The following is a 140208-nucleotide window of genomic DNA, read 5'->3' as shown; positions in this document are numbered from 1 at the left end:
TTAACCGCTCCACTCCTGGTCCAATCCATATAATGTCGGGGGGACCTTGCTGTCACCTTCCCACACTGGAAGCCCTCGAACAATTGCCGTTGGGGCCCCTCTGAAGTGCCCAAAAGTCCGTTCCCAGCGGGAGCTGCTGAACGTGCGACCTACCTAGGCATAGCCGCAACCGGAAGTCCCAAACAGAGTAATTTTGATAGGTGGATAACGGCTTTGAAAATAGACCAAATGTATGAAGCTCTCAGAGAAATTATACTTTTGGAGGAGTTTAAAAATTCAATTCCTGATGTACTGAGAATTCATGTGGAAGAGCAGAGGATTAAAACAGTGAGATTAGCAGCAGAAATGGCAGATGATTATGAATTAGTTCATAAATCAAAGCTTGCTTTCAGACATCAATTTCAGCCTGTGAGGGATAGAAACTGGGGATATGAGAAATACTCAAGTGGTAAAGGTAAAGGTGATCTGATGGGAGATAATAAGGAGAGTGTACCTCAGATTAAAAAAGAAATCCAGGAGGGTGGAAAAGAAATGAAAAGTTTCAAATGTTTTCACTGTAATAAACTAGGCCATGTAAAGTCACAATGTTGGTGGTTGAAGAAAAGCACTGGGAAGGCTGATGTGGTAAAACAGGATAAGACAGTGGGGTTTGTTAAAGGGGTAAAGGAAAGCCCAAGGGAAGTGAAGAAGGTGCAAAAGATTGTACAGACTGATCAAGAGGTGATTGATAAGAAGGGGCCCGATCTCTTTAAAGAATTTACTTGTGTGGGTAAAGCTTACTCATGTGTATCAAGAGGAGCAGGTAAAGAAGTCACAATTTTAAGAGATACGGGAGCTAGTCAATCTTTAATGGTAAGAGATTATGTAGTTATGAAGAGGAGTTATGTAGTTTGGGAAGAATGTTGCCAGAAAAGGTGGTAATATGTGGAATTCAAGGTGAGGAGAGTAGCGTTCCATTAAATAAGGTAAGGTTGGAAAGTCCAATGAAGAGCGGTGAAGTGGTAGTAGGAGTAATAGAGAAACTATCTTGTCCAGGAATACAGTTTATCTTGGGTAATGATATAGCTGGATCGCAGGTGGGCGTAATGCCTACTGTGGTTGATAAGCCAGTGGAAAATCAGACAACTGAAGCGTTGAAGGATGAATATCCTGGGATTTTTCCGGATTGTGTAGTAACAAGGTCGCAAAGTCACAGGTTAAGACAAGAGGAGAAATCAAAGAGTGAAGATGACGTTGAAGTGCAATTATCAGAAACAATTTTTGATCAGATGGTTGAAAAAGAACAAGAACAGGTGGAGGATGAGGCGGGTATTTTTAGTTCAGGAAAATTGGCGGAGTTACAACAAAAAGATCTAGAAATAAAACGGATATATCAGAAAGCATACACGGAAGAGGAATCTGAGTGTATACCAGAGTGTTATTACCGTAAAAGTGAGGTCTTGATGAGAAAATGGAGACCTTTACATATGCAGGCGGATGAAAAGTGGGCAGAAGTTCATCAATTAATATTCCTGGTGGGGTATAGAAAGGAGCTGTTGCGAGTTGCACATGAGGTACCAGTGGGAGGTCATTTGGGGATAAGGAAAACTCAAACTAAAATCCAGAAACATTTTTATTGGCCTAGACTACATAAAGATGTAGTTAAATTTTGCCAATCATGTCACACATGTCAAGTGATAGGGAAACCTCAAGCAGTGATAAAACCAGTGCCCTTAATACCCATTCCAGCATTTGAGGAACCTTTTACAAGGGTCCTAATTGATTGCGTAGGACCGCTTCCTAAAACGAAAAGTGGGAATCAATGTCTTTTGACTATAATGGATGTGTCTATGAGGTTACCAGAGGCCATTCCAGTAAGTAATATTACAGCTAAAAGGATTGTGGAGGAGTTACTTAAATTCTTTACTAGATATGGACTACCCATAGAAATACCATCGGATCAAGGATTAAATTTTACCTCAAAGTTATTCAAAGAAGCTTAGGAATAAAACAATTTGAATCAACTGCGTACCATCCAGAATCGCAGGGAGCGTCAGAAAGGTGGCATCAGACATTAAAGGCAATGTTGAGGGCTTATTGTCAAGATTATTCAGAGGATTGGGATAAATGAATTCCATTCGTACTGTTTGCAATTTGGGATGCAGCTAATGAGTCAACCAAATTTAGTCCTTTTGAACTAATTTTTGGTCATGAGGTAAGAGGGCCACTTAAATTGATTAAGGAAAAATTGGTGAGTGAGAAAGCGGAAATTACATTATTGGATTACGTGTCAAATTTTAGGGATGGATTAAATAGAGCAGGTGAATTGGCTGGACAACATTTGAAAGTTGCACAAAATGTGATGAAACGGGTCGCGGACAAGAAATCCAAAGTTCGTAGTTTTGCCAGTGGAGATAAAGTTTTAGTGTTGTTACCAGTGGTAGGTGAACCTTTATAAGCAAGGTTTTGTGGACCTTATCAGATTGAAAGGAAATTAAGTGAGGTGAATTATGTGGTAAAAACACCAGATAGAAGGATGACTCACTGAGTGTCTCATGTGAATATGCTTAAAAGGTACTTCGAAAGGGAAGGAGAGAAAAAGGAGGAGGTTTTAATGATTCTAACTCAAAGTGGCGAATCAAATCCAGATGTCTGTGAATTTGACATACCTCAAATTAAATTGGAAAATGAGGATGTTCTTAAAAATTGGGATAAATTGTTGAGTTATCTTTCAGAGGAAAAACAAACTGACCTGAAAGAGTTATTGATATCACATGGGCAAGTTTGTGGAGATAAATTGGGAAGTACTAAAATAGCTATACATGATGTAGATGTGGGAAATGCTGTTCCAATCAAACAACATCCATATAGACTTAACCCTTTAAAACTGGCACAGGGTAACAAATAGATATAGAGAATGCTTAAAAATGGCATAATTGAAGTGTGTTGCAGCCAATGGAGCTCACCCATAGTGATGGTGCCTAAACCAGATGGTACCCAACGGTTGTGTGTGGACTATAGAAAAGTTAATGTAATTACAAGAACGGACTCTTATCCTATCCCACGTTTGGAGGATTGCATTGAGAAAGTCGGGCAGTCCGCTTTTATTTCCAAATTGGATTTACTTAAAGGTGACTGGCAGGTACCTTTATCCAAAAGGGCAATGGAGATTTCAGCTTTTGTGACTCCAGATGGTATATACCAATTCAAAGTCATGCCATTTGGCATGAACAACGCCCAAGCCACATTTCAATGATTACCTAACAAAGTTGTTTCAGGATTACCCAATTGTGCGGTATAAATCGACGATCTGGTAATTTTCAGCCAGACATGGACAGAACATTTAAACCATCTGATGGAGTTATTCGATCGACTTCAGGAGGCGGGTTTGGTGATAAATCAAGCCAAAGGTGAATTTGGAAAAGCCCAAATCACTTTCCTTGAAGAGTTTTCGATACCCTCAAGACGAAGGGAAATAATGCGATTTCTTGGGACGAGTGGATTTGATCGAACATTTGTGCAAAGATTTTGTAGCATGATTGCTCCACTGATGGACTTGCTGAAGAAACGTCAAAAATTACAATGGACAGCGGAGTTTAAACAGGCATTTGACTGCCTGAAAGCTGTGATAACCAATGCTCCTGTGTTGAAAATTACAAGGGACTCTGTGATCAGATTGAACTAAAGTATCTGACTTGAAATGCCAAGGCATAGAGAAATGGACAGATTGTGCAGAGACCTTTTTGTTCAAGGAGACTGTTAATCAAGAAGAATTTCAGTTGGAGGAAGATGAACGAAAAAAAATGGACTATATTATTATACCTGTTTGCATGTGTTGTTTTTTTGAAACGTAAAAGTATATTTACTGTGTGCATTTCTTAAAGGATAGTGCAAAGGTGAAAAATGAAACCATCTTGAAGTTGATGGTTTATTTATTTTTCTTGGGGGGAGGTGTCATGTGAGAGTACCTTTAAGAAATGAGTGTTTAAGAAATGTACCTTTAAGAAATGGAGCTGCTCATGTTACTGGAGTGAGGTCAGAGTGTGGGTGGAGCTGAGCTCTACTTCTGCTTTTTAGTTTCAGTTTGAGAAAGAGCTTGGGTGTGTCTGTGTTTTTCAGTGAGCTGCATCTGAAATCTGCCATCCAAAGACTATTATAATCATTTGGTGAATTCAGAATTATAAATGATTTCAGTATTGTATGTAAACCCTGATCTGCTTCTGTTTAGAGGTTTGTTAAGTCTTTTGGATGTTAAAAGAACAACATACAGATTACTTAGTGTTGTATTTTTTGGGGGTTGTATTTGAATTAATGGTTGCTAAGATATTCATGGTTTGTTTTATAAAGGTTAACTTGAGTTCATAGAATAAACATTGTTTTGCTTTAAAAAATACTCTTCCATTTCTGCTGTACCACACCTGTAGAGTGAGCCGTGTGCTCCCCATACCACAATCTATTAAAAGTTGTGGGTCAGGTGAACTCCATGATACACTTTGGCATTCTCTAAACCCTAACCCATAACAGGCGGTATGGTAGCACAGTGGTTAGCACTGTTGCTTCACAGCTCCAGGGTCCCAGGTTTGATTCTCGGCTTGGGTCACTCTCTGTGCAGAGTCTGCACGTTCCCCCCGTGTCTGCATGAGTTTGCTCCATCTGCTCCGCTTTCCTCCCACAATCCAAAGATGTGCAGGTTAGGTGGATTGGCTATGCTAAATTGCCCTTAGGTTAGGTGGAGTTGTTGGGGATAGGGTGGAGGTGTGGGCTTCGGTAGAGTGCTGTTTCAGGAGCCGGTGTAGACTCGATGGGCCGATGGCATCCTTCTGCACAGTAAATTCTATGATTCTATGAATGAGCTAATTTAGCACATACTGTCGATTAAATCCATGATCAACTGGACTGCATGAAATCTGTCCCCATTCTGAGCTAGAGCTTATTTACTGCTTAGCAAGTATGGCTCTTCTTGTGGGTAAAATGGAAGTTATTTTCATTAAAAGATAATTTAAAAATCAAATAGATTCTTAAAAAAAAATATTAGTTTTTGACTCCTGTGGAAGAATGAATAATAATTAGCCAGAAAGACTTGGGCAAGCATAAGGAAAATGAGAAAGTCAGAACAAAGCACCCGGGTTCAACACAATTCCATTTTCTGACAAGTAACATTGCATCAGAGTTTGACCTGCTGTGTTTGTTATCTGATCAAGTAAATGTTAACAACTGGCTAAATTCCATTTCAAAACTGAGTTCAGAAGAGGCAAAACATTGGAAAAATAAAAACTATATTCGCAGTTAAAAAAAAAAAAAAGGCTTTTTGCATTATTAGTGATACCAAGAGTTAGCACTCCTGCCTCACAGCTCCAGGTTCGATTCCTGGCTTGGGTCACTGTCTGCACATTCTCCCCATGTCTCTGTGGTTTTCCTCCGGGTGGCTCTGGTTTCCTCCCACAGTCCAAAGATGTGGTTAGGTGGATTGGTTAAAATAAATTGCCCAGTGTCCAAAAAGTTAGATGGGGTTGCTGGGTTATCGGAATAGGGTGGAGGTACGGGCTTAGGTGGGGTGCTCTTTCCAATGGCTGGTGCAGACTTGATGGGCCGAATGGCCTCCTTCTGCACTGTAAATTCGATGATATTCAGAATTTGCAGACCAGATATTAAAAGTCGAGTGGTAGCGTAGAACTGGAGTATTTCAGAAACGGGAGACAGGCTGTCAAAGCTTTAATTGGTTGACAAGTTGACTCTGATTGATCAAGATGGTGCAATGAAGCATGCACCAGGTGTATATCACACATAATCACAAATAGGTCTAAGACAACCATTTTCAGATCTGAGAAGTGCCTAGTCCACGTCCAATTGCCCTGGCAGGATAACTCGGAGTAAGAGGTGAAGCTTGCTGTTTCAGACTGTTACTCTGCAAGAACAACACAAGTAGTACTTTCCACTAACAGGATGCTGTCATCAAGCCAAAAGGACATTCTACCACCACACAAATGAGTAATTTGGTAAATGAATTTCAGCGCCATTGGAATGCCAGGTATGTAGGCCATACATCTTAATGACTTACAGATCGCATCAAACAGCACGTCCCTTTGCTTGTTCACAATATGTAGAATACCGACTGTACTCAACTAGTTCATGGTTGCAAAACTCTGAACATAATGTTTATAATTATAAGTAATTTCATGATCAGAGAGCACTTGCTACCCAGGACATGATGACAGAGGAGGAAACTCTGTCCCTAGAAGGGTTCAAAATTGATAAGGAGAGATGAAGTGTGGAATAGCTAAAAGTTGATAAGGCACTAGGACTGGATGAGATGCATCCAATGATATTGAAGGAAGTGACAATGGAAATTGCAAGGGCGTTGGCCATAATCTTCCAGTCTTCTGGATTCTAGATTCAGGGAAGATGACAGAGGACTGGAGAATTTCAAAAAAAGCTATATAGATAGCCCCAGTAATTACAGACCAGTCTGTCGTGTTGGGTGTTCCGATACACAAACACGGTTGTAGATGGTACAACTCTGTTTTATTATTCTGTACAATAATAACTATTAACTTCATTAGTTAAACATAATTTCCCCTTTAGAAATCTTTGCTGACTCTTACACATTTTTCCATGTGACTACTTATTCTACCCAAATAATTTTTTTTAGAAGTTTGCCAACTGACTAATGTCATTAACAGATCATGGTGCAATCACACACACACACACTGATGGCTGTGGTTCGTACTTCACCAGTTAACCTGTGGACCCAGCCCTAGCACTATCTTAGTGAGGCACTCAGCACATGGTCTATGTCTGAATGGCACGCTGTGAGCTCTGTGCTCTGAGCTATCTCCTGGTAGAATGAGCGGGAACTGTGGTGTTCCCTGTTTTATAGTGCGTGTGCTCTCATTGGTGATTGGCTGTGATGTTGCGTGTGTGTTGGTTGGTCCGTCCAACTACCTGTCCATCAGTGTGTGTGTGTGTGATTGCACCATGATATGTTAATGACATTAGTCAGTTGGCAAACTTCTAAAAAAAATTATTTGGGTAGAATAAGTAGTCACATGGAAAAATGTGTAAGAGTCAGCAAAGATTTCGAAAGGGGAAATTATGTTTAACTAATTTGCTGGAGGTTTTTATGAGCTAACAGAAAAGGTCAATGAGGGTCATGCCCTTATGTGTACATGGATGCTCAGAAGGCAACTGATACAGTCCCACACAACAGACTTGAGAAAGGTTATAGCTCATGGAATAAAAGGGACAGTAGCAATGTGGATACAAAGTTGGCTGAACAACTAGAAGCAGAGTGTAATAATCAATGGATATTCTTCAGGTTGGAGGAAGGTTTGTCGTGGTGTTCCCCAGGGGTCAGTATTGGGAGCCTTGCTTTTCCGAATATATATTGATCTAGATCTTGGTGTGCAGGGGACAATTTCAAATTTTGCAGTGACAAAATTTAGAAGTATTGTAAACTGTCAGTGTAGAACTTCAAAAGGACATAGACAAGTTGGAATGGACTGATAGGTGGCAGTTGAATTTTATTGTGGAGAAGTGTGACGTGATGTATTTTGGTAGGAAGAATATAGAGATACATTAAATACGGGACAGAATTCTTAAGGGGGTGCAGGAGCAGAGGGACCTGGGTCTATGTAGCATAGACCATTGAAGGTGGCAAGGCAGGTGGAGAGAGTAGTTAATAAAGTATATGATATTCTAAGCTTTATTAATAGGGGCAGACTACAAGAGCAAGGAGATTATGCTTATTTTATACAAAACACTAATCTCAGCTGGAATATTGTGGACAGTTCTGGACATCACACTTTGGGAATGATGTGAACACTTTGGAGAGAGAGCAACGCTTTGGAGAGAGCAGAAGAGGTTTGCAAGAATGGTTCCAGGGTTGAGAAACTTCAGTTATGAGGATATATTGGAGAGATCAGGACTGTTCTTCTTGGACAGAAGGCAGCTAAAAGGAGGTTTGATATATATGTGCAAAAGCATGAGGCGGCTGGACAGAGTAGATAGGGAGAAAGTGATCTTGCTCGTAAAACGGTCAAAAACGAGAGGCCACAGATTTAAACGGATTTGCAAAAGAAGCAATTTTGATATGAGAAAAAAAACTTTATCACGAGTGGTTTGGGTCTGGAATGCACTCGCAGTGAGGACCTGGTTTCAAATCCTGCCCCAGGTCACAACTCGGACCCAGCTGTCTGTGTGGAGTTTCCCCATTCTCCCGTGTCTATATGGGTCTCAAAAGGGTAGGTGGATTGGCCACGCTAAGTTGCCCTTTAATTGAAAAAAACAGAATAATCTATGAGCAGGGGCATATGGAAAAGACAGATGAATGACACAAAGTCATGATGCTTGTTTGACTAGTTGGTGGAATCACGACGGGTCAAATGGTCTCCTACACCATAATAAATCTGTGATCCAGAGTGTGCCAAGAATTACACTAACAACCAATTAAGATAATCAGCTGTGCTCATCACGTCACTTATGCTTACCAGCAGCTACATATATTCATACACAGGGACTTGTCTCCTGCAGGCAAAAATAACATGTCCAGGTATTGTGCCCATTTTGTATTAAAAAGCTTGGTGGACAATAATTTCCTGGTGCATTCTCCATCTCAATGACTTGAACGGAGTTGGCTTACTAAACGATTAGAACTCTTTTCTCCTGCATAATAAATTGTTGCTCCTATTTAAAAATTGCAGTCATGTATCTGTCCTGATAACTTGCAAGCGCTTTGACAGAATGTGGCTTTTTTTCAGCAATACCCCAGTCAGATATTGTGGCTAATGCATGCTGAAAATGTCAATTTTATGCTGATGGTGTAAAAGACTCCCCACTAATAGCCCAAATTGGTAAAATGTCAGGCTGTCATCTTAAGAATATCTACTTTCTATTTCCTTAGCTTATCAATCATTTGGGCAGTTACCAAATCTGTAAAATTCTAATAGCCATTAGAAGACAAGGATATGTCAAATTTTCTGCTGTACCACTTTGCTCATCCAATAGACAATAAGACATTTTCAATTTGAGTCAAGTTGCCGCATCAATTCTAATCTTGGAGAGCGAGGTTAATAAAGATCAACAATTTAGAAACTCAATTTTATGAAAGGTCTTCACCATAATACAAGAATATTTGTGGCTCATAATTTAATGCATCAACTTCTTTATGTAGGCACAGAGTAACAAGTTAGTGGTTAATTATTACATAAAGACACTTCTAGTAGTAAAAGCCATGGACACTTTAGTCAGAGGAACAGATCATTCAGATGTCAGAGGGGGTTTGTAATGCTGGTGGAGGTTATAAGAGGTAAAGCCATGAGAAATTTAAGCAGGAAAATCAGAATTTAAATTTGGGACCAGAGAACTGGAGTAGGCCAAAGAACAAAGAAAGAAATGTACAGCACAGGAACAGGCCCTTCAGCCCTCCAAGCCCGTGCCGACCATGCTGCCCGACTAAACTACAATCTTCTACACTTCCTGGGTCCTTATCCCTCTATTACCATCCTATTCATGTATTTGTCAAGATGCCCCTTAAATGTCACTATCGTTCCTGCTTCCACCACCTCCTCCGGCAGCGAGTTCCAGGCACCCACTACCCTCTATGTGTAAAAAAAAAAAAAAAAACTTGCCTTGTACATCTACTCTAAAATTTGCCCCTTGCACCTTAAACCTATGCCCCCTAGTAATTCACCCATCCACCCTGGGGAAAAGCCTCTGACTATCCACTCTGACTATGCCCCTCATAATTTTGTAGACCTCTATCAGGTCCTCAACCTCCTTTGTTCCAGTGAGAACAAACTGAGTTTATTCAACCGCTCCTCATAGCTAATGCCCTCCATACCAGGCAACATCCTGGTAAATCTCTTCTGCACCCTCTCTAAAACCTCCATATCCTTCTGGTAGTGTGGCCAGAATTGAACACTATACTCCAAGTGTGGCCTAACTAAGGTTCGATACAGTTGCAACATGACTTGCCAATTCTTATACTCAATGCCCCGGCCAATGAAGGCAAGCATGCCGTATGCCTTCTTGACTACCTTCTCCACCTGTGTTGCCCCTTTCAGTGCCTGTACACCTAGATCTCTCTGACTTTCAATACTCTTGAGGGTTCTACCATTCACTGTATATTCCCTACCTGCGTTAGACCTTCCAAAATGCATTACCTCACATTTGTCCGGATTAAACTCCATCTGCCATCTCTCCGCCCAAGTCTCCAAACAATCTAAATCCTGCTGTATCCTCTGACAGACCTCATCGCTATTCGCAATTCCACCAACCTTTGTGTCGTCTGCAAACTTACTAATCAGACCAGTTACATTTTCCTCCAAATCATTTATAGATACTACGAACAGCAAAGGTCCCAGCACTGATCCCTGCGAAACACCAGTAGTCACAGCCCAATTAGAAAAGCATCCTTCCATTGCTCCTCTCTGCCTTCTATGACCTTGCCAGCTCACCCCTAATCCCGTGTGACTTCACCTTTTGTACTAGTCTACCATGAGGGACCTTGTCAAAGGCCTTACTGAAGTCCATATAGACAACATCCACTGCCCCACCTGCATCAATCATCTTTGTGACCTCTTTGAAAAACTCTATCAAGTTAGTGAGACACGATCTCCCCTTCACAAAACCATGCTGTCTCCCACTAATACGTCCATTTGCTTCCAAATGGGAGTAGATCCTGTCTCGAAGAATTCTCTCCCTAATTTCCCTACCACTGAAGTAAGGCTCACCGGCCTGTAGTTCCCTGGATTATCCTTGCTACCCTTCTTAAACAAAGGAACAACATTGGCTATTCTTCAGTCCTCCAGGACATCATCTGAAGACCAGTGAGGATCCAAAGATTTCTATCAAGGCCTCAGCAATTTCCTCTCTATCTTCCTTTCAGTATTCTGGGGTAGATCCCATCAAGCCCTGGGACTTATCTACCTTAATATTTTTCAAGACGCCCAACACTTCGTCTTTTGGGATCTCCATGTGATCCAGGCTATCTACACACCCTTCTCCAGACTCAACATCCAACAATTCTCTTTGGTGAATACTGATGCAAAGTATTAATTTAGTACCTCGCCCATTTCATCTGGCTTCACACATAGATTCCCTTGCCTATCCTTCAGTGGGCCAACCCTTTCCCTGGCTACCCTCTAGCTTTTTATGTACGTGTAAAAAGCCTTGGGATTTTCCTTAACCCTATTTGCCAACGACTTTTCGTGACCCCTTCTAGCCCTCCTGACGCCTTGCTTAAGTTCCTTCCTACTTCCCTTATATTCCACACAGGCTTTGTCTATTTCCAGCCTTGGAGCCCTGACAAATGTCTCCTTTTTCTTTTTGACGAGGCCTACAATATCTCTCGTTATCCAAGGTTCCTGAAATTTGCCGTATTTATCCTTCTTCCTCCCAGGAACATGCTGGTCCTGAATTCCTTTCAACTGACACTTGAACGCATCCCCCATGTTAGATGTTGATTTACCCTCAAACATCCGCCCACAATCTAGGTTCTTCAGTTCCTGCCTAATATTGTTATAATTAGCCTTCCCCAATTTAGCACATTCACCCTATGCACTCTTATCTTTGTCCACCAGTACTTTAAAACTTATTGAATTGTGGTCACTATTCCCGAAATGCTCCCCTATTGAAACTTCTACAACCTGGCCGGGCTCATTCCCCAATACCAGGTCCAGTACAGCCCCTTCCCTAGTTGGATTGTCTACATATTGTTTTATGAAGCCCTCCTGGATGCTCCTTACAAACTCTGCCCCCTCTAAGCCCCCGGCACTAAGTGAGTCCCAGTCAATATTGGGGAAGTTGAAGTCTCCCATCACAACAACCCTGTTGTTTTTACTCTTTTCCAAAATCTATCTACCTATCTGCTCCTCTAACTCCTGTTGGCTGTTGGGAGGCCTGTAGTAAACCCCCAACATTGTGACTGCACCCTTCTTATTCCTGATCTCTACCCATATAGCCTCACTGCCCTCCCGTAGTACAGCTGTGATATTCTCCCTAACCAGTAGCGTAACTCCGCCACCCCTTTTACATCCCCCTCTATCCCACCTGAAACATCTAAATCCTGGAACGTTTAGCTGCCAATCCTGTCCTTCCCTCAACCAGGTCTCTGTAATGGCAACAACATCATAGTTCCAAGCTCTAAGTTCATCTGCCTTACCCGTAACACTTCTTGCATTAAAACATATGCACTTCAACTTCCGGGTGCGGCGATGACCAGCTAAGTCGCACGTTTCGGCAGCTCCCGGTGGAACGGACTTTTGGGCTCTTGGTAGGAGCCCCAACGGCAATTTTAATGGCTAAAAACACTGTGCGGTAAACCAGAAGGGAATTCCCCCTGGACACGGATGGAAAAAGGAGAGGAAAGTGGCCGGATTGCAGCGGATCCTTTGGAACAGCGGCAGGGAAGGCAAGCAAAAACCAAGATGGCGTCGGAAGGTGGCAGTTTCACATGGGGCCCTGAACAACAAGAGTTCTTGAAATGCTGCGTGGAAGAGATAAAAAAGGAAATGAAGAAAGAGCTGTTGGCCCCGATATTACAGGCGATCGAAGGGCTAAAGGAGGAACAAAAGACCCAGGAGCGGGAGCTTCGGGTCGTGAAGGCGAAGGCAGCCGAGAATGAGGACGATATACAGGGCCTGGTGGTGAAGACGGAGATACAGGAGGCACATCAGAAACGATGTGTGGAAAGGTTGGAGGCACTGGAAAACAACGCAAGGAGGAACAACCTGAGGATTCTTGGTCTTCCTGAAGGTGTGGAGGGAGCGGACGTCGGGGCATATGTGAGCACGATGCTGCACTCGTTAATGGGAGCGGAGGCCCCGGCGGGTCCGTTGGAGGTGGAGGGAGCATACCGAGTTATGGCGCGAGGACCGAGAGCAGGAGAAATTCCCAGAGCCATAGTGGTGAGATTCCTCCGTTTTAAGGATAGAGAAATGGTCCTTAGATGGGCGAAGAAAACTCGGAGCAGTAAATGGGAGAACGCGGTGATCCGCGTTTATCAAGACTGGAGTGCGGAGGTGGCGAGAAGGAGGGCGAGCTTTAATCGGGTCAAGGCGGTGCTTCATAAAAAGAAGATAAAATTCGGAATGCTGCAACCGGCAAGACTGTGGGTCACATATCGAGGGAGGCACCACTACTTTGAGACGGCGGATGAAGCGTGGACTTTTATTGTGGAAGAACAACTGGAATGAGTGGGTTATTAAAAAGAACGTTTGGACAAAGTGGTGGGGCAAATGTGGGGGGCGAAGAGGGGTTTTATGTTCTAATCCTGCGGTGTGGTAACTTTTCTCTCTCCCACAGGTGGTGATGGGGGGAGGTGGGGAGGGAGAGATGGGGCGTTGGCCATGGGGGGCGGGGCCAAGGAAGAAGCGCGGGCTTGGTTCCCGCGCTATGATAATTATGGCGGGAATAGAGAAGCAGGAAGGAGGGGGCGTCGCACGGTGCGAGCCGTGGTCACGGGGGGAAGCAGAGGTCAGCCAGAGCTTGCTGATTTCTGGGAGCAACATGGGGGGAGTAATTACGCTAGCGGGGGGTCTAGCGGGGGTGGGGGGGGTGGGAGGGGGGAATTACTGGGTTGCTGCTGCTGGGGAAAGGGGGGAGCGGGTACGGGAGAGGATGGGCGGGGGGGGCACCGCCTGGGGGAGATACAGCTGCGTGGGAACTGGGTGAGAAGCTGGAAAAAGGTGATGGCTAATCGACAAGGGGGGGGGGGGGGGGTGGGAAGCCCCCCAACTCGGCTGATCACGTGGAACGTGAGAGGGCTGAACGGGCCGATAAAGAGGGCATGGGTACTCGCACACCTTAAGAAACTTAAAGCAGATGTGGTTATGTTACAGGAAACGCACCTGAAACTGATAGACCAGGTTAGGCTGCGCAAAGGATGGGTGGGGCAGGTGTTCCATTCGGGGCTAGATGCGAAAAACAGGGGGGTGGCTATATTAGTGGGGAAGCGGGTAATGTTCGAGGCAAAGACTATAGTGGCGGATAACGGGGGCAGATACGTGATGGTGAGTGGCAAACTACAGGGAGAGACGGTGGTTTTGGTAAACGTATATGCCCCGAACTGGGATGATGCCAATTTTATGAGGCGGATGCTAGGACGCATTCCGGACCTAGAGACGGGAAAGCTGATAATGGGGGGAGACTTTAATACGGTGTTGGAACCAGGGCTGGATAGGTCGAAGTCCAGGACTGGAAGGAGGCCGGCAGCAGCCAAGGTGCTTAAAGATTTTATGGAGCAGATGGGAGGTGTAGACCCGTGGAGATTTAGTAGACCGAGGAGTAAGGAGTTCTCGTTTTTCTCCTATGTCCATAAAGTCTACTCACGCATAGACTTTTTTGTGCTGGGTAGGGCATTGATCCCGAAGGTGAGGGGAACGGAGTATACGGCTATAGCCATTTCGGATCACGCCCCACACTGGGTGGACTTGGAGATAGGGGAGGAAACAGGAGGGCGCCCACCCTGGAGAATGGACATGGGACTAATGGCGGATGAGGGGGTGTGTCTAAGGGTGAGGGGGTGCATTGAAAAGTACTTGGAACTCAATGATAATGGGGAGGTCCAGGTGGGAGTGGTCTGGGAGGCGTTGAAGGCGGTGGTTAGGGGGGAGCTGATATCAATAAGGGCACATAAAGGGAAGCAGGAGAGTAAGGAACGGGAGCGGTTGCTGCAAGAACTTTTGAGGGTGGACAGACAATATGCGGAAGCACCGGAGGAGGGATTGTACAGGGAAAGGCAAAGGCTGCATGTGGAATTTGATTTGCTGACTACAGGCACAATGGAGGCAGGCACAGGGTGTACAGTACGAATATGGGGAGAAGGCGAGCAGGTTGCTGGCACACCAATTGAGGAAAAGGGGAGCAGCGAGGGAAATAGGGGGAGTGAGGGACGAGGAAGGAGAGATGGAGCGGGGAGCGGAGAGAGTGAATGGAGTGTTCAAGACATTTTATAAAAAATTATATGAAGCTCAACCCCCGGATGGGAGGGAGAGAATGATGGACTTTTTGGATCGGCTGGAAATTCCCAAGGTGAAAGAGCAGGAAAGGGTGGGACTGGGAGCACAGATCGAGGTAGAAGAAGTGGTGAAAGGAATTAGGAGCATGCAGACGGGAAAGGCCCCGGGACCGGATGGATTCCCAGTCGAATTCTATAGGAAATTTTTGGACTTGCTCGCCCCGGTACTGACGAGGACCTTTAATGAGGCAAAGGAAAGGGGACAACTGCCCCCGACTATGTCTGAAGCAACGATATCGCTTCTCTTAAAGAAGGAAAAGGACCCGCTACAATGCGGGTCCTACAGACCAATTTCCCTCCTAAATGTAGATGCCAAGGTCCTGGCCAAGGTAATGGCAATGAGAATAGAGGAATGTGTCCCGGGGGTGGTCCACGAGGACCAAACTGGGTTTGTGAAGGGGAGACAGCTGAACACGAATATACGGAGGTTGTTAGGGGTAATGATGATGGCCCCACCAGAGGGAGAAACAGAGATAGTAGTGGCGATGGATGCCGAGAAAGCATTTGATAAGAGTGGAATGGGATTATCTGTGGGAGGTGTTGAGGAGATTTGGTTTTGGAGAGGGGTATGTTAGATGGGTGCAGCTATTGTATAGGGCCCCAGTGGCGAGCGTGGTCACGAATGGACGGGGATCGGCATATTTTCGGCTCCATAGAGGGACAAGGCAGGGATGCCCTCTGTCCCCATTATTGTTTGCACTGGCGATTGAGCCCCTGGCGATAGCGTTGAGGGGTTCCAAGAAGTGGAGGGGAGTACTTAGGGGAGGAGAAGAACACCGGGTATCTTTGTATGCGGACGATTTGCTACTATATGTGGCGGATCCGGCGGAGGGGATGCCAGAAATAATGCGGATACTTGGGGAGTTTGGGGATTTTTCAGGGTATAAATTGAACATGGGGAAAAGTGAGTTGTTTGTGGTGCATCCAGGGGAGCAGAGTAGAGAAATAGAGGACCTACCGTTGAGGAAGGTAACAAGAGACTTTCGTTACCTGGGGATCCAGATAGCTAAGAATTGGGGCACATTGCACAGGTTAAATTTAACGCGGTTGGTGGAACAGATGGAGGAAGATTTCAAGAGATGGGATATGGTAGCCCTGTCAATGGCAGGGAGGGTGCAGGCGGTTAAGATGGTGGTCCTCCCGAGATTCCTCTTTGTGTTTCAGTGCCTCCCGGTGGTGATCACGAAGGCTTTTTTAAAAAGAATTGAAAAGAGCATCATGGGTTTTGTCTGGGCCGGGAAGACCCCGAGAGTGAGGAAGGGATTCTTACAGCGTAGCAGGGATAGGGGGGGGGGGGGCTGGCACTACCGAGCCTAAGTGAGTATTATTGGGCCGCTAATATTTCAATGGTGAGTAAGTGGATGGGAGAGGAGGGAGCGGCGTGGAAGAGATTAGAGAGGGCGTCCTGTAGGGGGACTAGCCTACAGGCTATGGTGACAGCCCCATTGCCGTTCTCACCGAGGAACTACACCATAAGCCCGGTGGTGGTAGCTACACTGAAGATTTGGGGACAGTGGAGACGGCATAGGGGAAAGACTGGAGCCTTGGGGGGGTCCCCGATAAGAAACAACCATAGGTTTGCCCCGGGGGGAATGGATGGGGGATATGGAATGTGGCAAAGAGCAGGAATAACGCAACTGAAAGATCTATTTGTGGATGGGAAGTTCGCGAGTCTGGGAGCGCTGACCGAGAAATATGGGTTGCCCCAAGGGAATGCATTCAGGTATATGCAACTGAGGGCTTTTGCGAGGCAACAGGTGAGGGAATTTCCGCAGCTCCCGACACAAGAGGTGCAGGACAGAGTGATCTCAAAGACATGGGTGGGGGATGGTAAGGTGTCAGATATATATAGGGAAATGAGGGACGAAGGGGAGACTATGGTGGATGAACTAAAAGGGAAATGGGAAGAAGAGCTGGGGGAGGAGATCGAGGAGGGGCTGTGGGCAGATGCTCTAAGTAGGGTAAACTCGTCGTCCTCGTGTGCCAGGCTAAGCCTGATTCAGTTTAAGGTATTACACAGGGCGCATATGACTGGAGCACGGCTCAGTAAATTTTTTGGGGTGGAGGATAGGTGTGCGAGGTGCTCGAGAAGCCCAGCGAATCATACCCATATGTTTTGGTCATGCCCGGCACTACGGGGGTTTTGGATGGGGGTGACAAAGGTGCTTTCAAAAGTAGTGGGGGTCCGGGTCGAACCAAGCTGGGGGTTGGCTATATTTGGGGTTGCACAAGAGCCGGGAGTGCAGGAGGCGAGAGAGGCCGATGTTTTGGCCTTTGCGTCCCTAGTAGCCCGGCGCAGGATATTGCTAATGTGGAAAGAAGCCAAGCCCCCGGGGGTGGAGACCTGGATAAATGACATGGCGGGGTTTATAAAGCTAGAGCGGATTAAGTTCGTCCTAAGGGGGTCGGCTCAAGGGTTCACCAGGCGGTGGCAACCGTTCGTCGAATACCTTGCGGATAGATAGATGGAATAGGAAAAAGAAGGCAGCAGCAGCATCCCAGGATTGGGGGGGGGGGGGGGGGGGGGGTGTAACTTGTGACAAGGCAGTTGCCAATTAGGGCTAGTTTTCATTTTTGTTATTTAATATTTATTCATTTTTTTGTTTATATAAAATAGGTCATTGTTATTTGTGCTGTTATAATATTGTGTAAAGGATGCACAATGTACTGTGTTGGTTGACCAAAAATTTTCAATAAAATATTTAATAAAAAAAAAAACATATGCACTTCAGGCCACCAGACCCGCTGTGTTCAGCAACTTCTCCCTGTCTGCTCTGCCTCAGAGCCATACTGGCCCTATTCTCTAGTTCTCTCTCAATGCTTTCACCTTCTGACCTATTGCTCCGGTGCCCACCCCCCTGCCATACTAGTTTAAACCCTCCAGTAGAACTTGGTGCTGTCTAACATATATGCAATAAGCAGCAGAGTTGCAAACAACATTACATTTGTATAAGTTGATGGATAGGAGGTTCGCCTGTAAAGAATTGGAGTAATGGAATCTGAAGGATTTCAGGAGATAGATAATATTACAAATACAAAATGTGAGACAAAAATGACTGGGTTTGGGACATGGCCCCATGGCTGAAAATTATGATGCAGCCTGAGACAGTGTAGAAGGAGATATAGTTGGTAGTAAGGATGTAGGCATTTATGGGAGGGTGTGAAGTCAATAACCTCTCTCTTATCCATTTTATCTGGAGCAAGTTGTGGCTCATCGAAGAATGGATAGCAGTCAGTGGAAGGATTGTGTATATGTGGAAACAGATCTCATACCAGTAGATGATGCAGTCAAGGTGCAGCATGCGAGTTAGTAAGTTGAAGGAGCTTTTCCCAGAGAGAAATACATTACACTTGAACTTGAGATTTTGAGGAAATGCACTCAAAATTCATAAGTGGCGTATTATAACACCTTGAAATATATTACTCACATTACTACACCCCATGACTACTTTTAAAATGGGGATACCAAACCAAAATGTTCAGCTTGTTACAATATTTGCAAATTACAGGTAAACATTCAAAAATGAAAACAAAACAAAAATGCTGAACCATGAAAAGGTTATAATTTTTTAACCAAGAGTGCAATAAATTTATACTATGGATAAATTAATCAGTTTTATGTTTACACAATTAGCTGCAAAACCATTACAAAGAAAAAGCTACATAATAGCCAGTACAAAGCCATCCAGTTTAAGCTGTGATCGGCAAATTAGTCTTCTGGGAAAATAAGAGCACAATTTTGGATGAGAAATTAGCAGAAAACTCTATCTTTAAATTGCAAACAAAATTATCCCCATGAAAATGAACTAAAATAAGCACCAAAATGCTCACAGTCTATTGCCGGAGTTCATACAAACTGTAAACATGCTGATTCTTTATTTCTTGCAGCTTCCCATAGTAGTCATCTCACAAACTGGAAACACTATGTGCTTCTAAATTTGTCAATGAAGGCTGAATTTAAATTAACATAGTCAAAAGAAACTCCAATATTTCATCCTCAATACTCTGCTTTATATACAAGACAAAAGTCATTATAAACATACAGTAGGAATATTATCTGCACCATAAGGCAGACTGATTTCAATCCTGGCATGTTTTCATATTACATAGGACATTCACTAAAAGTCAACGAATAAATAGTTGGCTTACAGAGACCATGTTGTCATGAGGACGCATGTTGTCATGAGGACAGAGTGTGTTTTAACTGACTTCTTACAATACAGATTTCAAGATGAAGAAAATAGGTAAAACATTGAATATTATTGGAGTCATCATGCCAAAGAAGTTTTGAGTTCAATTCTAACATTCCACAAAATGTCTATATAACAAAAATATTGGTACATTAGAGTAACAATGTTCTTGTTTTATTAGAGAACCCAATAATCGGTGGTAAATCGCAGCTGTGAGAGAGATTACTTGTTGAATAGGAGCTGAAAAATGAATGTGGACTATGGTTGAATATCTACTTACAAGCCTGCATAAGCACCAAAAAATCTTTGAGATTAATCTTCATGTTTCTTAATTTGGATATGTACAAACAGTATGCCCCTTCCCTATTCCAGTTGAGAGAGATGATCAGAGGTTCATCAGATAATAACAGGCTGTTGGGTCTCAATTGATAGTATACAATGTCCGAGTAAAAGTATGCCATCACAGATGAAAATTGACTTAACCAGTAAATTAAGCAGAGGAAGGAGAAAATCATCAGGAGTCCCATCACCGTGTAATTTAAATCACACACTTCCCAATTCTTTGATGCTGCCGATGACGGGCAGCAAGTTGAGCACATGACCTTTTGCCCAACATTAGCGAATGGCTTATGGAAATCTGACAAAGGGAAGGTGCAATCAGATCGGCTTTGTATCCATAGATGAAACCAATAAAAAAAAATTACAGGACAATCTTCATATCCCAACTTGTGCAACATGTATGGATACATTTCAAGAAAACATAAAGGAATAACGTATGTGGTATATATTTTAAAAGTAATTAATTTGATCCCTTGACTGAAAAACTCAATGTATGCTGGTATCATTTTTATGCAACCCCCAAAAAGTGTCATATAATATTTTAAATATATATATTCTACAGGCTTTGAGGTACCAGAAACCCATTTCATCTTTAACAATAGTGTGCAAACCCTTTAATTCTTTCAGTGAGCATCACTTTAATTTCTCCACATTTTCCAACATGGTTTACTTTTGGTATTGATTATTCCATTTAGGTTACTGTTTTCCCATAAAAGTTAAATTAATTCAAATATACAGTTGATCAGAATAAACACATGACATGAATTTCCAAGAAGCTCTATATATGATATATATAATCACGCTTTCATATACATATATATATAATGCTCAGGCTTAATTTTGAAATTGAAGTCTGCTAGTTCTGAGTACAGGTATATATAAAGTCAATAAGTCCTTGTAAGTTCAAATTTTGAATATCTACAAACAATATTTACATTCCAGTCACCTTTTAAACATGTTAAAATATTTAGTTCCAGAAATCACAACTCTAGTTGAATAGCTCTTGCAAATGTAAATTAATGCTTCCAAAACATCATTTTATATAAGACAACTCCAAACATCATTAGACCTATAAACCTCTTTACACTAGCACAGAAGATAAGTGGGCTTATCATGCTTAGTTGCCATCACTGAATACTAACATTGCTTTCACATTATTGGAATAAAATTAATCTTGAACTTAAATTTAAAGATAATAAACTTTCTGCACAAGTCATTTTATAATTTCTCCTTCCAGTTGCAAGTTCTTCCCATGTTGTAAAAGTTAGACGATAATAGTGAATGCATAGTGAATAAGGGCATTTTCAAGTAAAATAAGAAACACTGTAGATGAATGACTTTAAATAAGTTGGTCATAAGGCAGGTTTCCTCTCCATAAGGCCAACAATGGTCCTGTCTTCTTGAAAAGGCTGGAATGTCAACTTAAATATTTAATCCCATTGATCTTTATCCAAGTCCAGACCATCCATGAAAATACGAAACCCAACCTGATGATCGTGAAGCGCTTTCATCTTCTCCTAAAAATAAAACAAAACTAAATTAATGAACACAATTATTACGACCTTAAAATTAGGAGGTGGAAACTATACAAGTTGGTAGGGAAACGGTGCACCAGGAAAAACTACTCAGCATGTACATCTCCCTTCATAATGCAAAATCCTTGGTCTGGCAAGTGGGCAATGCACTTGCAAACAACCAATACGGCTTTGATACTGGCTGACTGGAAATGCACAGTTACAGGATTCTCTGGCTGTCTCTCCCCCACTCCCCACCATTTAGGGGGCAGGATGTGATTTCTGCTTGGTGCGTCACTATCCTTGGCACCACAACTAACTTCAGGAAGTCATAGTAAATGATAATATTTTTACTGATGTACAAGTTATTAAACAAAATACTAAAATTTTATCAGCTTTTCCCCTGACTGCAAAATCTCCTCTGCCATTGACAAAAATCTCATTCAAATTACTTCTTCTGCTCTCCGGCCAGTGGATGAGAGAGATGGAGGTTGATTTGCCTTCTCATCATCTTCATTTGGAGAGATGCGCCTCTCCAACAAAAGACTGAGAATTCACTGTATGGGGAACAAATGTGATCCTTTTTTAACAGTCCACGCACAACATATTGCATACTTTGCTCAAAGCTACCTTCTTTCAAGTCTTCAGAATTCAAATTTTAGAGTGCAATGCAATCCTTGGTGATGAAATTTAGAATGTTTAGTATGTTCCTTTTGTACTAAACATATTAATAAAATAGATTTTCTGCAAGAATAGCACTTTGGGTAGCTGACATTGTTTGACGGGAGACAGCAGTCCCTGGGATGAGTCAATGGTCTTGATTTTGCAGTAAAAACATCAGGCCCGTTGCGGTACCTATTCATTAAAAATTCAATTCAAATTTTTTTACTATGATAAGTTTTGATTATTACCAAACCGCCTCTCTGGCACTGAAAATACACTTTTGTAAGTATGGAGTTTCATTCCTCAGGTTTTAAAAATAGCACAAAAAAATACATTAAAAAAAATATTTTATTTCTTATTTCTCTTTCAAATATATTTTTCTTTGCTGTTTTAGTTTTTGTATATATTTAGCCATTGAATTGACCATCCTAACTTTCACTTTCTAATTCAGACATTACAGTGCTCAGTTACACTTCTCAAATCTGACTAGTTAAGGAGATACACAGTTGCTTGCTATGTTCACAGATCCAGGATCCTCATTAGAGGGCCGTGCACCCAAACAACTTTCTCATTACTGCAGGTTTGAGTGGAAAAACCTATTAAAATTCTGTGGGTTAAAATTCTGTGGGCAAGTGTAAATGCAACATATGGCTGGTGCTGCTGTTTCAATGCTGAGAGCTAACTGCAAAGTCCAGCCTAATAAGACTCTGGAGAGAACAAATAAGAACAAACTGTTTCATCGATACATGGGTCAATTACCAGAGTTCATATTTTAAAATAAAAGAGGGAAGTGAGAAATTCTTTCACACAGAGGATTAAGGGTGGTGAAAGCAGATTCTACAGGAATTTTCAAATGGCAATTGGACATGAACTTGAAGTGTTCTCATTTTCAGGATTATGGGCCTGGCTAAGGAAATATTGTTGCTTGCCCTATTCATACAACAACCAGGTCCAAGCCTCAAATAACTGCAGCTTCGAGTGCAAAAGCCCATAGAAAAACTGTGAGCATTTGTGTAGTGAATAGCTAATGCAGTTTATCACTGAAAATCCAAGTTAATATTTGCAAGGGCACTATAGATAGAAAAGTTTGAAATCCACTGATTTAATATTCAAATGATGGTTCAAAGCAGCATGGAGTTCGTACTTATGGAAACATGCAATATTAAGTTTCAAACTTTACCTTGAGCTATCGCAGCCAGCTTACTTTTCTCCTCTGGGCTCATCTGTAGCATTGTGTCAATTACTGGGAGAAGGCTTTGTTTCTCACGACCTGCATTTAGGAATATGAATTTTAACATAACATTCTTCAAATACTCCAGATTTGCGATAGACTTCTCCCGTTCCTGGTTCCTTTCTAGCCTTCTCACTTCATTTTTCAGCAGCTATATAGGAAAAGAACATTCTTTTAAACTGTACAAAGAGCTTCCAAAGAACTTTATTCCTTGTTATAACATTTTTGGTCGCTTCACAAAGCACCATCACAGATTTCACAACCGTCTTTTTTCACACTGGCAGAAGTCCAATTATAACAAATGGGTTTATTGCTAGTGAATCTGGCAGTCATCTTAAAGGGCCAATTCAATTTTTATTCAGGACAAAGTTGAAATTAATACAAAATTATTTTATGCCAATTAATTGACGGAGCTCATTTCAGTCAAGGGAGTAATTGGGACTTTATAATTGGCCTCAATACCCCATGATAGGAATCAGCCAGAATTTCCCACTAGCCTGTGACTCCTAGTGAAAAGTACTTGTGTGGATAGGAGGTGATTAAACATCCAATTTATTGATTCTGCCTGTGACCAAGAGAAAGCTTACCAAAATGTGTCAAGCAATTGCCAAAATAAAGCAGGTCACATCAATTAATTGCAGTGCTCTTCCTAAACATCAGAAAACACCAGTGTAAATCCATTTCTAATCTGTAGGTTAGCCTCAGCCAAAGCAATCTCTAAAATTGCCAAAAGCTCATCCATTCCTCAATCCAGGGTGTGCACCAATGTTTGGAGCACGATCAGGCATGGGCTGAATTATATGGGGTGCTGCGGTCTCATGCCCAACTAAAACGTCAGGGGAGAGGTAGGACAGCAGGATAGTCCGCCAAGGGGAAGAACAGCTTTCCCGCAGTCATTTAATGACTTAAAGCCATTAATAGATTGGAGTTGGGAATTCTGCCCTCAGACACAGGTAGTCCTGCCTCAGAGCTGCCAACCTGAAGCCAGCAGCTCTCAATATGCCTGTAATACCAGCGGGGAGTAGTGACTAGTGCTGGTTCTGCACTTGGATGATGAGGTATGCTGTAAATGGATTGGAACATTGCAAGTGTTGGCACCAGGGTTTGTGAGGCCTGTGGGGGAGGACACCTAGGGGTGGTTACAAAAAATTAAAGTGGACTGAGCTGGCCAAGCGTAGGCAAGCTCACTCCCAAAAGGGGTGTGAAGAGCCCACCCTCAGTTTATTATTCTGCAGACGGCTGGATTCTAAGTTATTTTTGAAAAGCTGCCATTTTGTGTAAATTGGTTCATAAATTTACTACATTCAAAATCTGTGGCATAGAAGAACTTGATACAAATAAATTGCAGCCTAACTTCTTAATAGTAAAAATAACTCCCAAGCACCAGAAGTTACATAAAATAAAGTCTATTTTATATTTTTGTTTTCTAGTGACATGAATCTTTCACCATGGTACAAAGCAAACATAGAAAAGCGGAGAGATTAATCCCAAGTTTCAGAGGACCATTTGAAAATCATAACTTGCCAGCATTGAAGAGACTGATTGGGGATCAAAGAGTGAAAAGCATAAATGTCTTAGAAATGAAACTAAAGCGACTTGGTTCTCACCTAATAGAAATCAAATTTAGGACTGCTGTTGGGACGATCTCTGCAAAAAGGGGGAATTTATATGTGCAATGGATTACAAATAGGTTGGTGGAGGTGAAAACCTGAAATTCATCATTTAAGGGAACCCTTTGATGTTCAGTTAGAATGAATTAAGGTGGGATGAATGTTATTTCTTGTGGCTTGGGCAAAAGGTCCTTAGAATCAGCTTGGACAATGAATTTGGCTGCATGAAAATCGGAGTGAGAGTCTGATGTTGGCAACAAAAAGGTGAAATATCAGAATGAACAGGCGAAGTTGGAGAAGGACTGGATGGGTGGACATTATCAGAAACTGGATGGAGGGCAGAATGAGAGCATCAAGCAGAATTTCAGTCAAGAGAGGGAGAAAATTATGACCCTCATGGGCTGTGGCTCAATACAGGTGGATAGAATAGGAACATAGGAGGGGTAGGAGTAGGCTGTTCAGCCTCTCAGGCCTGTGCCACCAATTGACTAGATCATGACTGATTGTCTATTAACCGACATTTTCCCGTCATGTTCCCATATCCCTTGATGTCATCAGTCTCTAGAAATCTATCGATCTCTGTCTTGCACATACACAATGACTAAGATTCCAAAACCCCCTGGAGGAGAGAATTCCAAAGCTTCATGACCTTCCCAGTGAAGAAATTGCTCCTCATCTAAGCCCTAAATGGCTTTTACCCTATTCGGAGACTGTGTCCCCTGGTTCTTGGTCCGGGGAAACATCATCTGCATCTACCCTGTCTAGCCTTTTAAGAATTTCATAAGTTTCAATGAATGAATTAATTTCATGAACAAATTCCACAAAATGAATAGATAATGCATTATTTAACCAGTGACTTTAGTTCTCCATCCCACTTTGTGCATGCACCCACCGTAATTTGTTCCATAAGAATAGCATTGGTTGCTTCAGTTTCACGTAGGAGCCCATTTAAATGGTCAATGCTCTTAGTAGCTGTGCTTAATTTCTGTGTTATCTCTTCCTTGGTTGGCTCTGGTTGCCACTGAGGAACATCTGCAAACCATCAATGGAATAGTAAAAACAGTTTTTCGGTTAACCTGGATATAAAAATATTTTAATTGCTTTTCTTAAACCTTTTTCCCCAAAAAGAAAACCAATAGTAGTTTCCCTAAATCTTTAATTCCAAATCTGGCAAGATGAGCAGGTGTTTTTTAAGTTGCAATTTTATACTTTTCCCAATTTCCTCCCCTCCATAACATACACCAATGTTGATTGAGGGAGAAAAGCAAGTGATGTGCTTCTAGACATCTACTAATACCGTTCTCAATCTAAACTTTAGGAAATATACTAGGGAGGCCCCAAATGGTTCCTCCTTAGGATTGCCTTTCCTTTTGTTGAGAAAATGTTTGTCTTCTTTTGCAGTTTTGAGAGACAAAGAATACTGTTAGGTACTGATAATTTTAATATCTGAAATTCAGTATTGTAAAAACTTGTGGTACCATTTAGTAGGTTTTGAAGGTGGTTGCCCTTTTTGATACCATAAAAGTAATGAAATATGACAAACTAAAAATGTTGAAATAGTTTTCTGTAAATAATCACTAAAAGAGAAAATACAAGAATAAGTTCAAGGCCTTAAATCTTTTGATAATTTTTTTGTCAGATATACACAAATATACAGGTCTAATAAGGCACGTTAACATATTAACCAGCATTCTCGGTCTGTTGCAAATTCACAACTGTCAACTAACCTAACAGAGTCTCCGGGGAAGTGAGCAATTGCTCAAGAGATGCAACTTGGGTACCGGTAGAAGATACCGATTCTGTTTCAGTCATCTCCATTCCTTCTCCTTCTCCACGGTCAATGGAGTTTATATCTAACACTGATATGTCCATGTTTCTTCGGTCACGCAAAGTCTTCCCGGATGGCTCAAGTAGTGGAGGATCTTCGGCAAGAGGAAAAAGAACAAAATCATATTGGCTCTTCCATATGTCAATGTGTAATATGAGGAAATGAACTGCTGCTTGGAACGCTAAATGGATACTATGGAAATTCATGCAAGATGTGGAAGTGACATTGTAAAGGAAGCGATGAAAATGATTCTCATCCTCTTAGGGGCATTCTATACAATCACTACAGTGTTAACTTTAGTTTTTTGATCTAAAGTTACACTGACTATTGAGTAATGTTCTGATTTATATTAATTTAAACATTAAATACCTATCACCACGTTATCTGTTCTTGGTGGTATCTGCAACACTTAGTTGCAGACGCTGGCCATTGAATGGAGCGTTTGTTTTGTCTTGGGATGTGGACATTGTTGACAAGGCCAACATTTACCACCTAACTCTAATCACCTTTTGAGGTGGTGGTGAGCTGACGTTTTGAACCACTGCAGTGCTTGTGATAGGCATACACACAGTGCTATTAAGGAAAGAGTTCTTGGAGTTTGTCCTAACAACAATGAAGGAAAGGGGATACATTTCCAAGTCAGGATGGAGTGCAAGATGCAGGGGTACTTGCACATGGTGGTATTCCCATGCATCTTCTGCTCTTGTTCTTTTAAATGGTAGAGCCCACAGGGGTGGAAGGTGCTGTCATAAGATCCTTGGTAAGCTGCTGCAGTACATCTTGTAGATGACACATACTGCTGCCACTGTATGTTGGTGGTGGATGGATGAGGTGCTGATCTAGTGGGCTGCTTGCAATAGATGATATTATGATATTAAGCTTTTTAAGTGTTGTTGGAGTTGCACTCATCCAGGCAAATGGGAAGTCCTCCATCACACACCTGATTCGTGTCTCTTAGATAGCGGACAGGCTTTGGGGAGTCAGGAGTTGTGCTATTCACCACAGATTCCCAGCCCCTGCTCTTGTAGCCACAGCATTTATGTGGCTGGTCCAATTAACATCTGGTCAATGGTAATCCCCAGGATCAGCAGTTTCGATATGCAAAGAATACAATTGCAGTTAGATCATTTTAAGATTATGCAATTCAGTTTTATAATTACTTTTAGAAATGTAAAGAATCACCATTCTAAATATTGGAAGAACAATCACTTGGAATGTCTTGAGGATATTTTCCCTTCGTTCCAAAAAAGTGAAATAAGATACACTGAAAATAGTGAAATAGTTTTCCACCAGAGGCTGGTTTAGCACAGGGCTAAATCGCTGGCTTTTAAAGCAGACCAAGGCAGGCCAGCAGCACGGTTCAATTCCTGTACCAGCCTCCCCGAACAGGCGCCGGAATGTGGCGACTAGGGGCTTGTTACAGTAACTTCATTTGAAGCCTACTGGTGACAATAAGCGATTTTCATTTCATTTTCATTTTCATAAAATAATCATAAAACAATAATTACAGTCCCAAATCATTTTAGATTTTTCTGTCAATTGCATTAGTCTGATAAAGAAAGTTAACAAAATAACTACCATGTTAGCTAGGTCTGTTCTAAATTCACTACAGTCAACCGACCTAACTTAGCCTTCGGGGAAACAGTGTGATAATGCTGTTAATGCCAAGGGGAGATGATTAAATACTCGTGTTGGAGATGGCCATTGCCTGACACTTGCGTGGCATGAATGTCTCCTGTGCGGAGAAGGCGTTCGATTGGGTAGAGTTATTCGATGGTGGTATTGGAGGAATTTGGGATCAGACCGAAGTTTGTGGCGTTGGTACAGCTGCTATACAAGGAGCCAGTGGTGAGCATGCGCACATATAGTATGAACTCAGGGTATTTTGTGGTGCATTGAGGTACGAGGCAGGGATGCCCCATGCCCCCCCTTCTGTTTGCATTGACTGTAGAACTCTTGGCCATTGCACTGAGGAGCTTGGGGTTGTGAAGGGGGTGGGGTGGTGGAACATAATAATAATCTTCATTAGTGTCACAAGTAGGTTTACATTAACACTGCAATGAAGTTACTGTGAAAATCCCCTAGTCGCCACTCTATGGCGCCTGTTCGGGTACACGGAGGGAGAATTCCAAATGTCCAATTCACCTAACAAGTCCGTCTTTCGGGACTTGTGGGAGGAAACCGGAGCACCCGGAGGAAACTCACGCAGACACGGGAGAACATGCAGACTCTGCACAGCCAGTGACCCAAGGCGGAAATCGAACCTGGGACCCTGGCGCTGTGAAGCAACAGTGCTAACCACTGTGCTACAATGCCGCCCTATATGTCCTTATATGCAGATGATTTGTTGCTGTACATTCTGGAGCAGAGCTCTTCGATGGGAAGAATAATGGGGTTGCTCCAGAGATTTGGGGCGTTTTCAGGGTATAAGTTGAATCTAGGGGAAAGTGAATATTTTGTGGTCTTCCCTCCGGGAATGGGAGAGGGTGTGGTGGAGGGGGGGGGGGCCTGCCACTTCACCTGGTGGAGTCTCATTTTAGATATTTGGGGTGTAGGTAGTGCGGGATTGGGCAGGGCTTCGGAAGTTTAACTTCACTAGCTTGGTGGGGAAGGTGAAGACTGATTGGCTGAGGACAATCGTTGGTGGGCCGGGTGCAGGCAGTAAAATTGAATGTTTTGCCGCGATTTCTGTTCTTGTTTCAAAGCCTGGCAGTCGTTTTGCCCAAGGCATTTTTTTTAGGTGAGTGAACAGGCTGGACTCACTCATTTGTTTGGGCCAGGAAGATGACCAAGATTAGGAAGATGATACCACAGGAGGAAGGGGGCGGGGGGGGGGGGGGTTTGGCCTCCCAAATGTATTGTATTATTTATTGGGCGCCAAATGCAGAGAAGGTTTGGGGTTAAAGTAGGGAGGGGGGGGGCCTAAGTGGGTGAGGATGAAGGCAGCATCTTGCAGGGGGTCGGGGTTGCAGACGTTGACAATAGTTCACTCCCGATGGCCCCAGGGAAGTATACGGTGAGTCCGATGGTGGAGGCCACTTTGAAGATCTGGAGGCAGTTTAGACAATTTTAGGTTGGGAGCTGGGTGCGGGGAGGGGGAAATGCTGATCAGGAGGAATCATAAGTTCGAGTCGGGATGGATGGATGAAAGGTGTCGGGGATGGAAAGAGAGGGGGATTAAGGAAATGAAGGATTTGTTTCTGGCAGGACAATTTGCAAGTTTGGAGAAGTTTGGGTCAGCGCGAGGTGAAATCTTTAGGTATATGCAGGTGCAGGACTTTGTGAGGCAGGTCTTCCTGACCTTGCCGATAGCGCCCACAGCTTCATTGTTGGAGGTGGTGCTGTCGGCGGGGGCTGTCTCAGCAATTTACAGGAGGATTTTGGAACAGGACGGGGTGTTCCCGGAGGGGGTTAAGGTGAAGTGAGAAGAGTTAGGCGTGGTGTTGGAGGAGGGTTTGCGGTGCGAGGTGCTGCAGAGGGTAAATCTGATTTTCACATTCACTGCAACTATCTACAATTCTTTTTTTTGTTTACGGTGTACGTTTCTTAGGCTGCAGAAAAATACTTTTCACTGTACTTCGGTACATGTGACAATAAATCAAATCAAATCAAAATCAAACTGTGTGGAGTTTGCACTTTCTCCCCCGTCTGCGTGGGTTTCCTCCGGATGCTTCGATTTCCTCCCACAGTCTAAAGATGTGCAGGTTAGATGGATTGGCAATGTTAAATTGCCCCTTGGTGTCCAAATTTAGGTTGGGTTATGGGGATAGGGTGGTGTCATGTGCTTGGGTGAGGTGCTCTTTCCAAGAGGCGGTGCAGGCTCGATGGGCCAACTGGCCTCCTTCTGCACTGTAAATACTATGATTCTATGAAATGCCTTGACTTCATGCGGGAGACTGGGGCTGATGCAGCTGAAGGTAGTGTACAGGGCGCAACTCACAAAGTCTAAGATGAGCCGGTTATTAGAAGGGGTGGAGGATATCTGTCAACGATGTGGGAGGGGCCCTGCAAATCATGTGAATATGTTTTGATCCTGCCCATTTTGGAAAGGTTTTGGAGGACGGTCTTCAGCACCATCTCGGGGTTTTACATGTGGACGTGGAGCCTGGTCCCCCAGAAGCAATATTCGGGGTGACTTCAATTTTGCCAGGGCTCCTTGATGTCACACTTGGTTAAATGCTGCATTGATGCCAACGGCAGCCAATCTCACTGTACATTTACACGTCTAGGCTTAATTATTCCATTCAGAACACTATTTCAGGCAAATAGCATAGCTGCTTTTAAGGGGAAGCCATATAACCATATAAAGGAGACAATGTGCACTAGAAACACTGGCATTGGCCAGTATATATCATATCTAATATATTTTTAAAAAGTTTAGAGTACCCAATTCATTTTTTCCAATTTTTTTGGGGGGCAATTTAACGTGGCCAATCTACCTGCCCTGCATATATTTGAGTTGTGGGGGCGAAACCCACGCAAATACAGGGAAAATGTGTAAACTCCAAACGGACAGTGACCAAGAGCCGGGATCGAATCTGGGACGTCAGCACCGTGAGGCAGCAACGCTAACCACTGTGCCGCCCTCATCATATCCAATATAATCTTCTTGGCATTTTTTCTCACTTTGGCGGTGTTCCTGTTTGATCTTTCAATCACCTCATGGCTTTCAAGATAAGCATGTATCACCTCCCCACATCAAATACCTCATCACCTGCACCCTAGGGTATTAAGGGAGGTAGCAGCAGTGATAGTGGATGCATTGGTTAGAATATTTCAGAATTCTCTGGATTCTGAAAGTGTCCTGATGGATTGGAAATGTGACGCCCCTATTCAAAAAGGGAGAGGCAAAAAGTAGAAAACTATAGAGCGGTTAGCTTAACCTCTGTAGTGGGGAAGTTGCTGGAATCAAGGAGGAGATAACTGAACATTTGGAAAGACATAGCTCAATCCACAAGTGTCAGCATGGTTTTATGAAGAGTAAGTCATGCTTGACAAACTTGCTCGAGTTCTTTGAGTATGTAACCAGCAAGGTGGATAATGGTGAACCTGTGGATGTGGTATATCTAAACTTCCAGAAGGCGTTTGACAAGGTGCCGCATAAAAGACCAATCCTGAAGATGAGATCGTAGGGGATTGGGGGTAGAGTACTAGATTGGATTGAGGATTGGCTGACTGACAGATAGCAGAGGGTTGTGATAAATGGGTCATTCTCTGGCTGGTGAACTGTAACTAGTGGGGTGCCGCAGTGGTCAGTCCTCGGACCTCAACTGCCACAATCTATATAAATGATCTGCAAGTAGGGACAAAGTTAGCCGAATAAATAGAAAGGCAAATTATCTAAATGGAAAACCAATTCAAAATGCACCTGGGCAGAGGGATTTGGGTGTCTTTGTTCATGAATCACAGAAAGTCTCTAAGCAGGTACAGCATGTAATTAAAAAAGCAAATGGAATGTTAGCGTTTAGTGCAAAAGGATAAGAGTATAAAAGTAGAGAAGTGTTTCAGTTGTATAGGGTGTTGGTGAGACCACATCTGGAGTAGTGTGTCCAGTTTTGGTCTTCTTATTAGAGGAACAATGTGGTGGCATTGGAGGCATTTCAGAAAAGATTCACCAGATTGATTCTGGGGATGAAAAGGCTTATACTTGCGGAAGTTTAGAAGGATTAAAGGGTATTTGATCGAGGAAAGATACTAAAAGGGTTTGATAAAGTAAAGGTAGACCAAATGTTCCCCCTTATAGGGCAATCTAGAATGAGGGGTCACAGATATAGGTTGTGAGGTGGTAGATTTAGAACTGAGATGAGGAACTATTTCTCGCAGAGGGTGGTGAATTTGTGGAATTCGCTGCCCCATTGTGGGGTGGAATCTGAGGCATTAAATGGTTTCAAGAAGGAGATTGATACATTTCCGTTAAAAAAATGGGTTAAAGGGATATGGGGAACAGGTATGGAGATGGATTTGAGACCAGGAAGAGATCAGCCACGATCGGAGGGCTTAATTTCCTAATTCTGCTCCTATGTTCCAGAAGAACAAATAGGTCCTCGCATGGTCATTTGCTATGTGACCCAAAGCATAATGACCATTTTAAAGCAATAAATAAGCTCTTACGTATATTCTGGTACTTGTCTTCCCTAACCACGGTCCAGTTGAACCAAACTCATCATGCACTGCGAGTCAAGAACAAGTGGGGTTACTATCAGAAGAAATTAACAGTGGAAGAGAGAGACAAAGGGTGGGATTTTCTGCACCCTTGTGGCGTGTTTCGCAACAGTAGGCTGGCTGGAGGTGGGATCTTGTGTTCCTGTCATTGTCAATAGTGTTTCCTGCTGAATGCATCCCCCCCTCCCTTTCCCCCCGGGTGGGGGAAGGCCCGAAAAGTACGGCTGAAATTCCTCGTACAAGAACAATTTTGGAACAGATTGTATGTTGGTATTATTTAAACAATACTGTAATAGTACAAAATTAATAAATGGATAAAGGCAATGAAAAATACGTTAGGGACTTCCGGTTGCGGCTATGCCTAGGTAGGTCGCATGTTCGGCAGCTCCCGCCGGGAACGGACTTTTGGGCTCTCTAGACGGCCCCAACGGCAATTGTTCGACGGCTTCCAGTGTGGGAAGGTGACAGCAAGGTCCCCCCGACATTATATGGATTGGACAAGTGAAAAAAGTGATCTTGGAGCAGCGAAAAGTGAGAGGGAGAAAAAACAAGATGGCGGCGGGTGGAGACCAAGCAGCATGGGCGCAGTGGTCGCAGGAGCAGCAGGGGTTTCTTAGACGCTGCTTTGAGGAGCTGAAAACCGAAATGCTGGCGCCAATGAAGGCGGCGATTGAGAAGCTAGTGGTGACCCAGAAGGCCCAAGGGACGGCGATCCGGGAGGTGTGGCAAAAAGCCTCAGAGAACGAGGACGAGATCTTGGGCCTGGCGGTGAAGGTGGAGGCGCACGAGGCGCTGCACAAGAGGGGGACGGAAAGATTTGAGGACCTGGAGAATAGGTCGAGGAGGAAGAATCTTTGGATTCTGGGTCTCCCCGAAGGAGTGGAGGGGCCCGATGCTGGGGCATATGTGAGCACGATGCTCAATTGCTGATGGGCGCGGGAGCCTTCCCGAGGCCTCTGGCTAGATAGGGCTCACCGGGTCCTAGCAAGGAGACCCAAGGCCAACGAGCCGCCAAGGGCTGTAGTAGTGAGGTTTCACCGCTTTATGGACAGAGAGTGTGTCCTGAGATGGGCCAAGAAAGAGCAGAGCAGCAGGTGGGAGAACACGGAGATCTGAATCTACCAGGACTGGAGCGCAGAGGTGGCTAAGAAGAGAGTGGGTTTTAATCAGGCTAAGGCGGTGCTCCATCGAAAGGGGGTGAAGTTCGGTATGCTGCAGCCAGCGTGATTGTAGGTCACGTTCCAGGATCGGCACCACTATTTTGAAACGCCTGATGAGGCTTGGAGTTTTATACGGACTGAAAGGTTGGACTCAAATTGAGGGTTTGTTGTGGGGGGGATGTTTACTGTGTATATAGTGTTTATTACATTTAGGGAATGTTCCTCTGGTTTGGGTGCCGGATGGAAATGGGGGAAGCGATTGGATGGGGAGACTGTGGGAGACTGTGGGCGTCGGTGTTGGAGGGGCAGACCCCCACGAAGGAAGAGGGGGAGTGGAGGCCCAGGGATGGGGAATTGGGGTAAGGCTGCAAAAGGCCGGCTCAGGAAAGCGCGGGCTTTTTCCCGCGCTAGGGAAGGACGGTGGTGGGGGCTGGGTGTGTGTGTGTGTGCGTGCGCGCTGGAGAGGAGCGCACACTGACTGCCAGGGAGGGATTCTCACATTGGAGGGGGTCGATGGAATGGTGGGAGAGGCCGGGGTCAGCAGACTTACGGGAGTGTTATGGGGGAGCAAAAGGGCTAGATGTGGATCTAGCGGGGGGAGGGGGGGGGGGGGGAAATAGGGTTGCTGCTGCAATGGCCAAAGGGGAGCTGGAAGTAGGAGAGGTGGTCGGGCAGGGGTCCGCCGTCTGGGGGATCCGCGGGCACGTGACTGGCCTAGAAAAGGAGATGGCTAGTCGGCAAGGGGGGGGGTTGAGCAGCCCCCCAATCCGGCTCATAACTTGGAATGTGAGGGGCCTGAACGGGCCGGTCAAGAGGGCCCGGGTGTTCGCGCACTTAAAGGGACTGAAGGCAGACGTGGTTATGCTCCAGGAGACACATTTGAAGGTGGCAGATCAGGTTAGGCTGAGAAAGGGATGGGTAGGACAGGTATTCCATTCAGGGTTGGATGCGAAGAACAGAGGGGTTGCAATACTGGTGGGGAAGCGGGTGCCGTTTGAGGCAATGAATATTGTAGTAGATAATGGGGGTCGATATGTGATGGTGAGCTGTAGGTTGCAGGGGGTGCGGGTGGTACTGGTAAACGTATACGCCCCGAACTGGGATGATGCCGGATTTATGAAACGCATGCTGGGTCGGATTCCGGACCTGGAGGTAGGAAGCTTGATAATGGGGGTGCTGGACCCAGCACTGGATCGCTCTAGGTCCAGGACGGGTAAGAGGCTGGCTGCGGCCAAGGTGCTTAGGGGGTTTATGGACCAGATGGGGGGAGTGGATCCATGGAGGTTTGCCAGGCCCCAGGCCAGGGAATTTTCATTCTTTTCCCACATCCACAGAGCCTACTCCCGGATAGATTTTTAAATTTTGAGTAGGGCGCTAATCTCAAAAGTGGTGGGAACGGAGGATTCGGCCATAGCCATCTCGGACCACACCCCACACTGGGTGGAGCTGGAGTTAGGAGAGGAGAGGGATCAACGCCCGCTGTGGCGTCTAGATGTGGGATTATTGGCGGACGAGGTGGTGTGCGGGCGGGTGCGGAGTGCATTGAAAGATATTTGGAGGCCATTGACAACGGGGAGGTGCAGGTGGGGGTAGTCAGGGAGGCGCTGAAGGCGGTGGTCAGGGGAGAGTTAATCTCCATCAGGGCCCACAGGGAGAAGAGAGAGAGCAGGGAGAGGGAGAGGTTGGTGGGGGAGATCTTAAGGGTGGACAGGAGATATGTAGAGGCCCCCGAGGAGGGACTACTCGGGGAACGGAGGAACCTCCAGACGGAGTTCGACCTGTAGACCACAGGGAAAGCAGAGGCACAGTGGAGGAAAACACAGGGGGCGACGTATGAGTATGGGGAGAAGGCGAGTCGGGTGCTGGCACACCAGCTTCGTAAGAGGGAGGCAGCGAGGGAGATAGGTGGAGTTAAGGATAGCGGGGGGAATACGGTGCGGAGTGCGGTGAGAATAAATGAGGTATTTAGGGACTTCTATGGAGATCTGTACAGATCTGAGCCCCCAGCGGGGGAAGAGGGGATGTGACGATTTTTGGATCAGCTGAGGTTCCCGAGGGTGGAGGAGCAGGAGGTGGCTGGTTTAGGGGCGCCAATTGGGCTGGAGGAGCTGGTTAAAGGATTGGGGAGCATGCAGGCGGGGAAGGCCCCGGGGCCAGATGCGTTCCCGGTCGGGTTTTACAGGGAAATACATGGACCTACTAGTCCCGTTGCTAGTGAGGACTTTCAATAAGGCAAGGGGGGGGGGGGGGGGGGGGGGGGGGGGGGACCTTGCCCCCGACAATGTCCGAGGCGCTGATCTCTCTGATCCTGAAGCGGGACAAGGACCTACTGCAGTGTGGGTCGTATAGACCGATCTCGCTCCTCAATGTGGATGCTAAGTTGCTGGCAAAAGTGCTGGCTACAAGAATGGAGGACTGTGTCCCGGTGGTGATTCATGAGGACCAGACGGGATTTGTAAAGGACAGGCAGCTAAACACTAATGTGCGGAGGCTCCTCAATGTGATTATGATGTTCTCGGTGGAGGGAGAAGCGGAGGTAGTGGCAGCTATGGACGCGGAGAAGGCATTCGACCGGGTGGAGTGGGAGTATCTTTGGGAAGTGTTGCGGAGGTTTGGGTTCGGGGAGGGGTTCATCGGCTGGGTCAGATTGCTATATAGAGCCCCGGTGGCGAGTGTGGCTACGAATCGGCGGAGGTCGGAGTACTTTCGGCTGTACCGAGGGACGAGGCAGGGGTGCCCCCTGTCCCCCTTGCTGTTTGCATTGCCGATTGAGACTCCGGCCATGGCACTAAGGGAGCCCAGGAAATGGAGGGGACTGGTCCGAGGGGGAGAGGAACATCGGATGTCGCTGTATGCGGACAACCTGTTGCTGTATGTGGCAGATCCAGTGGAGGGGATGGCGGAGGTCATGCGGAACTTAAGGGAGTTTGGGGACTTCTTGGGGTCTAAGCTTAATGTAGGGAAAAGTGAGCTCCTTGTGGTGCATCCAGTGGACCAGGGAAGGGGGATAGACGACCTGCCGTTGATGAGGGCAGAAAGGAGCTTTCGGTACTTAGGGATCCAGGTGGCTGGGAGTTGGGGGGCCCTGCACAAACTCAATTTGATGCAGTTGGTGGAGCAGATGGAGGAGGATTTCAAAAGATGGGATGTGCTGCCACTCTCGCTAGTGGGCAGGGTGCAGTCGGTTAAAATGATGGTCCTCCCGAGGTTTCTCTTTGTGTTCCACTGCCTTCCCATTATGATTCCCAAGGCCTTTTTCAAACAGGTAGGTTGGAGTATCATGGGTTTCGTGTGGGCAAATAAGACCACAAGGGTAAAGAGGGTGTTTCTGGAGCGTAGTAGGGACAGGAGAGGGCTGGCTCTGCCGAATTTGTGCGACTATTATTGGGCAGCCAATGTGGCGATGATCCGTAAGTGGGTAATGGAGGGAGAGGAGGCAGCGTGGAAGAGGTTAAAGATGGCGTCCTGTGTGGGCACGAGCCTGAGGGCGCTGGCGACGACACCGCTGCGGCTCTCGCCGACAAGGTACACCACGAGTCCGGTGGTGGCGGCGACGTTGAAGATCTGGGGGCAGTGGAGATGACACAAGGGCGAGGTGGGAGCCTCGGTTTGATCCCCAATTCGGGAGAGCCATCAGTTCGTCCCAGGAAGGATGGATGGGGGATTTCGGAGCTGGCATCGGGCAGGGATTAGAAAAATGGGGGACCTGTTTATAGAGGGGACGTTTGTGAGCCTGGGGGCGCTGGAGGAGAGGTTTGGGTTACCCCCGGGAAATGCTTTCAGGTATATGCAAGTGAGGGCGTTTGTGTGGCGGCAGGTGAGGGAATTCCCGCTGCTCCCGGCTCAGGGGACTCAGGACAGGATGATTTCGGGTGCATGGGTTGGAGAAGGCAGGGTTTCGGCGATCTACCAGGAGCTGAAAGAAGAGGAGGAGGCCTCGGTAGAGGAGTTAAAGGGCAAGTGGGAGGAGGAGCTTGGGGAGGAGATAGATGAGGGTCTGTGGGCTGATGCCCTGAGTAGGGTTAATTCTTCCTCCTCTTGCGCCAGGCTCAGCCTAATACAATTCAAGGTTATTCACAGAGCGCATATGACAGGGGCGAGGTTGAGTAGGTTCTTTGGGGTGGAGGATAGATGTGGGAGGTGCTCGGGAAGCCCGGCGAATCACGTCCACATGTTCTGGTCGTGCCCGGCATTGGATGGGTTTTGGAGGGGTTTCGCGAGGACTATGTCCAAGGTGGTGAAAGTCCAGGTCAAGCCGAGTTGGGGGCTGGCACTATTTAGGGTAACGGACGAGCCGGGAGTGCAGGAGGCGAAAGAGGACGGTATCCTGGCCTTTGCGTCCCTGTTAGCCCGGCGGAGGATCTTGCTATTATGGAAGCCCCCCATTGTGGAAGCCTGGATAAATTACATGGCAGGGTTCATTAAGCTGGAGAGGATAAAGTTTGCCTTACGAGAGTCTGTGCAGGGGTTCTTCAGGCGGTGGCAACCGTTCCTAGACTATCTCGCGGAGCGTTAGGAGGAGGTCAGCAGCAGCAGCAACCCAATGGTGGGGGAGGGAATTCGGGTGGGGGGGGGGGGGGGCTTCCCTACGGGTATCTTTGAATGTCATATGGGGGGGTTACTGTATATGGGGAAACCCAATGAAAATGTTTTGTATAATTTTTGACTGTTGTGTTTGCGTTTCTTTCTTTTTGTTATGGGGGGGGGGGGTTTGTTAAAAATTGTTGGAAAATTTGAATAAACACATTTAAAAAAAGAAAAAGAAAAATACTTTAGAGGGAGAAAGTTATCAGCTAGAAATGTCAATTTCAAATAATGCTCTGAAAGGCATGCAAAAATTTTCAATTTTCTCAACTTTAAAAAAAATTTTTTTTTTTTTTTTTTAAAAGAGTACCCAATATTTTTTTCCAATTCGGGGCAATTTTTTTTAGTGTGGCCAATCCACATACCCTGCACATCTTTGGGTTGTGGGGGGTGAAACCCACGCAAACATGGGGAGAATGTGCAAACTCCACACGGACAGTGACCCAGAGCCGGGATCGAAACAGAGACCTCAGCGCCGTGATGCAGCAGTGCTAACCACTGCGCCACCAATTTTCACAATTTAAGACAAATCAATAGTATGTTCTGTAAGTAACAGATATCAAAATAGAAAGCATTTCTTAAATTAGAACAATTTTGAAATAATTGTAAGAAGTTGTTCTCTCTCCTTTTAAATCAGCAGAGTATGGTCTTTAAATTGATCGAAAATGATATGCTGTATAATGATTGCAATCTCACATTAACAGATGTTTCTTTTAATGGTTCTATAACGAGACTCACTTGCCAAATTGTTTTCAGCTTGAAACTGGAGAATCTGTGCCTCCATTTTGGTTAATTGTTTCTGCAATGTTTCAACGGTCTTTCTGTGATCTTCTTGCAGGTGCCGGGCTTGGTCACGGAAGCTTTGGTGCGCTGCTTCATTCTGGGCAATCATCTGACTCACAGTTTGAGCATGCTCTGATTTCAGCAGTATGTTTTCAGACTGCACACAGCAAAGTCTGTAAAGTTTAAAAATGCAAGTGTCAACAAGTTCACCTCACTGCATTTGTGAAATGTTATATAAAACTTCCTTATAAAATTGAGACTGTTTCCTCCGCTGCATTAAGGGGAGTAGGCAAGAGACTACTATCCTATCTTCTGTTCATGTTCCTTGGAGTTAGGATGTGCGTAACAGTGGAACATCTCTCCATATTTTGTTTTACATTTTTTTTTGGATATCACAGCGCCAGGGACTCGGGTTCAATTCTGACCTCGGGCAACTGTGGAGTTTGCACATTCTCCCCTTGTCTGCATGAGTTTCATCCGGATGCTCCGGTTTCCTCCCAGAGACCAAAAGATGTGCAGGTTAGGTGGATTGGCCATGCTAAATTGCCCCTAAATGGGGATAGAGCCTAGGTAGGCTGCTCTTTCAGAGGGTCATTGCGAACACTATGAGCCAAATGACCTCCTTTTACACTGTAGGGTTTCTATGATTCTATGTTTTCTGGCTGAAATTCCTGGGTTGAATTGAAGAATTCACCATATTTAGATTTATCAACATATACTGAGGTATTAAACTCCAGCAATGCATAAACAAATCTAGAGTATTGGTAATGTAATGTGTTGCGCAAGTAGATAAGATAAGGGGCTGGTTTAGCACAGTGGGCTAAACAGTTGGTTTGTAATGCAGAACAAGGCAGCAGCATGGGTTCAATCCCCGTACCGGCCTCCCCGAACAGGCGTCGGAATGTGACGACAAGAGGCTTTTCACAGTAACTTCATTGAAGCCTACTTGTGACAATAAGCGATTATTATTATTAGTTAGTTTAGACAATACAAAATATATAGTGTTAAAAATCTCAAATCAAGCATCATAATTTATTATGATCTGGATTTAAATGAACTCAAAAGCCGACAATTTGTACACTTGCATGCAAATACCACAAATACATATGTATTTCTGCATGAAATTTCATTTTTTAAACTGCATATTTCTGGAACACAATTACTTGTAATGACTTCCAAATGTATCCAATAGGTTGTTAATGCTCACTTTGAAATAAGCCACTATTAAATAACTCATACTTCAAATAACAGTAGGCTATTCATGTGCAACACAGAAACATTATGATAATTCTGATTGTAAACAACAGTGGGACACAATGGGTGAGGACAAAAAAGGTCCAAAATTAGTTTCATGAAGTAGGTCTGAATATTCAATGTTTGCTTTGTGAAGAGCAAAATGGAGTATGTTACCTGTAATTTATTTACATCAAGTTTGAGCTTGTTTGGATTAGTCTAGTTTGTAAAAATATTCCTTTCAGATTCATTTAAATTAACATTTTAAAATCTTGTGTGGTAGCACCTCAGTGCTTTAAATGATTTTCAAAGTAACTTCATTGCAGTATTAATAACAACAAAGAACAATATGGAACAAGAACAGGGCCTTCGGCCCTCCAAGCCTACGCCGACTATGGCACCTGCCTAATCTAAAACTGTTTGCACTTACGGAGTGCGTATCCTTCCATTCCCACCCTATTCATATATTTGTCCAGATGTCCTTTAAATGCCGCTATCGTACCTGTTCCCACCACCTCCTCAGGCAGCGTGTTCCATATATTTACCACCCACTGTGTAAAAAAACTTGCCTCGCACATCTGTTCTAAACTTTTCCCCAAGCACTTTAAACCTATGTCCCCCTGTACCGGACTCCCCGACCCTAGGAAAGAGCATCTGATTAATGCAAGCCTATTTGTGACAATAATAAAGATTATTATTATAAACACAAAAAAAGCTCCTGAAGAATTTAATTGCAACTCCAGATTTACTGATATTTATATCTCATATTGAATGTGCAAAAACATCAATTCATCTTCAAAGTTCAAGAGTGGTACTGACAAAATTTCAGCTCTATCTGTGACAAATGGAAAAGTCTCTGGTTATAGAGTGTATAAAAGATGCAAAGGGCAGCATGGTGGCGCAGTGGAAGCACTGCAGTCTCACGGCTCCGAGGTCCCAGGTTCGATCCCGGCTCTGGGTCACTGTCCGTGTGGAGTTTGCACATTCTCCCAGTGTTTGCGTGGGTTTTGCCCCCACAACCCAAAGATGTACAAGGTAGGTGGATTGAACAAGCTAAATTGCCCCTTGATTGGAAAAAATGAATTGGGTACTCTAATTTAAAAAAAAAAAATTTTTTTTCAAAGCAATAGCATAAAATTACATGAATTGTAACTGAACCAAAAATACAGTAAATACTTGAAACTGCACAATCAAATGCAGCAAGAGATTTTATTTCAGAAAATTAATTACGGTACTTATGTCTACTTAAGAACTACTTGTGGAGCTTGAAAAACAATAAAAAGACATACTTTTCTCGAATCTCAGCCTCCTTGGACACAGTTTCCTGCAGAATCTTGTTATGTCGCTCCAGCAGCATATCATGCTCCAACTGTAGAGCCTGCAGCTCACATACATTGACTTGTAAGTTGCACTGAGTCTCCTGCAACTTAGCCTTGAGTTGGTCAACCACCTTTTGGTGATGTTCTCTAAACCAAAAAAATGTTTACATTTATTCAGAACAATCACACTTCATTGGCTCACCTGTGTAATTAATTATCAATTTGAATGATCACAGTTAATAGTGCTTCTGCTCAATGATGAAATGTTTTATTGGGATTCTTTGTGAATTTTGGATTATAAATTTGGCATCTCTTTAATTGCAAAATACTGTAAGGTAGTTTTAAGAAAGAACATATTTGGGCTCCAGCAAGTCTTGCTTTGCAGTAAAGAGAAGCCAAAGCGACAATGCTGATGGGCCAGCAAAGTAGCTTCAGGTTAGATTGTTGTGGGGATGCTGGGAGCACTCTTCCATTGGTCAAGAGCTGCAAATATTGGGCTCGAAGTTGTATAAAAATGATGGTGCATCGCTGAGATTTTTGCACTTGCCCAGGGTTAGCATTTGTCATAGAACACTTGGGCATTTATCTGGTGTTAGGAGAAGAGTATATCATTTGTCAGTAGGACACTTGCTAGCATTTGCATTGGACATTGCCAGTCAAGGGTTTTTGTCACAGGCTGCAGGGTTGCTGCAGGAACCATGCATTAGACCTAGTTAGTGACTAAAGTAACTACCACAGGGCTGAGGACTGCCTTAAGAACAAAGAAAAGTACAGCACAGGGACAGGCCCTTTGGCCCTCCAAGCCTGCGCCAACCATGCTGCCCGTCTAAACTAAAATCTTCTACACTTCCGGGGTCCGTATCCCTCTATTCCCATCCTATTCATGTATTTGTCAAGATGCCCCTTAAACGTCACTATCGTTCCTGCTTCCACTACCTCCTCCGACAGCGAGTTCCAGGCACCCACTATCCTCTAAAAAAACTTGCCTCGTACATCTCCTCTAAACCTTGCCCCTCGCACCTTAAACCTATGCCCCCTAGTAATTGACCCCTCTACCCTGGAAAAAAAGTCTCTGACTATCCATTCTGTCTATGCCCCTCATAATATTGTAGACCAGGTAGAAGGAACCAAAAAGAGAAGACCCTAGAAGTCCCAGGATCTATGGGAAAGACAGGCAGACACGTGTTGAACTTAAGTATTGTGCCATGTCTCACCTAATGAAATGTTACATATCAATGGGATAAATTTTTATTGTCTGATAAACCTCGATAGTTTACATTTTAAATTAGTGATTGTCCTATTTGCTAATATGGTTATTCGTCAACAAGATTTTTCTTACTCTGGGGTTTATTATACAGTCCAAATCCCGACATCTAGGATACTATTGGCCAAGCAATCCCATATTAAGCATATTGCAATTTCACAAAACAAATCATGGAATCAAAGTCTTACTTTTGCTAGGTTAATGATTGTAGCAAAGGCTGCTGCAACACATCCCCATATTGACAGACGAGAGAAAAATACACTACAATTTCACTCCAAGACATGGCACAAACCAGTGAAAGGCAAGATATGACTATTTGGCCTTTCACAATCTATCTTCAAACATTTGATTTTATCCAAATGAACAACCAACTGTATTTTGAAAAGCTCTAATGTATGAATCCAATAAGCTACCAGTAGATTAAACAAAGTGTCTTTAATGAAACATTTCAGAGAAAAGTTAAAAGGAAGATTATTCCAAATGATTTTCATGCTTTGAATACAAGATCTATTGTAATTTACTTGAAATTACATTTAATTTCTCTGGTCTTACTGGTCAAATTCACCTTGAAGCAATATTCTGTTTTAACTTCTATATTCACCTTGATGCCATTCCTACCCATCCTTGAACCTCCGTCTCTCTATACTGCCCAACTTCAACTTTTCTCATGTTTTCCCTTGAAACTTTGAGTCATTTTTTTGTTGTTTTTTCTGTGAATCCACCCCGGTGCACATTTTTTTTGGAAGCATAGAAATCAAAATTGTAAACAATACTTCAAGTTGGTCTGGCACTATATTGTTTCAGAATAATCTTTAATTGACTTAAACTATTTTAGATAGGTATACCTCCATTCTATTTAGTTCTCCACATTTCAGATATGAGCCGACAGTTACATCCTTGGCCCCTTAAGCCACATTTATGTTGTTGAGGTTTGTTACTACTACTAAATGTAGTATGGTCTTACCCCTGGTGGGTTCCACAACACTGTTCCAGACAACTGTCCATACCCAAACCAAAGTCCTAACTTGTCTGATATGTTGATAATGAGCGCACCAGGAGCACTGCTGAACTTGTGAAATGATTATAAAGTATCCAAGAAATAATTCTGAACTCAAATTTGACCTTTACAGGCATTGGTCAGAGTAATAACAGAGTAGAATGAGGCCTTTCAACCCACTTAGTACATGCAGGCGGTTTGTCTAGCAATCCAAAACAGATCCATTTCCCTGTTCGATCCCCATATCCCTCCCGGTTTATTTCCCTTAAGTGCCCTTCCAATTTTGAAATAATTAATTGGGGTGCATTCTCCCTTTGGGAGACTATGGCCATCAGGATTCTCCGTTTTGCCGGCAGCCCAGGGGTTTCCTGACTGCATGGGGCTGCCGCACAATGAATAACCCCATTGATCAGCCGGCGAAACGGAGAATCCTGCCCCATGTTCTCCTGGCGAAGCAGAAATACACCTGATTTACGTTCCCCCAGGGAGCGCAAATTGGGAACCAATTCTGTAACCCTTGCCATGCAAATGTATCATGGCAAGGACTATGAGGGATTCCCCTGGGCCGCCATTTTGAGTGGGTGGCCTGATAACAAAGTCCCGCAGCCAGCCACCGCGGCCCCGCCGAATTCCTCGGGTGCCCCCACCTTCCAGAGTATGGAGGTGATCCAACCCGCTAGCACGAAGGGTCCCTCTTCATCAGGAGCACCCCCCTTCCCAGGGTCTCCCTTCATCAGGAGCACCCCCCTTCCCAGGGTCTCCCTTCATCAGGAGCACCCCCCTTCCCAGGGTCTCCCTTCATCAGGAGCACCCCCCTTCCCAGGGTCTCCCTTCATCAGGAGCACCCCCCTTCCCAGGGTCTCCCTTCATCAGGAGCACCCCCCTTCCCAGGGTCTCCCTTCATCAGGAGTGCCCCCCTTCCCAGGGTCCAGCTTCAACGGGAGCCCCTCCCCCTTCCCAGAACCCCCTTCAATGAAACCCCTCCCCCTTCCCAGTGTCCCCCTTCAACAGGAGCCCCCTCTCTTCCCAGGGTACCCCTTCAATAGGAGCACCCCCCACTTCCCAGGGTGCCCCTTCAACAGGACCTCTCCACCTTCCCAGGGTCCCCCTTCAACAGGAGCCCCTCCCCTACAATGGGAGCCCCTCCCCCTTCCCAGAACCCCCTTCAATGGAACCCCTCCCCCTTCCCAGAACCCCCTTCAATGGAACCCCTCCACCTTCCCAGGTTCCCCCTTCAACAGGAGCCCCCTCCCTTCCCAGGGTACCCCTTCAATAGGAGCCCCCCCCCCACTTCCCAGGGTGCCCCTTCAACGGGACCGCGCCACCTTCCCAGGGTCCCCCTTCAACAGGAGCCCCTCCCCTACAATGACAGCCCCTCCACCTTCCCAGAACCCCCTTCAATGGAACCCCTCCCCCTTCCCAGGGTCCCCCTCCCTTCCCAGGGTACCCCTTCAATAGGAGCCCCCCCCCACTTCCCAGGGTCCTCCTCCTTCATGGAGAGAACCCTCCATCCTCCAGGGTCCCCTGTCTTCACAGAGAGCCCCTCTCCAGGGTCCCCTTTATAGGGAGCCCCCCTTCATGGGGAAGCCCCCCCCTTCAAAGGGCGGCCCCCACTCCATAAAAAGGAGCACCCCCCAGGGTCCCCCTCCTTCATAGTGAGCCCACCCTCCCAGGGCCCCCTCCTTCATAGGGGGTCCCCCTCCTTCATAGGGAGCCCCCCCACCCCCCAGGGTCCACCTCATTCGGGGAGCCTCCCCAGGGTCCCCCTCCTTCATAGGGAGCCATTCCCACCCAGGGTCCCCCTCCTTCATAGGAAGCCCCCACCCACCAGGGTCCCCCTCCTTCATAGGGAGCCCCCCCAGGGTCCCCCTCCTTCATAGGGAGCCCCGCCCCCAGGGTCCCCCTCCTTCATAGGGAGCCCCGCCTCCAGGGTCCCCCTCCTTCATAGGGAGCCCCTCCAAAAGGGTCCCCCTCCTTCATAGGGGGTCCCCCTCCTTCATAGGGGGTCCCCCTCCTTCATAGGGAGCCCCGCCCCCCCAGGTTATACCTCATTCGGGGAGCCCCCCCCCCAGGGTCCCCCTCCTTCATAGGGAGCCATTCCCCCCAGGGTCCCCCTCCTTCAGAGGAGGCCCCCACCCACCAGGGTCCCCCTCCTTCATAGGGAGCCCCTCCAGGGTCCCCCTCCTTCACAGGGAGCCCCCCAGGGTCCCCCTCCTTCATAGGGAGCCCCCCAGGGTCCCCCTCCTTCATAGGGAGCCCCCCCCCCAGGGTTCCCCTCCTTCATAGGGAGCCCCATCTCTCCCAGGGTCCCCTCCTTCATAGGGAGCCCCCCTCCACCATGCTCCCCCTCCTTGATATGGAGCCCCCACCCCAGGGTACCCCTCCTTCATAGGGAGACCCCCCCCAGGGTCCCCCACCTCCATAGGGAGCCCCCCACCCCCAGGGTCCCCCTCCTTCATAGGGAGCCCGCCACCTCCAGGGTCCCCCTCCTTCATAGGGAGCCCACCACCCCCAGGGTCCCCCCTCCTTCATAGGGAGCCCACCACCCCCAGGGTCCCCCCTCCTTCAGAGGGAGCCCCCCCCCAGGGTCCCCATCCTTCATAGGGAGCCCCCCAGGGCCCCCTCCTTCATAGGGAGCCCCCCCAGGGTCCCCCTCCTTCATAGGGAGCCCCCCAGGGTCCCCCTCCTTCATAGGGAGCTCCCCCCCCCAAGGGTCCCCCTCCTTCATAGGGAGCACCCCCCCCCCCCCCCAAGGGTCCCCATCCTTCATAGGGAGCCCCCCCCCCCCCCCAGGGTCCCCCTCCTTCACAGGGAGCCCCCCCCCCAGGGTCCCCCTCCTTCATAGGGAGCCCCCTCCTTCATAGGGGGTCCCCCTCCTTCATAGGGGGTCCCCCTCCTTCATAGGGAGCCCCTCCCCAGGGTCCGACTCCTTCATAGGGAGCCCCCCCTTCATAGGGGAGCCCCCCCCTTCATAGGGAGCTCCTCCCCAGGGTCCCCCTCCTTCATAGGGAGCCCCCCCCCCCAGGGTCCCCCTACTTCATAGGGAGCCCCCCCCCCGGCCAGGGTCCCCCTCCTTCATAGGGAGCCTCCCGCCCGGGTCCCCCTCCTTCATAGGGAGCCTCCCCCCCCCCGGGTCCCCCTCCTTCATAGGGAGCCCCCCAGGGCCCCCTCCTTCATAGGGAGCCCCCCCCAGGGTCCCCCTCCTTCATAGGGAGCCCCCCAGGGTCCCCCTCCTTCATAGGGGGGTCCCCCTCCTTCATAGGGAGCCCCCCCCCCCCAAGGGTCCCCCTCCTTCATAGGGAGCATCCCCCCCCCAGGGATCCCCATCCTTCATAGGGAGCCCCCCCCCCCAGGGTCCCCCTCCTTCATAGGGAGCCCCCTCCTTCATAGGGGGTCCCCCTCCTTCATAGGGGGTCCCCCTCCTTCATAAGGGGCCCCCTCCTTCATAGGGGGGCCCTCCCCAGGGTCCGACTCCTTCATAGGGAGCCCCCCCCCCCCCAGGGTCCCCCTCCTTCATAGGGAGCCTCCCGCCCGGGTCCCCCTCCTTCATAGGGAGCCCCCCCACCCCCCAGGGACCCCCTCCTTCATAGGGGGGACCCCCTCCTTCATAGGGGGGACCCCCTCCTTCATAGGGAGCCCCCCCCCCCCCAGGGACCCCCTCCTTCATAGGGAGCCACCCCCCCCAGGGTCCCCCTCCTTCATAGGGAGCCCCCGACAGGGTCCCCCTCCTTCATAGGGAGCCCCCCCCCCCCCCCAGGGTCCCCCTCCCTCATAGGGCGCCCATTCCCCAGGGAGCCCATTCCCCAGGGTTCCCCTCCTTCATATGGAGCCTCCCTCCCTTCCCTGGGTCCCCCTCAATAATAGGGAGCTCCCCTCACAGGGTCCCCCTCATTCGTAGAGAGCCCCCCACTCCCAGGGTCCCCCTCCTTCATAGGGTGCCCCATCCCTCCCAGGGTCCCTCTTCATTCGGAGCCCCCTCTCTTCCCAGGGTCCCCCGTCATAGGGTGACTCCCCCCATTTCTAGGGACCCCATGCACAGGGAGACCTCCTCAGGGACCCCATGAATAGGGAGATCTCCTCAGGCACCCCATGAGCATGGAGACCCATCTCAGGGACCCCATTAATAGGGAGAACCCCCTCCCTCAGGGTCCCCATGAACAGGAGACCCTGCCAGGGACCGCATAAATGGGGAACCCCCCTCGGGGGCCCTATGAATAGGGAGACCCCCCCTCAGGGATCCCACGAATAGGGAGACCCCCCCTCAGGGATCCCACGAATAGGGAGACCCCCCCTCAGGGATCCCACGAATAGGGGGACCCCCCCTCAGGGATCCCACGAATAGGAAGACCCCCCCTCAGGGATCCAACAAATGGGGAGACCCCCCCCTCAGGGAACTCACGAATAGGGAGACCCCCCCTCAGGGATCCCATGAATAGGGAGACCTCCCCCTCAGGGATCCCATGAATAAGGAGACCCACCCTCAGGGATCCCATGAATAGGGAGACCCCCCCCCTCAGGGATCCCACGAATAGGGAGACCACCCTTCAGGGATCCCACGAATAGGGAGACCCCCCTTCAGGGATCCCACGAATAGGGAGACCCCCCTCAGGGATCTCACGAATAGGGAGACCCCCCCCTCAGGGATCCCATGAATAAGGAGACCCACCCTCAGGGATCCCATGAATAGGGAGACCCCCCCCCCCCCCCCCCCCTCAGGGATCCCACGAACAGGAAGACCCCCCTCAGGGATCCCACAATTAGGAACCCCCCCCCCCCTCAGGGACCCCACAAGTAGTGAACCCCCCATCAGGGACCTCACAAATAGGGAGACCCCCCCAGGGACCCCATGGAGATTCCCCCCTCAGGGACCCCATGAATAGGGAGAACCCGCCCTCAGGGACCCTGTGAATTGTGAGACGCCCTCCCCCACGCAGTGTTTGGAATGCACTTAGTGATTGGAATGCACAACCTCTCTTTGATGGGTTCGATGTTTGTAAACATTGGAGTTTCAACACTTAAAGGTAAGTGTTACAACTGCAATCTTTTGCACTATCCCTGTCTGGACTGCTCTCTAGGTTCCAGACAGGGGTCTCTATTCTGGGTGGGGGGTCACCCTATTCATGGGGTCCCTGAGGGGGGGTTCGCCCTATTCAGGGGGTCCCTTATGTTAGGGTGTCTGGTTGGGGCCTTCCTTCAGTTACAGGGTCCCAGGTCATTAAGACCCATTTGCATTCATTTACATCCTCCTGCGTGTTTGTGAACCTCAATCTCTGCACCTGTGGGAAGTTGGACCATCGCGTTCGAATTGGCGCTATGTGCAGACCCCGATTTCCCCCCAAAGTCCGATTCTCTGTCCCATTGGGGAATGCACTTTGGGCATTGCAGGACAGAGAATCCAGGCCATTATCTCGGATTCCACGACCTTTGTGGGCAGTGAGTTCAAGGCTATTACCAATCACTGCATAAAAATACTTTTTCTCACATCTCTCCTGCATTCCGTGCCGAAAACCTTAAATTTGCACCCCCTAGACCTTGTACTATCAGCTAGTGGGAACACTTTATCTTTGTCTACCATATCTAAACCGGACATACTTTTTTTCACATCTATCAGATCTGCCCTTCAATCTTCTTTGCTTCAGGAGGAACTGGCAGGGCTTATAACAGCTTTTGACAAATGGGGACCTTGTGAAGAGAGCCCAGACAGGTAAATACAAAATACAGCCCGGATGGGGGCAGGTGATGCCCAGCCAGTATTCTGGCAGTGTCAGGTAGGGGGGCTTCAGTGTCCGTGGGGGGGGGGGGGGGGGGGGGGGGAGACCTCTCTCATTTTTATTTTTTGTTTAGATTGCGACACCCTTTAAAAACGGTGCCCCGATCTCTTGAAGGCTCATTCAAAGCCCATCCCTCCAGCGTGACATCGTGGGACCCTTCTCCAAAGTTAGCCCATCCCTCCAGCGTGACAGCGCGGAACCCATCTCCAAGGTTTTTTTGACCAAGTGCCAAAAAATATGGTGCAAAAAGCTGGCAGTGAAGCCACGGGCTGCACACCCGCTTTTCCTGACGGAGTTGATATTTAGTCATAAAACACCAAATGCTTCTATTTATGAAGCCAAAGATCCACTTGCATTGCTAAGTACTCTCTCAATATGTCCTGCCATTTTTGAAGATCCATGCACATGAATCACCAGATCCGTCTGTCCATGCACACTCTTTAGAAATTTGGTCATTGCCTCTCCCTATCCCTTTTCACAAAATGCATCACCTCACGCTTCCCTGAATTAAATTCCATTTGGCCCTTGTCTGCCTATTCTGCTAGCTTATTTATGTCCTGTTGCAGCTGACTGGTATCGTACTCACCATTTGCCAATCCTCCAAGTTTGATTTCATCAGCAACTTTTGAAATGTTACTGTGTATTCTCATACCCAAGTCCTATAACAGCCTCCCCGAACAGGCGCCGGAACGTGGCGACTAGGGGCTTTTCACAGTCATTTCATTTGAAGCCTACTTGTTACAATAAGCGATTTTCATTTCATTATATCAAAAAAACACTGTTCCCAGCACCGACTTGAGGGGAACATCTCCAATCTGAAAAAATGACCATGCCCTATGACTCGCTGTTGTCTATCTTTAAGGCAATTCTTTACCAAACTGACACTGACCCTCTTATTTCATGAGCCACAATTTTGTTAACCAGCTCTTCACGTGCTACTTCGTCAACTACTTTCTTAAAATCCATACAGACAACATCCATTGCATTCAACCTTCTATGCTACCTCACTGAAAAATGTAATCAGATTAGTCAAGTACACGTGCCTTTTATAAAACCATGCTGGCCCTCCTTAGTTCATTCAAATCTCTCCAAGTGCCATGTAATAGTTTCCATGTTTATTGTATCTAAAACCTTACTGTTAAATTGACCAGCCTGTCGTCATTATGAATGGCCTTACACCTTTCCATGCATAAATATATCATAATTGCCACTCTACCTTTCTCTGGCAACTCCCCTATAACTATGGTAGATTGGAGGATTTGATAAAGGCAGCTGGGCCAGACAGCTTGTCCATTCTAAACATAGCCTCCTTTCAAATGCATCCATCCTGCCAATTTTCAACCCATCCATTACCTCTACTATCTCAGCTTCTAGCAATATTGTGAGCACCCGCTTAGTAAACAACAAGTACTCAGTAAGTCTCAGTAGCCTTGCCCTGTGCCTCTAAGAATATCATAGAATCCATACAGTGGAGGAGGCTATTCAGCCCATCGAGTCTGCACTGACCCGCTATCCAGACCCAATCCCCCACTCTATCCCAGTAACTTCACAATGGGCCAATTTATCATGGCCATTCCATCTACATCTTTGGACTGTGGGAGGAAATTGGAGCATCTGGAGGAAATCCACGCAAATATGGGAAAAATGTGCAAACTCCACACAGACAGCATATATCACAATATATCACCCTCTTTCTCCCCAATAGACCTTTTTTTAGAATTTACAGTGCAGGAGGAGGCCATTCGGCCCATCAAATCTGCACCGGCCCTTGCTCATCACCATATACCCGCAAGTGGAGTGTTTTAATTACCTTTTATATTAACTGCCACTCTATTTTCATCTTCGCTCTTCTCCAGTATTATTTCCCTCTTCATTTTACCTCTCAACTTGTGCATGGGTATAGGTTACCATTGAATAATTTATGTGACATGCACCACATACCCTCTTTTTTGTTTCATCATTTTCTCTATCTCCCTCATCATCTAAGGAGCACTGGCTATGGTTCCCTAATCCCTTGTTGGGATGCGCCAGTCTGTTCCCAAAAGGCCTCCTCCTTAAAGATCATCCATTAGTCCATTACCGTTTTCCCTGTCAATCTTTCCACCTTACTGGGCTAGATCTCATTCTATTGAATTTAGCCCTCTTCTAATTTAGAAGTTCTACTTTAGATAGTTCCTTGCTCTTCTCCATTATTAATCCAACATTTATAAATAGTGATCACTCTCTCCCAAGTGTTCTTCACAGACACCTTGGCCGGAGCCAACAGGGACTTGGCAAACAGAACTCACCAGGGGCCGCACAGTAGGTCACAGATCCTGGGTGGGCAGGTGTTGAAAAGAGGGTCATGCCTAGGCCATACCCTAGCACTGCCCCTAGGCACAGAGTGCCTCACTCTCTTGAAAACTGAGGTTGCTGGCAGGGCGGGCTTGACTAAGTGTCAAAAAATGGCAGGAAAAGCCGGCAGGCAGCACACCAATTTTCCCGCCTAAATTGACAGTTTAAAAAATAAAATTCCACCGTTAGTCCACCAGTATTCCAGATCCAGCATTGCCTTCTTTTTAATTGGATCAAAGACATTATGGTCAAGGAAGTTCCCCTGAATACATTTCAAAAATTCCTCCCTCTCCTTCTCCGTTACTCGAACCTTACCCCTATCGATATTTGATAATTGAAGTTTCCCAATAACATTCATTGGATTTCCCTGCATATTTGCTCTTCTCACTCTATCTGGAGATCTATAGAATATCCCTAGTATCATGATAATCCAGATTTTGTTCTCAAATCATGAAATGGGTCTGTCTTTGCCCCCTGAAGGACAGCCCATCTTTCCAACACTACAATATCTTTTCTAACAGTACGCCACCCCACCTCTCCATTTTTCCTTCCCTATCGTTACTTTGTATCCTGGAATATTATGCATCCAGTCTTCACCATTTTTAAGTCATGCCCTGCTATTGCCACTAATGTCATATTCCCACACAGCTATATGTACTTGTAGCTCCCCAACTTTATTCATTACATGTAGCGCGTTTACATACATGCATTCAAAACCAATCTTTGTATCCCTCGTAGTTCTTCTCAGTCTGCTCCTATTTAATACGGTATTACTTCCATCTCTAGTACTAACAAACACTCCAGCACCTTATCCCTCTTTCCTACTTGTAAATGCTGGTGCCTATCATTCTGGCAATTTTGTTTAGACACTCCAAAAGCACACTATTGAGCCTCCCCATGAGGACATTAGTTTCAGTTCTGTTGAGTTGCAATGTTCCATGCCTCCTGCACCATGCCTCAAACCATGCAGCGATTCTTTCTACTCACTAGCATATGACACTAAGAATACTCCAGAGATTACTACCATCGAGGTCCTACTTTCTAACTTTCTAAAACTCTGACCAGTGGATCTTAATACTTGCTTTCTCTGTGCCATTGATACTGATATTACTGTTTGCTCTGGCCACAGAGCCATTGGCCATGTCGTTAAGAGCCTCTGGGACCTGGAAAGGGTTCGGGCGGGGGGGGGGGGGGAAGAGAGAGAGAGAGAGAGAGAGAGAGAGCACCGGGTCTCGCTTTATGCAGATGACCTGTTCTTGTACATTTCAGACCCCTTGGAGGGGATGGAGGATGTAATGCAAATCCTGGGGGATTTTGGCAATTTTTCAGGGTATAAATTGAACATGGGGAAAAGCAAGATGTTCGCGATCCAGGCAAGAGGACAGGAGAAGAGACTGGGAGAGCTGCCGCTTAGAATGGTAGGGAAGAGCTTTCGGTATCTGGGAATTCAGGTGGCCCGGGAATGGGAGGCACTGCACAAGTTAAACCTATCCTGGCTGGTAGAACAAATGGAAGAGGACTTTAAGAGATGGGACATGCTCCCGCTATCACTGGCGGTGAGGGTACAGACCGTGAAAATGACGGTCCTCCCCAGATTTCTTTTTGTCTTTCAGTGCCTCCCCATCTTCATCCCCAAGGCCTTTTTCAAGCGGGTGAGTAAGGTTATTTTGTGTGGGTGGGTAAAACCCCGCGAGTGAAGAAAGTGTTGCTGGAGCGCAGTCGGGGGGAGGGTGGGTTGGCACTGCCGAACTTCTGCAATTACTACTGGGCAGCTAATATAGCCACGATTAGGAAGTGGGTATTGAGGGAGGCGTCGGCATTGGAGCGGATGGAGGCAGCATCATGCAAAGACACCAGTTTGAGAGCACTGATAACGGCACCTCTTCCGTTCTCGCCGGCCCGACACTCCACAAGTCCGGTGATGGTGGAGGCTCTGAGAATTTGGGGGCAGTGGAGGAGATATAAGAGAGTGGAGGGAGCATTAGTTTGGTCCCCGATTTATAATAATCATTGGTTTGTACCGGGTAGGCTAGATGGTGGGTTCCAGAGATGGCAAAGGGCAGGAATTAGAAGGAATTAGGGGATCTATTTATAGATGGGAGCTTTCCCAGCTGGAAAGCCTTGGAGGATAAATTTGAATTGCCAGCAGGGAACAGGTTTAGGTATTTGCAGGTGTGAGACTTCCTGAGAAAACAGCCTTTCCGCTGCTGCCGCCACAGGGGATACAGGATAGAGTAGTCTCCAGTACCTGGGTGGAGAGGGGAAGGTCTCAGATATTTACCAGGAGCTTCCGGAGGTGGAGGAAACTCCGGTGGAGGAGCGCAAGGGCAAGTGGGAGGACAAGCTAGGAGGAGAGATAGAGACGGGTCTATGGGCAGATGCCCTAAGCAGGGTTAATACATCCTCAATGTGCCACACTTAGCCTGCTACAATTTCAGGTAGTCCATCGGGCACACATGACAGCGGCTAGGATGAGTTAGTTTTTCGGGGTAGAGGATAGGTGTGCGAGGTGCGCGGGAAGCTCAGCAAATCATGTCCACATGTTTTGGGCATGCCCGAAGCTTCGAGGGTTTTGGCAGGGTTTTGCTAAGGCAATGTCCACGATGCTAAAAACACGGGTGGTGCCGAGTCCGGAGGTAGCGATCTTTGGAGTGTCGGAAGAGCCAAGAGTTCAGGGAGCGAAAGAGGCTGACGTCTAGGCCTTTGCCTCCCTGGTAGCCCGGAGACGGATATTGTTAATGTGGAGGGACTCGAAGCCAGCCACGCCACCCCCCCCACCCCCGAGTGTAAAGACTTGGGTTAGCGACATGGCTGAGTTTCTCAGTCTCAAGAAGATAAAGTTCGCCTTAAGGCGGTCACAATGGTCGGGTTCACCCGGAGGTGGCGGCCGTTTGTCGACTTTCTCAGGGAAAATGAAAATGTCAGCAGATGCAGTATTCCGGGCAGGGGTGGATTGTTTTATGGTTGGGGTGTGTGAAGATTGGAACGGGGTGAGAAATGTTTATTATACCATGCTGATGTCACTGTTAATATATATTTTTAAAATACTGACATTACCAGTTTCTGGCTTGTTCCCTACCCATGATGTCCTTTATCCTGGCACCAGAGAGGCGAGACACCAATGATAATGGTTATAGGAATGTTTGTCTGTTGCTTAACTATGGAATCACCGAGACTTCCGGGTGCGGCTATGCAGAGCTAAGTTGCATGTTCGGCAGCTCCCGCTTGGAACGGACTTTTGGGCTCTTTACAGGGCCCCCAACTGCATTTGTTTGACATTTCCCGGTATGGGAAGAAGACTGCAACATTCCCCTGACAGTGTCCCCCAGGAATGGTATGTCTCTTGGTTACCAGACCCGGCAGAAACAGTAAAAGATTTGGCTGGAACTGCAGGGGAAAGAGGGGCCTCTTCCAGCATACAGGCGGGGGAAGGGCAAGCTTAAAGGCTTCAAGCTGACTTGAGGGCCTTTATTAAAGGTGAATTCTAGCAGCAGAGGGAACAACTGTGAAAAGATCTCACCAAGACCATTGAAGAAGCGGGGACGAGGTTTCCGGTGACGGCCATGGAGGAGTAGGTCGCGCATTCGGCAGCTCCCGTCTGGAACGGACTCTCAGACCTTTTTCAGGAGTTTCCACAGACGTTTTGGGGCAGATTGGTGAAGCGAACACTGCCAAAAGGATTCCCTCTCGAGACTTCCGGTTGCGGCTATGCGGAGCTAAGTCGCACATTCGGCGGCTCCCGCAAAAACGGACTTTTGGGCTCTTTTCAGGGCCCCCAACGGCACTTTTTCGACGTTTCCCGATGTGGGAAGGAGTTAATAACAGCTCCCCGTCAGTATATGGCTTTAACTAGGAGCGGGGCAACAAAAAAGGCGGTGGTGGACCCGAAGAAGGGAGAGAAGAAGGACAAAATGGCGGCGGGCAGAGACCAGGCAGTGTGGAGGCAGTGGGCGGAGGAGCAACAGGAGGGTATCCAGCGCTGCCTCAGAGAGATTAAAATGGACCTGCTAGAGCCGATGAAGGCTTCTATTGATAAGCTGCTGGAGACACAGACGGCCCAGGGGGTGGCGATCCGAGAGGCTCGACAAAAGATCTCTGACAATGAGGACGAGATCTTAGGCCTGGCGGTAAAGGTGCAGGCGCACGAGGCACTCCACAAGAAATGGCAGGAGCGGTTCGAGGAGATGGAGAATCGGTTGAGGCGGAAGAATCTGCGGATTCTGGGCCTCCCGGAGGGGCTGGAAGGGCCGGACGTGGTGGCCTATGTGGTCACCATGTTGAACTCGCTGATGGGAGCGGGGTCCTTCCAGGGGCCCCTGGAGCTGGAAGGGGCACATAGAATGTTGGCGAGGAGGCCCAAGGCGAACGAGCCTCCGCGGGCGGTGCTGGTGCGGTTCCATCGGTTTGTTGATCGGGAGTGTGTGCTCAAGTGGGCCAAGAAGGATAGGAGCAGCAGGTGGGAGAACGCAGAGGTCCGAATATACCAGGACTGGAGTGCGGAGGTGGCGAAGATCGGGTACAATCGAGTGAAGGCAGTGCGGCACAGGAAGAGGGTGAAGTTTGGCATGTTGCAGCCGGCGCGACTGTGGGTTACCTACAAGGACCGGCACCGTTATTTTGAGTCTCCGGAGGAGGTGTGGGCCTTTGTTCAGGCCGAGAAGCTGGACACAGACTGAGGGTCGGGATGGGCGATTGGGGACGGCGGTGGATATGTTATCCCTATTTTTTGTTCCGGGGAGTGGGGGCCTTTGCATTGTTTTGGGTTTCTTTTTTTCTGTGTTTTTCTCTTTCAGGTTGGGAAGGGTGGACGGAGCGGGTTGGGCACTGTTTTGGTTGGTGGCGGGGCCTGGTAGGTGGAGTGCGCGGGCTTTTTTCCCACGCCGAAGACTGGGGGGGGGGGGGTCCGGGGCGGGGAAACGAGGATTGTTTCCCGCGCTTAGAACGGAGGGGGAAGGGGGAGTGCCTGTGGATGGGGAGCGGGAGAGGAGGGTGTGCCACACAATGGGAGGAGTCGAAGGGGAGGCGGGAGTGGCCGGGGTCAGCTGACGTGCGGAAGTGCAATGGGGGGAGTAAACCAGCTAGGATGGGTCCTAGCACGGGGGGGGGGGGGGAATCGAGTTGCTGCTGCTAAGGTCAAGGAGGAGCTGGAACAAGTGGGGGGGGTCAAGACAGGGGTATGCCGCTGTGGGGAAAGGACGCGTGGCTGGCCGAGGAGGGGTCATGGCTAGTCGGCGGGGGAGGGGGGCGGGTAGCCCTCTCATCCCCCTGGAATGTAAGGGGACTGAATGGGCCGGTTAAGCGGGCCTGCGTGTTCACGCACCTGAAGGGGCTCAAGGTGGATGTGGTTATGCTCCAGGAGACACACCTGAAGGTGGCAGACCAGGTAAGACTGAGGAAAAGGTGGGTAGGTCAGGTGTTTCACTCGGGGCTAGATGCCAAAAACCGAGGGGTGGCGATCTTGGTGGGAAAGAAGGTGTCATTCGAGGCGTCGAGCATTGTGGCAGATAATGGCGGTAGGTACATAATGGTAAGTGGTAAGTTGCAGGGAGAGAGGGTGGTACTGGTCAATGTGTATGCTCCGAACTGGGACGATGCGGGTTTTATGCGGCGTATGTTGGGTCGGATCCCAGACTTGGAAGTGGGGGGCCTGATAATGGGGGGAGACTTTAACACGGTGTTGGATCCGGCACTGGATTGCTCCAGGTCTAGGACGGGTAGGAAGCCGGCAGCGGCTAGAGTGCTGAGTAGATTTATGGACCAAATGGGAGGGGTGGACCCTTGGAAATTTGCAAGGCCGGGGGCTTGGGAATTTTCATTCCTCTCATGTCCATAAGGCTTATTCTCGAATCGACTTTTTCATTTTGAGTAGGGCGCTGATAGCGAGAGTAGAGGATAGAGTATTCGGCAATAGCCATTTCGGACCACGCCCCGCATTGGATGGACTTGGAGATGGGGGAGGAGAGGGACCAGCGCCCGCTGTGGCGCTTGGAGGTGGGGCTGTTGGCGGACGAGGAGGTGAGCGAGCGGGTCCGAGGAAGTATAGAGAGGTACTTGGAGACCAACGACAACGGGGAGGTCCGAGTGGGGATGGTATGGGAGGCACTGAAGGCGGTGGTGAGGGGAGAGCTGATCTCCATTAGGGCCCACAAGGAGCGGAGGAAACGGGGGGAGAGGGAGAGGCTGGTGGGGGAGATGGTAAGGGTAGACAGGAGGTACGCGGAAGAGTCTGAGGAAGGATTGTTGAGGAAGAGGCGCAGCCTCCAGGCCGAATTCGAACTGGTGACCACCAGGAAGGCGGAGGTGCAGTGGAGGGAGGCCCAGGGGGCGGTCTACGAGTATGGGGAAAAGGCAAGCCGGATGCTGGCGCATCAGCTTCGGAAGCGGGTCGGAGCTAGGGAGATCGGGGGAGTTAAGGACAGGGGAGGGAGCGTGGTGCAGAGTGGGGTTGGCATCAATGGGGTCTTCAGAGACTTCTACAAGGAATTGTACCGATCCGAGCCCCCACGGGAGGAGGGAGGGATGGGCCGTTTCCTGGACCAATTGAGGTTTCCAAAGGTGGAAGAGTGGTGGGACTGGGGGCCCCGATTGGGCTGGAGGAGCTGATCAAAGGGATAGGAAGCATGCAGGCGGGGAAGGCACCGGGCCGGATGGTTTCCCGGCCGAGTTCTATAAAAAATATATGGACCTGTTGGGCCCGCTGTTAGTTAGGACCTTTAATGAGGCAAAGAAGGGGGGGGCTTTATCCCCGGCGATGTCCCGGGCACTGATCTCCTTGATCCTGAAGCGGGACAAGGATCCCCTGCAATGTGGGTCTTACAGACCGATTTCCTTGCTAAATGTAGATGCCAAGGTGCTGGCGAAGGTCTTAGCCACGAGGATTGAGGATTGTGTGCCGCAGATCATTCATGAAGACCAGACGGGGCTTGTGAAGGGGAGACAGTTGAATGCGAATGTGCGGAGGCTTTTGAACGTTATCATGATGCCGGCGAGGGAGGGGGAGGTGGAGATAGTGGTGGCGATGGACGCTGAGAAAGCCTTCGATAGGGTGGGGTGGGGGTACCTGTGGGAGGTGCTGAAGAGGTTCGGGTTTGGGGAGGGGTTTGTCAGGTGGGTTAGGCTGTTGTATGAAGTCCCGATGGCCAGTGTGGCCACTAATAGGAGGCGGTCCGAGTACTTTCGGTTGCACCAAGGGACGAGACAGGGGTGTCCCCTGTCCCCCCTGCTCTTCGCACTGGCGATTGAACCCCTGGCTATGGCACTGAGAGAGTCGAGGAACTGGAGAGAGTTGGTGCGGGGTGGGGAGGAGCATACGATGTTGCTTTATGCGGACGACCTGCTGCTGTATGTGGCAAACCCGGTGGGAGGAATGGCAGAGGTAATGAGGATCCTTAGGGAATTCGGGGACTTTTCGGGGTACAAGCTCAATATGGGGAAGAGCAAGCTCTTCGTAGTTCAGCTAGGGGACCAGGAGAGGGGGGTGGCGAGCTCCCACTAAAAAGGGCGGAGAGGAGTTTCAGATATTTGGGGGTCCAGGTGGCCAGGAGCTGGGGGGCCCTGCATAGGTTTAACTTTGCAAGGCTGGTGGAGCAAATGGAGGAGGAGTTCAAGAGGTGGGACACATTGCCGCTGTCCTTGGCGGGTAGGGTGCAGTCAATCAAAATGACGGTGCTCCCAAGGTTTTTGTTCCTGTTCCAGTGCCTCCCCGTGTTTATCCCGAAGGCTTTTTTCAGGCGGGTTAACAGGAGTATAATGGGGCTTGTGTGGGCGCGAGGGACTCCGAGAGTGAGAAGGGTGTTCCTGGAGCGGAGTAGAGATAGGGGTGGGGCTGGCGCTTCCCAACCTCTGTGGGTACTACTGGGCCGCCAATGCGACGATGGTGCGCAAGTGGGTGATGGAGGGGGAGGGGGCTGCATGGAAGAGGCTGGAGACGGCGCCCTGTGTGGGCACGAGTCTGGGAGCTCTGGCAACGGCGCCGCTGCCTCTCCCTCCAAGGTGGTATACCACGAGCCTGGTGGTGGTGGCGGCCCTCAAAATATGGGGGGGCAGTGGAGGCGGCATAGGGGGGGGGGGGGGGGGGAGTTGGGGCCTCGGCGTGGACCCCATTACGGGGGGAACCACCGGTTCGCCCCAGGAAGAACAGGTGGAGGGTTTTCGGGGTGGCACAGGGCAGGGATACGAAAGTTGGGGGACCTGTTTGTGGGCGTGAAGTTCGCGAGCTTGGGTGAGCTGGAGGAGAAGTACGGGCTCCCCCCCGGGGAACACCTTCAGGTACTTACAGGTAAGGGCGTTTGCCAGACGGCAGGTGGTGGAATTCCCGCGACTATTGCCACACACAGTACTGGACAGGGTGCTCTCGGAGGGTGGGTGGGAGTGGGGAAGATCTCGGAAACTTACCAGGTGATGCAGGAGGAGGAGGGGGGCTCGGTGGTGGAGTTGAAAGGTAAGTGAGAGGAGGAGTTGGGAGAGGATATCGAAGAGGGGACGTGGGCAGATGCCCTAGGGAGGGTGAACTCTTCCTCTTCGTGCGCGAGGCTCAGCCTCATAGTTTAAGGTGCTGCACAGGGCACACATGACCAGGAAAAGGTTGAGCCGGTTCTTTGGGGGTGAGGACAGGTGTGTTAGGTGCTCAGGGAGCCCAGCAAATTACACCCATATATTCTGGGCATTCCCAGCACTGGAGGAATTTTGGAAGAGCGTAGCGAGGACGGTGTCGAGGGTGGTAGGATCCAGGGTCAAACCGGGCTGGGGGCTCGCAATATTTTGGGTGGCAGAGGAGCCAGGAGGCGAAAGAGGCCGGAATTCTGGCCTTTGAGTCCCTGGTAGCCCGGCGAATGATTGTCCTTCAGTGGAAAGATTTGAGACCCCCAAGCTTGGAATCCTGGATCAGCGATATGGCAGAGTTCATTAAATTGGAGGGGGTGAAATTTGCCTTGAGAGGGTCGGTACAAAGGTTCTTTAGGCGGTGGCAACTGTTCTTAGACTTTCTGGCAGAACGATAGACATTGGTCAATGGCAGCAGCAGCTCGGGGGGGATGGGTTTACTTTATTTTTGTTTCTGTTATTTACACTGGAGGTCTGAGGGGGTGTATACACCAGTTGTGTCAAGTCGGGGTGTTAATGTTAATTTATTATTTATGTACGGGGGGGGGGGGAAAAGAGGGGTTTGGGGGGTTGCTTTTTTAGATTGTGTTTTGTACTTAACCCTGTTGGATTCATTTTGTTATTGATATTTTATGAAAACCTTTAATAAAAATTATTTTTTAAAAAGAAACTATGGAATCACCTGTATTTCCACTCATTCCTATTTCCTCCTGTGCAGTCCCTTACCCAGTGGTGTCATGGTCTACGTTGCACTCCCTCCAAGGTTCTCTCACAGCTGTCTCCAAAGTGGAGTACTGGGTTGAGAGTGACACACACCGAAAGTGACCTGCACCTCCTGCCTCCTCTTACTCTTCCAAATAGCCACTCTTTTACGATCCTAAACTCCTACTGTCTATGGAGGGAGCACCTCCTGGATTGCATGATCCAGGAAACTCTCATCCTCTCTGATTCTCCAAAGTGACCCCAGAGTTCTCACAAGTTCAGAAATTCAGAGTTTGAGGTCAAGCAGCTGGAAACACTTCCTTACACAAGTGGCACCCACGACACATGAACATTCCTGAAGTTCCCACATGGTACAGGAATTGCAAGCAACAATTTCCATCCATGATCTAAGAAAAAAATCTGTTTCTTCTTTTAGTTCTAGTTAATACCTTTTATAAATTATTAACTTTAACTAATGCCTTCAGACTTGCTCTGTGTTAATACTCTAATATTAATTCTCTTCCTGTGATTACTTGTCCCAATTGAAATTGTATGAATTAGTTTAACCAGTTAAACTATAAACTTTATAGCCTCTTGGTCCTCGTATAATTTTTGCTTAGAAAGTGCAGAAGGAAGTCATTTGGCCCATCGAGTCTGCATCAACCCTCAAAGAGCACCCTACCTAGGCCCAAGCCACCCTATTGCTGTAACAGTGACCACACCTAACTCGGGCAATTTAGCATGGCCAATCCACCTAGCCGGCACATCTTTGGACTTCGGGAGGAAACCGGAACACCCGGAGGAAATCCATGCAGACACGGGGAGAAAGTGCAAACTCTACACAGACAGTCACCTGAGGCCGGAATTTAACTCGGGTCCCTGGCACTGTGAGACAGCAGTGCTAACTACTGATCTAGTATTAAACACGTGTGGAATGATCAGTAAACAACTGAAAGACAACATTTTACAAATCACAACAATGTCAAAGTAATAGAAACTACATTGAGAAAATTTCCTGAGGTTCTATAACTCACTTTTCCTGCTGGGTCAACTCATGTTCATTCTGAGCAGCTGATCGGCTCTTCTGTTGTTTTAGGACATTATGAACACGAACTTTGTAACTTTCAAAATCCACAGAAGTTGCATTTTGCTCAGCCTGTTAAGAGCAACATGAAATCACTGATGGAAGAACATGAATTTCAAATAAACTCAACTTCACCATTTCTAAGTAATTTGTATAGCACATCAGAACAAATTCTCAATTCATAACATTCGAACATTCTCCCCTCCAATCAGGATGATTACTGGCTACTTCATTGTTTGCAATGCTGCAAACCTCCTGATCTATTCCCAAAGGCAGTAAACCACCCATAAGAATAAACTTTGCAATATGAGATTCCCAGCAGAGTGGCGCAAGGATTGGAGAATTAAGGGCTCGAAATCATATAAGGGTCCTTCCTGTTGATTCCTTTATTTTTGCTGTTATCATTTTGATCTATGGATGCTTAATGGACATATATCTTTAAGACTAACAGAGGAAGTGGAGAACTCAAAAGTTACAAAAAAAGAGTACACTGTGCTCGCCTTCAGACAGCAGAACTCAGACTTTGTGGTACCCAAGGAAGATCAGAGATACTTGGTTTGAGTGGTTGACTGGTAGCCAATTAATTGACCAAAAGGCCGCATTTTGCCCGGTAACAGGCGGTGATTGGATCCTGCCCGAGTGGGATGATTTTTTTCAAGAGAACCAAGAAAAGAACAGTTGAGTCCTGGATGCTGAGAGGAAAGGACCCGCTCTCTCTTTTTCTCCAGAAATGCTGCGTGGTTGCTGTATTTTTGAAACAGCAGAGACCTGAATGAATCTACAGTGAAAATCATTACAGACTGAAAGCCAGGAACATCGAACTGAAAGCCTAAATTGAAGGAAGGTGTGCTTGAAGACCACCATCGGAAACACCGACTTTTATCCTTTTACTTATTATTTTACACTTCTTTTTGCTTGTCTGTATATAAATATGTATATATTATATATAAGGAAGGAGTGAGTTTAAGTGGGCAGCGGGGTTAGGAATTAGATAATAGTTAACCTGTTGCATTTGTTGCATATTTAACCATAGTTATTGTTATTAATAGAATTAATTGAGCTTAAATTTGCAAACCCGGTCAGCCAAGGGCCAAAAACTTTGGGGTGTTTTTCTAAGAATTATTTATTCATTTCAATTGTGTTGCGACTCCGGGTCAAGTGGGGAATTGGCCGCGCACTAACTGAGGGGGTGGTCAGTGTTGTGTGCTGAGTGTTGATGGAAGTAACATTCCTCGACACATGCTGGCATTGAGTAAATTTCTACTTACTAAGGCTTGGGAACAAAGCACTACAAAATATGCCCCATAATTCAAAATTAAGTAGAAAATACATTCATTTACTTAGAAGGAGGGATATCAAAATGAGCATGTTAAAGTATTCAGTGAGGTAAAGAAGTGAAAGAGTAGGAAGGAGATGGAAGGAGAGAAATACAACTTACGAACACGAAAAATGAGAATTAACCAGGTAGGGTAGATGTAAGTGAAAAGAATGACTAATCAATGTGAACATAATTAAATATGGCAGCTACCAGCCAAGAAACATCTAAACTTATTGCTCAAATCTACATTAAAGATAATATTTCAGATCTGTTGAGAGACTTCTCCGGATGCATTCAAGATTGTACCTTAGTGATACTGCACTCTTCCTGAAGAGCTGCCATCTTGTGTGTAAATGCACTCATTGTACGATGATTCTGCTCATTCACTTGACGCAATTGTTCCTGAAACTTGTGGTTTTCAGCAGTTAACTCTGCCACTTGAATCTGCAACATTTAGCAATAATAGTCTATGGATTTTCTGCAAAAACGGTGTTCTGAATTGCACATGTATAGAGAAACTTCAAAATACGATACCATTTCCACATTTTTATCAAGTCACTGCCCTAATTACAAGCCCCTAGTCACCACATTCTGGCGTCTGTTCAGATACACAGAGGGAGAATTCAGAATGTCCAAATTACCCAACAGCATGTCTTTCGGGACTTGCGGGAGGAAACTGGAACACCCGGAGGAAACCCACGCAGACACAGGGAAAACGTGCAGACTCCACACAGTGACCCAAGCCGGAATCGAACCTGGGAGCGTGCAGCTGTGAAGCAACAGCGCTAACCACTGTACTGTTATGGGCCAGGGTTTAGAGAACCTCAAAGTGTACCATGGAGTTCACCTGATCCACAACTTTTAATGGATTGTGATATGGGGAGCACACGGCTCACTCTCCAGGTATGGTACAGCAGACATGGACCAGTGGTTTTTAAAACAAAACAATGTATGTTTATTCTATGAACTCAAGTTAACCTTTTTAAAACAAACAGTGAATATCTTAGCAACCATTAATTCAAATACACCCCCCCAATGAATACAACCTGTATGCTGTCCTTTTACCATCCAAAAGACTTAACAAACCTTCAAACAGGAGCACATTAGATTTATATTCAATACTGAGACCTTTTTACAATTCTGAGTTCACCCAAATGATCCATAGTCTTTTGGTGGCAGAGATCAACAGCAGTGCAGCTCACTGAAACACACAGACACACCCAAGCTTTCTCAAACTGAAACTAAAAAAGCAGAAGTAGAGCTCAGCTCCACCCACACTTTGACATCACTGCAGTAACATGAGCAGCTCCATTTCTTAAAGGTACATTTCTTAAACACCCATTTCTTAAAGGGTACTCTCACATGACTGTACTACCGTGCATCTTTTCACAGTAACTTCATTGCAGTGTGTAAGCCTATTTGTGGCAATAAAGATTATATTATACTTGCGTTGATTTAAAAAAAGCAAAAATGCAGAACTAGATTTTGAAAAAAATTGTGTTACTCTAATGGTTAGTGTTGTATTATTGGCCCAAAACGGAGGCAATTTACTTTAATTCCTTGTAGTTGAGTTTGCTGATACCTTCTGGGGTATTTTCCATTTCTTGTTGCCCGCAAGAGGTTTTCTGTGGGTCTTCCTAACTGCTGCAGGAGTCTCGATACACTGGTTTGTTGGCCTCTTTATAAAATAGTTAAAAGTCAGTCAATCACATTGCTGTAGGCTAATTCAAATATAGACTAGATAGGATTAGGATGAAAGGTTGACCGGCTGCCTCAAAGAACAAACCCTTGAGCCCCCCATCCTTGAAAACCACTGTCTAATTTACAATCTCCTTTTGCTCCTCAAAATCCTTGAACATGTGGCCGCCTCCCAAATCCCTTCCCATCTTTCCTGGAACTCCGTTTTAATCCCTGCAATCAGGTTTACACCCCTGTGTGACAAATATGAACTATCCTTTTTAAAAAAAAAAATTTTTATTCAGGGCATTTTCATATATATATATGAAAATGCCGAGTAAAAATATTGGTGTCGGGGAAGCAGGGGCGAGTGTGGGGGGGGGGGGGGGGGGGGTTATTGAGTTGTTTGGTTGTTCTTCTGCTTATGTGTGTATATACATTATATATATATATCGACACACACACAATCAGAAGAACAACCAAACAACTCAATAAACACCCCCCACTCGCCCCTGCTCCCCCAACACCAATCACTTCTTTCTCCCCCCTTCAAACCTCCTTAAAGAAATCAATAAACAGCTTCCACCTCCAGGAAAGCCCTCGTAACCCACATGATCTTCCCACCCACACAAATCCAGATATCAGCCCATTGACCTTCTTAAAAATGCGAAGATTGGGAGGCTCTGAAACACAAAACCGCATCGTCATTTATACTGTCTGCGCCAACCCTGCCAACAACAGCACATCCCACTTTTTAAAAATAAATTTAGAGTGTCCAATTTATTTTTTCCAAGGGGCAATTTAGCATGGCCAATCCACCAACCCTGCGCATCTTTGGGTTGTGAGGGAGAAACCCACGCAAACACGGGGAGAAATGTGCAAACTCCACACGGACAGTGACCCAGAGCCAGGATCGAACCTGGGAACTCAGCGCCATGAGACAGCAGTGCTAACCACTGCGCCACCGTGGTGCCCTTGCACATCCCACTTCTTAAAATCTGCTTTCATCTGCTCCACCAACCAAACCAGGTGCAGCTTGTGCAACTACGCCAAACTCCGTGTTACCTGGATACCCAAATATCTTAAACTCGCCCCCACCACCCTAAACATCAACTCCCCTAGTCTCCATTCATGCCCTCTATTCTAAATCGGGAACACCTCACTTTTTCCCACATTCAGTTTGTATCGCAAGAACCGGCCAAACTCCCCCAAGATCCCCATGATGCCTCGGATGCTACCCACCGGGTCCGAAATATACAGCAGCAGGTCGTCTACATACAATGAGACCCAGTCCCTCGACGCCCTAAGCGTCATTGCCAGCGGCTCTATTGCCGAGGCAAAAAGCAACAGGGAGAGCGGGCACTCCTGCCTAATCCCACGATGCAGCCCAAAGTACCCCAAACTCACTTGGTTTGTCTGCACACACGCAACTGGCGCCTGATACAGCAGTCGGATCCAATCTTCAAACCCCTGCCTGAACACGAACCGCCCCGGCACCTCCAACAGATACGCCCACTCCAAGCGATCAAACGCCTTTTCCGCAACCATCGCCACCACTACCTCAACATGTGGGCAGCACGGTAGCATTGTGGATTGCACAATTACTTCACAGCTTGAGGGTCCCAGGTTCGATTCCGGCTTGGGTCACTGTCTGTGCGGAGTCTGCACATCCTCCCAGTGTGTGCGTGGGTTTCCTCCGGGTGCTCCGGTTTCTTCCCACAGTCCAAAGATGTGCAGGTTAGGTGGATTGGCCATGATAAATTGCCCTTAGTGTCCAAAATTGCCCTTAGTGTTGGGTGGGGTTACTGGGTTATGGGGATATGGTGGCGGTGTTGACCTTGGGTAGGGTGCTCTTTCCAAGAGCCGGTGCAGACTCGATGGGCCGAATGGCCTCCTTCTGCACTGTAAATTCTATGATTCCATGATAACATCCTGCCCCTCCGAAGGCATCATCATTACATTGAGTAGCCTCCTCACATTTGCCGACAACTGCCTCTCCATCACAAAACTCTTTTGATCTTCCCTATCATCCCCAAGACACAGTCCTCAATTTGCGATGCCAACATCTTCACCAACAACATCGCATCCACGTTCAACAGTGATGTTGGGCGATACGACCCACACTGCACCGGATCCTCATCCTTTTTTAAAAATCAGGGAGATGGAAGTGTGTGTGTGTGTATCTCCTGCCCACCCATAAAATCTCATCCTCCAGTCTAGCCCTCTCCTCCTGCTCCGTTTTCTCCCTTTGCGCCCGGATGGATCTAAACTCACCCCTAACTACCACCTTGAGTGCCTCCCACAGCATGGCGGCCGTGACCTCCCCCATGTCATTTAGCTCCACATAGCCCCGAATGGCTGCTCTCATTCGCTCACAGACCTCATCCGCCAGCAACCCCACATTATGCCTCCACTGCAGGCGCTGGCACCTCTCCGGACCACATGCAAATCCACCCAGTGCGCCGTGTGGTCGGAAACCACAATCGCTGAATTAAAGTTGAAATGTGAACTAGCGTTCTTCTTCCTCTCCACTGGTCTGCAGCCTTAAACATAGTTGACCACAGCATCATCCTCAAATGCCTCCCCACTGTCGCCCAGCTGGATGGGCCTTCTCTCCCCGGTGCCCTTCTTATTTATCAAATTATAGCCAGGAAATTACTTGTAATCATTACTGTTCTTTGCCCCCTCCTATATCCCATCTACATTCTGCTCCTCAACATCATCATCCAAAGGTCCACTGTGCTGTGGCAAGTCTTGGAGAGCCCTGCCTGAGCAGTCCAAACATCAGAAACTTATCTTCAGGAGGCCTATCACCTGCGCTATCAAGTGCTCGAACAGGGACTTGGTGGAGGCATGTGGAGCTTTGTACTTCTCATCAGCAGCACTAGATGGATGGTGAATTGGCGTGATCAGCCATGTCTTCCAGCAGTCTCGGAGGAGACAGCCCTTCAAATCGCTGAGGACCTTCAAAAGACCTGTGGCACCTATGAGTGGGTCAAAATGCAAGAATCTTCAGTGCTCCTGGGTACCTAGCACAAACATGTAGGATTTGCCTCACAAACAGCTGAACATGTAACAAGTGAAGTCCTTTTCGATTGAAGAATCGAAGACTGCTGCCAGGGAACTCTGCGGTCCGCATTCTGGTGAACAAATCAATTTGAAGCATTTAATGGCATTTCTTTAGCAGGGTTTCCTCCATCTTCAAGCCAGCAGGACAGGGCGAAGTCCTTGGACTGGCCTCTGTCTAGACTTGGCACATCAGCCTACCCCTTCTAGGGGAAGGACATCTTGAAAGGCCACAGATGAGTGTTCCTCCCATGCATACAAGACTGCATATGCAGGCATTGCACCTTGACCTAGGTGATAACAGCCATGTGCGAGAATCCTCCATCAGGCAATTGTCGGCTTGCCTCTATAACCGCAGACACTCTGTAGAGAGAACACAGCCTTGGCACAATGGAAATAATTTCTGCATTATCCCTAGTTAGCCATGACCATTTAGCTGACAATATGGATGTTTGGACTGTGTATCTTGCTGTTGCCCAGATGTGATCTTTGAATTAATTCACCTCCAGCCCTTCCGTCCTGCCTCTATCAGGCACATATGGCCAATAACACTGACTCACCTCCAGCTCCAAACCTTCATGCATTCTTGCAGGAATTCGGCCCATAAGTCATGGAGTAATGCTCCTTCAATAAATTTGAACCTCAAGAACAGTACTCAGCTTGGTTCTCCATGGCATGAGCAAATAATTAACAGGGTTTAAATTTTTTTTTTTTTTTTTAGAGTGCCCAATTATTTTGTTTTCCAATTAAGGGGCAATTTAGCGTGGCCAATCCACCTAACCTGCACATCTTTCGGTTGTGGGGGTGAAACCCACGCAGACATGAGGAGAATGTGCAAACTGCACACAGACAGTGACCCAGGGCCGGGACCGAATCCGGGTCCTCAGCACCGTAGGAAGCAGTGCTAACCACTGTGCCGCCCTATAATTAAAAGGGTTACCTCCATCGGCCCAACAAAAGGAGTCATTAACTCCTCCCACCTGTTTTGAGACCCCTCCCATAACATTTCTTTCTGAATCTTCCTTTTTAAAAGGGACAATTTAGTGTGGCCAATCCACCTATCCTGCACATCTTTGGGTTGTGGAGGTAAGTCCCACGCAAACACGAGGCGAATATGAAAACGTCACATTGTCAGTGACACCCCCCAAGGCACCAGTGAGCGCGGCCGGAACCTGTCTATCCTCAGGTCCAACACCATATTCCAACCAATTCTCCCCAGTATCAACTGGTCCGTATCCAGGTCCAGTATGGCTGTCAAACTCTTCCTCACAAAGCCAGCACCATCCCAGTTTGGAGCATACACACTCATCAACACCACTAACATCTCCTCCAAGTCACCTGTCACTATTCCCTGGTCCGTCACCACCTTCTCCATCTGAAACCTCGCCTGTTTACCCACCAGTATCACCACCCTCCGTGCCCTACTATCGAAGCCAGAATGGAACACCTGACTCACCCAACCCTTCCTCAGCCTCATCTGGTTCTTTACCCTCAAGATGGGTCTCCTGTAACAGCACCACGTCCATTCTCAGGCCATTTGGGGCAGCACGGTAGCATTGTGGATAGCACAATTGCTTCACAGCTCCAGGGTCCCAGGTTCGATTCCGGCTTGGGTCACTGTCTGTGCGGAGTCTGCACGTCCTCCCCGTGTGTGCATGGGTTTCCTCCGGGTGCTCCGATTTGCTCCCACAGTCCAAAGATGTGCAGGTTAGGTGGATTGGCCGTGATAAAGTGCCCTTAGTGTCCAAAATTGCCCTTAGTGTTGGGTGGGGTTGCTGGGTTGTGGGGATAGGGTGGAGCTGTTGACCTTGGGCAGGGTGCTCTTTCCAGGAGCCAGTGCAGACTCGATGGGCTGGGTGGCCTCCTTCTGCACTGTAAATTTTATAAGAAAACCCTTTACCGGTCCCCCCAACCCCTGCACGTTCCACGTCACCACTCTGACCGGGGGTCTCTCGCCCCTACCCTTACCCTCCATGACCATCCTTCCAGGCTCCACCACGTGGCTAGGACCCAGCCCCCACCCTAGTCACCGTCACCCCCTCTCCCCCAGCAACTCTTGAAAATACCGAGAACAAAACCATACCTACCCCAATGTTCCCCTCACCCCTCCAAACTTCCTGTACCCTACTTCCTAACAAAACCCCCACCAACCCTGACCCAAACCCCCATTACATCAAAAACAGAGTTAACCATAACACCTGTGCAAGAAAAAAGAACCCAACAAAAGAGAAACAAAGAAAAACCAAGTCAAAATCTGCCAAAAGTCCAAATTCAATCTGAACCCAGGCCTTCAACCGTCACAAACGCCCCCGTTTTGAAATAATAGTCTCTGCCATTGTGCGTGACCAACAGCTTCGCTAGGTAGACCACAACAAACTGCATGATGCGCTTGTACAGCACCGCCTTGGCCCGCCCACCTCTTTGCCAGCTCCACCATCAAGTCCTGGTATATGCGTAACCCTTGCCTTCCCACTCCACCTCACACTTCTGCTTTTCCCATCTCTGCACTTTCTCCTTCACCTGGAAATTATGGAAACAGGTGATCACCACGCTCGGTGGTTAGTTTGTCCTTGGTTTCAGCCGGAGCAACAGGTGGGCCCTGTCCAATTCGTACTGGGAAGGGCCCTCCCCCATCAATTTCGCCAGCATGCTGGCGAAGTATTCTGTTGGCCCTGGCCTTCCACACCTTCAGGCACATCCAAAATCTTCAGGTCGTGTCTTTGCGACCTGTTCTCCAGAGCTTCCACCTTGGCTCTCAGCCATCTGTTAATCTCTGACACTCTCCTCAGCTCCACATCCGTTGAGGTGGGCTGGTCACTCTGCCCAGACAAGGGCTCATCATCCTTTTCATTTTCTCCCCCTGCTCTTGCACCGCACAAGTTCCCACAACTCCTCTCTTACTGGGGCAAGAGTCTCACCCACCCACCTATGCCTTAAGCAAAGCCATCATCGCCGTCTGATGCTTTTCGAAATGCTTTGAAAACCGTTTGAACTCTCCAGCCATTACCTCCATCTTCTTCTCCACTGTGATGGGCACGACCCCACCCAATAGGCTCTCTCCCACCATCATTCATACTACTGCCCCCCTCACCATGCTTGACGGCGGACCTTCACTCACTGCCTTCTTCCCTGGACTCTTCTTTCCGGTTTTTGACATTCTATAAATGCCCCAAATCTTCCCACAGATTCTCACAGACAAATCTGTCCCAAAAACTGGGCTTAGAGGGCCAAAAAATACTAACATGCGATCTCCATTTACATGACTCAAATGGCGACCTCATTATTACTTACATTGACACTCCTGCTTTCTGCCCGTTCCCTTCAATGCTTATGCCCCCATGCCCCTTATGAATCTGACCCCTCCGGTTCTCGAGGCTTACCTTCAGAGAACTCCCCCATGAGACCATCCACTACTCCCACGAGACTCGAACTTCCACCATACCGGATCCAACTGCCTCCACTGGATGTGACTGTGCCATCTGCGTTCCAATACCATGCTTCCAACCCACAGGACCAAATCCACTAGATGATGGCCCATGCTCTTTACACTTTTTCCAAGACTGTAACTGCCCAGAGAAGCCTTTCCCCACCAAAGGCTGGGACAAAGACATCCATGCAATGCTGAGCCCTCTAACATGCCTCAACAGTCTGGCTTAATTCCCCTGCCAGTCTCTCTCTCTTCCCACTGGGCATTTTCCCCCCACTCCCGCTCCCATCCCCCACCACCTCATTCCTATTCCTGCCTCTATCTCCACCTTCTCCTCTGGTCCTTCGTCTCCCTTTGTCTGCTTCTGTCCCATCCCCACCTTGCTGGTCATGCCTCCTGTACACAGCCTCGGCGCAGCTTGTGCTACTCGCACCAGATGTGAAAGAATGAATGGTTAACTGCAAGGCGAAAGCAGCGTCCACTGACCTCAAAGTCTTACTTTGGAGAGGGAATTTGTTCCCACGAGGTGGCTGCTTAATGACCATTCAAAACATACTAAGGCATGCAAATGGAGCTCTTGACATTGGTCGTCAGGAACTTGAACTTCAACCCACCTTTAACCCACCTTGAAAGCAAGAAAAAAATTCCGACAGTTTATCTATCCTGCTGTCAGTAAACTGATTTTTTATCGTCATGCCAATTTAAATGCCCCCATGCGCCACAATTGCTACTGCTAGCAGGAGCGGCAGATTCTGCCCAACATCCAGTAAAGTTCTGCTGTCAGCTCGGCTTCTTTAGGAACTCCAAAATAACTCCCTCCCATAGTTCTACGCTGATTCTCTTTGAACACACTGCACCAATATAGGTGTTTATTGTTTTCTTTATCTGATGCCTTGAATACTTTTCCTACATCAGATCTTAGGCTCATTGATCTGTAGTTCTTCGGATCTTCCCTTTTGTGTTATTTTACACAAGAAAAATTCTACAGGCACACTAACAAGGTAAGGCCCATTACCTAATAATAATAATAATTGCTTATTGTCACAAGTAGGCTTCAATGAAGTAACTGTGAAAAGTCCCTAGTCACCACATTCCGGCACCTGTTTGGGGAGGTCGGTACGGGAATTGAACCCACGCTGCTGGCATTGTTCTGCATTACGTTATGGGCCAGGGTTTAGAGAACCCCAAAGTGTATCATGGAGTTCACCTGATCCACAACTTTTAATAGATTGTGGTATGGGGAGCACACGGCCCACTCTACAGGTGTGGTACAGCAGAAATGGCAAAGTATTTTTTAAAGCAAAACAACATTTATTCTATGAACTCAAGTTAACCTTTTTAAAACACAGTGAACATCTTAGCAACCATCAATTCAAATATAACCCCCAAAGAATACAACACTAAGTAATCCTCAAGCTGTCCTTTTAACATCCATAAGACTTTAAAAAAAAAACTTTAAACAGGAGCACATCAGGTTAACGTCACCACTGAGAGCAGTTATTAGTTTTAAATCACCAAAGGATCGATTTGCAGTCTTTAGAATACAGAGAGACTCGTACACCTTCTGGCTGTGACTGCAGCTATCCAGCTCTGAAAATGAAACTAAAACATACCCTGCAGCAAACAGCCTAAAACAAAAGTACAAAGCTGACAGTCAGCCCAGCTCAACCCACACTCTGACATCACTGATTAACACTCATTTCTTAAAGGTACTCTCACATGACAATTACAAGCCAGCTGTTTAGCCCACTGCGCTAAACCAGCCCCTTGACATGTACAAAGGAAAACACTGTACAAATCTCAGCGCGACAAAAGTCACTTCCACTTCCCGAATCCGATGTATGGAACAGGAAGGTCAAACGTTGCACAAAAATAGAAAAAGTTGAACAGTTAATAAACAAGACCAAACTAATTACTATTCATAACAACCCTTTTGATAGGGTACATGTCCAAGAATTTAGTTGAAAATTTTCAGATTAAAAAGGTACCTTGTAATTTTCCACTTGCTGTTGGCTTGCTTCCAGTTCGCTTTTAATAAAAGCTTGTAGAGCTGATTGTTCTCCTTCCTAAAACCATAATACCGTGTCAGTTATATAGTTGTTTGTCAAATTGCATGAGTCAAAATTAAAGGATAAACTCCTTTTGATGAGGAGATGTAATTAAAATCTGAATAATGTGTAAGATTGCCTTTTGTATTCTACAGTATTTAATATATACCAATATCCACTCCTCCCCACAATCTGCCCAAATTTTGCATTATTTTTTTACACATGGTTTATACGTAAAAAATGGTCAACCTGAGATGTCTATTATCTTGGAATCATGGTTAAATTGAACGTGCAATACTCATTTTGAGCTTTAGTTTTTCTGAGGTTGTCTCCAGTGTTTCACCTTATTTGGGTATTCTTTTGTGTATTTCTTATTAACCCCACTCCCCAAAGCCGCAAACTGCTTTCGCTGTCTTACAAACACCCACATTTAAGAGTAAAGAATACTTGTCATATATGTAAGAGCTTCCCGCAGAACTGTAGATATTCCAAGTCGCAGCAACCATCCTGTTGCAATTAGATCCCACTGCACAGATATAAATCACTTTCTGAAATGTGACCGCTAGGAAACTAAGATGTTACTTCTATATTGTACTTAATTATGAATAAATTTACAAGCAGTAAATTTCTGTAGTCAAAATATATTTTCAGTGATTAAGATTGTGTTGGACATATTCATGTTACTCACTGCTCTTTTTGAATCTGTAAGTTCCTTTTTTGTTTTCACTAGGATTTGTTTCATCTTGGTATTTTTCTCTTTGTGCTCCTCCAAGGTTGCCTGAAGTGATTCTGCAACATAACCATATAATCATACTTCTCTTACAGGGATCATATTATGTCATCTGTTGAAAAGATTAACGTAGATCTTAAATTGGACAATAGCTTATTTACAATAATCTATCATGGGAATGTCACTTTAAGAAATGTTTGTCTTCTCAAGTGGCTGCAGTGATGTCAGTGTGTGGGTGGAGCTGGGCTCTGGCTCTGCTTTTTACTTTCGTTTTGAGCTGGAAACTGTTTTTGGCTCTGAGTTTTAGATTTGTCTTCAGTTGGAGAGCTGCGTTCAAACCAAGGAGATGTATTTTGGTCTCTCGCTCTGCATGCTAAATAATATCTCCAGATTGCTTGATGATGTCAAAGAAATACCTGTTTCTGTAAGGAATGCAAACCTACTGTCTTTGTTAAAAAGGGTCTTTGGCTTATGGATGTTGTTAGGAAAGTTATTAAGGGTTACCTATAGAGTATTGTATCAGTGTTGGTGGTTGATAAGATGTTTACTGTGTGTTTATAAAAATGTAAACTGGATTCATAGAATAAACATTTAGGGGCTGGTTTAGCACAGTGGGCTAAACAGCTGGCCTTTAATGCAGAACAAGGCAGCAGTGTGGGTTCAATTCCCGTACCAGCCTCCCTGAACAGGCGCTGGAATGTGGCGACTAGGGGCTTTTCACAGTAACTTCATTGAAGCCTACTTGTGACAATAAGTGATTATTATGGTTTTGTTTAAAAATACTTTAGATCTCTGTTGCATCACACCTGTAAAGTGGGCCCTTGTGCTTTCCATAACCAAAATCTATTAAAAGTTGTGGGTCAGGTGAACTCCATGATGTACTTTGGTGTTCTCTAAACCCTGACACATAATAAATCTTAAGTAATGATTTCTAGCAAACAGTGTTTTTGGAAGAATCATCAGGGGCGGGGTTCTCTGATAATCGGCGCGATCGTCGGAACCTGGCGGCAAAAATGGCGCGGACCACTCCGGCGGCGGGCTCCCCGAAACGGCACAAATTCTCTGGCCTGGATTGGGCTGGCAGCGGCATGACGCCATTCGCAACGGCATCACCCTTCACACCGAGTGGCATCACAGCACAAAAGACGCCCCCCCCCCCCCCCCCCCCCGGAGAGCCGTCAAGATGGCCGCCCGCTGCCATCGCGACATCGAGGCGCTCCTGGACGCAGTGGAGCAAAGGAGGAAGGCCCTGTACCCTGGACACGGCCGCAGGGTCGCCCCACGCCTCAGCCGGCGCCTGTGGAGGGAGGTGGCAGAGGCCGTCAGCGCTGTGGCCGTAACAGCAAGGACAGGCGCCCAGTGCCACAAGAAGGTCAATGACCTTGTCAGGGCAGCCAGGGTGAGTACCCCCCCCACCAATGTGCGGCGCAGCCCCATGCGCAACTGACATGGCTGCACCCACCCATGCAGGCTGCAGTGGCAGGATGTGCTGCGCACCTCTGCCAATATACACACAACCGCTGGCCTGTATGTATATCTCTGCCTAACACTGCTGCCCTTTATCCCTGCCACCCACCCGCCCGCCCCCCACAGGGGAAGCGCGCATACAACTACAGGGAGCGTGAGAGGACCAGAGGGGGCCCAGCTGATGAGAGACCACTCACCATCCATGAGGAGAGGGCCCTGGAACTCGCAGGCGGACCCGAGGACCGGGAGGTTGCGGAAGCAGAGGTCGGGGGCGCACCACCAAGTGAGACCCCCCACGGCCCGTACCCCTTCCCCCATATCCCTCCTCCCCCATAGCCCCCTATATTCCCCTTCCCCCATATCCCCCCTCCCCCATATCCCCGATCACCGCCTGCGTGTCTAACCATGCATGCGCTGTACTGCGTATTGCAGGAACAAACATTGAGGCACCCGTCCCCGCGGATGCCGACCGCCCCGAGGACGATCCAGGGCAGCCAGGAGACAGGGAGAGACCCGGCCCCTCTGGCATACGACGCCCCCAGGACGCCCACGAGACAGGGAGAGACCCGGCCCCTCCGGCATATGATGCCCCCAGGACGCCCCAGGGCGGCCACGAGACAGGGACAGACCCGGAGCACGAGGAAGACGACACCCCCGTCTCGAGCGAGTGTGGCAACGCAGGCGGGCGACACCCCCGACGAGGGGGGCAGCCACAGGCCCCCGCCGCAGCCGAGCCAGGGCACCCCCACTCAGGGCACCCCTACCCAGGGGTCGGGTGGACAGGAACCGCCAACCCAGGGGACCATGGACTCTCGGTCGGACGAGGAGCACGCACACAACGCCACTGCTATCTCCAACACCCTCCACCATCGCAGAGACACTCACCTCGGTTGGGCACTTCAGCGATGAGGCTTCTGGTACACTCACTGGTGCGCACAACACAGCGGTACCGGTACAGCAGGTGGAGGTAGGAGTAGCCGAGGGGCCGGGCATGCAACCATCTGCCGCCCAGATGGGTCCCGGGTTCCTGGAGTTACCACATCCACCCATTGACCCGGGGGGAGTCCACCCGCGTCCAGGAGCTGGGAGTGGTGCCGGTCATGCGTGCCACCCAGGCCGAAACCGCAAGGGTGGCATCCGCGGTGGAGGCAATGGGGGTGACGGTGTCAGACATGGGGAGCAGTATGCAAGACCTGGGGCTTTCCGGGCAGGCATTTTTTCTCACAGGAAGCCATGAACCAGAGCCAGCGGCAGATGGCAGAGGCGCACAATGCCGTGGCCCAGTCTCAGCAGGCCATGGCCCAGTCTCTGCAGGCAGTGGCCCAGTCCCAGCAGGCCATGGCCCAGTCTTAGCAGGCCTTCGCTGAGGGCATCGGCGCCATTGCCCAGGTGCTGGCCGGCGTCGCCCAGACAGCGATGGCCAACTCGCTGAGCTCCATGGCTGCAAACCTGCAGACCCTTGTTGATACCAGGGTGGGCCTCCAGGACTGGCAGCGCCAGGTGTCGGCGGGGGGGGGGCATCAGATGGTCGGTCCGTTTGCATCCCCGACCCATGTAGAGGCTGGACCACCCCCTTCCGTCCCAGGTGCATCTGGTGTGCAACGGGCAGGACAGGTTGGCAGCTCGCCATCCCAGTCACCCGAGCCGCAACCTGGCCCATCCCGGCCGGGCCGCCCCAGGAAACGGCCGCCAAAGGGATCCCGAGTTACAGAGGAGGAATCACAGGAGTCCACCTCCAGTTCTGCAGCACTGTCTGGGGAAACCACCTGGACGTAGTCAAAGGCGCGTAAGGCCAAACAATTAGACACTGAGTAAGTTGGCACGGGTGCAGGGCACAGATGAGTTATAGGGGCTCGGGCACGTGTATGCACGGTTTGTTATTAAAATCACTCTCACACCTACAGAAGCTGCCTTTGTGCTCCATCCGATGCGTGCAGGGGTGTGGTGTGCAGTGAGCGACAGTGTGTGTGTGTGAGGGGTGGTATTACGTCAGCCTCAGGTGAGTGTGCCCCCCCTCTCCCCCCGGGTTGCCCTCGCCATCCCCCCGGGCAGAAGACGGGACAGTGCGCTGCAGTGTCACGGCCGCATGCAGGGATGGTCCGGGTGGAGGGTGGTACTGTGACCATGGGGCAGACATTGTCCAACGATGTACAGCCAGGAGCTCATCGCAGGGCGGGTTGACATCATACTCCATGGCCTGCACTAGACACGCTTCCACCGGCGACCGTGTGAGCCTGGCCCGTTGTGCCGCGGGTGGATGTGCAATGGAGGGGTGCTGTGGTCACGTCGGAGGGACTTCGGCCCATCCGGCCGGGGGAATTCGGGCAGCCCCGGGGCCCATAGAGTCGCGCCGGTCATTGCCCTTCTCCGAGGCGGGTGGCGCGATTCACACCGGGGCAATTTTTTTGGGGGGGGGGGGGGGGGGGGGTCGGAGAATTCGGAGAACGGCGGGGGCGGGATTCATGCCAACCCTGGCGATTCGCTGACCCGGCGGGGGGGTCGGAGAATCCCGCCCCAGAAATATTGTCAAGCTGCATGCACATTTAGCCCTTTCCTAAAAATAAAATATTAGACTTTGCATTAAAATAAATTCATAACAAGTATAAACCTAACGGTGAAGAAAAGTCCAGATTCACTACTCAAGGAGTGATTTGTTTGTGAAGCACCACTTGTAGTGGCACTACACAGACTATGTTGATTCCCTGGGGAATCTGCAGCTGTTGTACCTGCCACCAGTTTTCCTTTATTTGACTCATCACTCAGTTTGCACTATTGCCAAAGACTAATTTCACCCCATGCCTTTTTCCTAATTTTATATGGACCTGCTGTTTAGAGCATAGAAAATATCACAAGCTCAGAGGGGAAGTGAAAAATTAAGTAAAAGCAGCAAAGAGTATGAGCAGATTGACAGTCAACATAAAACTATTCCAAAGCCTTCCATACACATATAATTAAATAGTACTTAAAGGAGTATGGCTGATTTCAGACTACAAATGGGATTTACCCATGGATGTAGATGCCATGATTGAGGTACAAAACGTGTACTTTACCAAAGAAGGTGCTGCTGCCAAAGTCAGTGTGAAAATGCGAGGCAGGTAAGACATTAGATGGACTAAATATCGATAAAAAGGAGTTATTAGAATGACCGCTGGTACTTAATGTTATTAAGTCACCAGGATTGGAATGAGATGTATGAGGCAAGTAGGGTGAAAATTGCACAGGCACTGTATGGTGGTATGTATTAGGGGTAATACGGTGCACCACATGTCGACAGGCTATTGGTGGAGGGATGCCAGGTCCTGATAGGATCTGCCACCTACTGGGCTCCACCCAGAAATGCCGGTATAAGAACCCAGTTTTTCCCTCCATTTCCCTCAGCAGTTGCATTCTGTAACCACGCTGCTGGGGATAAAGTTCTGTTTAATAAAGCCTTCAATTGACATTACCTTAACCTGCCTCACATCATATTGACGGTGCTACAATTTATTAAGCAGAATTTAAATTGAAGAAAACGACGTGGGAACATGGAGCTCCGAATCACTCCGGAGTGCCTGCGCATCGCACCCCAAACAGCTAACTCGGCCTCTATCTTCAAACACTGGATGGCATGCTTTGAGGGCTACCTCCGAACGGCCCCCGGCACACCGACTGACGAACAAAAGATGCAGGTCCTCTATTCCAGGGTGAGTCCTGACGTCTACTCCCTTATCGAGGACGAGGACGGTTTCACCGGTGCCATCGCCGCGCTGAAGTATATCTACATCCGGCCCACCAACCAGGTTTTTGCTCGCTACCAGCTCGCCACACGACGGCAATTTCCGGGGGAAAATCGCTGGACGAGTTTTATAACGCCCTGCAGATCCTGGGTCGAAACTGCAACTGCCCGGCGGTAACGGCGAGTGAACACACAGAGCTCCTGGTCCGCGATGCGCATGTGGCAGGTTTGGCCTCTTCCCAGATCCGCCAGAGGCTTCTGGAGAAAGAATCTCTGGGACTTACAGAAGCTCGGGTCCTGGCGGCATCCCTCGATGTGGCCTCGCGTAACGCCCGCGCCTACGCCCCCGACCGCACTACAGCCCCTTGGGCTCCGTGGACCCCCGCTGAGGTCGACTCTCCGACCCCCCCCCTACCCCCGCAAACCTGCGCGGCCAAAACACCAGACCAACCGGGGGGGGGCCTGCTGCTATTTTTGCAGCCAGCCAAAACACCCTCGGCAGCGATGCCCGGCCCGCGCGGCTACCTGCAAAAGCTGCGGGAAGAAAGGCCACTTCGCGACGGTGTGCAAGTCCCGCGGGGTCGCCGCTATCTCCGGGGAAGAAACGGGACCACAGACCCAGCACCCCCAGCGATCCACGTGTGACCAACGGACGCCACGAAGGAGAGATGGGCGCCGCCATTTTGTCCACCCCTGATCGCGCTCGGTCCGTGGACGCCACCATCTTGGCTGAAGAACCCCGACTCAGACGGCCACATACTGCCTGATTACGATGCTCAACTTCAACAACCACGTCTGGCTTCGACGACCCTCGACCAGTTGCGACCTCGGACGCTCCAGACTGCAACCACCACAGTCCTAGTGAATGGCTACGAGACGCCGTGTCTTATCGACTCTGGGAGCACGGAGAGCTTCATTCATCCGGACACGGTAAGGCGCTGTTCCCTCGTAATTCGACCAAGCACCCAGAAAATTTTCCTGGCGCGGGATCCCACTCCGTTCAGATCACGGGGTTCTGCATCGCTAACCTAACGGTGCAGGGGAGGGAGTTCCGAAATTACCGGCTGTATGTCCTCCCCCATCTCTGTGCGTCCACACTCCTAGGGTTGGACTGCCAATGCAACCTCCAGAGTTTAACATTTAAATTTGGCGGCCCTATACCCCCACTGACTGTCTGCGGCCTCGTGACCCTCAAGGTTGAACCGCCTTCCTTGTTTGCGAACCTCACACCGGATTGCAAACCCGTCGCCACAAGGAGCAGACGGTACAGCGCCCAGGACCGAGCATTTATCCAGTCCGAAGTCCAGAGGCTGCTGAAGGAAGGCATCATCCAGGCTAGCAACAGTCCCTGGAGAGCCCAGGTGGTAGTTGTTAAGACCGGGGAGAAACAGGATGGTCATCGACTATAGTCAGACCATCAACAGGTACACTCAGCTAGATGCGTACCCTCTCCCCCGCATATCCGACATGGTCAATCGGATTGCACAGTACAAGGTCTTTTCCACCGTGGACCTCAAGTCCGCCTACCACCAGCTCACCATCCGTCCCGGTGACCGCAACTATATTGCCTTCGAAGCAGACGGGCGGTTATACCACTTTTTAAGGGTTCCATTCGGCGTCACGAACGGAGTCTCGGTCTTCCAACGAGAGATGGACCGAATGGTTGACCAGCACGGTTTACAGGCCACGTTCCCATACCTTGACAATGTCACCATCTGCGGCCACGACCAGCAGGACCACGACGCCAACCTCCAAAAATTCCTCCAGACCGCTCACGCCCTGAACCCCACTTACAACAAAGAAAAATGCGTGTTCCGCACTGATCGTCTAGCCATCCTGGGCTACGTAGTGCGTAATGGAGTGATAGGCCCCGACCCTGAACGCATGCGCCCCCTCATGGAGTTCCCTCTCCCCCACTGTGCCAAAGCCCTGAAACGTTGCCTGGGCTTCTTTTCGTATTACGCCCAGTGGGTCCCCCAGTACACAGACAAGGCCTGTGCACTAATCCAGTCCACTACTTTTCCCCTGACAACAGAGGCATGCCAGGCCTTTAGCCGCATCAAAACGGATATCGCAAAGGCCACGATGCGCGCCATCGACGAGTCCCTCCCCTTCCAGGTCGAGGGCGACGCATCGGATGTAGCTCTGGCGGCCACCCTCAACCAAGCAGGAAAACCCGTGGCCTTCTTCTCTTGAACCCTCCACGCTTCAGAAAGCCGCCACTCCTCAGTGGAAAAGGAGGCACAAGCAATAGTGGAAGCTGTGCGACACTGGAGGCATTACCTGGCCGGTAGGAGATTCACTCTCCTCACTGACCAACGGTCGGTTGCCTTCATGTTCGATAATGCACAGCGGGGCAAGATCAAGAACGACAAGATCTTGCGGTGGAGGATCGAACTCTCCACCTTCAATTATGAGATCTTGAATCGTCCCGGAAAGCTGAACGAGCCATCCGATGCCCTATCTCGCGGCACATGTGCCAATGTACAAGTGGACCGTCTACAAGCCTTCCACGAGGACCTCTGCCACCCGGGGGTCACTCGTTTCTACCACTTCCTTAAGGCCCGCAACCTCCCTTACTCCCGTCGAGGACGTCCGAACAGTCACCAGAAACTGCCAGATCTGCGCTGAGTGCAAACCGCACTTTTTCAGGCCAGATAGAGCGCACCTGGCTAAGGCCTCTCGACCCTTTGAACGCCTCAGTTTGGATTTCAAAGGCCCCCTCCCCTCCACCGATCGCAACGCGTACTTCCTGAACATCGTTGACGAATACTCCTGTTTCCCTTTCGCCATCCCCTGCCCCGACATGACTGCGTCCACGGTCATTAAAGCCCTCGGTACCATTTTTACACTGTTCGGTTTCCCCGACTATATCCATAGCGACAGGCGGTCCTCCTTTATGAGTGACGAACTGCGTCAATTCCTGCTCAGCAGGGGCATAGCCTCGAGCAGGACGACCAGTTACAACCCCCGGGGGAACGGGCAGGTAGAAAGGGAGAATGGAACGGTCTGGAAGGCCGTCCTGCTGGCCCTCCGGTCTAGGAGCCTCCCAATTTCCCGCTGGCAGGAAGTCCTCCCGGATGCCCTTCAGTCTATCCGGTCCCTGCTGTGCACCACCACGAATCAAACGCCTCACGAGCGCCTCCTCCTCTTTCCTAGAAAGTCCTCCTCTGGAACGCCACTTCCGACCTGGCTAGCAGCTCCGGGACCCATTCTGCTCTGGAAACATGTGCGGGCGCACAAGTCAGATCCGTTGGTGGAACGGGTGCATCTCCTTCACGCCAACCCGCAATACGCCTATGTGGAGTACCCCGATGGGCGACAGGACACGGTCTCCCTGCGAGATCTGGTGCCCGCCGGAGCTAACCACACCCCCCCCAACGCCAATCACCACCTCCTCACTCCCGCCGGTTCATCCCGCAGCCACCCCCTTCCCGGGGGGTTCGGTTCTCCTCCCAGACCCGCCCAGGAGTAAGGACACAGGGGACAGCGCTACGCTCCCAGAGTCGACGCAACTCGAGCCAGCGCCATCACCACCACGCCCGAGACGATCGGAAAGGACGACCAGGGCGCCCATCCGGCTCATCGAATCACTTTAACTCTCAACGTTTTCAGTTATTGTGTCTTGTTATAGTTATGGCATCATGCCGACCCTGTTTGGCCCGTTGGCCCTGTTGAAGCGATAATTTTGTGTTTTGTTCAAAGTTACGGCACAGTACCGACTCTGTAAACCCCTACCACCATGCGAACCACCATCCCGCCGGGTTTTTTTTTTCAACAAGGGGTGAATGTGGTGGTATATATTAGGGGTAATACGGTACATCATGTGTCGACAGGCTATTGGTGGAGGGATGCCAGGTCCGGATAGGATCTGCCACCTACTGGACTCCACCCAGAAATGCCGGTATAAGAACCCAGTTTTTCCCTCCATTTTCCTCAGCAGTTGCATTCTGTAACCACGCTGCTGGGGATAAAGTTCTGCTTAATAAAGCCTTCAATTGACATTACCTCAACCTGCCTCGCGTCATATTGACAGTGCTACACACTGGTCATAATTTTTCAATTCTGTTTAGATACAGGGGTGGTGCCAGAGGACTAGAGAATTTCAAAAGTTACACCACTGTTCAAAAAAAAGATGCAAGGATAAATCCCCAAAATACAGGCCAGTTAGTTTAACCTTGATGGTGAGAAAGCTTTTAGAAACAGTAATTTGAGATAAATGAACAGTCCCATGGACAAAATGTGAAACAATTAAGGAAAGTTGATACAGATTTGTTGAACATAAATCACATTTAACAAATTTGATTATATTTTTCAATGAGATAAGAGAATGTTGACGAGGGTCATGGAGGATTCACGTCATTGCAGGCCACAGCCTAGGAACAGCCTGTGAATTGTTGAAGACATTTAGGTATTCTATTGCTCCATTATGATATACAAGTGGAAACCAGGAAAGTGTGTGAATGTAGCATGTCGTTCCAAGTTTCTTTTTTGACTCCATGTTTAATCAGTAAAATAAAATGTTCAAAGTACTCAAACTACTGAACTTACTTATTTCACATTCCATGGTTTCTAGTTTCTGTTTGTATGATGTCATTTCTTCTACTACTTCTACAATCCGGTTGTCTCGATCAATAATTTTCTGATTCAATTCTTTCACAAAACGCTCATAGTCTGCAATCTCCATGTCCATTAAAGTGCTTTTTTGAGCATCCTAGTAACACATTTGGAACAGTGTGTTTGATTGGAACATCAGAATAACAGCTTTTGCATGGCATTTTTAGATTTCAAATAGCGTGTATTGCATGAATAGTGATGTATTGATGGATTTATTTCACAAATATGAAATCGAGCCCCACTAAGGAGTTTCGGCACACAATCTAGATTGACATTTCAGTGCACCCTATGGAGCACCAGAGGTTCCAATTGGTGGTTGAAATATTAAAGTGAATTGTGGGTTTGAGCTGGGGGGGGATAGATAGTGTATGCAGGAGGCGGAGGAAAGTGGGGCTGGCCAAGGTGAGGGATTTGTATTTGGAGGAAGGGTTCGCCAGTCTGGAGGAGCTAAGGGAGAGGGTAGAGCTGCCGAGGGGGAGTGAGTACAGGTATCTGCAGGTTAGGGACTTTGCGTAAAAGATCTGGAGGGGGTTCCCTAGGTTGCAGGGATACACCCTGCTGGAGCAACTGCTGCTTCTGGATTTGGAAGGAGAGGGAAGAATTGGGGATATATACAAGTGGCTGGGGGAGCAGGGAGGCGAGCGAGTGGTGAAGATCAAGGAGAAATGAGAAGGGGAGTTGGGAGGGGAGATCAATTGGAGAGTATGCCCACTGCGAAGGGTAAACGGGACCTCCTCTTGTGCAAAGATGAGTCTGATACAGTTCAAGGTGGTGCACAGGGTGCATTTGACTCAGGCAAGAATGAGTGGATTCTTTCAGGGGGTAGCAGATGAGTGTGAGAGGTGTGGGCGGGAGCCTGCGAATCACACGCACATGTTATGGAGTTGCGAAAAATTGGGAAGATTCTGGGCGGGAGTGTTTGTGGTCTTAGCCAGGATAGTGGAGGAGGAAGGCCGATGTCGTGGCCTTCGCCTCTCTGATTGCATGGCCGTGAATTTTGCATCACCACCGAGGGTAGCGGCATGATTGGGTGACCTGTATGACTTCCTGCGGTTGGAGAAGATAAAGGAGGAGTTAAAGGAGCTCAGCACAGGGGTTTGAGAAAAGGTGGGTGTTGTTTGTGACCGTGTTTGAGGAGCTGTTTGAGTGAAGAAGGGGGAAAATCTGTACAGACTATAGTTGTATTGGAAGTATGTTTCCCGGGGTGTTTATGTGCTGTAACCTGCTTTGATACACGTTTGTGATAAAATACATTAAAAAAAAAAGAAATATTAAACTGAAGTGCCACTTGACTGTTTATGTAGACTTAAAAGGTTCTCAAAATACAATTTGAAGAGGAGCAGGTGGGCACCCATTGTCCAATCAATACACCATTTAATCAATACCACCCAAAAGGACAGGTTAATCTTGGCTGTGGCTGAGCTGGTAGCATGCTTGCATCCAAGTCAGACAGTTCTGAGCTGAAGTCTCACTCCAGGAATTCAACACAAAAGATCAATGGTATGCAACTGCACAGTCCAAGATCGCAAAAAACTGCAGACTGTGGTGAACTCAGCCCAACTCATCACATAAGATTGCCACCCCCACATTGATTCTGTATACACCTCCCGCTGCCTCAGGAAGGCTGACAGCATTATCAGAGACCCATCCCATCCCAGCATTGCCTTCTTCCAGGCCCTTCCATCAGGCAGAAGGTACAGAAGTCTAAAGACTCGCACATCCAGACATAGGGACAGCTTCTTCCCCACAGCTACAAGACTCCTCAACGACTCCCCCTCGGACTGATCTGTTCCCTGTAACAACATATTCACGAGACCCTGTGCTATGCTGCTCTTGCTCATGTATTTGCTTTGTTTGGCCCCTTGTTCTGCACTGTAACCAATCGCTGTTTGCCGATGTACCATTTGTCAATGTTCTCTGTTGATTATTCTTTTGTCTACTATGTACGTACTGTGTACGTTCCCTCGGCCACAGAAAAATACTTTTCACTGTACTTCGGTACATGGGACAATAAATCAAATCAAAAACCAAAATCTAAGGCTAACACTCCAGTGCAGTACTGAGGGACACTGTTGGAGGTCTTTCAGATGCGACATTGAACCAAGAACCCATTTAGACTTAAAAGATTCCATAGCCACAATTCAAAGAGGACCAGGGAAGTTACGCCTTTGTTGCCTGTCCGATATTTATCCTTCGATTAATTTCACAAAATCAGACTGTCTAGTCAGTACAACATTGCTGTTTGTGGGAGCTTGTTATATACAAATATGCTACCCTTTTTCCTAGAACAGTGATGCACACAGTGGGGGCGATTTTGAACCCTCTCTCTCCATCCGTGAGAAACTCAGCGAGTGCTCAAAAGCCAGAGAGATTCAAATAAACTGGATTCTCTCTGGCGTGATATTGGAATTCCCCTCCCGCTTCCAGGAGCTCGGTAACCTTATTTTAATACAGTATCATGTCATTCGCGAGAACTCTCTCTCCAGATCCCCACCCCCCCCCCCCCCGCCTCACAGAATCTTGACTGACACCAATGTGACATCAGGCCGGTGTCATTTACACCAAGTCTGGCCAGGTGTGTGGCATGCGAGGGGATCCCTCCATGGGTACACAGGTAAGTGTGAGGTTATCTGGGGCCATGCGGCTGCAGCGTTGGGGTGTAAAGATGGCACCTCGATCTGTTTGAAGCTGGTTTCCAGCTTTAAGAGTCCCCGTCTTGCCAGAGTGATGGTGTTAACTACACCACTTACTGTTTCCCCCCCCCCCCCCCCCCCAAGAGGCTCAAGATTCCATGAGAAATCCCGCCATTCGCTCAGTTTTTCTCACCGGGGCTGACACTTTACCATTTTTTGGTCAGATTTTGCCCCAAAACACTGGCATTGATTTAGGAGTCCTTAACAATGATTATGACAATGTTAATTATTTTATTCATGTCAAGTTTCTTTTAAACACATGAGAATATTCTGTCTTTTTTATTCCATTCTTGTCGGATATGAACTAATTGCAATTTCTGGACTGGAAGGTCTAGGGCTTTAATTTTGCTAGATATGTTTCCGTGTTGTACCAAAAATTGGGTTCTAAAGCTTTCGAGCAAGTCTCAGGATCACCCCGCTACAGCAAGGGACCAAACTAAGTCAGGTTGCAAGCCCAGTAGGTTGAGCTTTGAACATTGATCTAAACCACAGCAAAGCTCAGCCAAAGTTGATCTGTAATCAGATCCAGATCATGTCAAATTAAGTTTTTATGGTAAACACTTGGGAGGGATGCACTTCAGTCATTGTTGTCTGCTCTAAAACTATTGTTCACCCACTCTTGATTGAAATAAAAAGAAAAATTACTGGAGATGTGTGCTGTAAATCTGAAATAAAGAGAAAATGCTAAAACCCAGGCAGCATCTGCAGAGAAAGGAAAAATGTTCATATTTCAGATCATAAGACCTGATTTACAAAATGCTGAGACTTTTTGGACTCTGGTTTAGAGGAGAAAGCCGTCTTCAACCAACTCTCACTGCCCCCCTTCCGCCGCCGCCCCATTCCTGTTAACATTTATATTTCTAACGTTTGGGTGACAACTCTACCTATGCATTTATCCAGACATGTGTAAATCTCACTTCCAAACAAAAGTAAATTCTAGTCAAGCAGAAGTCAAGTAATTGAAATGATGCTGTCTGCCCACTGACTGCAGTTTGTGTGTTATTTGAAGTTTCCTACCTTTCTGACAAGTTCCAGTTCTTGCGCTGTTTGATGCAGCTGGTGTTTCTCATTTTGAAGTTGCTTTTTAAGTTCTTCAACTTCTTTCAACAGTGCATGATTTTCCTGAAGAATACATTTGAACATACATATTGACAACTTGGGGTGAAAAAGTAAATCCTTGTGAAAATGACTTGGACAATTCCATACAATGCATCTAAAAACATAAGGCATATGTCTATCTGATGTTTCCATTACCTTGGATGCTTGCTCCTTAAGATGCTTTAACGCCTCAAGCTCCTTTTCGACAGCTACCTTGGCTTTCTCAGATTCTAATATTTTTGTTTCCAGCTGTCTGGCATTTGATTGCAAAGTTCCCAAATGAGCAAACATATCTTCCTTATCTGAAGCCAACTGTTTGTACTGAATAGAAGGCATTAGAAAGATAACATTTGATTAATTCAGAAATACGACAGCAGCTAATTTGTCTAACTTGTAGTCAGAAGTGTCTTTTTTAGTTTATTTATGCATTGTATTAAATCAGGTGTTAAATTAACGATACCTTTCTATTGATGTCCCTACTGCAACTGTTTACTGCAAATAAACTCTGTCTTGTTCAGATAAATTCCCCCTCCCAAATGTTGAGTAAATAGAACTTTAAAAAATCTGTATATTCTACCAAGGCTTCAGGAGAGATAGATTAATGGGTCTTTTGGAAGAATTAGAATGGGTCAAGCAAGCTTTCTGGTCTGGAATGATCTGGAGCTGGATTACATAGCCTCAAACATTATTCAAGATGGACTGTTCATTTTTTGCTTCTCTTATCCACATAGTGCCATAACATTTAGATACTGATATCAATTGCAGTGATAGAGGATATTGTTCAGACAAAGATGAAACAGGATTTGTTGTATGGCAGGATATACCTCTTTTTCCAGCAGTCTAGAAAAAGGAAGTACTACAATGTGCGAGATTCCAAGAAAAAAAGATTGTTTACCTCATTAACATTTCTAACTTTCTAAATTACTGCACGTTAAAATTAAAGAATAATCAAAAAATTATCTATGATTTATTTCACTGCATTGCAAACAACATGAAATTTGCAGTTGCCTGACATAGCACGTGGATCTTAAAGAAGAAAGAATGCAGGAGTGCTTTTCACTATACAAAATTCAGGAAGGTTGATCTGCACATCGTATTTCCAGTGGGTAAGAGAATCTATATCCATCTTCACTAAAATTTGGAGGTCATATAATCCTGAAGATTGTTCCAGATAGATCACTTTGTCCACCTTAATTCATCCATTCTGACAGACCCATTAAACTCTCTCTCCTGCATCCATGAAATACCGATACATTCCAATTCTATTTACTTAACATTTCAAAACCAAATTAAACCACAATCAAGAGCAATGTAATCTGGCACCTGTTCGGGTAAGCCGAGGGAGAATTCCGAATGTCCAATTCATCTAACAAGCAAATCTTTCGAGACTTGCGGGAGGAAACCAGAGCACCTGGAGGAAACCCACGCTGACACAGGGAGAACGTGCAGACTCCGCACAGATGGTGACCCAAGCCTGGAATCGAACCTGAAACCCTGGCACTGTGAAACAACTGTGTTAACCCCTGTGCTACCATGCCACCTGTGACGTGTTTCCCAGAGCTCGCAGCGGCTAGAAAAACATGGCATGGCTACAAAACAACACTCGCGTTAGACAAGGGCCGTCAGAGGGGAACGGGTTGCCGTGGCCAGCCATAGCCTCGTTTGTGCACTGAGGAACTCTGGTCGCAGCGCGAGATCGGGACGGCCTTTTAAAAATGTTGTCGTGGTCTCCAAGGACTCCAACGCAACACTCCCCCCCCCCCCCCCCCCCGCCCAAAAAGCCCCAACATACTATGGGAGGATCCCGCCCCCCCCCTCCCAACACCCGCGCAGAGCAACCCCGGCCAGATCACCAGTGCACAAAAATGCCAGCTTGGCAGTGCCAACCTGATTCACTGGCAATGTCAACCTGGCAGTGCCCCTACCGATTATCAGTGCCCGGGTGCCTAGCTGGCACCAGCAGTGCCAGGGCACCACCCTGTCAAAAGGGCATGCACCTGGGGGCCTCCGAACGCCTGGAGACCAGTACTGAACGACGCTCACCTGAGGTCTCCGAGGCGAAGGAGATTGATCCCATGCCTTAGGTACCTTTGGAATCTGCACAAAATGAGACTAGCTATTTTTCTTTAATATGCAGATATGCGAAAAAGTGATTCCGCCCACAATGGGCGGGATTTACATCGCAATGTCTTGCGAGATCGTGCTAAATCACGCGAGGCATGTGAGCCAGGTAGGTCCCGGGAGCAAGGTCTCCCGGTTTCTATCAGCCACGCTACGCTGTGGCGAACTGCTTTTCGGGTGAATGCGCCCCTTGTTAATGTTTCACAGCAGTTCTTTGAACTTCATAATTATGCGGTTGAAATAAATGAAGGTGCATTGTGAACGTCTATATTTTACCAATGAAAAAATGTTGCTCAGTACGCAGCAGCACAGGAAAACAGCATCACACCTGTTGAAGACATCCATGTAGGTGTTGAGTAAGCTCCTCCACCTGACGTTCAGAGTTATTTGCTCGCTCCTTTTCTGTATCCAGTTTCTCTCCTTGTTTCTCATATTCTAGCAAAAGGTTCTGAGCCAAAGAAGCATTATCTTTAATAAACTGCAGCATTTGAAGAGGTTAAAGTTACTCTGTACTATAAACATTATTTGTTTGTCAATTTAGTTGTCTGTTATTTTAAACAGCAAATGCTTTACTAAGCTTTGCTGCTGAGTAGCTGAGTCATAGAGACAAGGCTCGATACTGGCCTGACTTAGCAGTTTCCTGTTGGAGCAGTGGTAAGACAGGGTCGTGTGTTGGGAAAATAAATACAAATAAAACAAAAAAGAAAAATAAGGCAAACCTTCCGTCCTTGATTTCTATTCAGTTGGATGCACATTTGTAGACGTTGTTGAGGACAGAATACTTCTGGCTGTTACTAACCCCAGTAGGCTGCCACTCAAGGTTTATGCATGGCTAATTACCATGTAGGTGAGGCACCAGACTAACTGGTACGTGTGGGATCATGGCTCAGAAAAGAGTTAACAATTAAAACATGTTTGGAGAAGATTAGTGGAAACAAAATTAAAATAGCAAGCACTATTTCTTTACATGGAGAAGGTACCTTTCGTAGTAGTGCAAAGCTGAGACTGTTTGTGTTACCATATGCAAACCTCAACACACTTGTGATACTTTAAGTATCTCATACCCTGAACAATGCATGCTAGAAAACTTGCAATCAATCATCAGCAAGGAATATGTTTCAGGGGGAAACTGACATCAGGAGCAATATAAATTTGCTGAATTGGCCATCCCAATGAAATGTCTTGGAATGATGACTATCTTTATACCCAGTCAATCTTCCAAGTTTCTTCAATTATCATAATACTTATCCTTCCAACAATTATAGCAGCTGATGAGATTATGGCTAACTTGGTATTTTTGGATCCATTGCTAATACAGTAAATAACAGTTATCCAGCAGTGTTCCAGCAGTGATTAGAAGTAGGAAATTCATTGTGGGGCTCAAATCACTATAATTAGTGAGATAAAAGCTGCCGTGAGCTGTAACTTTAAATCGTGGAGAAATTACTTAAATAAATTATGCCTTTTTATTAATTGTCGTAACGGAATTGGTAGGGGTGTTTTTTTAATTCTCATTCTTTTAGACAGCGCTTGCCATGGGAATTTTAACAACCTCATTTAATCAGTTTTCAAATTTACATAATTGATCCAGATCAGAAGCAATTGGAGAACCCGACTCAGTGTGCCTTCTCAGTTTAACTACTACCTGTGCTTACTCTTTTTTAGTAAATTCCATAACCATCTCCAAGTTGTACGTTTTGTGCTTCCCTAAGCTTACATAACAGCAACTCATGGGGAGGCAGTGGCGTAGTGGTATTGTCACTGGACTAATGATCCATGAGACCCAGGGCAATACTCAGGGGACCCGGGTTTGAATCCCACCTGGGCAGATGGTGGAATTTGAATTCAATAAAAAATGTGGAATTTAAATGAAACCATTGTCGATTGTCATAAAAACCCATCTGGTTCACTAATGTCCTTTAGGGGAGGAAATCTACCAAATCGTCTGGACTCCAGACCCACAGCAATGTGGTTGACTCTTAAAATGCCCTCAGGGATAGACAATAAATGCTGGTCCAGCCAGCGACACCCACATCCCATGAACAATTTTTTTTTTTTTTTTTTTAAATGTGGAAATTTATTAAAGGCTTTCTGAAAATGTGTATTATAGGGCATTCCACTACCCACTAAATGCCACTTTCTCAAAAAGAAAATGCAGTTAGAGACTAACAGACTCCCTCTGTCACTTGCCATTTTCCCACAATTTTAAGTAATTAATCATGTACCTTGTAGTTTTCTGCTCCTTGCATAATGTCTTTTATGGAAGAAGACAACCTGTCTCGCTCTGATTTCACAATCTCTATTTCTTCTGTTAACTGTAGCACCTAATTGAAAATAGACATCCCTTTATATAAAAAGTATACTGTGCAGACACTAATTTTAAATGGAAACAGAAAATTTGGACTGGATACTTTACCTGTTTTTTACTTATATCAAGTTCTTTTTTAGCTTTCACAGCGACAGCTTTAATCTTGTTCATTCGGTTTTCTTTGTCATTGTTTACTTTTTCCAGAGCAACTGTTTAAGATTAAAATATTACAAATAAGCCAATTACAATTTTTTTTCAGTTCTATTTTTTAACCATTACTCTTAGAAAATCACTTTCACGGGCTTCTCAAATTAAAGTAAATATTGGTGCAGGTCAAGAGTTTGCTTTTGGGTCACACAGAATGGTCATAAATAGAGTGCAAAGTAAAGAGAGTGTAAGAGTTGGGAGTTTGACAAGTGCGGAATTTGGTTCAAAGAGGGACGGGTGTATTGTTTTTTGCCTCCAATGTTGCAATTTAAGCTTGAAGCTGCATGTAAAGATTTTGTCTAGAGTTTTAATGCTTAGTGGAAGTGTATATTTAAAATACATTAACTAAAAATAATGAATCTAGACCAAGATATGGCAGTGCAGATTGCATGTCTAGACTGTAGTAGGTGGGTGTTTGCGGGCAGTGAAATTGTTCAAAGTGAACATGACCGCAGTAGATGTCTCTATCTCAAATCTCTGGCTCAGAAGCACTGAATTGGAGTGTGTACTCTGAGGCAGTCTGTCACAAGGGAGGGGAAAAGTATCTGGAAAGCGTGCTCCAGACATTGGTCACAACTTGTAGAGAGGGTGCAGGTTCAAAGCAGGGTTCGTATGATCTATATTGTACAGAAAGGCTGAGGTAAAGAATGTGGATTGGCAAAAAGGGATTTGGTCCAACAGGTATAATGTATTTTCCACCTGTGACGGTTAGGATGAAGGCTGTCAAAAAGACAATCAGAATGTTGACCATGACAAAGACACAAACATAGGGAGAACATAAGAACTAGGAGCAGCAGTAGGCAATTCAGCCCCTCAAGCCTGCTCAGCCATTCAATACAATCATGGCTGATCGCCTCTTGGCCTCAACTCTACTTTCCTGCCCGTTTTCCATAATCCCTCAACCCATCATTAATTAAACATCTGCCCATCTCCTCCTTAAATTTACTCATGTCCTGGCATTCACCGTGCTCTGGGGTAGTGAATTTCACAGATTCACGGTCCTTTGAGGGAAGTAATTTCTCCCCATCATGGTTTTAAATCTGCTAACCCTCAACCAAAAACTATGACCACTCATTCTAGATTGCCCCACATGAGGAAGCATCCGCTCTACATCTACATTGTAACTACCTTTTATCATCCTATATATCTCAATTAGATCTCCTTTCATTCTTCTAAACTCAAGAGACTATAGGCCTAAACGGCTCAATCTCTTTTCGTAAGATAAGAGCGCATTGTAGATAGAAGCAGAAAATTACAAAGAGGTATGAACTGAAAATGTTAAACTGTGGCAAATGGATTGCAATGTACACAAATGGGAGGTCATCCACCTTGGACCCAAAAAGGATAGAACAGAGTACTTTCTGAAAGATGAAAGCTAGAAACAGTGGGAGACCTGGAGGTCAATGTACATAAATTAGTGTCAGCTCTTGAGTTGCAAGGTTCTGGGTTCAAGTCCCACTCCAGAGTTTGAGCACTATAAACAAGGCTCACACTTCGATACAGTATAGGAGTACTGCAATATTGGAGATGCCATCTTCTGGATGCGATGTTAAACTGATGCTGCATCTGCATGTTTCGGTGGATGCAAAAATATACCACAGTCCAATTTTGAAAGACAAGCGAGATACATCTGTTGTCATAACCAATATTTGCTTGCACATTATCCTTTTTATTTTGAATTGCTCTGGAGATTGGGAAGCCTATAGAGGCAGTGCTTCAGCCAGAATCAACTTGCCAATCAATCAACACCCTTTTGTCCTGTAGTGTAAATTGTTGTAATCATCTGAAATTTGGCAGTCTCGTGTTTGCACTGATGAGGTAAAATGAAAAGCTTCGGCAACATAATTCGCCTTTCAGCAATATTTAACCGAAGGTATTAAGCGGGATGGGGTAAAGACAGATAAGTGGGGTTAGCTTACAGACATGGGGGGTGGGGGGTGCAAACTCCATTTAAAACTGTGCTAACTTTCAAAAATGTTTTCCTCCTCAATTTTCCAGTCAAATTAATTTGCCCATCATCAAATGTAAATTTCATTAAGAGTAACCTAGTGCAGTTTTATTATTGTATATCATACAATTTTTTAGAATTGGTGTCTGGTTCATTACTTGTAAGTAATACAATGTTAAATAACTGAAAATAACTTTACAATTTAGCTAGAGAGCCAGTTACTAGTTAGAGGTCAGTTTCTCAGTAAATTAAAATATATTTTAAAACTTTTAAAATTGATCTATTAGTGTTCTTCTGCCTAAAAAAGTTTGATTCTAAGAACCTCTGAGGGAAAACAGGTACAATTTGTGGAAACCCGCCATCATAGAATTTACAGTGCAGAAGGAAGCCATTCGGCCCATCGAGTCTGCACTGGCACTTGGAAAGAGCACCCTACCCAAGGTCAACACCTCCACCCTATCCCCATAACCCAGTAACTCCACCCAACACTAAGGACAATTTTAGACACTAAGGGCAATTTATCATGGCCAATCCACCTAACCTGCACATTTTTGGACTGTGGGAGGAAACCGGAGCACCCGGAGGAAACCCATGCACACACGGGAAGGATGTGCAGACTCCGCACAGACAGTGACCCAAGCCGGAATCGAACCTGGGACCCTGGAGCTGTCAAGCAATTGTGCTATCCACAATGCTACCGTGCTGCCATGGTGGTTAACTTGATCTGGGAGTGTGGCCAAATTTGCAGACAGTGTCAACGTGATGTTTCTAACCTAATGCAATGGATTGCAGAAATTCTATCTGTGTGCAATATATAATTTGTGCTTTGAATTCCTCCATCTTTTGCATGGTTCGACCAATTCCGGTCAAATTACACCAAAAGATCCATCCCATGCCAGTGGAAACTTCTGTCCAATTTGAATAGTCTTAGCTTGTTAAACTTAATAAGACTGAAATAACAAAGTTGCATTAACAGAGGATTCACAAAAACCATTTACAAATCTCTCCGTACAAACTAGATACTGTAAATACCACAGGTCACTGAAAGGGGCAACACTGGTGGAGAAGGTAGTCAAGAAGATATACGGCATCCTTGCCTTCATTGGCTGGGGCATTGAGTATAACAATTGGCAAGTCATATTGCAGCTGTATAGAACCATAGTTAGGCCACACTTGGAGTATAGTGTTCAATTTTAGTCGCCAAACTACCAGAAGGATGTGAAGGCCTTAGAGAGGGTGCAAAAGAGATTTACCAGGATGTTGCCTGGTATGGAGGGCATTAGCTATGAAGAGACGTTGAATAAACTCAGTTTGATCTCACTGGAACGAAGGAGGTTGAGGGGTGACCCGATAGAGGTCTACAAAATTATGAGGGGCATAGACAGGGTGGATAGTCAGAGACTTTTTCCCCAGGAGTAGAGGAGTCAATTACTTGGGGGCAAGTTTTAGAGATGTACGAGGCACAGAGGGTAGTGGGTGCCTGGAACCCGCTGCCGGAGGTGGTGGTGGAAGCAGGGACGACAGTGACGTTTAAGGGGCATCTTGACAAATACATTTGAATAGGATGGGAATAGAGGGATACAGAACCCGGAAGTGTAGAAGATTTTAGTTTAGACGGGCAGCATGGTCGGCATAGGCTTGGAGGGTCGAAGGGCCTGTGCTGTACTTTTCTTTGTAGAGAGGTGCAGATATCTCAGAAGGTTGTAGGGCTGGAGGAGATCATTGAAGTAGGGATAGACCAGGATATGGAGGAATTTGAAAACAAAAAGGTGAGAATTTTAAAATTGGGGGAATGCTTTATCCACAGGGATAAATGGATGAACAGGATTTGGTCCACGTTAGGACCCAGGTAGCTGAATTTTGGATTTCCCACTTTATTCACACTGTAAAAAAAAAAACCCACAGTAATTCTTAGCTTTGACAAGCGTTTGATGGCCTAACACATCAAAATAACAATAGATACAGAAAATAATATTCTGATTACATCAAGGAGTGCATGGATGCCATTTCTTTCTCCCAGCTTTTCCATTACACCCGTCTTCAACCGAAGAATCCCATCCAGTGTAGTTGACAGGGTCCTCCACCATGCCCGATCCATTTCATGCACTTCTGCACACATTCTTTCCTATTTCTTCCACCCCACTATAGAGTACAGGAGCAAGGGAAGACCATTCAGGCTATCAGGCATGCTCCGTTAATCAATATGATCATGGCTGATCATCCATTTCAATGCCTTGTTCCTCACGCTATCCCCATATCTCTTTATATTAGTGGTATTTAAGAAATCTGCCAGTATCTGCTTTAAAGATACTCAACAATTGCCTTCTGGGGTAGAGAATTCCAAAGATTCACAATCCTCTGAATGAAAGTATTTAAGTATTTCTCCTCATGTCAGTCTTAAGTGGCTTCCTCCTTATTTTGAAATAGTGTTCCCTGGTTCTAGACTCCCCAATCTGGGAAAATATCTTACCTGCATCTACCCTGTCTATCCCTTTTAAGTATTTTGTAGATCACCTCTCATTCTTTCAAATTCTGTGGATATAGGTCCACTTTCCACAATCTCTCTTCATTCGACAGTCCTGCCATCCTGGGAACAAGTCTGATTAATCTTGATTGAACGCCCACGGAGGCAATAATTTTTGTAAAAATCCCTCATAACTATAAGTGTCACAATTAAAAGACAAACATGAAACCAAAGGGCTTGTATCATATAAATGGAACATAGCACAGGAAACTGCTAAATACTATGTTTTATTTGCTCATGAAAAATCCTTAAATCTACTTGTTTTATTTTCAATTAAAGTTTCTTCCAAAGAAAAAGTGCATAAAAGGATAAAATAGCATGCTCTAACAAGATTAGCCATATTGGACACAGAGTGTGGTTTACTACAGTTAGATCAGTTCACCATGGCTCAACGTCGCAGAGTAAAGTTGCAGGACAACTGAACAGCCAAATTTAGCTGTAAATGGGGGAAAATATTAAATTCCCATATGATACAATATTGAAACCTTACACTTTAAATGTCAATGCAAGTTATATGAAGCAGGAGGAAACCATACCGATTTTGTGATTCAGTTCTACAATAGTGCTTTGTAAGATATTTTCCTCATTGGATGTTTCCTGCATCAAATCCTGTATTAAATGCAAGAAAACAAAGCTTATCCCCATTCTTTAGCTGTTTCATAGTTCAGTATTATAAACATTATGAAGTTTCCTGAAGCAACAAGCAAATTATCGGTGCAATTATCCATCAAACGGCAAGATGCCAACTATTTTCCTCTACAAGATATAACATTTACTCAATATTCAATTTCAAATGTGAAAAAAAATGATTATTCATGTGTAGACCAACAACAGCTTCAAAATGTCATTTGGTTGAAGTGAAAGAAAACTAACTCTATTCCACATTAAATTAATAGAGCAAGGCCAATTCCTTATTTAAATATAGATTTTAAAAATTGCATTTAACAGCAAATTTATTTGTAAACGTTTTGTCTGGTAGTTGCAGCAGTTTCTTCTCATCAAGTCAGACTCAGATTAGAGAATTTCTCAAAGTCTCCAAATGGATGGTATGTTTCATCTTTGGAGAAATTCTATTATTTGACAAAGTTAATGTGATACACTGACATGACTTGGGGGTGGCGGTAGGTGGGCAAAGGCTTAGATTTTAAAAAATCATAACAATGCAAACAATGAAAACCAAAAGGGTTTTGAATCTGAAATGAATCATTTAAGTTCTATCAAAATTCCTTTTACCGTCTAAGTTTTTAAATGAAGGAAAAAAACAAAACTTAAGAAGAAAATAGCTTCAATTTGGCTATTATTAACATCTGCTTTTCAAACACTAAGAGAGTTATGCACAGAATGAAGTAGATCCCGATGAAAATTTTAACATATGTCTCCTGCAGTTACAACATCATGGCATCACGCTCTTCATTATATTAATGAACATACCTGAGCAAGATATCTTGCGATGGTAGAGAATATACATATAATCATTCCAAGTTCCCAGTTAGATAAGACCATAAGACATAGAAGCAGAACTGGGCAACTTGGCCCATCGAGTCTGCTCCGCCATTCAATCATGGCTGATATTTTTCTCATCCCCCTTGTCCTGCCTTCTCCCCATAATCCCTGATCCCCTGATGATAAAAAGCATTCCACACTTCCTGGATGCTCAGCTTAAACCCAGATTCTCAGGTAACAAAAAGACTTTAACATTTCAAAAGGCTATTATAATGGTAAAAATAATCAGACCCCACATTTGTGGAGAAAGAGAAGATTCTGCATTGGCCAGGGAAAAGCGTACCTGCGAGTGGGAAGGGAACAAGGTCCGAATTTATCAGGACATCGGAGCCAAGTTGGCAAAGCGGCAGCCAGTGTTCAACATGGCCAAGGTGGTGCTGTACCGGCAGCAGATCAGGTTTGGGGTGCTCTACCCTGCAAAATTATAGGTGACGTTCAGAGGCCGGGGGTATTATTTCGAGACCCCAGAAGCGGACAAAGACTTCATTAGGAACATAAACTAGGGGAGAATTGAGTGGACAATGCTTGAGAACCGGGGTAACGGCACTTCGTAATGGTTGGGAACATGTTCGAAACCGTGGTAGGGATTGGGGGATTTTCATCCCCTCTGGTTTGGAGGGGGTCCTTTTTTGGGTTTGTTGTTTACTGTTGGGATTGTAAGGGGTGAAACGTTTCTGTGGGGATGGATGTTCCCATCCCCCCTCCTGCTTTATGAGACTGTTTGTGTTTAGTATTTGTTTGTTCGCTTTTGGGGGAGGCGGCCTGGGATTCAGGAGTGTTTGATTGGTTTGGGGATGTCAGCAGGGAGCCTTCTTCCTTGAGCTGAGGTGTAGGGGGAGGGGTAACTTTGGGCAGGGGCTGTCACGCTAGCATGTGATGCTAGTGAACGGAAATGAGATGGTGGGGGAGAAGGCAGAGAGGGGTGACGGGGGGGGGGTGTGTGTGTGGAAGAGAGATTGTTGCGACTTGGCAGGGGGTGAGCAAAAGTTTTAAGGTTTTCCTGGTGAATGAGCTGGTCGATGGGCAAATTTAAGAGTGATGCTATTTACAGTAGCTTGAGATAGGTTTAGGTATTTGGGGATTCAGGTAGCGATGGAATGGACGGGGCTTGTAAGTGAACTTAACGAAGCTGGTGGAGGAAGCCAGGGAGGGTCTTAAGAGGTGGGATACACTGCACTTTATATTGGCTGGGAGGGTCCAAGTGGTGAAAATGAATATTCTGCCGAAGTTCTTGTTTATTTTTCAGGCTCTCCCGATCTTTATACCAAAGCCCTTTTTTCGGAAATTGGACAGGATCATTTCAGACTTTGTATGGGCAGGGAAGGTGCCGAGTGTCGAGAGAACATTGCTATAGAGGCAGAGGCAACAGGAGGGGTTAGCTTGCCGAAACTGCTGCATTATTATTGGGCAGCAAATGTGGATAAGGTGCGGCGATGGTGGGAAGGAGAAGGGGTATAGTGGGTTAGGATGGAGGAGGAATCTTGTAAGGGGTCTAGTTTGACGGCAGCGTTGTCAATGGCTCAGAGTAGGTATTCAGGGAGCCCGGTGGTGCAGTCCACGGTGAAGATATGGAATCAGTTGAGGAGGCATTTTAGAACATAGAACATAGAAAATACAGCACAGAACAGGCCCTTCGGCCCACGATGTTGTGCCGAACCTTTGTCCTAGATTAATCATAGATTATCATTGAATTTACAGTGCAGAAGGAGGCCATTCGGCCCTTTGAGTCTGCACCGGCTCTTGGAAAGAGCACCATACCCAAACTCAACACCTTCACCCAACACCAAGGGCAATTTGGACATTAAGGGCAATTTATCATTGGCCAATTCACCTAACCCGCACATCTTTGGACTGTGGGAGGAAACCGGAGCACCCGGAGGAAACCCACGCTGACACGGGGAGGACGTGCAGACTCCGCACAGACAATGACCCAAGCCGGAATCGAACCTGGGACCATGGAGCTGTGAAGCAATTGCGCTATCCACAATGCTACCGTGCTGCCCTTAAGAACAAATAAATCTACACTATATCATTTTACCGTCATCCATGTACCTATCCAATAGCTGCTTGAAGGTCCCTAATGTTTCCGACTCAACTACTTCCACAGGCAGTGCATTCCATGCCCCCACTACTCTCTGGGTAAAGAACCTACCTCTTGATATCCCTCCTATATCTTCCACCTTTCACCTTAAATTTATGTCCCCTTGTAATGGTTTGTTCCACCCGGGGAAAAAGTCTCTGACTGTCTACTCTATCTATTCCCCTGATCATCTTATAAACCTCTATCAAGTCGCCCCTCATCCTTCTCCGTTCTAATGAGAAAAGGCCTAGCACCCTCAACCTTTCCTCGTAAGACCTACTCTCCATTCCAGGCAACATCCTGGTAAATCTTCCTTGCACCTTTTCCAGAGCTTCCACATCCTTGATGGTGGAAGGGATGTCGGTGTAAACACCGCTGTGCGGGAATCATGGGTTTGAGCCAGGGGAGGGATGGATAGTGTATACAGGAGATGCAGGGAAGTGGAGCTGGCCAAGGTGACAGATCTGTATTTGGAGGAAGGGTTCGCCAGAATGGAGGAGCTAAGGGAAGGGGAGAGCTGTCGAGGGGGAGTGAGTTCAGGTATCTGGTTAGGGACTTTGTGCAAAATGTCTGCAGGGAGTTCCCTTGGTTGCTGGGATACAGGTTGCTGGAGCAACTGCTTCTTCCAGATGTGGAAGGAGAGGGAAGAATTGAGAAAATATACACAAGTGGCTAGGGGGCAGGGTGGCGAGCGGATCAAGGAGAAATGGGAAGGGGAATTGGTTGGGTGACCTGTACAAGTTCTGCAGTTGGAGAAGATAAAAATTGAGTTAAAGGGTTCTGCAGAGGGGTTTGAGAAAAGGTGGGGAATGTTTGTCACCGTGTTTGAGGAGCAGGGTAGGTGGGGCGGGGAAAGAGAGTGAAAAAGGGGAGAGATTTGTACAGACTGTATTGTTGATTGCTGGGAAGTATGTTTCCTGGGGTGTTTATGTGTTGTAACCTATTTTGATACATGTTTGTAATAAAATACATTAAAAATAGTAATCTTTATTAGTGTCACAAGCAGGCTTACATTAACACTGCACTGAAGTTACTGTATTAGACTACACCACACACCATTCAGACAGGTCAATTATATACTTTAGTCTCATTTAATATAGAAGTTTAATATAAATGCTTACCTTCAATTTTTGAAGCTCCTCTTTTAACTTTGATAGCTCAGACTCTTTTTCATTCAACTGGCACTTTAACTGTTCCTCTTTTTCTTCTGTTGCTTCTTTTCCAGTTTTCTCATCATTCTGTTCTTGCTTTTCTGTATCCACGTTCTCAAGCTTCTCTGTAACATTCTGAATTTGAATGAGCAGATCCTCATTTTCCTGGGTGATTTTTTCACTCAGGTTCTGTAACTCTAACAAATCTCTTTGCAATCCTTCCTTATCTAATAGTGCTTCATCCAGATGCTTTTGCAAAAGAGCCCTTTCTTTTCTGAGGTCATCGATTAAACAACCGAGTTCAGCCTGTTGATCTCTATATGCAGTATTTTGTAATTCCAATTCTTGTTGCAAATGTAGCATGCGCTCATTGCACTGCATCACCGCAGATTGCTTTTCTTCATTGATTTTTGTCACAGATTTCTCCAGTAATTGCACTGCCTCAATTATGTCCAACTCAGGACCATCGTTTGTAAAACTAAAGACTTCTTGTTCAATAATATTAATTATTGCAAGTCTAACATCACAAAGTTTCTGTTCAGCAATTTTATCTGCTTGTTGGAGATCATCTCTTTCCAGAGTCAGAATTTGTAGCTGTTTATTGAGATCTTGAAGTTTTTCTTCATTTTCTCCCAAATTTTCATTTTGCAAATTGAACATAGATGCATCTTTTTGTAACACTTCCTTTTCTTTTTCTAACTTTGTAATAAAGTCTTCCAGATTCTGTGTTTGGGAGTCCAAATGTTCTTTCTCAGTTATAAGAGCTCCTAGTTTGTTTTCCATATCGCCTAACTTTTGGCAAGTCGACTCCTTTTCGTAAACTGCCTCTTCCAACTGCCATGCAATTTCATCTAATCTTTGCTGCAATTCACATTTGCCCTTATCAAGTGCTTGGATTTGCTGTTGAAATTCTGCACATTTACCTTGTTCCACCACAAGAGATTGTTTCAAACTATTAACTAACTCTTCAGAGTCCTTCCTTGTGGTGACTAGTTCCTCTTTCTCTCTGATTAAAGTGCCCACTTGTTCATGCAAGTCATTTAAGTTTGTCTCCTTTGTCTGCATTAAAGATGTCAACTCTTGATTCTTCTCTTGAAAGTTACTTACAATTTGCTTCAGTTCTTCAGCTTCAGCCTGCAGCCTGTTTTTAGTTTCCAGGAGGGAATCATTTTCATTAAAAATTCTTCTCAGTTTCTGCTGCAGGTCATGAATTTCATCAGATTGTTGCTTCTTCATAGCTTCAAACTCATAACTGATCTTTGAAGCAGATTCCCCTAATTCAGTCTGCAATATTTCCATTGTTTTCCGCAAGTTTTCATATTGGTACTGTATCTCCCCTTTCTCCTCCAATAACATTTTGCACTGTTTATTCAGATTGTCTATTTCAAGAAGCAATTCTAGTTTCTTTCTTTCAGCTGCAGTAGCTGAAGTTAGCTCGAGCATTGAAATATTTTGTTTCTGTTGTTCTGTGATAATCTGCATTTCATAGGAATGCTGGGCCACTGCCATTTCACAACGGTCAATCGCTAATTGAAGTTCTTCTGTCAATTTTGTAACCATATTCATATATTCTTCTTTGGTTAGTTGAAGTTCATTTATCTTAAATTCCCAGTCCTCTCGCTCATGGAAGAACTCCTTTTTAGTGTGGTGTAGTTCCGTCTCTAGCTTCTCTTTTGTTTCTTTTATGTAGGAAAGTTCATCCTGTTGCAAACTTTGCTGCAATTCTAATTTCGTCACATAATTCTCAAGATACTTCATCTGTTCATTTGATTCAGAAGCTGTTTCATTTGGGATTTCTTTTCGGACCTCATTTTGTTCTTCTATCATTTTTCTTAACTGTTCCTCCAGTCGATTCAGCTGATGTTCATAGTTGGTCCTATTAGTGACCACCTCATTCTCAAGACTTTTTTCTTTTATTGTATGTTTTTCTGTTAAATCTCGTTCCAACTTCTTAAGTTCCTCCTCATGCACTTTGATGACAGATTCAAACTGTTGCTTCAACGTTGTCACTTCTTCATGACGGGAGAGTTGGATTATTAGCAACTCCTGCTGAAGTTCCTTCATTTTACTTTCCGTTTTCTCAACAGCATCCCCATTACTTTCTTGTAGACTTCTGATTTCTTCCTTTTGCTTCTCAGAACTGGCGTCGAATTGTTGTTTCAATTGTAATATCTGATCCTCAGAGGCAATTTTAACTGCATCTAATTCTTCCCTCAGTCTCTTTGCTTCGGTTTGCTGAGCTGAGTAGATTTCAAGTTGTTGTTCAAGTTGGCCAATGTGGACATGATGCTTCACTTTTGACGCTTGAAGCTCATTTTCTAACCTGGTTACGTCCTCGGTGTGTTTTGCATGAGCAGCTTCCATTTCCCCATAGAAAGCTTCAAGTTTGTTTAAATGCTGATTTTTTAACAATTTAATTTCCTCCTGGAATTCTGTTGCTCTTGATATTGCATCCTTAAAAGTATAAAATACATTTCAATCAGAGTTTACTGAAATATGCTCTGTTCACCTCAACCCACCCACCCACCCACACTGTGTATTTCTCTTGTGTTGTTACTTTTTTTTTCCCCTTTGTGATTTGTGTGTGCCCTTCTCTTCTTCTACATATGTATATATATCATATCCTGTGTACATAACAGCAAATATACTTTGTTCAAAAACCCAATAAAAACATTTATAAAAAAAAGAAATGGCCAAGCCAGTCACTCAGTTGTATCAGCACAAATACAGAAAAGTTGCAAATGAATAAAACCGAAAGGCTAGCCGGCATCAACCTAGATACCAGAAACGACAAAGGCATACCTAACCTTTTGACCCTGCAAAGCCCACTTCACCAACTTTTGGGCAATTTTTCTGCAATGCGTTTTGTAGTTAGCATGATTGCCCATGAGCTCCTCCTTCCACTTGCAGCTGGAACCACTCCCATAGTTTCTTGGGTGTAACACCAAGTGCTGCCGAATTTGCGATATTGCTTTGTGGCCAGGTAATTACTCTGGACAAGTGAGAAACCAAGACCTTTCATTTAACTGAGGCCCTGCCGTGGACTTTATGCACACATCACCTCCTAACGGGTGAGTGTGCACTTATCCCACCCTAGCCCCTTCCCAACCAGTCACAACAATGGGCCGGGACTAATCACTTGGAGACAAGAGTTAAAATTCCAGTACAACCAGTGAAATGAAATTCAAAAGAATTCTGCTGCCCTTTCCTGGTCTGGCCGATATGTGACTCCACATCTAATGTGGTTGATGTTCCCTTGAATTAATTAAACAGCATCTGTTGTTAGATCTTCAACCAGTCTGGAGCCAAATGAGGAGCATTAATGTGAGAGGCAGAAATAGCTTTAGTACAGAAGAGGAGAAATGCAGTTAACTGTATTAGAGGCAACACTCAGATAGCATGGAGCATAAAATGACGCAGAAGATGGGGGCGGGAGGGAAATGAAAGAATTACAGGATAGGAGAAAGTGAGGGAAGCATAGACAAGGCAGGATTTCCTGCATTGTAGGTTAGGAGGGTCAATTAGAAAGTTGGTCAAAGATGTAAATTTTAAGGAGGGTGTTCAAAAAAAGAGGACTTGGGATGAAATTACAGAACTTGGGGAATAGATAGGCAATTATCACTTTCTTAAAAACAAACAGAATCAATCATCAGTCCCTACCTTCAATTCTACTTTATTTTTTTCAATTTCTTTTCGAAGAGAAACTGCACTTTGCTGAGCTTCTGCTTTTTCCAAAAGCAAGGAATCAAGCCTAGTTGTCAGTTCCTGGTCAAATGAGCAGAATAGTACAAATTACAATAATGAATCAAATTTAAGAAACAAACGTTTTAAAACGTTATATAAAAGTTCTGATTTATTATTGCATTCAGCTAGACAGAAGTAATTTCCTAATCACTAAAGAAATGAAGGTCACATATTGTTGCATAACACAAAGTCTTAAAAAATATAAACAGACACGTAATCCAAAAATTTATTCTGTGCAAAATCGCTGGCTTTGAAAGCAGATCAAGGCAGGCCAGCAGCACGGTTCAATTCCCATAACAGCCTCCCCGAACAGGCGCCGGAATGTGGCGACTAGGGGCTTTTCACAGTAACTTCATTGAAGCCTACTTGTGACAATAAGCGATTTTCATTCATTTCATTTCATTAGCCAAAGTTGCTTATTTACAGAATATGCACGTGTGAACAGCACACAAATAACAATTTTAACATTATCCAACTATTATTTACTCAGACTTTAACAACTTTATAAAGCAGCCAACACCATGATAGAGCATAGACAAATTTTCTCCCACAATGTGATTAACTACTATTTTTCTTATATTATCCATATTTAAACTTTTACTGTCCTTCAGCCAATGTAGTATTCAATGAAAAGTAATGCCTATTTATTTTCCTCTGAGCACTTGAAGGCACAGCACAATGAGCAAAAGTTTAAAGAATTTTGAAAACTCTGTGAAAGATTGCAACTCTCTTGATGATTCAATGAGTAAATGCACATTGTGATATAGTAGTGTAAAAATCAGTCACAGTTTGCATTCCCGACACTGCACGATAAGTGAACACTCAGCAAGAACAGGCTTTGAGTACTCTGATGACATTTGCTACCTAAGCTCAAAGAACAAGAATGGTTAACCAGACAAGTGTTTAAGGGCCACCTGCACCAAATAACTATATTTTGGCAAGGGTATCTGAAGGAAAGTGGAGGAACAAAAATAGGAACAAAATGCAGATGATGGAAAATAATGCTGACAAAATGCTAGAAGTCATGAAAATAAAGAGCCATTTTCGCTATAAGATGACCAGGACAAATGATTTTGGTACAACCCATCATTTTACAACAAATCACATTAACATCTACTTATTGGACTTCCGGGTGCGGCTATGCAGAGCTAGGTTGCATATTCGGTAGCTCCCGCTTGGAACGGACTTTTGGGCTCTTTTACAGGGGCCCCATGGCATTTGTTTGACATTTCCCGGTGTGGCAAGAAGACTGCAGCATTCCCCTGACAGTGTGCCCCAGGAATGTTATGTCTTTTGGCTACCAGACCCGGCAGAAACAGTAAAAGATTTGGCTGCAACAGGATAAACAGGGCCTCTTCCAGCATGCAGGCGGGGGAAGGGCAAGCTTAAAGCTGCAAACTGACCTGAGGGCCTTTATCAAAAGTGAATTCTAACAGCAGAGGGAACAACTGTGAAAAGATCTCACCAAGGCCACTGAAGAAGCGGGGACGAGGCTTCCGGTGGTGGCCATGGAGGAGTAGGTCGCGCATTCAGCAGCTCCCGTCTGGAACGGACTCTTAGACCTTTTTCAGGAGTTTCCAGACATTTTGGGGCAGATTGGTGAAGCGAACACTGCCAAAAGGATTCCCTCTCGAGACTTTTGGGCTCTTTTCAGGGCCCCAAAGGGCACTTTTTCGACGTTTCCCGGTGTGGGAAGGAGTTAATAATAGCTCCCCGTCAGTATATGGCTTTAACTAGGAGCGGGGTGACAAAAAAGGTGGTGGTAGACCAGAAGAAGGGAGGGACGAAGGACAAAATGGCGGCGGGCGGAGACCAGGCAGCGTGGAGGCAGTGGGCGGAGGAGCAACAGGAGGGTATCCAGCGCTGCCTCAGAGAGATTAAAACGGACCTACTAGAGCCGATGAAGGCTTCTATTGATAAGCTGCTGGAGACACAGACGGCCCAGGGGGTGGCGATCAGAGGCTCAACAAAAGATCTCTTGACAATGAGGACGAGATCTTAGTCCTGGCGGTAAAGGTGGAGGCGCACGAGGCGCTCCACATGAAATGGCAGGAGCGGTTCGAGGAGATGGAGAATCGGTCAAGGCGGAAGAATCTGCGGATTCTGGGCCTCCCGGAGGGGCTGGAGGGGCCGGACGTGGGGGCCTATGTGGTCACCATGTTAAACTCGCTGATGGGAGCGGGGTCCTTCCAGGGGCCCCTGGAGCTGGAAGGGGCCCATAGAGTGTTGGCGAGGAGGCCCAAGGCTAACGAGCCCCCGCGGGCGGTGCTGGAGAGAGAATATCGAGTTGCTGCTGCTAAGATCAAGGAGGAGCTGGAGCGAGTGGGGTGGGTCGAGACGGGGGTATGCCGCTGTGGGGAATGGGCCGGGTGTGGGGTGCGGGCGCGTGGCTGGCCGAGGAGGGGTCATGGCTAGTCGGTGGGGGAAGGGGGCGGGTAGCCCCCTGATCCGGCTGATAACCTGGAATGTAAGGGAACTTAATGGGCCGGTTAAGCGGGCCCGCGTGTTCGCGCACCTGAAGGGGCTCAAGGCGGATATGGTTATGCTCCAGGAGACACACCTGAAGGTGGCAGACCAGGTAAGACTGAGGAAAGGGTGGGTAGGACAGGTGTTTCACTCGGGGCTAGATGCCAAAAATCGAGGGGTGGCGATCTTGGTGGGAAAGAAGGTGTTATTCGAGGCGTCGAGCATTGCGGCAGATAATGGCGGTAGGTACATAATGGTAAGTGGTAAGTTGCAGGGAGAGAGGGTGGTACTGGTCAATGTGTATGCTCCGAACTGGGACGATGTGGGTTTTATGCGGCGTATGTTGGGTCGGATCCCAGACTTGGAAGTGGGGGATTGATAATGGGGGGAGACTTTAACACGGTGTTGGATCCTGCACTGGATCGCTCCAGGTCTAGGACGGGTAGGAAGCCGGCGGCGGCTAGAGTGTTGAGGGGATTTATGGAGCAAATGGGAGGGGTGGACCCTTTGGAGATTTGCAAGGCCAGGGGCTAGGGAATTTTCATTCTTCTCATGTCCATAAGGCTTATTCTCGAATCGACTTTTTCATTTGGAGTAGGGCGCTGATAGCGAGAGTAGAGGATACCGAGTATTCGGCAATAGCCATTTCGGACCACCACCCACATTGGGTGGACTTGGAGATGGGGAGGAGAGGGACCAGCGCCCGCTGTGGCGCTTGGAGGTGGGGCTGTTGGCGGACGAGGAGGTGAGCGAGCGGGTCCGAGGAAGTATAGAGAGGTACTTGGAGACCAACGACAACGGGGAGGTCCAAGTGGGGATGGTATGGGAGGCACTGAAGGCGGTGGTGAGGGGAGAGCTGATCTCCATCAGGGCCCACAAGGAGCGGGGGGAGAGGGAGAGGCTGGTGGGGGAGATGGTGAGGGTAGACAGGAGGTATGTGGAAAAAAGCTGAGGAAGGATTGTTGAGGAAGAGGCGCAGCCTCCAGGCCGAATTCGACCTGGTGACCACCAGGAAGGCGGAGGTGCAGTGGAGGAAGGCCCAGGGGGCGGTCTACGAGTATGGGGAAAAGGCAAGCCGGATGCTGGCGCATCAGCTTCGGAAGCGGGACGGAGCTAGGAGATCGGGGAGATAAGGACAGGGGAGGGAGCGTGGTGCGGAGTGGGGTTGGCATCAATGGGGTCTTCAGGGACTTCTACGAGGAATTGTACCGATCCGAGCCCCCACGGGAGGGAGGGAGGGATGGTCCGTTTCCTGGACCATTTGAGGTCTCCAAAGGTGGAAGAGGGACTGGTGGCGGGACTGGGGGCCCCGATTGGGCTGGAGGAGCTGATCAAAGGGATAGGAAGCATGCAGGCGGGGAAGGCACCGGGGCCGGACGGTTTCCCGGTCGAGTTCTATAAAAAATATATGGACCTGTTGGGCCCGCTGTTAGTTAGGACCTTCAATGAGGCAAGGGCGACGATGTCCCAGGCACTGATCTCCTTGATCCTGAAGCGGGACAAGGATCCCCTGCAATGTGGGTCTTATAGACCGATTTCCTTGCTAAAATGTAGATGCCAAGGCGCTGGCGAAGGTCTTAGCCACGAGGATTGAGGATTGTGTGCCGCAGATCATCCATGAAGACCAGACGGGGTTTGTGAAGGGGAGACAGTTGAACGCGAATATGCGGAGGCTTTTGAACGTTATCATGATGCCGGCAAGGGAGGGGGAGGCGGAGATAGTGGTGGCGATGGACGCTGAGAAAGCCTTCGATAGGGTAGAGTGGGGGTACCTGTGGGAGGTGCTGAAGAGGTTCGGGTTTGGGGAGGGGTTTGTCAGGTGGGTTAGGCTGTTGTATGAGGTCCCGATGGCGAGTGTGGCCACAAATAGGAGGAGGTCCGAGTACTTTTGGTTGCACCGAGGGACGAGACAGGGGTGTCCCCTGTCCCCCCTGCTCTTCGCACTGGCGATTGAACCCCTGGCTATGGCACTGAGAGTCGAGGAACTGGAGGGGGTTGGTGCGGGGTGGGGAGGAGCATAGGGTGTCGCTTTATGCGGACGACCTGCTGCTGTATGTGGCGGACCCGGTGGGAGGAATGCCAGAGGTAATGAGGATGCTTAGGGAATTCGGGGACTTTTCGGGGTACAAGCTCAATATGGGGAAGAGCGAGCTGTTTGTAGTTCAGCTAGGGGACCAGGAGAGGGGGATTGGCGAGCTCCCACTAAAAAGGGCGGAGAGGAGTTTCAGATATTTGGGGGTCCAGGTGGCCAGGAGCTGGGGGGCCCTGCATAGGCTTAACTTTACAAGGCTGGTGGAGCAAATGGAGGAGGAGTTCAAGAGGTGGGACACGTTGCCGCTGTCCCTGGCGGGAAGGGTGCAGTCAATCAAAATGACGGTGCTCCCAAGGTTTTTGTTCCTGTTCCAGTGCCTCTCCGTGTTTATCCCGAAGGCTTTTTTCAGGCAGGTTAACAATAGTATAATGGGGTTTGTGTGGGCGCGAAGGACTCAGAGGGTGAGAAGGGTGTTCCTGGAGCGGAGTAGAGATGGGGAGGGCTGGCGCTGCCCAACCTCTGTAGGTACTACTGGACCGCCAATGCGACAATGGTGCGCAAGTGGGTGATGGAGGGGGAGGGGGCTGCATGGAAGAGGCTGGAGACGGCGTCCTGTGTGGGTACGAGTCTCGGGGCGCTGGCAACGGCGCCGCTGCCGCTCCCTCCAAGGAGGTATACCACGAGCCCGGTGGTGGTGGTGGCCCTCAAAATTTGGGGGCAGTGGAGGCGGCATAGGGGGGGGAAGTTAGGTGTTCGGTGTGGACCCCATTACGGGGGAACCACCGGTTCGCCCCAGGAAGAACAGGTGGAGGGTTTTCGGGGTGGCACAGGGCAGGCATACGAAAGTTGGGGGACCTGTTTGTGGACGGGAAGTTCGCGAGCTTGGGTGAGCTGGAGGAGAAGTACGGGCTCCCCCCCGGGGAACACCTTCAGGTACTTACAGGTAAGGGCGTTTGCCAGATGGCAGGAAATGGAATTCCCACGGCTACTGCCACACACAGTACAGGACAGGGTGTTCTCGGGGGATGGGTGGGAGTGGGGAAGATCTCGGAAATTTATCAGGTGATGCAGGAGGAGGAGGAGGCCTCGGTGGTGGAGTTGAAAGGTAAGTGGTAGAAGTTGGGAGAGGAGATCGAAGAGGGGACGTGGGCAGATGCCCAAGGGAGGGTGAACTCTTCCTCTTCATGCACAAAGCTCAGCCTCATACAGTTTAAGGTGCTGCACAGGGCACACATGACCGGGACAAGGATGAGCAGGTTCTATGGGGGGTGAGGACAGGCGTGTTAGGTGCTCAGGGAGCCCAGCAAATCACACCCATATGTTCTGGGCATGCCCAGCGTTGGAGGAATTTTGGAACGGCGTAGCGAGGACGGTGTCGAGGGTGGTAGGATCCAGGGTCAAGCCAGGCTGGGGGCTCGCAATATTTGGGGTGGCAGAGGAGCCGGGAGTGCAGGAGGCGAAAGAGGCCGGAATTCTGGCCTTTGCGTCCCTGGTAGCCCGGCGAATGATTCTCCTTCAGTGGAAAGATACGAGGCCCCCAAGCGTGGAATCCTGGATCAGCGATATGGCAGGGTTCATTAAATTGGAGAGGGTGAAATTCGCCTTGAGAGGGTCGGTACAAGGGTTCTTTAGGCGGTGGCAACCGTTCTTAGACTTTCTGGCAGAACGATAGACATTGGTCAATGGCAGCAGCAGTTCGGGGGGTGGTGGGGGGGGGGTTTACTTTATTTTTGTTTATGTTATTTACACTGGAAGGGTCTGTATACACCTATTGTCTTAAGTCAGGGTGTTAATGTTAATTTATTATTTAGGTACAGGGGAGGAGGGGGAGGGGTTTGGGGGGTTGCTTTTTTAGATTGTGTTTTGTACTTAACCCTGTTGGGTTCTTTTTTCTTTCTCATTTTGTTATTGATATTTTATGAAAACCTTTAATAAAAATTATTTTTTTAAATAAACATCTACTTATTGCAAGCAAAACAATTTGCAGTTTAAGTACTGCAATTTTATAGGGCAGCACGGTGGTGCAGTGGTTAGCACTGCTGTCTCATGGCGCCGAGGTCCAAGGTTCGATCCCAGCCTTGGTTAATTGTCCGTGTGGAGTTTGCACGTTCTCCCCGTGTTTGTGTGGGTTGCACCCCCACAATCCAAAAGATAAGCAGGGTCGGTGGATTGGCCACGCTAAAGTGCCCCTTAAATTGGAAAAAATTAATTGGGTACTCTAAATTGTTTTTGTTTTTTATAAACTGCAATTTTACATAAAAAGCCCGAAAGCCAAAAATGTTGATTTTGGATGGACCTGTGCAACTACCAATCATTTTCTTTACAGATGATTATCACTCAAAACGAAGTTAAAACAATCATTGATCTGCTTCATGTTGATTACCTGGATGACTGCATCATTAGCTTCAATAGTTGATTTTGTTTTGAGCTGTTCAATTTCGTTTTCCAGTGCTGAAATGATAATATGTACCGTAAAAGCATTTGAAAAATAAACTGCTTAATTAGATCAAAGTAAAAATTAAACAATACATGCATATTTATTGGATTATCAGTAACTAAATACACACTCCGGCGCCTGTTCGGGTATACGGAGGGAGAATTCAGAATGTACAATTCACCTAACAAGCACATCTTTCTGGACTTGAGGAAACTGGGGCGCCCGGAGGAACCCCATGTAGACACGGGGAGAACATGCAGACTCCATACAGACGAACCGGGGTCCCTGGCGCTCTGAAGCAGCAGTGCTAACCACTGTGAAACAAGTGCACAGCTGCCACTCTCTGCAAACTAAACTTTGCAAGTGATCATGTTTTCAAGGAAAGAGCACGGATTACCAAGATCAAGGTTGTAAGTTTTTACTTAGGTATGCTTAGCAGAGTGTACAATCCTAATCATGTGCAATCTTAGCACATTACACAGGCAGCTTGTACTACAGATGTTATTGAATTTATTACTGCATTCACAATGCCAGGTAATGTGGAGTTAAAATGACATGAGGTGGGACCACTAAAACGGAATGATCAGTTCCTTATTTAGAATTAAACTATTCAATGAAGAGGAACAAGAGTACAAAATAATAATTGTAATTCTCAGCTTCCCATACAATGGGTACTGTAGACCTTCCTATATAGCCTTGTGAACCAGCATTCACTACATAAGTGAATAAACAACGTATATCTTAATTGTTTTAAAAAAGGGCACTTAGTGAATTTTATGTTCAAAGATCTGTATTGACTATATACATTACCAGTGCATTTTGACTTTGTCTTCTGTAAAAGCATAACCTGTTTCTTTGCAAATTTTATGAGGTCTTCCTTTGGTAGAGTGTCGAGCTGTAAATACAGTAAAACATAAATTAGTATGGACTCAACATATTGCAACGTCAATTCACAATGAATATTAAAAAACAAGTTCTGAAAAATTGTGTAGCTTGTTATGAATGCGAGGTTTTATAAGATGGTTATGTTTTGGACTATCTCATCAAACTCATGGTAAAAGAATGACATTTTTAAAGGGTCATGTGATCTGTTGCTAGTTATACCGATGATAAGCTGATGTGACCTGTTTATCATGGGTACAGGTGGTCCAGGGCAAACTCCATTGAAATCTACATGTCAGCTTTAACAGCTGAACACAAAGGAGAGAGCATCTGGCTTTGTCATGGGCAGACTTCCAGACACTGAGGCAGCTGTTTGTGCTTTGTGTAAACTCCCAGGAACTCTGAAAAATACCCTGTACAAAGAGAGGGCGACAGCAGCTGTTGCAAGCAGCAGGGAAAAGCATATCTTCACTAGCTATCATGCAGAATGCTGGTGAAAGCTGGTCTTCTGGGTAAAGAGAAGGAACCTGAAGAGATCCACGGCATTTTTCCTGGCAAGGGGAGGAGAACAAAACTCTGGAGCGAACCTTTTTGCTGGAGGATGTTTTGGGAATTTTCAGAAGTCGGAGGAACAAGGCCCTGCTGATCATTGGACATTACGACTCAGCGAAACAGACGTGAACTCATGGGAAGCTGGGAGTGACTTTGGACTGTTTACTGCAAAGACTGCAATTCTGCAGAGAATGTGATTTAACTTATTTATGTATGTAGCATGGGGTTATCTGTCGTGTTAAGGATTATGTGTTCTGTAGTTGAAAGTATTAGCTGCCTACTAAGTAATGGTCAGTTGATATTGATTTTAATTTGTTTGTTGCAGTAAAAGATTTAAAACTTTTCATGTGACTCCTTTAAGTCGGTCATTGGGAATTCAAATCTTTTTTAAGTTATCAGTGATGGGTATTGTAACAAGTTAACATTTAAGAATATATTTTTCTTTCAAACCTTAGATTTTCCTGTTCCAGGGGTTGCTGGTGAAGGCACGCCATCCTGGCTGCTCTCCTGTTAAACAAAAACAGAAGCGTTACAATTTAGAAGTTGGTTGCAGTGTTTTAATATGGCACCAATAGTCACAATAATCACAACCATATGTAGTCAATACCTCATTTTTGCACCTCTAACAGATAACTGGGAAATCCTCAACTAAAGTTCAAATTCAGCATTTAAATATCACATTTCTTATTCCAACTAATCACAATGCTGGTTTAGGGGTTTCTTGGGGCTGGTTCAGCACAATGGCCTCATACTCGGCTGCAAGGGTGCTCTTTCCAAGGGCCGGTGCAGACTTGATGGGCTGAATATCCTCCTTCAGCACTGCAAGTTCCATGATTCTATGATGCTTTAATAATAATTATACACTTCATTACCAAAATCAACTAGCCAAACTATAGTTCTACTCAACTTAAACAATACAGTGGAGAAATTAATTTTAACAAATCAAGCAACACATTTTATACTAAAAGGGCATTCAGCAGAATGCATACCCACATGTCACACTGTGTTAACCCAACTTTATTACAATTATGCAGCTTTTCCTCAAGGCTTTTTCCTGCTTCACCGATGCCCTGTAACTAAAAAGCTGGAAAATGAAATTTTATTAGCTTCCATCTCAGGAGGCTTCAGGCCAATTCGTATCCAACAACCCATTCTGAAAACTCTGCTCACATTATGACAGCTGTGGTAAATTGTCCACAGCAACTGGCACAATTCACGATACTCTAAATCAATTGAAGAGCGTATACTCTGCCACACTGTGTTAATGCAGTTACAATTATTACAATTTTGCAGCTTTTCCTTGAAGTTTTCCCTGCCTGGTTGATGCTCAGTAATTACAAAGCTAAAAAAGGATCATATTTTAGTAAAAGTTTTTATCTTACTGAGGAGGCTTCAGGCCAATCCACATCTAACAACCTGCTCTGAAAAAGCCGCTCACATTTTGACAACTGTGACAAATTGCACCACAACAGCTAAGACAAGCCACACATGTAAAGCAAAACAACTCAACATTCTAACAAAAAGTCAATTCACCCTATCTCCTAATGTTTCTATGCAACCTGGTGCTTTATAACTCAACACTATGCAGATTTGCGATCCTTAAGCCTTGACCCATGTTCTTTTTCTGTGACTAAAAGATACTTTTACTTGGATAAATGGAGAGTGCGCACTTAACTATCAGGAAAACTGAATTTCTACCTGTGGAGAGTTTTAGTGATTTATTTTTGAAATTCGCAAGAATGGTGATGTAGCATATATCAGACACAATAAAGTAATATTTAAAAGTCCTCCATGCAACAGTGGGATCTTTTTGCAGCATATCCACCCCATGGCAATGGAAATTTAAAATCCACCATGGGCCAGGTTGGTTCAATTCCAACCTTGGGTGACTGCATCAAGTTTCCACATTCTCCCCATGTCTGCATGGGTTTCCTCTGGAAGTTCCAGTTTCCTCTCACGTCCAAAGATGTATAGGTAAGGTGGATTGGCCATTCTAAATTGTCCCTTAGTGTCCAAATGTTTAGGTGGGGTTACAGGGATAGGGTGGGGTGTGGGCCTAGGTAGGGTGCTCTTTCAGAGGGTCAGTGTAGACTCGATGGGCAGGATGGTCTCCTTCTGCATTGTAGGAGTTATGATTCTATGAATAACAGCAAAGGATAAGACCATAAGACATAGGAGCGGAAGGCCATTCGGCCCATCGAGTCCACTCCACCATTCAATCATGGCGGTTTTCAACTCCATTTACCCGCTCTCTCTCCATAGCCCTTAATTCCTTGAGAAATCAAGAATTTATCAACTTCTGTCTTAAAGACACTCAACGTCCCGGCCTCCACCGCCCTCTGTGGTAATGAATTTCACAGACCCACCACTCTCTGGCTGAAGAAATTTCTCCTCATCTTGGTTCTAAAGTGACTCCCTTTTATTCTAAGGCTGTGCCCCCAGGTCCTAGTCTCCCCTGCTAATGGAAACAACTTGCCTACGTCCACCCTATCTAAGCCATTCATTATCTTGTAAGTTTCTATTAGATCTCCCCTCAATCTCCTAAACTCCAATGAATATAATCCCAGGATCCTCAGACGTTCATCGTATGTTAGGCCTACCATTCCTGGGATCATCCGTGTGAATCTCCGCTGGACCCGCTCCAGTGCCAGTATGTCCTTCCTGAGGTGTGGGGCCCAAAATTGCTCACAGTATTCTAAATGGGGCCTAACTAATGCTTTATAAAGCTTCAGAAGTACATCCCTGCTTTTATATTCCAAGCCTCTTGAGATAAATGACAACATTGCATTTGCTTTCTTAATTACGGACTCAACCTGCAAGTTTACCTTTAGAGAATCCTGGACTAGGACTCCCTAGTCCCTTTGCACTTCAGCATTATGAATTTTGTCACCGTTTAGAAAATAGTCTACGCCTCTATTCTTTTTTCCAAAGTGCAAGACCTCACACTTGCCCACGTTGAATTTCATCAGCCATTTCTTGGACCACTCTCCTAAACTGTCTAAATCATTCTGCAGCCTCCCCACCTCCTCCATACTACCTGCCCCTCCACCTATCTTTGCATCATCAGCAAACTTAGCCAGAATGCCCCCAGTCCCGTCATCTAGATCGTTAATATATAAAGAGAACAGCTGTGGCCCCAACACTGAACCCTGCGGGACACCACTCGTCACCGCATTCCGAAAAAGAACCTTTTATCCCAACTCTCTGCCTTCTGCCTGACAGCCAATCGTCAATCCATGTTAGTACCTTGCCTCGAATACCATGGGCCCTTATTTTACTCAGCAGTCTCCCGTGAGGCACCTTATCAAAGGCCTTTTGGAAGTCAAGATAGATAACATCCATTGGCTCTCCTTGGTCTAACCTATTTGTTATCTCTTCAAAGAACTCTAACAGGTTTGTCAGGCACGACCTCCCCTTACTAAATCCATGCTGACTTGTCCTAATCCGGCCCTGCACTTCCAAGAATTTAGAAGTCTCATCCTTAACAATGGATTCTAGAATCTTGCCAACAACCGAGGTTAGGCTAATTGGCCTATAATTTTCCATCTTTTTCCTTGTTCCCTTCTTGAACAGAGGGGTTACAACAGCGATTTTCCAATCCTCTGGGACTTTCCCTGACTCTAGTGACTTTTGAAAGATCATAACTAACGCCGCCACTATTTCTTCAGCTATCTCCTTTAGAACTCTAGGATGTAGCCCATCTGGGCCCGGAGGTTTAGCAATTTTTAGACCTCTTAGTTTCTCTAGTACTTTCTCCTTTGTGATGGCTACCATATTCAACTCTGCCCCCTGACTCTCCTGAATTGTTGGGATATTACACATGTCTTCTACTGTGAAGACTGACGCAAAGTACTTATTTAGTTCCTCAGCTATTTCCTAGTCTCCCATCACTAGATTACCAGCGTCATTTTGGAGCGGCCCAATGTCTACTTTTGCCTCCCGTTTGTTTTTAATGTATTTAAAGAAACTTTTACTATCATTCCTAATGTTACTGGCTAGCCTACCTTCATATTTGATCCTCTCTTTCCTTATTTCTCTCTTTGTTATCCTCTGTTTGTTTTTGTAGCCTTCCCAATCTTCTGACTTCCCACTACTCTTTGCCACATTATAGGCTTTCTCTTTTGCTTTGATGCATTCCCTAACTTCCTTTGTCAGCCACGGCTGCCTAATCCCCCCTCTGATAACCTTTCTTTTCTTTGGGATGAACCTCTGTACTGTGTCCTCAATTACTCCCAGAAACTCCTGCCATTGCTGTTCTACTGTCTTTCCCACTAGGCTCTGCTCCCAGTCGATTTTCGTCAGTTCCTCCCTCATGCCCCTGTAGTTACCTTTATTTAACTGTAACACCTTTACATCTGATTCTACCTTCTTTCTTTCAAATTGCAGATTGAATTCTACCATATTATGATCACTGCCTCCAAAGTGTTCCCTTACTTTAAGATCTTTAATCAAGTCTGGCTCATTACATAACACTACGTCCAGAATGGCCTGTCCCCTCGTGGGCTCCATCACAAGCTGTTCCAAAAAGCCCTCCTGGAAACATTCAATGAATTCCCTTTCCTTTGGTCCACTGGCAGCATTATGTACCCAGTCCATCTGCATATTGAAGTCCCCCATGATCACTGTGACCTTGCCTTTCTGACATGCACTTTCTATTTTGTGGTGCAGTTTGTGCCCCTGGTCCTGACCACTGTTAGGAGGCCTGTACATAACTCCCATTATGGGTTTTTTGTCTTTGTGGTTCTTCACCTCTACCCACACAGACTCCACATCATCTGACCCCATGTCGTTTAGTGCTATTGATTTAATTTAATTCCTAATTAACAAGGCAACCCTGCCCCCTCTCTGTCTTTTTGATAGGTTGTGAATCCCTGGATGTTTAAATGCCAGTCCTGAACCCCCTGCAGCCACGTCTCTGTGATGCCTACCACATCATACCTGCCAGTCACAATCTGGGCCACAAGCTCATCTACCTTGTTCCATACACTGCGTGCATTTAAATATAGCACCTTTAATTCTCTATTGGCCGTTAGTTATTTCATAGAATCATGCTGTAGGATATGAAAACCTGTAGAAAAGCAATTCAAAGTAATTTTCTGCTTCCTTTTACAACAGATACATGAGCAAATCTGTACAATTCAACTCCGGCAGAATAAATTTAAATGATCGTTGCTGTAGCAACATTTTCCCCTTCGATATGATTTTCAGTATTTTGTTTAGTTAAAGCAGTAAAAGTAACTGAAGACTGTACTATGCCTTGTCAAACACCTGCTAGTATACAAGTATAGCACTTTGTGCATTCATCCAAATTAAACAACATCTAACTATTAATCCTTACCCTACATCCTGAAGTTGGTTAGGCAGCTCCAAAACATACCTTGGCATTAGTTACAAGAAAGTACTTTATATAATGCAATCTTTGAAATACATGCTCAAGGGTTATCATGAAAAATATCATGCTATCTTAGTTGATACAGGAACTTCTCAGGTTATAGATATTAACTATTTATATGCTACATATCTGAGTGGTGTTCTAGCAAAAGATTGAACTTTCTCACAAAATGTAAAAGATACTTTTGAAATTTGTCCAAAACAATAGTAGATCGACTTTTCCCTGACTGAGACTGCCATAACTTGCTTTATTCACTTGTAAAAAAAGTACAAAAGACGACGTTACACATCAGCCAACTTAAGTCACATACATTCACCTCCATTGCCCCATTTTACTGTGTATTGTAAAATGTAGATGGTGACAGAAAAGGCTGCCACTGTTGTCATTTGATTTCGACATTGCTGTTCCAACATTTTTTAAATAAATAGAACAGATTCAAAACACAAAGAACTAGATCATTTTGCACTGTTTTCACATCTATCAATAGTTTGGCTCATTTGTCAACACTCTCAGCAGAATCAAAAGATTAGAGTTCCCCTCACTCTAGGATTTGATTATGTAATCTAGACGAACACTGGAGATACAACTAAAGGTGTGCTGCATTGTAAGAGGTGCCACCTTTCAGATGAGATATTAAGCCGCATCTACCTTTCCAGGTGACGTACAAATTCCCATTACATTTTGTGAAGGGCAAAAGGAAAAAGCTACTCAGGCCAGATCCTTGCACTCATTATCAACAGTGAAGCAGGATTCCAGCAGCAGTTGAGACTGAAACTAGTCATTGGCATACAACAGTGCAATGGCCTGGTACTGAAGCTTTCACCTATCATTATTATATGCTGTAACCTTACACTTACCAACACCCTAATGAGGAATCATAAATTCTGCACTATCTGGGTGACAAAACCAACTTAAACATTCAATATTGGTCTGCCACATTGGTTGGTTCTCCCATTGGCCCTTTTCAGTATGTTTGTGGTGGATATGACCTGTACCAACTCCTGGACGCTCATCTATTCCAATGACATAACACTGATGATGCAGGCATCAATGCCAGAGGCCTGGATCGATTGGAATGCCACGTCCAGAGCTGACACCTTTGTCTCAATCCAGAGGAGACAGCTGTGTCAGCATCTTCTCTCAACAACAATGCCGCTGGGAAAGAACTCTTGTTTTCTTCTGTGGAGGGCAACTTGCTTATGATCACCGCAGGAAATACCCGGTCAGCCGTATCTCATCAGTACTGGTAAAAACGTAAAAACCAGTGTAAACCACACTGGAATTTCATGGGGGAATGCAGTCAGGACATTTTGCATTGCAGAACTGAGACTGGAGTGAAGTTGGTCAATGTTACTTCAAAACCAAAGAAGACAGCCCATTCTAAGACTCACCCTTCATATAAAAACAGTAGTGATAGGAGTGAAAGGAGTTCTCCCAGTGTCATAACCTTCTTTTCTCAAGCAACACCAAGCTGGTGACAGCATTTGCTGACATGGTTGATATCCCCCAACACCTTTGTCAAACTCTCCCCAGCATCCATCTATCGCTGGCCCTCTATCCATCCCTACTGCTCAGCCCCCACACCCCCTCCCTCACAACAGTATAAATCTCACCCTATTTCCAGTCCTATTTAGCTCAGATGAAGAGTCATCCAGACTCAAAACGTTAGCTCCCTTCTCTCTCCACAGATGCTGTCAGACCTGGTGAGATTTTTCAGCATTTTCTGCTTTTGTTTCAGATTACTGTGTCTGCAGTAATTTGCTTTTCTAATCGATAATTAGCTAGCTATGGTGCTGTGCCATGTAAATGTAAGTACATTCTCTCTTTATTTTATAACGTAAATGGAGAATTTTACATGAGATAAGCTGTAATGCGCAACAAAAACCTTACTGCTTGATTTATATTGCAGAATCACCCTACATCCCTGTAGCCGTGGGATTTGTTGTTTATATTGCAGGAGCAGTTTCCACAACACCAACAAAACGTATTTGTAACCCGTTAGATACAATGAATTTTTCAGTTTATTATTTATTGACTCAGGAAATACAAACTGAACAGGAAGTAAAAGGTAGTCTGCTCTGTTGACGTGTGCTGAATGCCTATAGGTCAGAATGGTAACTTCAGCCTCTGGAGTTTGCTACTATAGGCGATGAACTACCTTGAGAAACGACCCTGGTACCGCGAAAGATAGTGATACCATCCAGTGATATCGAATAAAGATGACTGTAAATGAGACATCTGATAGCTGGCCAGGGTTTGCTTTGTAAACATCCTGCTTGGTGCTGGCACAGCGAATAACCACGACAAATTAAATATTTACTCGCGATTAATGTTTCAGCTTACTTTGTTACACGGCAGCTTTAGAAACTAGGTTTAATGACCATGATAAAGAAGTTCATCAGGGCAGATGAACCGTATCGATAAGTGATGTTTTGTTTTTCCGCTTATTCTCAGTCAAAGCCTTTACTGGGAGGTAATTTAATCATAAATAACTGAATGAATTATCGCTACTCTCTCTCGCCCAAAAGCTTCCATTTCACACCGTTCAGGTAGAGTCCGGGCCCAGTAACACCATCCATTCCACTTACCTCCATCCTCTCAGTGCTCCGGTCTTCTCACTGCAATCAAACCAACTGTGCAAAACAAGCACATCGACAGCGACTTCCTTCCAATCACCCCCCTCTGGCCTCGACCTCCAATCACCGGCTCTGGCCTATTGGCTCCTCGGCCCCGGCCTCCAATCACCGCCTTCGCGCCCCTCAGCCCCGGCCTTCAATCCAGGCCCCGCCTGTTCCGGTCTCGTGTTCCTGCTGACGTCCCCTACCGGAAATGAAGATTACCATGGCGACGGGCCTGCTTTCTGGACTGGAGCCTCCTCATTTTTTCTGATGCCTGAATTCTGATCAGTCCAGTGTTTGGAAGTATTGTGCTATGATGTTTACCTGAATATCATGACACTGTGGTGCTTTGGCCACCACCAGAAAATGTCAATTCCACAGTAAGGGAAGGCCATCAATTCCATTCCACCTTCGTTCATATGTAATTGTTCTGGGTGGAATGTGCCTCCCAACCTTCTGGAGAGCCATAGAATTGAGACAAAAAACAACGCAAGTCTGGCAGCATCTGTATGAGAGCGAAAGGTTTGGATATGGATAACCGCATGGGCCCCAGTTATGCCTGTCTTTGTGGATTATGTGGAACATTTGTTATGGGCGGCATGTTTAGCACAGTGGTTATCACAGTTGCTTCACAGCTCCAGGGTCCCAGGTTCGATTCCCGGCTTGGGTCACTGTTTGTGGGGAGTCTGCACGGGTTTCCTCCGGGTACTCCGGTTTCCTCCCACAGTCCAAAGATGCGCAGGTTAGGTGGTTTGGCCATGCAAATTGCCCTTAGTGTCCAAAAAGGTTAAGGGGTTACTGGGTTCTTGGGATAGGGTGGGGAGCTTAAATAGGGTGCTTTTTCCAAGGGCCAGTGCAGACCCGATGGGGCGAATGGCCTCTTTCTGCATGTAAATTCTTTTATGTATTCACTGAGGCATATGAGAAATGGGCCTCAGACTGAACATCCGGAAAACAAAGGTTCTCTACCAGCCTGCTCCTGCCACAACACTGCCCTCCAATCATCAAGATCCACCGCGAGCCCTTGGACAATGTGGATTGTTTCCCATACCTCAGGAGCCTCCTCTTGGTGTGAGCAGACATTGATGACGAAATCCAACATCGACTCCAATGCGTCAGTGCAGTCTTTGGATGCCCGAAGAACAGAGTATTCGAAAAACAAGACCTCAAATCCAGCACGAAGCTCATGGTCGACAGAACAGCTGTGGTCCCTGCCCTCCTGTGTGCATCAAAAACATGGACAATGTACAGCAGACACCTCAAACCCTTGGAGCAATATCACCAACACTGCCTCTGCAAAATCCTGCAAATCCACTGGCAGGCTAGGCGTACCAAAGTGAGCGTCCTCTCCCAGGCCAATATCCCCAGTATTGAGGCACTGGTCATGCTCGACAAGCTGCAATGGGTCGGCCACAATGCCCACATCTGCGACAGAAGACTCCCTAAACATGTGCTCTACCCTGAGCTCCGCAATGATCACTAGGAGGGCAGAGGAAATGCTACAGGGACACTCTGAAAGCCTCCCTAAATAAATGCAACATTCCCATTGACACGTGGGAATTGCTTGCATTCAAACGCACAAGCTGGAGAAAAAGACATCTGCAAAGGCATTAATCGCCTCGAGCGTCGTAAGCTGGAGCACGCAGAGGCCAAGCGTAAACAACGGAAGGAGAGCACGGAATACAGAGTGTCCCACCTACCCACCTCATCAAGTACCCCCTGCCAAACCTGTGGCAGACTGGATCCAGGATTGGACTTTTCAGCCACCACAGAACCCATCTCCCCGTGGGAGTGGAAGCAAGACACCCTCGACCCTGAGGGACTGCCCAAGAATAGAAGATTGGTGCCGCTTCATGATCTTGTCTGGATCTGGAAAATTCTAATGATTTTACTTTCAATTTCCACTCCTCTGTCACCATTACATGGTCCATCTCCAACACTTCTCTTCCTTGACCTCGCTGTTTCCATTTCCGGTGATAGACTGACCACAAATAATCATTACAAGCCCACTGACTTCCATAGCTACCTCCACCAGAGTTCTCCTGCATCCTGTAAGGTCTCCATCCATTCTCATAGTTCCTCCCTCTCTGTCGCATCTCTTCTAATGATGCCACTTTTGAAAATGCTGCTTCTGACATGTCTGCCTTTTTCCTTAGCTGATGTCATCCCCACCGCACCTGCCCCGTGGTAACAGGGCACTCAACCGGGTTCAACCCATTACCTGCAACTCTGCCCTCACCTCTTCCCGTCCCTCCCAGACCCATGATAGGATCCCCCTTGTCCTCACTTTCCTCTTTACCAGCCACTGCATTCAAAGGATCATCCTCCACCATTTCCACCAACAGTATGATGCCTCCACAAAACACATCCCCCCCCAGTCCCATCATCAATCCGCAGGGACCACTCCTCCATCACATCCAACTACTCATCCACTTCTCACAGCGCCTTCCCTTGCAATCTCAGAAGTTGCAACAACTACCCTGCTACTTCCTCCCTTCTCACCATTAAAGGCTCCAAACACTCCTTTCAGGTGAAGCAACATTTCACTTGCATCTCCTTGAATTTGGTCTACTGTAACGGCTGCTCCCAATGTGGTCTCCTCTGCATTGGGGAAACTAAACATAGACTGGGCGAGTTTTGCAGAGCACCTTCGCTCAGCCTCCCCCGCAAACATGACCCCAACCTTCCTGTTGTTTGCTATTTTAATCCAGCATCTTGCTCTTATGTCCACATGTCTGTCCGTGGCCTACTGCAATACTACAGTGAGGCCCAATGCAAATTGGAGGATCAGCACCTCTTCTGATTAGGCACATTACAGCCCTCTGGACTCAACATTGAGTTCAATCACTTTTGACTGTGACCTTTCTTCTCCAACTTAACCTTTCTTATATCCCAAATATTTTTTGTTTCGCCTGCTTCCCCACCAGGCTATCTGCCACTTGTTCTTAAGTTTTGCTACATTTTAGTTGCAATCTCTCCCAGATCCCACTAATCACTGTTCAAGCAGCACCATCCCCTCTTAAACAGTACACAATCCAACACATTTTCCCCTCTCTTTAGTTCTGAAGAAGTGTCATGCCGACTCAAAACGTCAACCCTGTTTTCTCTCTGCAGATGCTGTCAGATCTGCTGAGCTTTTTCAGCATTTTATTTCAGGTTCCAGCATCCACAGCATTCTGCATTTATTGTTATGGAATTGATCTTTGTTGCAATGTTGGAATTCAAGGCTCCTGCATAAGTGTAGGTGATATTGACAGAATATGATGATTGATACGGAGAGAGATAATGGTGGCTCAATTGACCATGTCGATTTGTTGCTAACTGCAAATATTACATCATTCTCATGGTGTTGTGGGTTCTTGATATGCCAACTGAAGGTGTTGTTAGCCTCCTGTATTGAGCTGATGACATCTAATCTGCCTTTCCTGTAGGGTGGCAATATTGACATTAAACTTTCATAGCGCACGGTCAATGAATGCTGTCTTGCGTGATGGAATGTAGGTCAATGTTCATGCCAGGGTACATTGACTTGATATTTCAGCTTCCAAGCTGGAAAATTTCTCCTTTTTCCTCTTTCTTTGCTGTGAATCTTACACATGGTTTTTAGAGGTGCTCGGCCTCTGAACCTCCCACCGATCTTGACCTTGTGAATTAATATCAAGAAGAAAGACAAAAGCTTATATGTAGGGGGAAATTGCTGCAAGGTGCTTGATTGAAGGAAATGCCAATGTCCTTCTGGAACTCCGGTCCATATTTGGGGCATTTATAAAAATTCTTTCACGGGATGTGGGCATTACTGGCTAAGCCGGCATTTATTGCCCACCTCTTAATTGCCCTTTCGGGTGATAATGAGCTAACTACTTGAACTGATGGAGCCCATGTGGTGTGGGTACACCCACCATCTGTTAGGAAAGGAGTTCCAGGATTTTGACACTGAAGGAACAACAATACATTTCCAAGATGGTATGTAGTTTGGAGGGGAACTTGCAGGTGATAATGTTCCCATACATCTGCTGCCTGTGCTGTATTAGGTGGCAGAGGTTGCAGGTTTTGAAAGGTGCTTTTGAAGAAGCCTACACGAGTTGATGCAGTGCATCTTGTTGATAGAATCACTCCAGCTGTAACCTCGTAACCCCAGCTAACCTGCACATCTCCACCCTTTTTAGTGGGAGCTCGGCAATCCCCCTCTCCTGGTCCCCTAGCTGAACTACGAACAGCTCGCTCTTCCCCATATTGAGCTTGTACCCCGAAAAGTCCCCAAATTCCCTGAGGATCCTCATTACCTCTGGCATTCCTCCCACCGGGTCCGCCACATACAGCAGCAGGTCGTCCGCATAAAGCGACACCCTATGCTCCTCCCCACCCCGCACCAATCCCCTCCAGTTCCTCAACTCTCTCAGTGCCATAGCCAGGGGTTCAATCGCCAGTGCGAAGAGCAGGGAGGACAGGGGACACCCCTGACTCGTCACTCGGTGCAACCTCGGACCTCCTCCTAGTGGCCACACTCGCCATCGGGACCTCGTACAACAGCCTAACCCACCTGACAAACCCCTCCCCAAACCCAAACCTCTTCAGCACCTCCCACAGGTACCCCCACTCTACCCTATCGAAGGCTTTCTCAGCGTCCATCGCCACCACTATCTACGCCTCCCCCTCCCTCGCCGGCATCATGATAACGTTCAAAAGCCTCCGCACATTCACGTTCAACTGTCTCCCTTTCACAAACCCCGCCTGGTCTTCATGGATGATCTGCGGCACACAATCCTCAATCCTCGTAGCTAAGACCTTCGCCAGCACCTTGGCATCTACATTTAGCAAGGAAATCGGTCTGTAAGACCCACATTGCAGGGGATCCTTGTCCCGCTTCAGGATCAGTGCCCGGGACATCGTCGGGGGTAAAGCCCCCCCTCCCTTGCCTCATTAAAGGTCCTAACTAAAAGCGAGCCCAACAGGTCCATATATTTTTTATAGAACTCGACCGGGAAACCGTCCGGCCCCGGTGCCTTCCCCGCCTGCATGCTTCTTATCCTTTTCAGCAGCTCCTCCAGCCCGATGGGGGCCCCCAGTCCCGCCACCAGTCCCTCTTCCACCTTTGGAAACCTCAATTGGTCCAGGAAACGGCCCATCCCTACCTCCTCCCGTGGGGGCTCGGATCGGTACAATTCCTCGTAGAAGTCCATGAAGACCCCATTGATGCCAACCCCACTCCGCACCACGCCCCCTCCCCTGTCCTTAACTCCCCCGATCTCCTAGCTCCGTCCCGCTTCCGAAGCTGATGCGCCAGCATCCGGCTTGCCTTTTCCCCATACTCGTAGACCGCCCCCTGGGCCTTCCTCCACTGCACCTCCGCCTTCCTGGTGGCCACCAGGTCGAATTCGGCCTGGAGGCTGCACCTCTTCCTCAACAATCCTTCCTCAGGCTCTTCCGCATACCTCCTGTCTACCCTTACCATCTCCCCACTAGCCCCCTGCCCCCCGCTCCCTCCGCTCCTTGTGGGCCCTAATGGCGATCAGCTCTTCAGCTCTCCCCTCACCACCGCCTTCAGTGCCTCCCATACCATCCCCTCTCGGACCTCCCCATTGTCGTTGGTCTCCAAGTACCCCTCTATACTTCCTCGGACCCGCTCGCTCGCCTCCTCGTCCGCCAACAGCCCCACCTCCAAGCGCCACAGCGGGCGCTGGTCCCTCTCCTCCCCCATCTCCAAGTCCACCCAATGCGGGGCGTGGTCCGAAATGGCTATTGCCGAATACTCAGTATCCTCTACTCTCGCTATCAGTGCCCTACTCAAAATGAAACAGTCGATTTGAGAATAAGCCTTAAGGACATGTGAGAAGAATGAAAATTCCCTAGCCCCCGGCCTTGCAAATCTCCAAGGGTCCACCCCTCCCATTTGCTCCATAAATCCCCTCAACACTCTAGCCGCCGCCGGGTTCCCCGTCCGTCCTAGACCTGGAGCGATCCAGTGCCGGATCCAACACCGTGTTAAAATCTCCCCCATTATCAGGCCCCCCACTTCCAAGTCTGGGATCCGACCCAACATACACCGCATAAAACCCGCATCGTCCCAGTTCGGAGCATACACATTGACCAGTACCACCCTCTCTCCCTGCAACTTACCACTTACCATTAAATACCTACCGCCATTATCTGCCACAATGCTCAACGCCTCAAATGACACCTTTCCCACCAAGATCGCCACCCCTCGGTTTTTGGCATCTAGCCCCGAGTAAAACACCTGACCTACCCACCCATTCCTCAGTCTTACCTGGCCTGCCACCTTCAGGTGTGTCTCCTGGAGCCTAACCACATCCGCCTTGAGCCCCTTCAGGTGCGCGAACACGCGGGCCCGCTTAACCGGCCCATTCAGTCCCCTTACATTCCAGGTTATCAACCGGATCAGGGGGCTACCCGCCCCCCCCCTCCCCCGCCGACTAGCCATGACCCCTCCTTGGGCAGCCACTCGCCCGCACCCCACACCCGGCCCGTTCCCCACAGCGGCATACCCCCGTCTCGACCCCCCCCCACTCGCTCCAGCTCCTTGACCTCAGCAGCAGCAACTTGCTTCCCCGCCCCGGCCCCGCGCACCCCCCAGTCTTCGGCGCGGGAAAAAAGCCCGCGCTCTCCACCTACCAAGCCCCGCCACCAACCAAAGCAGTGCCCAACCCGCCCCATCCACCCTTCCCAACCCAAAAGAGAAAAACACAGAGAAAAAGAAACCCAAAACAATGCAAAGGCCCCCCCCCCCCCACCGAACCATAAATAGGCATAACATATCCACCGCAGTCCCCAATCGCCCATCCCGACCCACAGTCTGTGTCCAGCTTCTCGGCCTGAACAAAGGCCCTCGCCTGCTCCGGTTACTCAGAATAATGGTGCCAGTCCTTGTAGGTAACCCACAGTCGCGCCGGCTGCAACATGCCAAACTTCACCCCCTTCCTGTGCAGCACCGCCTTCGCTCGATTGTACCCGGTCCTCCTCTTCGCCACCTCCGCACTCCAGTCCTGATATATCCGAACCTCCGCGTTCTCCCACCTGCTGCTTCTCTCCTTGGCCCACTTGAGCACACACTCCCGATCGATGAACCGATGGAACCGCACCAGCACTGCCCGCGGAGGCGTGTTAGCCTTGGACCTCCTTGCCAACACTCTATGGGCCCCTTCCAGCTCCAGGGGCCCCTGGAAGGACCCCGCTCCCATCAGGGAGTTCAACATGGTGACCACATAGGCCCCCATATCCGGCCCCTCCAGCCCCTCCCGGAGGCCCAGAATCCGCAGATTCTTCTGCCTCGACCGATTCTCCATCTCCTCGAACCGCTCCTGCCATTTTTTGTGGAGCGCCTTGTGCGCCTCCACCTTTACCGCCAGGCCTAAGATCTCGTCCTCATTGTCAGAGATCTTTTGTTGAGCCTCTCGGATCGCCACCCCCTGGGCCGCCTGTGTCTCCCACAGCTTATCAGTAGAAGCCTTCATCGGCTCTAGCAGGTCTGTTTTAATCTCTCTGAGGCAGCGCTGGATACCCTCCTGTTGCACCTCCACCCACTGCCTCCACGCTGCCTGGTCTCCGCCCGCCGCCATTTTGTCCTTCCCTCCCTTCTTCTGGTCCACCACCACCTTTTTTGTCGCCCCGCTCCTAGTTAAAGCCATATACTGACGGGGAGCTATTATTAACTCCTTCCCACACCAGGAAACGCCGGAAATGTGCCCTTGGGGGCGCTGAAAAGAGCCCAAAAGTCAATTTTTGCGGGAGCCGCCGAATGTGCGACTTGGCTCCGCATAGCCGCAACCGGAAGTCTCGAGAGGGAATCCTTTTGGCAGTGTTCGCTTCACCAATCTGCCCCAAAAAGTCTGTGGAAACTCCTGAAAAAGGCCTGAGAGTCCGTTCCAGACGGGAGCTGCCGAATGCGCGACCTACTCCCCTATGGCCGCCACCGGAAGCCTCGTCCCCGCTTCTTCAATAGCCTTATCTTTTCCCTCTGCTGCTAGAATTCACCTTTAATAAAGGCCCTCAAGTCAGCTTGCAGCTTTAAGCTTGCCCTTCCCCCGCCTGCATGCTGGAAGAGGCCCCTCTCTCCCCTGCAGTTACAGCCAAATCTTTTACTGTTTCTGCCGGGTCTGATAACCAAGAGACATAACATTCCTGGGGGACACTGTCAGGGGAATGTTGCAGTCTTTTTCCCACACCGGGAAATGTCAAACAAATGCCGTGGGGGCCCTGTAAAGAGCCCAAAAGTCCATTCCAAGCGGGAGCTACCGAATATGCGACCTAACTCTGCATAGCCGCAGTCGGAAGTCACAATTAAATAAAATTAATATACAGTCAACAACTTTTGTGTGGGCTTGATAGCTGGTAATTTGCAGCCGCCTTTTGCTATTATTTAATTTAAAAGACATTTTAAGGCATAGAAGTTTCAGCTGTAAGTGCATCTTGCATATATGCCAACCATTTTCAGCTGATCTGCAGCAGCTAATGGGAACAACATGAATGTCGGCTAGAAGCATTGAAAATACTTGTGAAAATCATACAGCCCACAAATATATGAGTCTGTTCACAGGCTGAATTTTTAGAGCTCCTATTCTGGAACTATGTTTAGGTCTGACTTGCAAGGGGAGAAAGGGGTCATTATTCACATTAGCCCTATGTTTCAAGTAACATTCTCATTTACTTTTATCTGCTTTCTGTGGAAATTTGCAATCATAAATTAGGATGATCCCATTACTCTATAATTGAGTAGGATACAGTACTATTTTTTTCTGTGATATTTGCAACATTAAATGAGGATGATCCCATTACTCTAATTGAGTAGGATACAGTACTATTTGTTTCTGTGGATATTTGCAACATTAAATTAGGATGATCCATTACTATATAAATGAGTAGGATACGGTAGTAATTTTAATATTTGAATCAGTTGAGAGAGAGTTATTATCAAACCAGTCAATCAGGATTTAGTACAATCAACATAATGGGATGTTGAGGATAATTATTCTAACAATAGTGAGGGACGTTGCATATCCACCCACTATGCAACTCTAGTATTAAGGACAAAAATGTAGATTAATAATCAAGCCACTTGTTAAGGAATAAGACCACCATAATGATCTCCAGAAAATATTTTCTCTCACAAATACAACCATATTAGAATTGGTATTGAAGAATTTTCAAATTCAAAATTAAGTACCCAACTTCTATTGGAAACTTTTTTATAACAAACCTATCATGCAATGCTTCACATTTTCCAATCGTTGAGCCTCATTCATACTTTCCTGGATACAGCTGGCAGAACTTGCCCCATAATATATCACGGGTCACCTTCTATACATATGTTACATTGCACATGTACAGAAAACACACTGATTTATGAAAAAGTTTAGACTTTCCAAAAATAAGTGACTATTTTGGACCAGTATGAGTGCCATGAATGTGGATGCAAAAGATGAATGTCCATGTGAAGAGCAAATATCTGCCAACCATGAAAGTAGAACAGAGTATGTAGAGCTATGCCTCTGTCAAAATAGAACACATTACCCCTATGTTTCACGTAATTTTTTAAAATTTTAAACATAAATTTAGAGTGCCCAATTCATTTTTCCAATGAAGGAGCAATTTAGAGTGGCCAATCCACCTACCCTGCACATCTTTTGGGTTGTGGGGGCGAAACACACGCAAACACGGGGAGAATGTGCAAATTGCACACGGAGAGTGACCCGGAGCCGGGATCGAACCTGGGGCTTCGGCACTGTGAGGCAGCAGTGCTAACCACTGCGCCACCGTGCTGCCCTGTTTCACATTAAATTAATTCAAGCAGTCTTTTATAAAATTAATTTATTGGGATTGCGATTTCACAAATAATTGAAGGATTGTGCTGGACCTTTTTGTTACCCAACCTGCTAATACCCCTGTATTTGAACAAGAACAAATGTATAAGATCACAGACTCCCAGCTCAATTATGTGATATCACAAACATGATATGTAATATCTGTATGGAACCTGTTGCGCACATAACTCACGTCATCGCATTGAAATTTACTTTTGGACGTTAGTTTCCCCGTTCCTCAGCTAGTACTGGAAAAAGGGGCATGTCCTTCCTTGCTGCGCTCCAATTATACCACACTGCTCAGCCATGTGTGCTCTTCATTGTTCCTGTCTTACTCAATCTGAATGAGAACGGTCGGACAAAATAGGGGCTTTGCAATTACAGTGAAGGCCTATGGAGTGTTGGCCTTTATTGGTAGAGAGATTGAGTTCCGGAGTCAGGAGGTCATGTTGCAGCTGTACAAAACTCTGGTACGGCCGCATTTGGAGTATTGCGTACAGTTCTGGTCACCGCATTATAGGAAGGACGTGGAGGCTTTGGAGCGGGTGCAGAGGAGATTTACCAGGATGTTGCCTGGTATGGAGCGAAAATCTTATGAGGAAAGGCTGATGGACTTGAGGTTGTTTTCATTGGAGAGAAGAAGGTTAAGAGGAGACTTAATAGAGGCATACAAAATGATCAGGGGGTTAGATAGGGTGGACAGTGAGAGCCTTCTCCAGCAGATGGAAATGGCTGGCACGAGGGGACATAGCTTTAAACTGAGGGGTAATAGATATAGGACAGAGGTCAGAGGTAGGTTCTTTACGCAAAGAGTGGTGAGGCGGTGGAATGCCCTACCTGCAACAGTAGTGAACTTGCCAACATTGAGGGCATTTAAAGGTTTATTGGATAAGCATATGGATGATAATGGCATAGTGTAGGTTAGATGGCTTTTGTTTCGGTGCAACATCGTGGACTGAAGGGCCTGTACTGCGCTGTATCGTTCTATGTTCCATGTTCTATGAAGGTAAGTCCCTCCAGAGTGGCAATCACCGGTGATTGCCACTCCAAGGAAGTTATGGTGTGCCACATCCTTTTTTAAAATAAATTTAGAGTAGCCAATTCATTTTTTCCAATTAAGGGGCAATTTAGCGTGGCCAATCCACCTAGCCTGCACATCTTTGGGTTGTGGGGGCAAAACCCACACAAACACGGGGAGAATGTGCAAACTACACACGGACAGTGACCCAGAGCCGGGATCGAACCTGGCACCTCAGCGCCGTGAGACAACCGGGCTAACCCCTGCGCCACCGTGCTGTCGGGTGCCACATCCTATTAAACTCTACAAATTTATTTGCTGCAGATCAGTTAACCCCTGGAAGAGCTGAGGCCAGAAAGCAACCCTCTTCTCTATATTCTGCTCATGCCTCGCATCCAGCCATTCTGAACAGCAGTCTAGGAATCCCATAGAGAATCTCTGAAAAGTCACCATTTACAGAGACAGGTCCCTTTTACATTTAAACATCACAGCCATGCTCCAGGTTCCAAATGATATTTGAAAAGACCAAGTACTTTGAACAATTATTAGTACTTTAAAATCTTTAAATCTGCCATCTAGTATCTTCAATAACAGTCTCTATAACTACTGAACAGTGTGCAGAATAATTGGATAGGACACATTGCTTCATTCACAATATTCAGCAACATAAAATCTCTATACCCATAAGTTCATGATAAAAGTCAAGAGACTATTTTAGTTTTGATTTATTAATGAAGAGAGCTATTATTTCAAGGCAGCCTTCAAATTTCATTCTGCTTTGCAATCTGCATTTGTAATGAAATACGAAAGTTATTTTACTTGTAAATCTTATCAAGCCGTTGACATTTAACTTTATTATGATCTGATTTGGGGGGAAAACATTTTGGAACATATTTTTCCTATTTTTAGTTTGAATGTCATGAAATTAATGCAAAAGATTGGCGAATGAGACAAATATCCTACAGGCATTCAGAAAACCAGTGCTGCTTCATTTCTTGTATAAATTACTTGCCTGTCAAATTGACAGCAACCTTCATTTTTGCCTTTTATACAAAGCTGCCTTTCTTTGATAAATTGAAATTCAAATATGCTTCTTTAGAAAATTAACGTTGTACATATGGCGCACACCAAAGGTCGATGAAGAAAGTCTGACTTGCCATATTGATTGCTTCAGTTTGAAGGCAGAGAATGAGCTGCTTTCACTAGTGCAGTAACATCCTTTTCTCTCCCAATCTCATCTGCGATAAAGCCTCAATCTGATGATCTATCACAAATAATTGTTTTTGTCAGTCATTGCGTAATTGCAGCTGGCACTGTGCCTATTTGCTCATTTGTTTGTGAAAATTAAACATCCATGCACTAATCCCACATGGGTTGATTTTAAGAGGCCAGCTAAACCGATTAATTAAATCTAGAAACAAGTATTTCATACAAAGTACTGTGCTCTCCCAGAAGGCTATAGCTGCAAAGTTAATTGAGGTTTTTAAGTAAGTATTTTCTTGGAAAATAAAGGTATTAAAGGACATGGAAAAAAGAGACATCACAATATGCTGAATGGTCTATTCCTGGTACAATGAAAAAGTGGTTTGTTAGTTTGTCCTTCTTGTATATTTCTTATGGGTAGCCTAGGGACACCATTAGCAGAAACTTGGGATCATGTTAACTATCTCTGCCTTGGCTAAAAGAGACATATGATTCATGTTGAATACCAATTAGAAGTACTGAGTGTATCAAGGGTGCATAGTGTACTCTTGTCGGCAGGACATCAAATTCCATCACCAAGATTGATTTCATAGGCCACTAATGACTGCTGAAATGTGAAGGACTATCTGACATACTGGGATCACGGCAGGTAGTAAGAGAACAAACACAAGGGAAAAACCTACTTGACCATATCCTAACCAGTTTATCTGTTGCAGATGCATCTATCCACGACAGTTTTGGGAGGAGTGACAGCTGGAAAATCCTGTGGAGACAAACTCCACGTTCGCGTTGAGGACACCCTTCTGCATGGCACTACCACCATGCAAAATGCATGATTCAGAACTGATCTGGAGGCTCAAAACTGGTGATCCATGAGCTGCTGTGAGCCATCAGCAGCAAAAGTAATGTATTCCTCCACAATCCTAATGTCTCAGCATATTCTTCACCACCATTACTACCATTACCACAAAAATTAGATGAGGTGAAAATACTGTGTAATTTCAAGAAGGAACTAGATACAGCTCTTCAGACTAATGGGATCAAGGGATATGGGGGGCAGGTGGGATCAGGGTATTGAAATTAATGATCAGCCATTATCATAATGAATGGAGGAGCAGACTCGAAGAGCTGAATGGGCTCCTTTTTTCTATGTATGTTTCTGTGTACTATCAAGCCAGGGACAAACCCTGATTCAATGAGAAGTGCAGAGAACAGGTCAGAAACAACACCAGATGTACCTAAAAATGAGGTACCAACTTGATGAAGTTACAACACATACATAAACTGCTGTGGCAGAGGGGTGGGAACCCGGAGCAATAGGTCAGAAGGTGAAATACCTGAGGGGGAACTAGAGAATAGGGCCAGTAAGACTCAGAGAAAGGTCAGGCAGGGAGATGTTGCAAAACACAGCGGGACTGGTGGTCTGAAGTGCATTTGTTTAAATGTATGAAGTATAACAGATAAGGCAGATGAACTTCGAGCTTGGATTAGTACTTGGAACTATGATGTTGTTGCCAGGACAGAGACTTGGTTGAGGGAGGGGAAGGATTGGCAGCTGAATATTCCAAGATTTTGATGTTTCAGGTGGGATAGAGGGGATTGTAAAAGGGGTGGGTAGTTGCACTCCTGGTTAAGGAGAATATTACAGCTGTACTGCGGGATGACACTCCAGAGGGCTCATGCAGCGAGGCAATATGGGTGGAGCTCAGGAATAAGAAGGCTGCTGTCGCAATGTTGGGGGCTTATTACAGGCTTCCCAACAGCCAGCGGGGGAGAGAGGAGCAGATATGTAGGCAGATTTTGGAAAGGTGTAAAAACAACAGGATTGTTGTGGTGAGTGATTTAACTTCCCCTATATTGACTGGGACTCACTTAGTGCTGGGGGTGTGGATGGGGCAGGGTTTGTAAGGAGCATCCAGGAAGGCTTCTTGAAACAATATGTAGATAGTCCAAATAGGGAAGGGCTGTACTGGATCTAGTATTGGGGAATGAGCCCGGCCAGGTGGTCGGAAGTTTCAGCAGGGGAGCATTTTGGGAATAGTGACCATAATTCATAAGTTTTAAGGTACAGTTGGATAAAGATAAGAGTAGTCCTCGGGTGAAGGTGCTAAAGTGGAGGTGCTAATTATAACAATATTCGGCAGGAACTGAAGAATCTAGAGTGGGGGCAGATGTTTGAGGGTAAATCAACATCTGGTATGTGGGAGGTTTTCAAATGTCAGTTGATATGAATTCAGGACCTGCATGTTCCTGTGAGGAAGAAGGATAAATATGGCAAGTTTCGGGAGCCTTGGATAATGTGGGATATTGTGAGCCTAGGCCAACAAAAAAGGAAGCATTTGTAAGGGCTAGAAGGCTGGGAACAGAGATGAACCCTGTGAGGAATATAAGGAAAATAGGAAGGAACTTAAGCAAGGAGTCAGGAGGGCTAAAAGGGGTCACAAAAAGTCATTGGCAAACAGGATTAAGGAAAATCCCAAGGCTTTTTACACCTGCATAAAGAGCAAGAGGGTAGCCAGGGAAAGGATTGGCCCACTCAAGTACAAGGGAGGGAATCTATGTGTGGAACCAGAGGAAATTGGTGCGGTATTGAATGAGTACTTTGCATCAGTACTCACTAAAAAGGACGTGGTGGATGATAAGTCTGGTGAAGGATGCAGAGATAGTCTCTGATCAAAGAGGAGGAGGTGTTTGGCGTCTTGAAAACATTAAGGTAGCTATGTCCCCAGTGCCTGATGGGATCTCCCCCCCCCCCCCCCCCCCCCCCCCCAGGGAGGCAAGGGAGGAAATTGCTGGGGCGTTGACAGAAATCTTTGTATCCTTACTGGCTACGGGGAGGTTCCAGAGGACTGGAGAATAGCTAATTTTGTTCCTTTGTTTAAGATGGATAGCAAGGTTTGTCACACTACCAGAGAGGTAAATTCATATCAACTGACATTTGAAAACCTCCCACATGCCAGATGTTGATTTACCCTCAAACATCCGCCCCCACTCTAGATTCTTCAGTTTCTGCCGAATATTGTTATAATTAGCCTTCCTCCACTTTAGCACCTTCACCTGAGGACTACTCTTATCTTTATCCAACTGTACCTATTGAATTATGGTCACTGTTCCCAAAATGCTCCCCTGCTGAAATTCGACCACCTGGCCGGGCTCATTCCCCAATACCAGATTCAGTCTGGCCCTTTCCTATTTGGACTATCTACATATTGTTTCAAGTCGCCACACTACCAAAGAGGTTGTATAAACTTGGTTTGTTCTCATTGGAATGACGGAGGTTGAAGGGCGACCTGATAGAAGTCTACAAAATTATGAGGGGCATGGACAGAGTGAATTGTCAGAAGCTTTTTCCCAGGGTGGAAGAGTCAATTACTAAGGGACATAGGTTCAAGGTGTGAGGGGCAAAGTTTAGAGGAGATATGCGAGGGAAGTTTTTTACACAGAAGATAGTGGGTGCCTGGAACTCGTTGCTGGAGGAGGTGGTAGAAGCAGGTACGATAGTGACATTTGAAGGACGTCTTGACAAATACATGAATAGGATAGGAATAGAGGGATATGGAACCTGGAAGTGTAGAGTGTTTTAGGATAGACGGGCAGCATGGTCGGCGCAGGCTTGGAGGGCCGAAGGGCCTGTTCTTGTGCTGCACTTTTATTTGTTCTTTGTTCTGTGCTCAACAGCGGAAGCAGCATGTGTTAGAGCTAGATGACCCCATAATCAGCCCACAGAATCACAAAATCTTTACAGTGCAGAAAGAGGCTATTCAGCCATCGGGTCTGCACTGGCTTGCTAAAACATCATTCTACTAGTCCCACTCCCCTTAACCTTGCCCATTCTCTCTTTTCAGAAAGCAATCCAATTCCTTTTTGAATGCCTCGATTGAATTTGCCTTCACCATCCTCTCAGGAAATTCGTTCTGGGTGAAAAAGCTTTTCCTCACATCACTTCTACTCTTTTTGCTCATTTTTTTCAATCTGTCAAGCTGAAGAAATCACGTGCTGACTGGCCAGCGTGAAATTTGATTAGAGAGCAGGCCCCAGATGATGGATGGAAGGGTGGGTGGATGGGAGGAGGATGGGCATCTGAAAATGATCAGCTGCAGACGGGGGTTTTAAAACAAATGAATGAAGGGATGTAGATTAGGAACAACTGTGGGAGAGGGTGACAAGAAATTTGAAAGTTTAATCTGAAGAATGGAAGTTAGGAGGAAAGCATGCAAGAAAGATGGCAATGTCCTTAGGAGCTGGAAGCCATGGAAGAATGCGTAAAAATGCCCAAAGCCAAGCAGCCCCCCCCCCCCCACCCCCACTTCTCTGATGTTTGCCTCCAGGTTCTCATCAATGCTGTCAGTGATCATCAGGAGATATTGCTGCTACATGCTGGCAAGTGGAAGCCTCCATGTCTCACCAACAGAGGTGACAGCAACTGGGAGGGCGGGGGGAGGGGGGCGGGGCGTGGTGAAGGGAGGTCACCCCAAGGATCTGGAAGCAGTCCCGGAAGAGGGTTAACGAGCTTCTTTGTTCTGTGAGGGTGAGTAATTAAGTCCCATTTCACTTTCATCGAATGTAAAGGCTTGCATTTGTCGGGGCTTGAGGGTATAAAGCCATGTGCATAGGTTGGCACCACTTTCGGTACCCTTGAAGACTGCCTGGAATTAGACAGGATGGTAGACATGCCTGGAAGGGGAAGTCCTGCAATGTGATGGGCACTTTTTCCAGAGTTATTGAGAAGGAAGATGCTATATTCTGGCAAATATAGTGGGGAATCATGAAAGCACTATTGTCATCACAGGAGAAGAGGAGTCACAATGCTGTCGCGCGAAGCTGGACTGGTGGGTACTAAAGTTATCTTTACTAATACTGATGTGGAGATGCCGGCGTTGGACTGGGGTGGGCACAGTAAGAAGTCTTACAACACCAGGTTAAAATCCAACAGGTTTGTTTTGAATCACTAGCTTTCGGAGCGCAGCTCCTTCATCAGATGATGAAGGAGGTACGCTTCAAAAGTTACTAATACTGAGAGAGGAGGAAATCCTGGAGCTGGCTTGCGAGTGTGGAGCCAGATCAACTGGTGGTGGAGAGGTAGGTGTCTCAGTGGAGGATAAGAGTTAAGTGGATACAGATTCAGTTGGGGACGGTATGAGAGGTGGAGGACAATGGAATGACTGTCAGGCGAAAACGGCTAATTAGTTCTGTTGGTCCATTATCACTGTTCAACTGCATTCCCAATTTTAGAAGATAGCAGAATGCACCCATTTTGAAACTTAAGTGCTCATGGGTACTGTGGTGGCTCGAGACATACACTGAAAGCTTCCAGTAGTAAACAAGGGAGTTTAATTGATGAAAGGTAAAGGCAGTTAGATAACAGGCACAGAACACTATATAACTGGTCTTTACACTTCAGCTCCCTTGTCCACAATGGTTGGGGTTGTGCTCTCAAGTCTCCTGTAACTCCCCTTTGCTGGGGTTCACTCGCTCCTGCGAAATTGGTCCTTAGCCGGTCACGTGGTCCGCGGAGCCCCCTCCCTTAAAGGGGCAAAGCTACAGCATCCCTCCCCCAAGTCTCTTAACACACTACCCCAAAACTATATACAAAAGTTACAATTGTTTACAGGGACAACCAAGGAAAAAGAGTCAATCAAAACAATTGGTCCAGAGAAGTCCGGGTCCCTCTGTAGCTCAGCCAAAGGCTTAGTAATCTTTTGGGCGAGTCCACAGTTGATGCCAGCTCAAGAGCGACTACTTCGATGCCAGGAGAACTGGCCATGACAGACGCAGCAGGTTGAGCAGAAATGAGTCCCTGGTTTGGCAAGGCTGGACCGAGTTACAGGAGTATTCATGATACTTGCTGGACTTTTCGACTCTGCATCAGGAGTCAGCACCCCTCAACTCCTCAGGTCGGCGATGTGCTTTTTGACAGTCTTCCCGTGAACATCGACCACATAAAACACTGGCCCTGACTGGGCCACAACATGTCATTCTAACCAAGG

The 140208-nt window shown here is 46.7% G+C and overlaps 1 protein-coding gene across 1 annotated transcript; it reads right to left on the bottom strand.

The window, feature by feature from the left end:
- Positions 1-18536: 18536 nt before the first annotated feature.
- Positions 18537-122337, bottom strand: LOC140391800 (GRIP and coiled-coil domain-containing protein 2). Its single transcript, XM_072476684.1, has 23 exons — positions 122156-122337; positions 114626-114682; positions 113552-113636; positions 112688-112755; positions 105723-105827; positions 102033-104516; positions 97865-97937; positions 92758-92858; positions 92567-92665; positions 90670-90789; positions 88377-88541; positions 88140-88244; positions 84364-84526; positions 74589-74689; positions 73841-73918; positions 63989-64126; positions 62315-62436; positions 41582-41758; positions 39015-39232; positions 26270-26464; positions 25435-25574; positions 22882-23083; positions 18537-21041 (listed from the first exon to the last, which is right to left on the bottom strand). The coding sequence occupies exons 1-23, from the start codon at positions 122159-122161 to the stop codon at positions 20971-20973; spliced, it is 5073 nt and encodes a 1690-aa protein (XP_072332785.1). The 5' UTR covers positions 122162-122337; the 3' UTR covers positions 18537-20970.
- Between the last annotated feature and the right edge of the window lie 17871 nt (positions 122338-140208).

The sequence above is a fragment of the Scyliorhinus torazame genome, chromosome 15, assembly GCF_047496885.1.
Source record: "Scyliorhinus torazame isolate Kashiwa2021f chromosome 15, sScyTor2.1, whole genome shotgun sequence".
Classification (NCBI taxonomy): Eukaryota; Metazoa; Chordata; class Chondrichthyes; order Carcharhiniformes; family Scyliorhinidae; genus Scyliorhinus; species Scyliorhinus torazame.
The sequence above is the reverse complement of the archived record's forward strand: the minus strand, read 5'-3'. Positions and strand labels throughout refer to the sequence as shown.

Bases quoted from the DNA above. Each gene is read 5' to 3' on its own strand.
- LOC140391800 (XM_072476684.1), bottom strand. The intron at 112,756-113,551 runs GTAATGTATATA...TTATCATTTCAG, and splicing joins GACAAAGTCAAAATGCACTG to CACTGGAAAACGAAATTGAA. The intron at 26,465-39,014 runs GTGAGTCTCGTT...CTCTTGCCGAAG, and splicing joins AGCTGAAAACAATTTGGCAA to ATCCTCCACTACTTGAGCCA.